This window comes from Hippopotamus amphibius, chromosome 4, assembly GCF_030028045.1.
Source record: "Hippopotamus amphibius kiboko isolate mHipAmp2 chromosome 4, mHipAmp2.hap2, whole genome shotgun sequence".
Taxonomy (NCBI): Eukaryota; Metazoa; Chordata; class Mammalia; order Artiodactyla; family Hippopotamidae; genus Hippopotamus; species Hippopotamus amphibius.
In genome coordinates, this window is record NC_080189.1 from 160,071,614 (window position 1) to 160,210,043 (window position 138,430).

Sequence of the window (138,430 nt, forward strand, 5' to 3'; positions counted from 1 at the left end):
ATTTTCAGCTCACTCTAAGTCCTTTCATCCTTCTTAAAAAGAGATTTTGTTATTTTAAGTGTTAAACCTCTTCCACGAACAATATTTTTGTGGGTTATTTATTGATATGGTGATCTTAGCACAAGCATAATAGCTTTAGTTGTTCAATAAACAATTAAATTTCAGTTGTCACGCAGGAAGAGGGTCTCTTTGATTGACTGTGTAAATACCTCCTATTAATGGAATAATTGGAATTTTGTGTTTAGAAAAGGTGGGTTTGGGAGGAATCACCTTACTTTATCACACTGGGAAAGCTTCATAGGGGAACCTGAGGTGGTGACAAGAGGTCTCCATTGGAGGAGGGTGATGTGGAAGTTTTAAGAACACAGGGCAGGGACTTCCCTGGTGGTGCAGTGGTTAAGAATCCACTTGCTATTGCAGGGGACATGGGTTCGATCCCTGGTCAGGGAAGATCCCACATGCCGCGGAGCAACTAAACCCATGCTCCACAACTACTGAGCCTGCATACCATGACTACTGAAGCCCGCACGCCTAGAGCCTGTGCTTTGCAAGGAGAAGCCACTGCAATGAGAAGGCTGCATACCGCAACGAAGCGTAGCCCCCGCTCACCGAAACTAGAGAAAGCCCACATGCAGCAATGAAGACCCAACGCAGCCAAAAATTAAAAAAAAAACAAACAAACACACAAGGCAGGGGGAGATGATAGCGTCAAGGGGACAGAGGGCAGTTGGCTTGGAATAACAGTAAATGGTGGTAAAATCGGTTTAGGATCTTCTGCAGGCCTTTCTGACCAGATGCCCTCTTCCTGGCAGGCTGTAAAATCCAGCAGAGGTTTTCACAGATTTTGCTTAGTGTGCAGTTCATTTAGAAAAACGTTACACTCTTCCAGTATCAATTGGAAGGTTTTTTTGCCTCTCGGTTACTTTGAGGAGAGGTTATGAAGACCTTATTTATTGCGGTATTGGTTTTATCTAACTTTATAAACTGCCTGGGGCAGCATGCCCCACCTTTGCTATAGCCAAACATAGTTGTGCAAGAGCTGAAGGCACAGGATCCCTCCCTCTGCTTTATGTTGTGAATCTTTGTTCGTGGCTCAAAAGAGGGGGCCTCTTGGTCAACATCCAGATCTTTCCTTGTTGTGGAATCATACTCTTCAGTTACATAATTGCTAGTGACCAGTGGTATATAAACTATAGGTGTCCCACCCATAGTGACCAGTGGTATATAAACTATAGGTGTCCCACTTAGTTTCTTTGTGTGGGAATGCCGATCAGTTACAAGGGATTCAGAAGTAAGAGATTAGGAATGACTATTAAAGTAGATGTCCAAGGAGATACTCGCCTTCCTCTAACTTTTCTTCTGAGAATTGAGCCCCATTCTTTTGGTCTTTTGTTGTAAAGCATGAGCATTTGGCAGGAGCATCCTATATGGAGAAGTGGGCAGCACTGATATGGGGTAGCCCTCCTGTGGACTCTGGCCCTGAACTGACACCCTGCAGTGGACAGGACCTAACACTATCCCCTGCACCATTATTCTGGCCTTGCATATTTGTCTCAAAAGCAGGAAACTCCTCTGCTTTTCTAGGCATCTAGCACTGATGTTTTATGATTGCTCTTTTAAAATCCTTGTTTGCCATTTCTCCACAGAAATGCAGCTGTTTAGAGGAAGTTTGCTTTAAGAAGTTTTGAAATAATTATCATCTGGCTTTAATTGGAAAATATAGTCAGATAAATATATAAAGAGAGGGAGCATTTAAGCAGTCTATATCCAGCAGGTGTATTTAAAAATATTTTATTTTTGAATAGGTAAGACATATGGTACAAAATTCAAAAAGACAAGAGGGAATACAGTAAAAGTCTCCCAATCCTGTGCCCATCCACCCTGTTGCCCTCCCCATCAACTACCATTGTTTCTAAGAATTTACCCCACAGGCATAATCCCATAGATTTGATGTGAAATAACATATGCACAACAGTTCATTACAGCATTATTTATAATAGCAAGAGATAGGAAACTGGAAATACCCATTAATAGGGGACTGATTAAATAAATTATGATTTATCCATTCAATGGAGAAGTATACAGTTATAAAATAGAATGAGACAGCCCTTTATGTGCAAATAATGTATTAAGTAAAAAAAAGCGAAGGGCAGAAGAGCATGCACAGTATGCTATTTGTGCTTCTAACAGGAGGAAGTATGCGTATATGCAGAAACATCTTGGGAAGGGCGAACAGGAAGGTGAGGGGTGGGAGGAGGAGCAGTGCCCGAAGGGTAAATTGAGTAATGGTGAGTTCTCTGAAATACGAGGTGTGAGGTTGAGTGGCAAGGATGGGGTTAGCAGATACCCAATTCTTTTCCCCCCTCTTTAGACAAATAGCAATAGCAGCATATGTTTCACTTTGTTGTACAACCTTCCTTTTTCCCTTAATCTATTTTGGAAATCTTATCCAGGCACTTAGAGCCACTTTTTTTTTTTTTTTTTTTAAATTAGGGCTCCATAGGAATTGATTGCTTCTAAACTTTTGCTATTACAAATAAAGCTATAATAAATAACTTTTATTTATGTCATTTTATATTTGATGAGAATGTATCTGAAGATTCAATTCCAAGAAGTGGAATTACTGATTTAAAGAGTGCTTTTATTTTTATAATTTTGAAAGACATTGCCATGTTATCCTCTTCAGTTGTGTCCGTATGTACTCCTGTCAGCTGTGTTCTGTGAGTACCTCTTTCCCCAGATGCTTGCCAACTAGGCGTTTTAATGAACTTTTACATCTTTGCCAATCTGACAGTTTAAAAAAGTGTCTTCATTGTAGTTTTAACTTGCATTTCTTTTTATTATGAATGAAGGTCAGAATATTTTCATATGTTTAAGAACTATATATTTTTGTCTGCTGAAAACATCTGAACTAGTGTAGTGACCTAGAGCAAATTACTTAAGCTTTGTAAGTCCAAGTTCCTCATTTGTAAATTAGGAATAAAAATAGTAAGTAGGATTGTGGATGAGTAAATGAAATGTGTGTACAGCATTCAGCACAGGCCTGGCACATAGCAAGCATTCAATAAGTTATTTTGTGATGGCTGACGGTCAGAGCAGCAGGTAGGACAGGGCGGATTAAATTAAGAAAAGAGCATTCATCTCCACGTCTTCAGGCACGTGCTGCCTTGTTCATTTACATTGCCGTTCATCAGAGAAATGCAGTCAGAGCTTTCCTTGTCTTAGAAGAGGAAAGAACCTTTTCCTGTTGGATACTGGCAGCCCATCATAGGCTATAGGCAGAGCTGGCGAGGGGGTAGCACAGCCTCATCTCTTTTAGACTCAGCCAATGTGGTAACGAAATTTGGTTTAATATGAAATAAAAACAAAAACAGAAGAGCCCAGATGTACATTTCTTTATTCCACCGTGGTTCTAAACTCCCAGCTAGCCAAGGTTGGAGTGAGTCTCTACTTGTAAACTCAGTGGGATGCCAGCCACCCATTTCATGAAGAGGAAGAGGGCAGAGGCCTCTGAGTAGAGAGAAGAAACAACATAGGAAATCTGGCTTCCCCAAACCAACATTACACATTTCACAAGCTAGAAAACAGACCTCTTTATTTTTAGCACATCAAACTGGTGTCCACAAAAGGAGAGCCCAGGAGAGATTTGTCTCCTGTAAGAAGCAGTATGTATTTACTAGAGGTCTTCGGACATGGGCACCGTGTCTGGTGGCAGCCCCTGCTGTGGTGCACAGGAGCTATCGCCGGGTAGATTTTGAGTGCTTATTTACCCGAAGCTACTGAATATGTTCTTTAGACTTGTATAAAGCCCTGGCTCCCCTTATCAACTCCCCGTATTTTTTTACATTGCCTTTTTGCTGCTTTTTCAGGCTCTTGCTCCCCTTCATGTCTCTTACTAGCAAGCTAGTATCAGTCTTGCTTCTCTGAGATGAGGGGATCTTCTGTCCCTCCCTGTGGCCACAGAACTGGCAACAGGGTGGAGATGTGGCCCAGACCAGATTGGCTGAGTGGCGGTGATGGTTCTTGGGAGGAGGCATAGGTCACTCCCCAAACTCCCCCAATCCTTTTTTGCTTGATAGATTTGAAGGTCCATCCCAGGGCAGATGTAGCCTCTGATCCAGGTGTGGAATTATCAGGGTGATATGTGGATCATGGCTGAAAAAGGGTGTGTGCAGTGTGAGGCCAAAGGACCTTGCATGTTTGCACGGCTTGAGGGGCTGGTTCAGGGCCATCCTTTGGTAAGCATCCCATAGCAAGGTCAGGACAGATGGCAGACTGGGCCTCATGGCCAGTGGTTGAAGCACTAAAGCATTTGGTGGTGTCTGAGCCAAGGAAGGGCATGGCGGTGTGGAGGTGGTGACAGAAGCTCACAGCCAGAGCCGAAGCTGGGGGAGATGAAAAGCAGGCGAGCCTGGCTGGGAGCTGGGCTGCAGGGCCTCCTGCCTGGTGTCTTCACGGCATCTCCCCAGCTAGGAAAGCTTCCTCAAGGCCCCGCTTGCGGCTGGGACCCATTTCCAGGTAACTGCCTGCACTGAGCCCTCACTGCTACTCCTTGGCAGTGCAGCGTGGCGGGCCTGCCTCGGCCACATAACCTGGGGAGCAGTGGCAGCGGTAGGAGCCCTCCGTGTTCTCGCAGTGACCGTGGACGCAGAGTGCTGCAGGCCCGTGCAAGTCATCACACTCGTTCACATCTAAGAGGGGGAGAGGGAGGAGAAAGCTGTAGGGAGCCTACATGCCTCTGGCATTCTGCCTCTGCCCCTCTGCTCACTGGCCCCGACCCCTGCCCTGCAATGGAATCCTAGATGTGGTGGCTAGAAGATAAAGTCACTGCCCCAAAGGAAGCAACTCACAGACACTGAGCAGGTGGTAGTGAGCCCATACTGTGACCATGCTGTCTTGTCCCTGCCTTTCTTCTATCTAGGAACCTCCACGGAAAGGGCTTTCTAAACAGCGTTAGACCTTTGGAACTCTCACCACTCGGCCTGGGGCCCAGCAGGCCCGCCAGGGGGCAGCAGCGGATCTTCCAGCTAGGCTAAGTCCTGTATTCCTCAGTGAGCAGTGGGCCAGCCGGACTCTTCCAGACGGAGCCAGCAGGGGCCATCCTGCTCCCTGGGCACTGCCACTCTGATTCCAAACCTACCCACACAGGCCATGTGGGCCGTGTCCAGCTGGAAGCCCTCGAAGCAGTCACAGGTGTAGCCCTCCCGCACGCGCACACAGCGGCCATTTTCACAGCCATTCAGGATGCCGCACTCCTCTGCCTGAAGCCCTTCGAAGCCGGCCTGGTGCTCTGCTAGGACGGGGTCAGAGAGAGAAGGGGGCTAAGGCATTGTCCCCCACCCTGGGGCCCTCACCCTTCGCTCAGAGGGTTTCCCCTAATGAACTCCTGGGGTTGGGGTGGGGAGGGCCATAACACTCTCACAGAAAGATGCTAAAACAAAAAGCAATACTCTTAAAAAATAAGTATGTGTCATTTTAGATGGGGAGACGTGCTTACTTTAAATGAGGGCTCTGGGGACGTTGGGACTCGCTGCTTTCACAGCACCAGGGCTCCTGAGCACTTGGGTGTCTCTCTACAGTTTTGATTTTGTTGTGCTTGGTGGCAGGGTATTTTGTTAAAATATTTACATAGTTTTTTGGGGGGCAGACAAGACTTGGGGGCAAAAGTGGATTACCCTCACTCACCACAAAACAAAACTCCTCCAAGATCTGCCTAACCCTTTTCTTTCTCTAAGGAACCCCTCTCCCCAGAAAAGACACTGCCGCTAATCTCAGTGCAGTTTTGATCCGTCTGATATGGTGGCTGTGCCCATGGCAGGTACCACGTCCACTGCACAGATGCCAGGCCCGACTTCCTCATTAGAATCCACATCCTGAGTGCTAGGGTCGTTGCCACTTACAAATCGGGTCACCACAGTGGACCTTTAAAGTGACTGGAAATCCTCAATTCCCATTTCAGGGCACAGGGGCATTCTGCACACTGTAAGTGGTGGGGGGGGAGTGTGCTGCTCTCTCCCTCCCTCAACTCCCACAGGCGGCTTTTGAGGTTGGGACGATGCCCTCCACCTCTTTGTGTCTCCTGTGCTAGTCCATCGGAGGGAATTGTTAGGGTCTAACCCGGGCATTTGGAGTGGTCCCTTGAGTGACCCGTGAGAGGGCTTGGTGGTCTTTCCCCTTCCCTGTCCTCACCCTGCTGACAGTGATGAGCAGGTGGAGGAGATGGAAGTGAGACAGCTTCAGAGCCCACCTGGTCCCCATTTTTGCAGCAACACAGACCTGGATGGCTGGCCACGTAGTGGGGCTGGAGTTCTGAGGGCTGCAGGGGAGGCTCAAGGACCGGTGTGCGGTCCCCTGGGCGGCTGGCCGTGTTGGGGAAGAGTGGCTCGGGGATGGTGTCCTCGGGGCCCAGGTAGTTGTAGAAGGGGACCCCATCTGGCCCATAGAGGCTGTAGTGCAGGTCCTCGGGCCCAGGGCCATACTCATAGCCAGGCCGGAAGTGGACCCCGGCCTCCCGCTCCGCTTCAATCCGGGCCACGTTGCACAGCTGAGCGTAGACCTCTGTCAGGGAGGAGGGCGAGAGGAAGCTGGGCTCCTGGCACCTGCAGCCTGCAGGGCCGTTTCCCTGGTTCAGGATCACCGCCCCAAGGAGAGAGGGAGCGTGCTGGGACTGCTGCCCTCTCCCCACCGCTCCCTGCCCCGCTACGTCCCCAGCAACAGGATGGAAGACAGGCCCTTCTCCTTTCTAAATCCCCCCAGCCCAGCTGTGCAGGTGTTCCCCCGTCCCTCCTGCAGGTACAGGCCGCCCTTCTCACCAGAGCTCCTAGGGGGGCACAGAGCACACTGCTGGCTCCAGGCCTCGCCGTCCTGGCAGCAGCACTCCGTGTAGGTGGTGCGGCGCCCGTGCAGGGGGTGGCTGCACACGTAATTGGTGACTTTTTTCCAGCAGATGTCCGTGTGGATGTCGTGGTCAGGCAGGTCCTCTGGTGGCACAGGGCACGGAGGCGTGTGAGCCCCCAGCCCAGGTCCGCTCCCCCTACTGCCCCCCCACCCATGCCCCCCCCCCCCCACGGACCCACGCCACTGGTGCTGTTCACGCAGCGCTGCTGGCTGAGGTCCAGGGTGAGCGGTGGGCTGCAGAAGCAGTGGAAAGAGCCCTCCGTGTTCACACACTCGCCATTCTCACAGGCCAGGTCCTGGCACTCGTCGTGATCTGGGAGGGCAAGAAGATGGGGGGAGCGTGGTGGGCAGGGCCAGCGCGGCGCGCCCGCAGACCACCTTCAGGGACGAGGGTTATCGTGTAACTGCTTCCCCCTCCTCACCCACCCCTGCCCCGTCTGGGAGGCCCCTCCCCAGGGATGCCTTTCCAGTAGGTTCCCTCACCTCAAACCTGCCTGCTGCAGTGGGCGTCTTCCCCACGAAGGGGAGCTCCCAGCAAGAACTGGGCTGCTGGCAGGGGTGGGTGAGCATGCAGCTGAGGGCCCCGGGGTGGGGAGGGGTGGCCGGTGTCCTCACCCTCACACTTCCTGCGGGCGGCGTCGTAGTGGTAGCCAGGATTGCACAGGCAGATGTAGCCAGGCACCGTGTTGAGGCACCGGCCGTTCCGGCAGAGACCAGGCCCAAACATCACACACTCGTCGGCATCTGTCGGGGGGCAGAGCGGAGGTGAGGGGGAGGTGAGAAGCAGGATGAGGCGGTTCTGAGGACCAGGGATTCCAAAGCCAGACTGGCTGGGGTCAAATCCCGGCCTTGCCACCTGCTGGGTGGGTGACTTCGGGCAAGTTGCTCAAGTTCTCCTTGCCTCCGTTTCCTACCTAGGAAATGTGGGTACCACTGCTTAGCCTCTTAGAGTTCTTATGAGGGTTAAAAGGTTAGTACAGGTAAGGTGCTTAAAAGTGGTGCTTGGCACATAGCAAGCGTCGGAGGGGAACTACTTCTGTTTCTGTTATTTCCTTTCCCAGTTTCAGGTATGAGCTCACACCTGAATCACGCTCTCTGAGTATGAGTTCCCCCACGTGTCTGGCTTTGTAAGTGGAGCCAGGGAGCTCAGCAGCCGCCTCTGGCCTCGGTCCCTGCGCCCTGTGGCTGGGTGAGTCGAGGCATCACAGTGTGTTCCTTGGAGGCTCAGCCTCGGGTGAGCAGAAAAACCGAAGCAGGTTGTAGGGACCCTCCGGGAGGAGCTCAGGGCAGAACTTGCAGCTAAAAATCGGCAGCCCTGGGACAGGAGCATTGGAAGCACCCTGGAGGGGGTGGGTGTGCACGCAGAGCTTCGCTGGGGGCCTCCTGGAGGACCAGGCTGGGCCCACTCAGGTGAGTGGCATCTGGGGAGGAGGGTCTGTAGGGAGGTTACCTGTGTATATGGTCTGTCCAAACATCCAGGCTCCTTCCACAGGGATGTAGCCTTTCCCACTAGGGCAGATCTCACTGAATTCGACTGTGGAGGGAGGCACCCAAGCTCAGAGAGAGAAGGGCTCTGCCACCCCCCTTTCCTCTGTCCCCTTCTTTCAGCATCACCCTGCAGGGCTGACCTGAGAGGATTTGGGACCCTTGGGGGCCTCACCTGAGTCCTCAGCTGGGCACAGGTCACAGGCATCTCCCCAGCCGGTGCCCTGGGTGCAGCAGCACTCGGCCTGCGTGGTGTTCCGGCCCAGAAGGCTGGAGCAGGGCAGCTGGTCCTTCTGCCCAGAGTAGCATTCCATGCGGATGGGGCCTGGGGGGTGTTCCCCTTGCGGGGCCTCAGGGATACTCTGACCTACGTGTGATAGAAGCCCCTTATTGTCTATTCATGGACCCCTAGCCTTTGAATTTATTTTAGAATTTAAACATTTATATAGCACTTTACAGGGAGCAAAATGCTTATATTATCTCACTTTGATGCTCTTCCCAGCCTTAAGAAGAGCTTATTATCATCAGTTGATATCTGTTGATATCTTCTATCTCTTTTATAGAAGAGGCAGTTGAGGCGTAGAGAAGCTAGTGACTTGCCACAGCCACCTAGTGGCATCACAGCCACCTAGTGGCATATCAGGGAGTTGACCCCAGTTCCTCTGGTGCCAAACCCCTGCTCTTCCCAGTGTACCATCCTGCCTTCCTCCACTGCAGTGGGGTGCCCCCCGTCCCTGACATACCATATGGGCAGCCCTCTCTGCCCATTTCTCTGCTTCACACTGTACCCCTGCCCCCCCCCCCCCCCCCCCCGCCCCTTGTTCTAAGTCCTGCTTGCTTTTCCCCAGGTCGGAGAAGGCCAGCTGAGGGCTCGTCCAGCCTGGGCTGAGAGGCTGAACCCAGCAGCAGCTCTGGGGTGGAGTGGGACGGGCAGAGCTGAGGTTAAGTCAGCTTCAGGGCCTCCCTCCCCTAAGAGCTCCCTGGGTTTGGATGGAGGGTCCCTCCAAGGCTCAATCTGAGATCCCTGGGCCTCCCCCTCCCAAGTTGGCATTAGAGCTTCTTGAGCCTCCCGTAGGGTCGTCACAGCCCTGCAGCCTCCGGGAAGTTCCCGGCCTGGAGCAGACTCCCCCCACACTCCCAGACCCCTCACCCCTCCGCACCGCATCCCTAAGCTGCGGCCCTGCCCACGCTGCTGCGTCCCGGCCCAGTCCCTCGCAAGAGCTGGAGCAGTGGGCGCGCTCCGCAAGCCACAGAGGGGTGGGGCGCAGTGACGGGGCGGGCACGGGGCTCACCTCCAGCCGCCCGCGGGCGGCAGCGCCCCTCCTGAGCATCGTACTCCTCCAGGTCGCTGGCGCAGAGGCACAGGAAGGAGCCCTCCACGTTCTCACAGAGCGCCGCCCCGCACACCGCCAGCATGAGCTCGCACTCATTCACGTCTGCCAGGCAGGAGGACAGGCTCGCGGGCGCAGGAGAGGCAGCCCAGGCCCCTGCCCCTGCCTCCAGTCCCTCGTCTCACCCCCCTCCGCCCCCCAAAGAAACAGGCTAGGCCTCGGGGGAAGAGCGGAGGGGGGGATGAGTTAGCAGGAAGCAGGAACAGGTGAACAGAGGGCATGGGAAGGGAGAAAAAGAGGGAGAAGGGTGCCAGAAAAGGGTCTGTAAACGGACAGCGAGGAAGGGTTCCTGCCTCTGCACGGTCCCCAAATGTGCCCCTTGAGACCCTGAGGTCTCTGGGGAAGGGTGATGCCTTCACTCGTGTGCCGGCTCCCCTGATGGGAGAAGGTGGCCTCGTGTCCCTGACCACCCTGGCCACGGTGCCCCTGGAGGGTGGAGCTGAAATCTCCCTTCCTTGCCGCTCCAGGAGGACCCGTTACGGAGCCGTGTGACCCTGAACGTTTCGGGAGGAGGGCCTCCTCTATCCAGGGCACCCTAGCTCTGTGGAGATGGGATGAAGGGCCCACAGGCCTTCCCTCCCCTGGCGCAGAGCCGGCTGGCCCACACGCTTCTCACCAACGCAGTCCCAGCCGGAGGCCGAGGCCTCGAAGCCCTGGTCACAGAGGCAGCGGAAGGAGCCGTCAGTGTTGTCGCAGAAGCCGTGGCTCCCACACGCGGTGTCGTTGGCACACTCGTCAATGTCTGTGGGACAGTGGGGGCCACAGTGGAGGGTGTGCTCTCTATCCGCTGGGAGTGCTTATTTATTTGGTCTATTAACACCAAGATCTCTGAAAACTCACTTCTAAACACAACACAAGGAAACTCTAACATTAATATTCCTCTTCAATTCTTGTGTCAGCACTGCCGTATGGAAAAATATTCAAACTTCAAGCAACTGCGAACAATAGTTTCTAGCCCGAGACATGAAAAATGGGTGTCCTCAGGCCTCTCACCCTGGACGTCCCCTTTCTACTCACCAATGCAGTCTCCAGTCGGGGCCATGTGGAAGCCAGGTTGGCAGCCCAGGACACAGCGGTAGGAGCCAGGGCTGTTCTCACACCTCTGGGCCCCACACACCGAGTCTCCGACGTCCTCACACTCATCGATGTCTGTCCCCAGAGCCATGAGAGGGGACAGAAGTGGCCAGGTCACTGCTCTGACCTCACCTTTCTGGCATTACAAGGTCACGCCCCACAACCTCTGGGGTCCTTGATCTGTTCCAAACGACTGTGTTCATTTCAACCCCAAAACATTACGTTCAGGATCATTTCCCCTGACCCGCAGGGCTGAGCGTCTAGGAGGTGAGCTCTCTGCTGTTTAGGAGAGCACTGAGCTCTCAGCCGCTGTGACACTCCTTTCCCCCACACCCTTCTCTCTACAGCAGAGCACTTTCTACTTCTCTTTATATAAACCCTTCCCCAAAGGGTATTATGGAGAGCTGTCTTCATATCTGTCTCCCTTGCTCAATTTCAAATTGTCCATAACTGTCTATTTGTTCCAGCAAAAGACATTGAACCTAGGTGGTGTTTAATAAATATCTATTGCATCAATTTGGCTTTAAAAACTAGATTGTGTGCCCTGCTAGCACAAGGACATCCTGAGACAGTCCCTGAATCAGCAGAGGCTCAGTAAATGTGTCATCCAGAGACCTATCCTGCGGAAAGTTCTCTGCTTCCTGGAATCTGGGGTTCCTGGTCCCAGGGAGCCGAGGAGCAGGCTGGATGGAGGTGACAGACGTGGGGCAGAGCCCTGTCTTCTCCCCTCCAGAGCCCTTACCTACACACTCCCCGCTCTCTGGGGAAGGCTGGAAGCCAGTCTCGCACAGACAGTTGAAGGAGCCCTCGGTGTTGACACATTTGCCCCCAAGACACCGGTCAGTGACTGCACACTCGTCCATATCTAGAATAGAGACATCTGTCAGCAGGACCAGCCGTGGGTCACCAGGGCCCTGTGCAGCTTCCTCTGGGCCCTGAGGAGCTCATAGGAGGGCCAGGGAGTGGCTCAAAGTAGGAAATGGCTGGAAGGTCCAGAGCTGGAGGCCAGAAGCCCAGCTTGGGGGCGGGGCCCTGGAACTGAGGCTGTGTCGAGGGGAGAAGGGTGAGGGCACCTCCATAGACATCATGGAGAGGAAGACTCTGAGTGCTTCCCTGACATCTGGTTCCCACCTCATCACTCAGCCTCCTGTCTTCCCATCCCTGGTGGGACCACGATTGGTTTATGTCACTTCTCTAGATGGCCTCTAGCACCCCCTGCTGCTGGCTTCTCACCCTGGCAGCTGGTGCCCCCCTCCGCACTGGCAAAGCCAGGGGCGCAGAGACAGAAAAAGGAGCCGTGGCTGTTGAGGCACTCGCCGCGTGGTGCACAGTACTCCTCTCCCACGCACTCGTCCACGTCTGCAGAGAGAGGACGGTCCTTGGTGTCTCCCGGGGATGCTCCGGCCTCCCCACGCACCCCGCTCCCCATTCCCCCCGGGGAGGCCTGAGCCACTCACCCTCACACACGGTGCCATTGGCCAGCTGGAAGCCCGGGGGACAGAGGCACTGGTAGGAGCCCGCGGTGTTCTTACACTCGCCTCCCAGGCAGCTGCTCTGGGGGTCTTCACACTCATCTACATCTGCAGGGTCACACAGGGAGGAGGGCAGCCGGTGGCAGCACCTCCCAAGGGCAGGGACCAACGGGGAGGTCTCCAGAGGGGCTGTCACCCACCTGAGGATCCTGGACCCACAGGGGCATCATCCCCTTGAAAAGCAGCACAGCTGGGAGAATCTGGCCAGGGAGCCTTTGGGGGGCAGGATGACTGCAGCTGCCTCCATCTTGCCCCCGCCCAGCAGGCCCCCCCCCCGGCCCCCCCACCCCCACCCCCCGCCTCTGGCTGCGCTTCTCCGTCTGCGCACACAGTGGCCACCTTGGGGACACTTGGTCTCCCCCAGCAACCCTGGCCTAGGGTGGCCAAACCCCGCTGCCCTCATCTTGGCCGAGATGGCTGAGATTTTACGGAGAAACAGTGGGAAGGCAAATGAGAAATAAGCCAAGGAAGCAGATACGGAGAACCTGAGAATGTAACGGAAACTAGATTGTTTAAATTGACCTAAGGATTGCCCGGTACAGGCTAAGCGTTTTCAGAATATGGTCCCAGCACCCACCCTTACAAAGAACCCTTGAGGAGCTGGTTAGACAACAGATCCCAAGGCCCCCCAGCAGAGGCAGATTCAGCAGGTCTGGGACAAGGCCCGGGAAGCTGCATGTCGAACAAACTCCCCCAGCAATTCTGCCACGCCGACAAGCCGAAGCTTGAGACCCAGGGGCTCATTGGTCCCCTAGACCCAGTCGCCTTTCCAACTCCTGCTGGGACAGAGCTGAGAACAGCTAGCCCACCGTGGAGGGGAACTCCCTCCTCTAAGGGTGATGGCTCAGCTCCCATTCCCCGTCTCTGCTCTCCTCCCCCGCGGGGGGCCTCTCACCTTCACAGGTGCGGCCCAGGGCGCTGGGCCGGTAGCCCTCCTCGCAGTCCCTGCAGGAGAAGGAGCCGGCAGTGTTGGTGCAGACTCCCGAGGGGCAGGCTCCCGGAAAGGCACACTCGTCTAGGTCTGGGGCAGACAGACAGCCGGTCACCCGGGGGCCGGGGAGGCCTCCCTGCCCCTGGTGAGGCAGGAGCCACCGCACGCCTCTGGCCTCCTCTCTGGGTTGTAGGACTCCCTGCGGGCCCCTGGGGAAGGGGAGGCCCCGGCTGTGGGCCTTCCGTAGTCAACCCCAGCACCCGCCGCACAGGATGCTCCCGGGGCAGCCCTGCCGTGAGCATCTCTCTTGTCTCTGTGACTTCCTTTTCCTCCTGTCCCCATGGGGGACACAGAAGCTTTCTTTGGGGTCAAGTCCACTCACAGGGTCCTCTAGCCTCGCCTGGAGACCCTCGGCATTAGCCCCAAGCTGGGGGACAAATGGAGTGTTCTTTGAGAGGGACGAGGGCCTGTATCCTCAGCCCCCCTCTGCCAACCCCCTCCCCAGGGGTACCTTCGCAGGCGGTGCCGTCCTCATTCACCCGGTACCCACTCTCGCAGGCCGAGCAGGTGAAGGAGCCCTCCGTGTTGAGGCAGAGGCCCATGGGGCACGAGGCCCGGCGGGCACACTCGTCAACATCTGAAACAGGCCATTGAGCTCTGTGTGGGGCTCTGCAGGACAGACATGCCAGGCTAGCCGGAGACTGTCGGGGGGCGGGGGCGGGGGCAGGGTGGGGGGAAGGACGGGTCTCGGGAGCGATGCGTTGGGTCAGCATGCTGAGGGATGCGGGGCCAGAGGGAAGGAGCTGCAGGCTGATTCGCTGTGGACAAAGGGTGCTTCAGATCTCGGTACCTTGACAGCCCTTCTCGTCTGAGGCGACCTCGTAGCCCTGCTCACAAGAGCATCTATAGGAGCCCTCCAGGTTGATGCACGTTCCATGGGTGCAGACCCCGGGGGTCAGACACTCATTCACATCTGTGGGAGAGAAGTCCAAGACGGCGGGCTGGCCTCCTCTCGCTCCCGCGGCCCCCATCATCAGGCTGACAGCATCTCAGTTACGAGGCCAGGGAATCAGCCTTCAGAGGCGCCACAGGCACCCTGGGGAGGACAGGCGGTCATTCCTGCTCCTCGACCCACCTACCTAGGCAGCGTGCTCTTCCCCCCTGAGCTCACTTCGGCTCTATCTAGCGACACAGAGCACCCTGCAAATTCCTAAGAAAGGGGGCCAGGTCCCCCAGCCTTGGGACTGGTTTGGCCCATCTGAGGACACCTAGAGTCAAGTGCTTAAGACCGCTGACTCACCTTATAGTGAGTCTAAAGCCCTCTGGTGTCCTACCTGACCACCAGACTGGTACGATCCCATGTTCTCAGCCTACCCACCAGCTTCAATAGGTGAGTAGGCAACGCAGACATAGGCCAGGTTATGCCTGGGCGGCTGAGTGGCAGTCTCAAGGGCCTGGGACATGTCTGCCCTCTCCAGAGCCTCAAAGCAACTATTCACAACTCAGTCCCTCCTGGCATTCTCAACCCTGAGCCCTTCCTCCTGCGGGGGCTGAGGGGAAAGAGCATTCCTCCTGCAGCTGACACGCAGCTCCCCCTTGGAGGAAGAAGAGCACCCACCGTTCCGTTAGACATCGCTCTTGAGATGCAGAAGAGCAGAAGACCCCTCCTCCCTGGGAACCACACCACCAGTGTCAGCCTCTTCCAAAGACACTTGCCACCTCGCTCTACCGAGCAGGATGGAGCTACAGAAGCCACTGGGACCCTGGGCTGTAGCTCCTGGATGGATGTGGCTGAGGAGCCGGAGGGGCCCCCATCCTGGCTGATTCAGAGGGCAGAGCACCGGTCACTGAAGCACACCCATCTCATCCCCAGCGTCTTCTGGGAACCCAGCCAGGTCACGAAGGACAATAGCCTCCAAGACATTTCCCTCTGCCCACCCCTTCCCCTCCCTGTGCGTGGGCTCAACCAGCGGTCCCAAGGCCAAACAGCCCCCTCAGTGCCTTGGCAAGCAGCCCTCACCTCCACAGCTCCCGTTCCGGCCCCTGTAGCCCTCCTCGCAGGGCAGGCAAGCGTAGGAGCCGGGGGAGTTGACGCATCTCCCATCAGGGCAGGTGCCAGGATGACGGCATTCATCGATATCTGCAAAATAACAGCCCCTCCCTTGGTCATCTCTGGGGACCACAGCACATGGATGGGCTGTGAAGAAGCAAATCCTCGACCCTACCCTTGGTCGGGGAGAAGGAGGGATGTCAGTTTCCATACAGGTGGAAACGAGGAAAAAGTGAATGCTGTCCAGTGTTCCCAACCCCACCTCCTACCCACTATCCTGGACAAAAGAGGAAAGAAAGGAAGACCTTTAGGAAGGGAGACTCCCTGGTGCAGGAGGCTGTGCTTACACTAGCTGGGGTGGGGGAGGTGGTGGGAGAGCGTGACGTCGTGGGCTGGACTCTTGGGAAGGGCCTTCGTATCTCCCTTGCTCCTTTACAAAGGGTGACAATGACGAGATGGGATGTGCTCGGCACAGCAGGTCCCAGAATAGATCCTAACTGAGCAATGAAGGCAAAACCGGCCTCCCTATAGCAGGAAACGAGGACTGAGGATGACAGCACCGCTGCCCCCAATCTTAGCTGTGACCCAGACCAGCCCTGAGGCTGATGCAGAGTGAACAGTGGAGGCTACAAAGCTTCTCTGCTGGAGAGGAGGCTTTTCCTCTAGCCAAGAACCACACAGGGCTCCAGTGCCCACTCTGGTGAGATCCAGGAAAGTCAGCCAGAAAGGAAGAGCCTGAGCACCAACCAGACAAGCAGGGCAGGGATGACCCATGGAGGGAGAGGTGCAGCCAGTTCCGGGGGAGTGAGAACAAGGAGGGGGGTGGTGAGCTTGCTCCCAGAAACTGCACGCAGGGCTCTTCCTGATGTGAAACTTGCGTATTGGGGAGTCCATCATCCAAGGCACCCAGGCGACCTGGGCTGAGATAGGGAGGTTGTAACACAGGGGCTGAACGCTGGGTCGGGACTGCAGGAGGATATTCTGCTCCTCTGGCCCTGTGTCGAGGCTCCCAGGCATTATTTAGGACAGACAGATTGACGGAGCTCCAGAGGAAACTGGAGGATCAACCCTCCCTACGTGGGTAATTGTCATTCTCCTGTAGGAAGTCCACCAGTTCATGTAGATTCAGAGGCCCTACTGCCCAGGAGGAAGACCTACTCAGCACCCATGGAGGAAAGAAAGGTGGAGGCAGGGCCAAGCATCAGAGCACACGCTTTCTGCAAAGGGACTCCAGCCAGCAGCTGTCATTAGAGAACAGGACACGGGCCGGGAAGTGGAGGGTGAAACTGAATCTCCTCTGAGGTTGTTTGGTTTGCAGAAGACCGGGTACCTCGCAAGGCCCTCTGTCCCAGGGAACCGGGTAACTCTCAAGGCCAAAACTTCACCCTGAGGGTCCACGTGAGGAAGACACACACAGGGCAGGTGGTTTTTCAGGTGGTGTGTGCAAGGAGATACCCAGAACTCCTGGACAATCTTGGAGACACTGAGATAAGGCTCATTTCTGGAAAGAGGGCAGGCCAGAGCCCCTAGCTGGGCTGAGGTGACATGAAGCTAAGCTATTCTAAGGGCTTCTGTAAAGACAGAAATGGAGAGAATGAGACAGAGGTGGAGGAAATGAAAGTTCTAGGGCCATCAACTTTGGCCAGCACCATGGCCCGCTGGCCTTGGCTGAGGTACCGGAAGGAAGATGGGCAAAGCCATTGGGAATGACCCACAATCCCTGCTTCAGGGATGCGAGACTCGGGGATGAAGAGAAAGCAAATGAGGCAAGGATCCTCCTCTAAGACCACACAGAGGAAAAATGGAGTCTTTGGACCTCTTCTGCAGGGATCAGGCAGTAAAGGAAGGAGATTAGGCTTACCAGGAGCATAAGGGCCCTGAGGTCTGCCCTGCCCCAAGTGTTCTGGGCACATCTGTGGAGACGGTGCCCAAAGTGTTTCACACTGGGCATTAGGATACTTGCAGGATGAACACTGTCCACTGAGAAATCCAGCTCTCCATTTCTGGGCCATGGTGGGCTTGTGCCTCCTAGTCCCTTGGGGTTGGGCGGGGCCAGGGGACTAGTGCTGGCCAGTAGCTATGAGTGGATATGACGCGTGTAATTTATGGGCCCAAACATTTATTTGTGTGCAACCCTGCAGAGTGCTCTTTCTTTCTTCCATGGACACTGGCCACACTCAAGATGCTGGCTATCCCTTTAGCCTGGTTCTAGGGTGAGGAAATGTGGGGCGGGTTTCCTCATGGTGGACATGTGGTCTGCGATGTTCTAAGTCACTAAGGTTGGGGTTGGTTGTTAATGCAGCATAACCTGGCCTATCCTGGCACACCTGGCACACCTTCCTCAGACCAGAGTCCCAGCAAGCGATGATCACGCGTGAGAGGTCTGTCAGCAGGTGAGAGAGGGAGTGAAGAGCGTCAAAGCAGCCCCCAGTCTCCACCTAAGCCAGGGCTGACATCTTCTAAATGGGGGTGGATATAACAGAGCCACTAGCCAAGCCAATTAAAGGGGCCGGATAAAAATTCTGGATGAAGTGGATTCCAGGTTAAAGGCATAAGCTCTGATGTCATCAGGTATCTTGAGGCTGTTCCGCCAACCTCTTAGTGCCTGGACTGCAGCCAGATCTTTCTGCCTAGTCTAGGGTTTGAATTTTTTTAAATTAATTAATTAATTAATTTATTTATTTTTGGCTGTGTTGGTTCTTTGTAGCTGCGTACGGACTTTTTCTAGTTGCTGCTAGTGGGGGATACTCTTCATTGCGGTGCAGGGGCTTCTCATTGCGGTGGCCTCTCTTGTTGTGGAGCACGGGCTCTAGGTGCGTGGGCTTCAGTAGTTGTGGCTCATGGGCTCTAGAGCGCAGGTTCAGTAGTTGTGGTGCATGGGCTTAGTTGCTCCTTGGCATGTGGGATCTCCCTGGACCAGGGATCGAACCCGTGTTCCCTGCACTGGCAGGTGGATTCTTAACCACTGCGCCATCAGGGAAGTCCCTAGGGCTTGAATTTTAATCTAAGATTATGGTATGTTTTGGTACGTTTTACCCTGGTCGTCGGGGGCAGGAGCTATCTCTCTTTTTTATTGCTCTATTCCTAGCCCATGGCTGGGACACAGCTGGCACTCAACAAATGTTTGCCGATCAAAGAATGAGACCATGTGACTAACTAAACCTTCACATCCTCTTGGTATGAGGCTGCTGAAGAGACCCTAGAAGACCCATGGAAAGAGTCACCGCAGGGACCAGCTTGCCAGCCTGCTGTCTGTACCCTGGGAGGATCCTGGAGCTGCTCTAATCCGCGCTGCAGCCTCTATGTGAGGGAATGTAAGGGCACTCTCTCTGTTCCTTGTGAGAGCGCAGGGTGGGGAGGGTGTGCACTCAGGGGCCAGGCGCTCAGGTGACCTTGGACGTGGGTGGGGGACAGCAGAGCCCTGGCAGTCTGCAGGGGAAGCTAACCCCTTTCCGTGGGAACCCAGAGTCCTGGTACGACGGAAATGCCATCGAGACTTTGGATGGGCTGCTGTCCAGACCGCTCGGGCCTTTCACCAGAGACATTGAGTTTAAGTGGAGAGAGTGGTTTCTTAGCTGGAGGAAGAAGAAAGAGGGAGAGGAAATTGACTGGGCTCCCAGGGTGATGGGCCGAGTCTGTGGTTACGGATGGAAACCTGGAGAAGTGTGCAGCCTACATCAGTCTTTCTTTCAACAGACTCAGAGTGTCTGCCCTGGGCCAGGAACTCAGCCTGACCTCCCCGCCGAGGTGTGTCAGGAACCCTTCCTCCGGGAGGGCAGGGCACAATCCAGGGGCCCAGACTTGGGCGCTGGGGGGAAAGTAGACGTGAGAGAGAATGGGCCCACAGATAGGAGTGCCACCCCCTTCTCGCTGAGGGGCTGCATATGCACTTTGCATGCAGCAGTTATTCGGTCTTCACAAGAAACCCTGAGATGGGCATTATGGTTTCCATCTTCAGACACTGAGACAAGAGCCAAACCCAGGCCTGACTCCATCCGAGCCTGTGCCCTTAATACGGACTGGTTAGTATAAATTTGATATTTTAAATGTCCTGGTATTTCTTAGTTCATTTCCTTTGGTTCTGCTTTGCTTTTTAGTAAAGTCTAATGCCAAATTAATAATGTTTGATGTCTAAACGAGGCATCTATCAAGCCCCTAGCACAGCACCTGGCACATAGCAGGCACCCAGCAAAACTAACTCCCTTCACTCTCCGTTCTCCAGGGAAATGCCAGGCTGTCTGTCTCCAGCACATTAATGAAGACAAGGGGAGTGGGTTCTGGCTTTGATCATAAGTGGGCCTGAGTTTAAAGGGGGAGGCATTGAGAGGGGAAGGTGACACGCCAGGGGTGCAGACAGAGAGGTGTCTGTCCTACGCCCCTAGCAGCCTCTCCCCTTTGCCAAGACCTGCCAGGGCTCTGGACTCTGCTTCCACGGTAGTGGCATTGGAAAGCTGGGGGCAATCTCCCTTCACCAGACACACAAGCTCATCTCTCACCTCTAGGACCATCTGAATCCAGGCAAGTCCTGGCCCAGGGAAACCTGGAGGCCGGGAAGTGTCTGGGCCTCACCTTGGATCCAGGGCAGGACTGCTTTCCAGAGGGAGCCTTGATTTACCCTCACCCAGTCCTGTCTCAGCCAGTCTTGGGAGCACATGACCCAGGCCTCTTGCAAGCATTTGACACCCTAGCCTGACAGGGAGGTGGAGGTGGCAGGCCTGCCAGGAGCTGGCATGATGGTGGCAGGTTCAAGCCAGTCCGTGAGGACATCCATTGGAAACGTCACAGCCAACGTGTGGCAGGGCCTGGCAAGGGGGGCCGGGATTAGGGCTCATTTGTTCATTTCTTTAACTAGCATCTGTTGGGGTGTCCAACACTTGGGCATTTGTCAGGTGTCCATTTGCATGTCATCTAAGGGTGTGGTCCAGCTCTGAGGAGCTCACAGCCTAAAATGCTTTAGCAAGTAGGTCAAGCCCAAGGCTCCAGGCACCTCCCAGATAGGTCAACCTTCCCTCTGTTGCATGACTCAAGGTGAGGGGCAGAGGTGCACGGAGGAGCGCTCCCAGGATCTCCTGTACATAAAGTTACTGTGCTCTTCTGCCGTGGGGGCAGATGGGATGCCAAAATCCCACTGAGGGGACAGAAGGGCTCCAGAATCCCCAGACAGGTCTCTCTGTGCACAGGAGTGGGCTCGAGGATAAGCTGGAAGGGGAGCTGGTGGTGGGCAGTGCATGGGGAGGGGCCAGGAGAGGGTGAAGGGCACCCCATTTCTTACCTTGGCAATGTCCCTTCCTGACCATGATGTAGCCCTGGTCACACTCGCAGTGGTAGGAACCCTCTGTGTTGGTGCACCGCCCCCCACTGCACACCGCTGGCTGCTCACACTCGTCTATGTCTGTGAACACACAGAAAAATCCTGAGTTGGGGCCAGCCCTACCGGGGGTCCTGGGACATCCCTTCAGAGGCCAAGGTCAAGGACACCCATGCTGAGGCCCAGGCAGGGAAGACGTCTTTGCTGCAGCCATGAACGGCAGGGGACTCCTCGGCCAGGTCTGAGACTGATCTAGCTCAGACTCTTGCAAACTCCTGAGTTCCTTTCTCCAAGGGGAGGCTACTTTGGGGGCCCATGGGGACCCTCGATGCTGTCACCTCACCCCGAGGTAAGGGCTGGTCAAGAGGTCAGGCGGCAATGCATATAGCACTATCTGAGGAGGCCAACAAAGTCCCCCTCCTGACCCCAGCACACCCCCAGAGCTCTGCTCCTAGAGTTCTTAGGGGCCTTCTTAAAGGTTAGGGGTTAAGCAGCCAGTGAGAGACAGCACCTTCAGCAGCTGGGGGTCTGTCCATGTGGTTTCTCCCATAGTCTCCCACCAAAGCATGATGGTGCCCTGTGATGGCACGAAAGCCCAAGCCTGGTCATGCCCCTCCCCTGCTTAAGGCCCTACCAGGGCTCCCCACTGCTCAGCCTGCCTCACAAGGCCTTACCCCAGCCTTGCTGTGTTTGCCGATCCCCACTGGTCCAACCTTCAAGCCTTCATTCACACAAATGCCTTTGCTTGGTTTGATGGCCAGCAGAGCCCTACTCCCATTTCAAGGATGGGTGCAACGTATCAACTCTAGGTCGCTCTGGGCACTCCCCATTCCCTGCCCCCCACCAGTCAAATTAATGGAGGACTCACCACTGCCCCCCCCGCCCCCCCCACCGCTGCACACACACCCAGCAACGGTTCAAACACTTCACAGAGGCTTTGTGCAGGTATAATGAGATAATCCAGGTGAAGGGCTTAGCACAATGGCTGTCTGGCACAAGGTAAGCACTGGAGAAACGTTAGTTATTATTATTTTTATTCTAGCATTAAACCTACTCCATAAAAATCCAAGCTCCTCAGCCTGGCATGTGAGATCTTTCATGATTTGGCCCCTGCCTGCTTCTCTCACCTTGGTTCCTGCCTCCCACATGCCTCCCTTTTCTTTTTTCTTAATGGTCAATATTTTAATGTCAAAAACTTACAAATATTTGGTATTAGTCCACATACAGTTCAGTTTTTTGTAAAGTTCTTTGGCTGCAAGAAAGAACATTTGGTTTACTTCACTAATAGGAATATCTCTTAATGCTGGGATGGCTTCTTCTTGGTATTTCTTCTGCTGTTGATGTTGGCATATTTATCTGTGATTGTATGAATGGAGCTGAGTGAAAAGGTACTATTTATGCTTATTCCAAATAAGAGTGCATAACCAATTACTACAATAATGAGGAAGTACACAGGCAATGCAACAGCCTGATATTTTTGAGGCCAATAGGGTAAGCTTAAGAAGTTTAGCCTAAGGAGCTTCTGCACGTGCTGTTCCTGTTGCCTGAAATGGCTTCACACCCACCAGCTTGGCTGTTTCTGTCTCATCTCTCAGTGAGAAGGCCCTTGCCCATATAACTGTATGGCCCTTCCAAGGGTCCCCTGAGGAATCAGCCCATAGGGTAACTGCTTTTTCTCCCTGACTGCTCAGAATGTGCTTTATTGTCCTAGTGCTCTTAGTGCCCAGCTCAGAACCCCTCAAAGTACTTATTACATAAACGGAATAACAAGCAATTGTTTATAGACAGGGTTATCACCTGAGCAATACTTCCTAACACTTTAGTGCACAGTGGAGTCACTGGCAGAAGGTATAAAATGTACACTCCCAGGCCTACGTCCAGAGATTCTGACCCAGCAGTGCTGGGTGGGCCCAGGAACCTACATTTTAATAACTCTCCAGGCAATTCTGAAATAACTGGTCCTCACTTTGGGAAGCTCTAATCCCAATGGAAGAGAAAAGGAGAACTTGATAAAGGACCCACAAACTGATTGGGCCAGGATGACTGCCTGATAAATAAGGCTGGGAAAACTGACTTGTTCTGTGCAGAAAAATGGAAATGGAGATGGAAAAGACCCGACCTTAACACCCATACAGGAATGGACTCCAGATGGATTAAAACATGTCGTGAAAGGCAAAACTGTAGCTTTAGGGAAAGAAGGTGTAGGAAAACACCGTTGTGACTTAAGAGTGGGGAAGGACTTGTTAAATAAAACCCTAAAAGCATAAAAAATAAGGTAAAAAGGTGAATTTCAATACATCAGAATTAAGGAATTCTGTGAAAAGAAGGACACGTGGATAAGCTCAATGGACAGAGGACAAGATGGAGGAGTTGCCGCATCTAAACCCAGGCAAGTATCTGGAATACATAAGGAACTCCTAAAGAGGCACAAAAAGAACCGGCAGTGACCACTGGAAAGGCGAGCGAAAGATAAGAAGAAGCAGCCTCTAGATAAGGAAACTCAAAGGCTAATATACGAAAAGATGCTCATACTTACTAGTAAAGTAAATGTTATTTTAAATATTAAATATTCAAAGAATGTATCTTAATCAATATTTATGTTAATTTCAATTCTAGAAATTATAATGCTTTCTATTAATTAATTATATAAGTCAATGAAATAATTTGTAAATAAAAATAAATACTTAAAATGAGATATTGTTTTATGAGAGCAGCACAATGTAGAAAGTGGATGTTATCCTGGATGAAGACTTATCATGCAGCAGCCAAGCCCCATTGGGAGAAGTTCTGACAGCTGACCTTCCTGCCTCCTGCCCCAGCTGTCGGGCTGGCAGAGACATCCGGATACCCAGGCTGGCATGCGGCAGGACCCCTCGTCTGGGACAGTCCTGGTGACACCCTTCCCTGCAGCAGCCACTGCTTGTCCCGGGCCAGCACCACGGGCTGGACCTGCAGGGAGCAGGGCCCCTGGCCCACCACACTTGCCAAGGCTGTGACGTCCAGAGAAGCCCCTTACCCCCAGCCTCTGCCCTCGATAATTCCAGACTGTTCTGAGCACCTCCTCGCAAGCTGGCTGACCCCATTGCCGCCCTCTGCTTACAAACCTCTACTGGCTGCCCCTGGCTGCGGGACAGCGACCAAGCACTTCAGCCTGGCACTCGAGACGCTTTGCAAACTGGTGTCGGCCCCTGTCACTTCCTCTGCCGGCCCCGCGCTCCCATCACGCTGGATTTATTCTTCTTCCCAGAGCAGGCCAGGCTTGTTCATCGCTCTGCCCTCTGCAGAAATGGTTTCCTTTCCCTGAAATGCCCTCTGCTCCCTCCTTTCCTTCACCGTGTGTGTAAGGGAGGGTGTTGGAAGCAAACCATGCTTTGGGGCCAGGATGACTGATCCTGTTTCCAGCTCTGCCACAGCTCTAGTTGTGAGGTCTCTGGGTGTTTCACTTCACCTCTCTGAGCCTCAGTTTGCTAAACTGTGAAACGGGGGTAAGGATTTCTACTGCATGGGGTTGGGATGACGAGCTTCATACAATAAGGGGCGGAGGACACTGCTGGCATGTGAGAAGTGCTCATTAAATGGGAACAGTTATCCTTGTAGCCCCACTCAAACGCCCCTTTGGGAAAACTTCCCACACTCTTCATGCAGAACCAGGGCTTCCTCGTCCCACAGTGCCACCATGCACTCCTTGCTCATTCCAGTATCCCTAGAGCTCACACAGCACCCAGGCCAGAACCAGCAATGTGAGCCCCAAGAACAGCAGTGCCAGTCTCTAGGTGAAGGATTCCAGCTGGGTCATGAATCTTACGGCACTGCTTGGAAAGCACTGCATCCTATTCTCTGTAAACGAGTTCATGAAAAAGTATGTGGGGTGTTTCATACGCAGTATAAATGCTGCATATTAAAGAGCCTTTGTTGGAAGCCTCTTTGTCCAGTGGCCCCATGCAGAGCTTCCCAGGGAAGCTTAAAGCCTTGCAGGCATTTCCCAACAAAGGCATACCTGCTCCCCAGGCTGCCCGGAGTCTCAGTTGGTGTCCTCAGGGGTCACCCGCTTTATCCAAGAGGAAAGAAGTTCCTTGTCACTCAGAATCTGGGGACCTGGCTCTTTGTCTTCATCTTCAGCTGTGTCCCCAGACCCCCTCACACTCTTGGCTCCAGTCACAGTTCCTTGGAGCATTGGTGAATGTTGCTGCCTTTCAGATTCGTACTCCTCCACCTGGTCTCAGCGACCTCAGCCTCAGTGTAGGGTCTGCTGCCTCCCAGGTCCAGGTTAGAGCCCTGGTCTTGGTTCCTGCGGCCTCCACCCTTCCCACACTCTGCAACTCTGTGATCAGGTACTGCAAATGCCTGAGTCCTCTTCCACCCCAACACTACCTGTGGGGCCCTGTTCCCCTCCCAGGGGCAAGGGTGGCTCAGCTTACCTTGGCACTCCTGTGTGGCCCCCGAGGTGGCCAGCGTGTAGCCAGGGTAGCAGAAGCAGGAGTAGGAGCCCACGCGGTTGACACAGCGCCCCCTTCCTTTGCAGGGGTCCCTCAGACATTCATTGTCATCTGAGCAGAGGGAGGTGAGGAGGGCAGTCAGGGAGGCCTTCCTTTGGGCACCTGCCAGCAACCTGCCATGCTAAGGGCTGGACCGGAAATGGTGCTGTGGGGCAAGGAGGGGATAAGGGAGCAGAGGAGCCTGAGGAGATGAAAAATCCCTAAGTCTGGGGGCCATGAAGTTGATTCATTGGACCCATTCAGCAACCAAGGGCCTGGGGCAGTGGTCCCGCACCTCCTGCCTGCCCCATGTCTCCCTCCCCCAGTGGCCTGGTGATAACGTCCTTTCTCCTTCAAGTCACAGTGGACATGTCTCCCTTGTATAAAAATATTGGGAGAGTGGATCAGGCCCACACTGGATGATCTATGTGTTGTGCCTCCAAACCTCTCCCCCAGGGATGGCTGTGGTGGAGACATTTACAACTAGGGCAGGCTTCAGTCTGCTATGCAGACAGCAAGATGGCCAGTTGGAGGGGTGGGCTGATCTCAGAGCTGAAGTCTCCAAGTACCAGTCAGGGGGCCCTGGGGTAGCTTCCCACTCTCCTAAAGTCCTGGGGACTCATCAGATGCTGCTCCCGGAGACCAGTCTCCCCAAGGTTAAGGTTAGCTTTGTCCACAGGGACTGCTCTCTTCAGCCCATCAACCACACAGCACTGATTGGACTTTTGGCTGCCTGGACTCTGGACTGTCCTCCAGACCTGCCGCCACCCACCCCTGCCACGGAGTGAAGCCAGGCCGCCCACGTGGGTACCTGTGCAGTAGGCCTGGCTGGGGTGCAGCCGGTAGCCAGGGCTGCAGATGCATCTGTATCCACCAGGGAGGTTCACGCAGGTTCCAGTGCCACAGATGTTGGTGGCTCCAGCAGCACACCTGTCAATGCCTGTGGGAGACGGAGCAAAGCAGAGGTGATGGTGGGGTGCAGATGCGCGAAGGCAGCGGAGTGGGGTGCGGGAGTGTGGGGGCGGGGCACACGGGCCTCTGAGGACCCACGGAAGCCTCACCCCAGCCTTAGCTGGGCCCTCCCACATCCATGTATAGTGTGGCCTTGTATAAGACCCCATGGCACCTCCTCCCAGGGCCCTGAGCCCTACCAGGATGGAGCTTGCAGTAGCGCATCCCTCTGGCCGAGACCCAGGGGGTTCCAGTAACCTGTGTCCCACGTCCCAGCAAAGGGCCTCCCCTGCTGAGGCCTCCAGCCTGACCGTACCCTGAACACAGGGACAGCTCTCACCCACAGCGAGTGCTTCCCTTCCCTGGCAACTCCTGCCCAGTCTTTCTTAGACAGACAGACAGATCTGGTGTGTAGGGTCTTGGGAGAACTGCCAAGGGAAGAGGGGAGAGGTGGGCTCAAGCTAGCTGAGCAGAGCCTTGAATGCCACGTAGAGATAGGCCTGTAAGCAAGGGGTCATGGGAGGTGGGGTGTGATCAGAGCTGTCTCAGAAAGACCAGGCATCTTGCACGCCACCTTGGTCAGAAAGGCGGCAAGATGGCAGATGGACGGGGGTGGGAGGGGAGGCACAGGGGGCCCCTAGAAACCTGTTGCAATGAATTAAACAGGGACTGCCTTGGGTGGTGGCAATGGGTAAAAAATGGGGGATGCATACTGAATTCAGAAACAGTTTGGGGACTCACCAGGACTCAGCACTGAGGCTGCACAGAGGGCAGAGATTATAGCTCTTTTGAACTGTGTCCTGAATAGTAGAAAAGTACCTGGCACTTAAAACATGCTGAATGAACAAATGACTGAATGCATGAGTGATGCCTTCCCTCTGGGTCTTAGCCGGGAGCCCACACACCCAGGCTCCCGGCCCTGCCCCACAGCACTGAGGAAACCCTGAAGACCCACGGGAATGGGTTGGGATGTGGCCTGCATTGGTGCAAAGTGGGGCTTCACAGCATTTGCTAAATTGCACTGAACTGAATGCACACACCAGCCTGTTTGTAAGGCTACCCTGCCCCTGGCCTGGCTCCAAGCTTGTGTCAGCCTGTGGGCTCAGGAGAACCTCCAGCCAGGTTCTAAATGTCCTCCCAGAGGGGTGAGGGTGGAGGATGGCGAGGGGGACGAGGGATCAGGTGAAAGGCTACAGATTGTGGGGGGATTCTGTCCCCACGTAGCTGAATCCCCAGCTGAGTCCCGTAACCCGGCTCATCTTGCCTGCCAAGTGGAGGGGGGCCTAGGACACTCCCTGGAGCACTGCACAAAGAAGAGGGGTCCTGGGAGAGGGCCGCAGGGATGCCCTGGTTCAGGTTGAGGAAGGCCAAACCCCTGGCCCCACCCACACTCTCGGCACTGTTCCACCAACCTGCAGGGTCTCTCCCTTTGCTGGAGGAAATCTGGAAATACCCCTCACCCCAAGGTGACCTCAGCCACAAGGTTAAGAGCAGCGAGGCCCTGATGAGGGCACTCGTGGGGGTACACACGTGAGCACACACACGTGAGCACACACGTGAGCAGGGAGCAGCTGCGGCACCACCGGCCCCACTTCTCTTGAACCAAGTGCCCAGACAACGAGCCTTTGAGGAGGGCGCATTCCAGAGCGAGGCGGATGTGCCAGGGATTTCCGCCCCCTCCCGCCCCCCCACTGCAGCGGCCAGAGCCCAGGGAACGCAGGCTCCCAGGCAGCTAAACAACCTTGAGAAACAGAACCACTTTCCTTCCCAAAAGTCGGCCCTCCCCGTGGGCAGGAGGCTGCCCACGGCCAGGGCACTCGGCTGACTCAGGGTCAACAGCCTGGAAGAGCCAGGCTCCCGAAGGCCCCACGTGCTCCCCTTCCTCGAGAGGGCCCCCTGGACTCTCCTGGAAGGCATCCCTTCTCTTTCTCCTGCCTGGCTTGACCGGTGCTCCAGTCAGGACGCGTCCAGTCACTAGGGGTACCCTGTGCTCTCTGTGGGAAGCAGCTGGGGGTGCGGATGCCGGCTGGAGTTCATTGGACACTGCGCATCTGGCCGGGGGGCCCTGGAGCCGGCTCTGGCTGCCCACACCTTGAGGGGCTGCTGCAGGTACCTGAGGGGGCGGGGGTCACCAGCACGTCCATAGGGGCAGTCACTTGCTCTTCTTCCCGGGTCTCTGGGACCCCCTGTCCCGGCAGTGGTGGCGTTGGTCTTCCTATGGCATCTCCTGCGGAAGGGAGAGGGGTGGCGAGAGCGAGTGGGCCTCAGCCCCTGGGCTGCCTGCTTCTGCACCCCCTGGACAGCATTCCCCCCAGAGGTGCACGCCCTTCCTTCCTCCCTGCCATCCGTCTGGCTCCAAGAACCAGAGGTGGCGCCTGGGGCAGGTCATCCCCTCTGCCCCCTCTGCCTCCTAGTCTCCTGAAACTTAACCTGGCCCCAAACAGAGTCAGAGGATCTGAGCCCTAACAGAGCTAGAGCATGTCATGTCTACTTCGCAGGGGAGGAAGTGGAGGCTTGTGGGAATGGCCACTTGTCCAAGGCCGCTAGCTTGTCGGAGATGGAGCCGAAACCCGGATCTCCTGATTCGTACTTCAGCATTCTTCTCCTGTTTGCAAAGTGCTTTGCAGTTTACAGAGCTCTGCCTCGAACACCAACATCTCATCTGCCTTAAGAGGCAGCAGGGCAGGCATTAGTGTCCACATCATAGGAGAGGAAACTGAAGCCAACTTCCGAACGGTGCCCTGTCCCAGCCCCAGGGACTGGCCAGCTGGGCTCTGCAGAGCTCTAACCATTTCCTGAGGGAACACAGGCCTGGGGCAGGGCTCTGGGGACCTGACCCACCCCTGCTTCAGCCAGCCCTTCCTCGTTGGTCTTATTTATTTGCTGAGTGGCACCATGAAGGGCAGAAAGAGTGCTGTGGCTGGGGAGATATTTGCAAGGCATCACAGTGTCCTTCACTGACCTTACAACACTTCAGGTATACAGAGCTCCCAGGAAGAGCATTCACATGTCACATCATCCACAACCTCATCTGATCTAAACCTCATGCATCAGCTCATGTGTGCTATCTCCTCTCCTAGATTAAGATCTCTCCTTCCCGGGGGGAGTCAAGGAAGGGAGGGAATACGGGGATATGTGTATAAAAACAGATGATTGAACCTGGTGTACCCCCAAAAAAATAAAAAATAAAAAAAAAAAGATCTCTCCTTCCCTCCCTTTGTTTCTTGGGCACCACCAGGAGGAGGCACTCACCTGGGACCCAGGTGGGTACCTGGGTAACACTGGTTGTAACCTGCACAGAAATAGGAGAAGGTCACTGTTGGCTTCTCTGTCACCCCTACGATGTGCTTCCCTCCTCCACACTCACCCCTGCCTCCAGGCTCCCCATCCAACTAACTCTCTCGTTCTCTCTTTCATTCATTCCAGATGTTGATGAGTCCTTACTACACCCTGAGCATTCTGCTGGGCATCTCATGTCCACTGTCAATGAATCTTCTCAACTATCCTCTGATAGTAGGCTGTGATGATCAAATGAGCCAATGTACGTAATGTGTGAGCTCAGTGTTACAGCAACAAATATTATATCAGTGCTATGATCTCCATGTCTCAGATAGAGCAACAGAAGCTCTAGAGGTTAACCAGTCTACCTAGGGTCACAGGGCCAGTGTGGTGAAGCTGTGGGGAACCGGGGGAGAATAGGCAGGGGAGGCAGAAGGCCAGGAGCATGGCTAGGGGCTGTGAGGACACAGAAGAACTTTGGTCTGGGAGGACAACATGCGCTTCTCCAGGAACAGAAGAAGCTCACCAGAGAAACAATATTTGGGGAGAGTCAGGGATGCAGGTTGAAGGGGCAGGGGACAGGGTAGGGACTGGCAGACTGACAAGGGGAGAAGCAGCTTCCCTCTTCTGGAATGTTTTTCTAGGAGGACACTCAGTTCTTTACAGGGAAATACTGGGCTCAGGAAAGGAGGTGGGATTCCCCTCTCTCAGTGAAGTGGTTTGAGGCTATTCACAGCTCTGTCTCTACTTCCCCACGAGCCACTCGCAGAGGAGACCTGAGACCTTAAGCAAGTCAGGCTCAGAACGTGCCAAATCCAGAATGAATCTGGAACCACTTCTAGACCTCATCTGCTGTGCTTAAAGCCTGAGTGAGAGCCAGGACTAACAGGACATATTCCTACTTCCTTTCTGAAGGGGGACCCAGACCTTCCCAAATGAGAGAACTTGCACAGTAGCTGCTGGAAAAACAGGAGCTGCTGTTATTACCTCCTTTAGGGTAAAACTGGGTCTTTGGATCCACTCTCCCACTTTGGCTTCTCTGCAAGTAAAATCCTACATACACTCTATCTTTCTCTCTTTCTTCCCTCACGGGATCCGGCCCTGTGGCCTCAGGGCTACCAGGTCCTGCTCTCTGCCACCCTTGCCCGACTCCCTGGTGGGAGGACTCGCTTACCTGGCCAGCCTGAGCGCCACCTGGGAAGGAAAGGTGAGAGTGTGAGCTCAGGCAGGAGGGTCTGGCCGCCTTCTCTCTCCCACCCACGGCCAGGGCTGGTTCAGTCTGTGACCTCCTGACCTTGTCCCCAGCAGGCTCAGCGGCAGAGAGAGCTCAGACTCTTCTTGTCTGCCTCTGCGCCTGCCACCCTTCTGGCACTGGCCAGCCCAGATTCCGGAATCCCAGGTCTGGAAGGCCTACAAGGTGGTCAGTTGGTGAGAGGAAACCTCCGGCTCTCCTTTGATGCCTCCGGTGACAGGAGTCCCACCCACTCCAGGCCAGTCCACTCCCTTGGTCCTCGCTGTAGCCCTCCTTGCACTGCCACCTCCTCCCTCCCAAGCCTCCCAGGAACACGGGGTCACTCCGCCCCCACCCCCAGGGTACAGGCCAGTTCTAGGAAGGGGAGGAGTTGCTCCTGGCCAGGCCAGTGTCCAGTTACTATGATGACTGGGGCTCTGCCTGACGTTCCTGTCTGTTCCCAATTCCTGGAGCACTTTTGACCATCACATAGTTCTCCTGGTCCTAACATGTCTTTGGCCTCCTGCACTCCATGCTACCAGTAACCCAGGTGTGCCTTCCGTGTGGTTTCCCAGGGCACCTGCCGGGGGTGCCTCAAGCCCAGTCTTTTTCCAGCACCATGCCTCCTGGGCCCAAGGCAGTTGACCTAGAGCCAGGGCTCTGACTCTAAGGCCAAGGGAGGGCATCTGAAGCCCCCAGATTCCCCAGGATCCACCTGCCGGCTCTTCAGGCTTTGCAACAGCACCAGCCCCAGGAGCTGCATGGCTGGCAGCAGGGGAAGGAAAGGCCTGATCAGCTGGCGTGGGGGATGCTGTGGACCTCTCCCACTCCCACCAGCAACTCCCTGGGACACGGGCACCTCTTGACCCCGAAGGAGGTGAGGCCATTCCATGCGGCCAGGCCTTGAGAGCAGGTTCCCAGGGCGGTGCTGCTTCTCCAAACTCCCTTTCCTAATGCCCCAGAGACTGGAGGCCATGGGTCCAGGGTCAACACCCAGTGGCTCTTTGAGGCGCTGTAGCCTGACAGGGCAGCGGAGGAATCTCTCAGGCATCTTCCCCAGCCCAGGTACCCTTGTCAGGGATGGTCTCAGCCTCCATCCAGGTGCCGGTGGCCGCCCGGAGTGGCTGCCTCTCTGCTGGCCCAGGCAGGGTCTCATTGCTCTTCCGCCCGTGCTCCCTCGAGGGTCTGGCCAGCTCCTCCTCCTCGGCTTTCCTCATGGACAGGCGGATGTCTGAGCTCGAGTAGGTGTAGCCGTGGCCGGCTGGGCAGATCTCCCGGAAGGCCTCTGCAAGTTCGATGGTCAGAGGACAAGCTGAGGGATGCTGTTCCTGCAAGAACCCAGGGCCCTCCTTTCCCTCCCTTTCGGGGGACAAGACAATTGTGGCAGGAATGAGGAAGGGGCCCCAGGTTGGATTAAGGAGTTGAACAGGAAGGAAGACTGAGGGTCTTCTGGCCTGAGGTTAGGTTCAGGCGGGGGAAAATGGCCACTGGTTTGCAGGAAGCCCCTCGGTGGCCGGTGCTGAGATGGGGACAGAGGGTTACCTGTGCCAGGCACGGGGCATTTCTCACACTTGCTGCCCCAGGCTTTGCCCACTCGGCTGCAGCAACATATCTGCTTGGTGATCCGCTGGGCCAAAGGCAGAGCGCAGGTGCCGGGCCCCAGCAGCCGGTAGCACAGCCCCTGCTGCATGGAGACGGCCTTGTCCGCTGCAACAGACACGGCAGGTGGGGATGGGCAGGTGGCCAGCAGGAGGGGAGAGGCAGTGGACGGAGGAGTGGCTGGCCACGTGTGTTCAGATTGGCCTGGCCTGCGTCTCAGTGTAGAAGTTGGGGCCCTGAAAATGCTCACGGAACATTCAGAAGAGTAGCTGCGGGAATGCTTTTAGCACCTCCTCATGTTCCCTGTTTGAGGGGACTCTTGACTCTCACCCTCACGTGGGGAAGCAGAGAGCAGGAAATAGGGATGGCTCTGCTGGTCTCCAGATTCTGAGTCTACAAGTGTTTACAGAAGCCCATCCTGGGGAGCGCAAGGGGGGAGCAGTGTGCTCTGAGGGCCACAGTCTCCCTGGGAGACAAGGTGAGAACCACAGGCCTGATGGGGAGCTTTGAGGACAGGGGCCCTGTCTCGGTCATCTTGCAGCCCAGGCACCCTGGGCAGCGTCTGGTGCATGTAGATACTCAGTAAATGCTCGTTGGATTGATGGCTGGCTGGCTCGAGCCATGAATCAAAATCCCGTGGTCTGCAGTGAGGGTGAGCCACGCTGGGTTTAGAGAATAACACCACCAAAGGCCATCTCTCACTTCCTGCACGAGGGGTCTCTTCCCAACACTAATAAATAAGTCACCACGAGCTCTTCCTGACAGTGGCCCCACGTGTTCTCCCCACTCTGGGCCCCCTCATTCTCTGCTGTCTCCTCTTAAGGCTCTTACTATCTCCATGCCCTGGGGACACTGGGTCCAGCCTCTTCCGCACATGGGTGTCCCCTCCGGGTGGTGCTGGAGTCTGTCCATCTCGTGGCCTCCCCAGACCCAGTACCTGGTGGTTTATAGAGCAAGGACTTGGCTGTCCACAGGGAGCTCTGCGGAGCCTTGGGCGGCCCACCTGACCTCGGTTGCTACTTTGCAGAGTCCAGTCAGGACTGGTTTTATTCAGTACTGGCCAGGCCTCCCTGGTCTGGGCTGCGGCATCAGCTCCGCCATGGGGTGTGGCGGGAGGCGAGGGGCACTGCCAGCCTGGGCCTCTCCCAGCTGGAAACCACAGAGGTCACTGGAAACAGCTGCCTGGGTGTACACGCATGTGCACACACACAGACACAGTACAGATACGACTCGTGACAGGTACGTGTTCGTGGACACAGAGCACATCCAGAGGGACCACAGGATTATGGGAAGGCCCTGGGGCTGGCAGCAGTGCCATTCCTGCTGTGGGCAGGCTCTTTAAGAAAGGTCTGCAGCAAAGGGGCCAGGCTGCTAAGCTCAGGCGCTAGAAGAGGCAGCCACAGCTCAGCCAGACATCACAGCAGAGGCAACACACATCCCCCCAGAGCAGATGAGATAACAGATGGGACAGCAATGATTAGACAAAAAAACAGAGGAGGTGGAAAGTCCCAAACTGAAAAGCCCTCAAAGAAACGCCTGAACATAAAAGAGAAACAGTGATTGTCTCCATCCCAGCAGGATGGGGTAGATCAGATTTGGTACTTGGGGTCCAATTCCAAGTGGAGTAGCAGCCCCTGGGCCCCGCAGTGGGGTCTGGGGGCATTTCTGCTCTCGTTCTGGCCCGTGGACCCTGAGGGTCCCATCTCGCCTCCCAGCATCCGCACCCTGGTCCCGCCTGCACTCACACACACAGCGGCTCCTGGACGGATCCAGCAGGAGGCCGGGTCTGCAGGTGCACAGGTAGCTGCCCCTGGTGTTCACGCACTCTGAGTCCTGGCACAGGCCCAGCGTCAAGCACTCGTTGACATCTGCAGGATTGGAGGAGATGACCAAGCGCCTACCCTTCCCAGGCCTGGGGGAGGGGAGGGGCTGGGGCAGAGCTCTCCTATGATTCTCCAAATAGATGGACAGCAGTAAGAGAGCTGCTGTTTACTAAATGCGATCCCTCTCTCTGGGCCTCAGTTTCTCACTTGTAATGTGGGGATCAGGATAGCAATGACCATGTCGTCCTATTAGGGGGATAAAATGAGATGAAAATTGCAAATCACTGGGTCCAGGGACTTATAATAAAGGTCATAATATTAAGAGCTAATGTTTGCTGAGTGCCTCGTATGTGCCAGGTAGCACGCCAGGTGGTCTGCATATGATACCTGTTTCATTCTCACAGTTTTATCAAGTAGGTCCACAGGGCCTCATTTTATAAGTGAGGAAACTGGGGCTTCAGGAGTAACTTGCCCAAAGTCCCTCAGCTAGTGAGCGGTGTCCTGGGAAGTAACAGGGGGAGCAGACGAGGGGAGAGTTACAGTTGGAGGGTGGAGAATGGGCTGCCCAGTCCCTCCTGTTCAGTCTTCCTTGAGAGACTGCACAGCATCTCTGCCGGACCCAAGATCCAGGGACCACGTCCACAGTGAGAGGCTGTAGGATGGAGGCCCCCCTCCGGGAAGGAAGGAGAGGCAAGAGGTTGGAGGCAGGTGCTGGGAGTGGGGCAGAGGGTTAAGAGGGCAGGGGAAACCCCAGTCCTCACACTCTGAGCTCCAAGAAGTCAGGGGCGCTTTTGGTGATGGCACCTTTGTAGATGACAGTGAGCACGGAAGATGTGTGATGGTCACCCACCTCCAGTGCCAGGAGGTAACACACGGCATCCCAGTGTCATCAGAGCCGCCTGCTCACTCACAGGCTTTGGGGAAATTGGCACTGAGCACAGGAATAAAGGGGCTGAAAGATGACCCAGCTTGGGCACCAATGGGAACTGCTGCTTGGCAGGAGGTTCTGTAGGGAGGGAGAGCTGGGAAGGGGAACCGGTCCATTTGCCTCCAGTCTATGGCCAGAGTGATGTCTAAACACAAATCTGACTTGCCTCTTGTCTGCTGAGAAGCTTGTGGGCTCCCCATCACCTCCAAGAGGGAACCTCTACACCCTCACCTGGTATCCAATGCCCTCCACCATTTTCCAAAAGCCTGTGGCTGAGTCGGTGGCTCTGATGAGACCCTAGGATGACTGTGTTATCTCCTGTGGGTGCACTGGCTGTACTCCAGTCAGCCCAAACTGTTCCTTTGTTCAGGCTGGTCCCTCAGCCTGGAAACCCTGCATCCCTTTTAGCTGGCCAACTCTACTCATTTTTAAAGCCTAGGTCAGGTATCACCTGAAGACTTCCTTGATCCTCCAGTCTGGGAAGGGGCCCCACCATAGGATTCCATAGCACCCAATGTCTCTTTCTCTCGAGAGCATTTCTCTCATTGTGTGTAACTGTTAAGGCATCTGTCTTCACCTGGGGCAGCGGCTGTGTCTTATCCATCACTATGAACTAACACCTAGCACAATGGATGCAGCTCATAGCAATATCCCAAAATTGGCCTGTGGAAGTAGGAGAGAAGGATGGAGAGAGGAGGGATGGTACCTGCCAGTGCAAAGATGAGCAGGTCCCATCCCAGACAGGGAGAACACAGCCACAGATATGGAAAGGGGGAGGTTTCAGGGGGCAAGGCCTACTGGGGAGGGTCCCTTGTCATCCTGTATTCTGGGGGCTTGGTGGAGGGAGGGCAGAGAGCACATTTGAGATCCTGGCAATAACTTTAGCACTGCAGACTGGGAAACCTGCCAGGCGGAGAGGCCACCGAGGAGAGTTTAGATATGAGCAGCTCCATTGTGCTAAAGGCAAAAATACTGACTTCTCTCCATACCCAGTTACGAGGTACTTGCTTCATTGACCAGGAGGGAGGCTGAGTCTGGGCTGGGCTGGGTCAGAGGCATGCCCTTTTGCCTGGTCCAACTATCTGTTCTCATCTACGGGCCAGAAATCCCCACAGGCAGATAGCCAGCCACTCCAGACTCCTCTCTCCTGAAGCCTCCAGGGAGGGGGACCTAGGAGGCCGAGTCAATCCCCTGTCTCTAAACTAGCTTCACCCAAAGCAAACTGTACAGACAGCAATTTGTCCAGTTCTTAAAGCTCTCCAAAGGGGCAGCTCAACCCCAGGAGCCTGCCACTGGCTGGAAGGCCCAACTCATATCACACCTATCTCCAGGTGCACAGCCAGCAAGGGCTCCCTGCTCAGAGGCATGGCTGAGCCCCCCTTCCAGCTCTTCAATCCCGAGGTGCCCCTGGGCCTTGCCTCTCTGGGGGTCTCTAATGCAGAGCACCTATTCCTCAGCTGGCCTTATAGAGCCTACTAGCCAGGCCAGCAAGGCGGAGCACTGTGCTTTATGGTGCCCCTCCCCCTGCGCCCCCAGCCCCTCCACCTGTGCCCTCTCCCCTCCAGGCTGTGGGAAGGACACCTGAGCAGCTAAAGGTGCTTTGCTGGGAAAAGTCCAGAGGTCCCCACCAACTCAGGCTGACTTGATCTCCCACCCTGGAGTCAAAAGTCCTCCCATTCCAAGGAGAGCAGCCAGGAGGTGAGTGGATGTGCGAGGACTGGGGCGGCACCTTGAGGTACAGCACAACGCAGCCCTAGAGAGGCACCTGCTCAGATCTGAGTGGGGGTGGGTGGAGATGAGGAGGAGGGGACGGCTTGGCGCCCAGGCCCTTTCTCAGCTTGCACTATCACTATCTTCTGGCTTCCTTAGGCCCCTGGAAGCAGCAGCCCCCACAGATCCCTCAAGCGGGGGCTTAGAGGTGCCCAGTGGAGACCACTCAGACAGTGGCAGCCACTCCTTCTATCTGGGGGTGGGGTGTCTCCCTGTATCATCAAGCCTCTGTCATTTCCACTCCCCAAGCCCAGCCCTGGCCCTGGTCATCCTTACCTTGGCAGTGAGTCAGGTTCAGTCTCTTGTACCCCTGCGGACACTCCAGCTGGCCATTTTCAATCACTGGGGAAGCTAAGGAGTGAAGATACGGACAGTTTCACTGGGGCACCCTCGGCGTCCTCTGGTACCCATGCTGGGAAGCGGGGTGCAGTCTGGATATCCAGCACACTTTGCAGCGGCGAGGCCCCATCCCCCCAGGCCGTCGCGCTGGGTAGCTGCGCCTACTTGGACGAAATCTCTTCCCTGGCTCTCACCAGGCTACTCTCAGCCCACCTTGCTATTACTAAAAATGATACTAAGTGACTCTATGTCTTGTATACACAGTCATAATAATATAGTCATATAGTTCTTACATGCAGTATGTTATCTATGTTATACAATATAACATGTGATTGAACAAGTTTTATGTTTATTTTTTTACCTTTTGTTTTTGAAGTAATTATGGATTTGCAGAAAGTTGCAAAAAAAATAGTACAGTGAGGTCCTATGTATTCATCACCCACTTTCTCCCAATGGCTGCGTCTTACACAACTCTAGTAGTTTTGTTAGTTTTTAAACATCTGAATATGACAATTCACAGTCTGGTTCAAAGTTCAGTTTATTCTGATACTTGGTTTCAATGCCAACTTAGCTAACAAAGAATCCCACCAATCCCGGAAGAGTCTCACCATTGAGGGCACTTATAAAACCATGAGATTCATTCACTCACATTCACCTACCATGAGATGCTGTTGTTGAAATTTGGTGAGTAGATTTTCACATTCCCTGAGGTCAGTTAGTTGTTTTTACAAATTCAAAAAAAGTTAGAAAATTCCAGTTTTCGAGTTTTTCAAGTATGCAAGTGGAGAGGATTTACAGCAACAAATCACAGGATGATGAAATTATTTCCAAACATTCATCTTCAAAAGGTTCTCTCCCACCACAACTTCTTTGAAAAGCAGTCTTGCTTGACATTTATAACAAAATGGGAGAGGTCTGAGTCCAGATGGACCAACAAGGCAATAACTCTCAGTATTTTGGTACTGATACATATCTATCTCGATTTCACAACATTCCTCCTTACTTTAAAGATAGAGAGAAAAAAGTGTGGAAAACACACACACACACACACAGACCCCAACTGACATTCAATAAAAACAGGGAAAAGATCTCCACCACCTTGGAGGGGCAGATTTATATGTCAACCTCCAAAGACGTGCTTTAAAGATTTTTTTAAATTAATTAATTTATTTTATTTTTTATTTATTGCCTGCATTGGGTCTTTGTTGCTGCGCACAAGCTTTCTCTAGTTGTGGTGAGCGGGGTCTATTCTTCATTGCAGTGCGCAGGCTTCTTATTGCGGTGGCTTCTCTTGTTGTGGAGCATGGGCTCTAGGCACACTAGCTTCAGTAGTTGCAGCACGTGAGCTCAATAGTTGTGGCTCTTGGGCTCTAGAGCACAGGTTCACGGGTCTAGTTGTGGCACACAGGCTTAGCTGCTCCGCGGCATGTGGGATTTTCCCAGACGAGGGCTCAAACCCGTGTCCCCTGCATTGGCAGGAGGATTCTTAACCACTGTGCCACTAGGGAAGCCCAAGATTTTTTTTTTTTTTTTGAAGATTTTTTTTCTTGAAAAGCACTAGCAGATAGTATACTATAGCTGTCATCACAGAAAAATGCAGCAAATGTGGACCACCCATCCTTTTGTTTAAAAAAAATAAAGAACTCAAAATAAAGAACTCATCTTTCAGTTTGATGATTCCTTTGCTGAGACATAGCCAGTAATTCTCAAGGGGTACAGAGATTTCCACAGACACTATTCCAATACGAAGTTTGGTAAAGATACTATTATAATTTAAAGGTCTTTTTTTTTTTTAATAAAGTTAACCGCCTAATGACTTCCTATGGTAGCCTGTCTTCTCCTGGCTTTGACTTCTTTGTGGCAATAGCTTGCCTATGAAGGCTGTGGTGAGGTGACTTTACATACAGCATTCCCCAGCTGCATTACCTTGCTGGTCCTAGCATCAGCCACTGCACTTGTAGAGTTATTGGATAAACCTTATTTTTATTCAAGAAGTCATTTACTGTTGAGAATATAGGTATTCTATCTTCTGTATAGGTTTCGCCTTTAGTGGCTTAACAATAGATAGTTCTTCATATATATATTGTTGAAATAGATTCTTGCAAATACCAAGAAACATGTTAGGAGTACCTATACCTTCATCCAATTATACAGCAAAATGGGGGTGTCTCAGTGTTTTAAATTGTTTTTCTTTTTCTTTTTTTAATTAAATTTATTTATTTATTTATTTATTTATGTATTTATTTATTTAAGGCTGCCTTGTTGTCTTCGCTGCTGCCAGCGCGCTTTCCCTAGTTGCAGTGAGCAGGGCTACTCTTCGTTGTGGCACTCAGGCTTCTCATTGTGGTGACTTCTTGTTGCAGAGCATGGGCTCTAGGCGCGAGGGCTTCAGTAGTTGCAGTGCATGGGCTCAGTAGTTGTGGCTCGTGGGCTCTAGAGCGCAGGTTCAGTAGTTGTAGTGCACCGGCTAAGTTGCTCCACGGCATGTGGGATCTTCCCGGACCAGGGATCAAACCTGTGTCCCCTGCGTTGGCAGGCAGATTCTTAACCACTGCGCCACCAGGGAAGTCCGTAAAACATTTTTCTAATCAAGATAGCTTTTACTCTAGCATTAGCCGTTATCTCTGTGCACATTATACTCTGAAGGCAAGACTTGCTATTAATGACACTAGATATGAGCTGTATTTCATATTGCCTTCTTGATCATTTGGCTCCTGGGGTCCACGTTGGGTCCCATCTGAGAAGCGAACATTATTTTTACCTTGGAATTTGACTGATTACCTATCAGAGAAGTGTCAGCATTGCATTTTTAAATGATCACTTATGGTTATTCATATTATTTTAAATCCTGTTTCTTTGAAAGAATGTTTTAGAGTCATTTCTCCAGTTGGTGAGGGTTGCTTGAGTTAAAATTAGACAAACTAACCGAGAAACCCACAAGCGGGGCATTTGTCACGCATTACGTGTTGTGATACCAAAGACAAACATGAGCAGGCGCCGTATTTCCCTGGAAGCCCCACTCTTCCCTGAGGAAGCTTGCGACAGTCTGACGTAGGGACCAAGTAAGGACATAAATTAGTAAACCTTAATTTTTTTTTCCTTCAGATTAAAGAATTGTAGGACTTCCTAGGTGGCGCAGTGGTTAAGAATCCGCCTGCCAATGCAGGGGACACGGGTTCGAGCCCTGCTCTGGGAAGATTCCACGTGCCACGGAGCAACTAAGCCCGTGTGCCACAACTATTGAGCCTGTGCTCTAGAGCCCGTGAGCCACAACTATTGAGCCCAGGTGCCACAACTATTAAAGCCCATGCGTCTAGGGCCCTTGCTCCACAACAAGAGAAGCCACTACCATGAGGAGCCCGCGCACTACCATGAAGAATAGCCCCGCTGGCAACGACTAGAGAAAGCCCATGTGCAGCAACAAAGACCCAACGCAGCCAATAAATAAATTAAAAAAAAAGAATTGTACATTGAAGTTGTAGTTTGTTGGTTTTTGCCATGGATGGTCTTCCCCAGGGTTTGTGTGTTCTTCCACACGGGGACTAGGCTTCAGCCTAAAAGGCTGCAATGTGGAGATAAGTGAGGATTCTGAAAACGCTGACACTGAGAAGAAGGATAGGCGTGAGGCCGGAAAATGTGAGCGCCTGGCCTGGGGCCTGGTGGCATGAACTGAGGACAGGGAGGAGGAAAGAAAGAGGGGAAGTTGTTTGGAGAAACTCAGAAAGCAAGCTGATTAGTTGCAGCCTGAGAACATTATGAGGAGCAGAAGGTGGGAAGGAAGAATGTGAGGCTGACGCCCGGGGGCCGGAGAACCGAGACAAGGCGACATCCGGACAGCGCTTTGGAGGCGGGAGGCCTTTGGTGCATGTTGTCCTCTTTGTTTCTCACAATAACCCGACAAGGCAGGGCTCGTTACCCTCATTTAACAGATTAGGAAGGTAGGTGAAGCTCAGAGGGGGCTGAGTCGGGGCTGCAGCCAAGCTTCTGGCTGGGAAGTGCACATCCCGTCCCACACCCAGAGAGGAAGGGAGTGGGGAGCCAGAAGGCCAGGGCAGCAAGGCGGTGTCGGGAGGGAGAAGTCAGGCAGAAGGACCTCGCTTCTTTAGTGAGCAGGAAAGGGGTGGCAGAGAGCTGGGATCAGAGTAAGGGCGGGAACCAGCTGTGGCACCTGCAGGAAACCCCCGAGAAGCTGAGCAATGTGTGAACTGAGAGGAGCTGCGCTTATGCTTTCCTCTGCAAACATGTGCTTTTTCTGTAAAGTGATTTCCTCCTGAGAGGACACTGCCCTCTCACTGGCCTGAAGAGAAACTGTTGACTGGACAACTCTTGGTGAGGTCAGGCTTCTGGAGAGAAAGATGTGTCAAAGCCAGCATTCCTGGTGAAATGCCCATTTTTGCCAGCAAACCCCACCCCACCCACCTAGAACCAGGGCCCTCAGTGCCCTTCCTCACACCTCACAGAGGCCATCTATAAGGGGCTGGTTCCTCGTTTCTGTGAGACCAAGAGCAAGCAGTCAGTCCAGAAGACTCTGCTTATATCTCTTTGGGGGAAAGAAAGCTGAAGTGCAGGTGACCACGTGGAAGGGAGAAACCTTGGCTTGGGGTGAGAACTCAGCACCCACCCCCAGCTCTGGGTGAGATTTCGGCAGTGATGGAGGAGGATGGGTACCACCAGGGGTACCTCGCAAGTGCTCCCAACACACGCAGGCCTTCCCTTGTCACAGCGCTTAATGGGCTGTGCCATGGCTGCCTGTGTACTTGTCCATCTCTCCTGCTAAAGCGTAAGCTCTGCGAGGACAGGGACCTTGCCTTCTTTGTCGTTGCTATGTCTCTGGCGTCAAGCACAGCATGTGGAATAGTATAGGCACTCAGTCAAAAGGGAATGAATAATGGTAGCAAACACTAAAATAGCTCGTACTAGGGGTTAGGCCCTATTATAAAGGCTTTACAGGTAATAACTTATTTAATCCTCATAACAGGCCTTGGAGATACTTACTAATATTATCTCCAATTTACAGATGAGCAAACTGAGGCACAGAGAGGTTAGGAAATATGTTCAATGTCACCCAGCTGGTGGATGGAGCTGGGATTATGGGTCTGCCCCCAGAGGATAAATTCTGACCCCTTCCTCTCTACTGCCTGCAAGTGAATGAATCAATGAACTCGTGACAAGTCTTAGGAGTTGTCTGGGCCAAGAATCTTAGGATCCAGAGGCCACAGGGCAATGTCTGCCCAGCAGGAAGCATATCACCCTTCCTGGGAACTCCTCCTCTCCCTTTATAAAACAAGGGATCAGGAAGTGAATGGGGAAAAAAAAAGGCAGGGACATCCAGAAGGAGGTCAGAGGAACTAATCAGATGCTGGGCAAGTGCTCCACAATGTGTACAGCCAACGCAGCACGTAGGATCAGCAAGGGAAATAGTGAAGCACCTGTACTCCTCCCATGGCCCCTCAGCCAGATCAGGGATAAATCAAGGGTCAGAGAGCAGAGGACTTGTGGATCTGGAAGGAGAGACTGGCTGAGCTGGGATTCCCATGGGTGCTTCAAAGAGGCTCTTGGGGAGTGGCCTTGCACTTGACCTGAGAGGCCAAAGCAGTTGCTGAGGGGTCACCTGGACTCAACCTGAACTCCAAGGAGTCTGAACATCACCAAATGCCCGTGAAGCATGTACATCAGACACGCATAACTTTCCTGGTCAGGAAGCCTGGGCCCCGCAGGCCTGGAATTCAGGTCTTCTGGCCCGAACCCCGGCCCTGTCCACTCACCGCTGCACCGTGGCTGCTCACAGACGCGGAAGGAAGCAGAGGGGCACCCTGGCTGCAGCTGCCCCTGCCCTGCTGATTCTCACCCTTGGCTGCAGGAGTTCTCAAGGAGGCCTCAATAAGGGCAAACTAATTGCTGGAGATGGTTTTGGCCCTGACTGTGACAGCGCTCGGGGAGGAGATGGTGGAGACATATGTCTGGCCACAGGGCTGTTTACAAGCCACGCCAATCTCAGTCTGCAATGACAGTTGGCTGCAGCAGGGAGATGTGGAGGGTGCCCCGCCACACCTCCTTCTGCCCAGAGGACACACACACACACACACACACACACACACACACCACAAGGCTAAGCTTGACGCACAGCGGCATGGAGCTGAACCCCTCAGGCGGGTAAGCTGGAGAGAAACTTTGACTCCCCTGGAGCAGTGGAAAGAGTGTGAGTGCTGGGACAGCCAGACTCGCATCTAATTCCAGGCTCCACTCTGACCAGCTGTGTGACCTGGGGCACATTTCTTAACCTCCTTCAGTTTTAATTTTTTCATCTGTAGAAGTGGGGACAGAAACTTGGTTCATCGGTTGTAGTGAGGATTAACTTTACTGAAACAACCAATGTCAGACCGAAACTAGCACAATGCCTGGCACAGTCTCTGTAGGTGTTCTTCAAGGCTTCCTCACTCCCTCCCTGCCTCCATCCCTTCTTTCTTCCTTCCTTCCAGGAACACAGTTTCAAGGAAAGCAAGCTGGCCTGCTGCCCTCTCACTGGTTGGAGAGACTTGGGCAAGTTACTCTCTGAGCCTTGGTTTTCTTATCAGTTAAGTATAAGAAATTGTCTTATCAGACAATTCCTTTCTCAGGGGGTTTATTGTGAACATTAAACAGGCATGCAAAACTCTGAGCACGATACTTGCCACGTATTGGTCATTATAACAATGTCTGTTACTTCAGATATTCCTTCTTGGTGAAGTCTTAATGGATCCCTCCAAGGACTGTGGAAATTCCACCCAAAGATGGGCTCTGACTGCTTCCTCAGGGCAGCTCCAGAGCCCACGTGGGTGTCTTGGTCACCATGAACAGTGAGGAGGAGAGGGGTCTGGTCAGAACCCTGGCCCAGACAGGTGCCACTCCAGCCACCCCAACTCCATCCCTCCCTAGGGCTCTCTGAGCCAGGGATATCACATGTCAGTGACACCCCTGCTGCGGTAGGAAGGGCGCTAACTGGAGCTGAGGCACATTTTGCAGGAGGCTTCGAGTCCCCTGGAAGATCTCAAAACAACCCTGAGCCAAAGAGTCAACGCTTTTTTCAGTCCAACAACTGGAATTCTGAAAGTCTCATTTCTTCAGGGCAGGAGACTGGGCGTCCGACCCAGAGTCACAGGGAACAGGAGCCCCACCCAAGCACAGCTCTTCCCCCAGCCGGGGTCCTCTAGTTCGGCGAACGCCCAAGCCAAGAAGCAGAGAAAGCAGATCACAGAGTGATTAGAAGCAGGGGTCTGGGGTCACATAGACCTGGAGTTTCAGGCCCAATTTCCTCATGTGTAAAATGAAGATAGTAGCACCCACCTAGAGATGTTGTTAGGATGCAAAGAAACGAAAACGAACTCAGCGTGGTGCCTGGTGCATATGACATCCTCTGAATAAAGGGCTGCTAATGAGGGCGTGATGAGAGTGATGAGTGGTGCTGCTGTGTGTGCCCTAGGACTCTCTGCCCCAGCCTCAGACATCACCTTCACATGCCCCCTCTCCCCAGGGGCTGGCATCACAGACCCACACCTGGAATACCCCTTGCGGGCAAGGACCATGGCGAAACCCAGCCAAACCAAGGCTTTCCGTCTACGGAGAGTTTCAAATACATTTTCAGACGTATGTGTAAACCTCCATTCCCTCAAAAGTCAATTTGCTTCCCCCACTCCTTCCAAACACATGCTCTTGGTAGGCACGTTCCTCATGGTGGGGAGCTCAGTACTTTTGGAAACATCCCATCACATCGCTGGGCAGCGGCCGTTTTTAATAAGTTGTCCCTACTGCTCAGTTTCCAGTTGAGCTCTGCCTCCTAAAAACATCCACACATAAGCTTTTGCCCACCCCCCACCCCCAAACCACAGGGAACAAGCCTACCCAATCCCCCCCACTCCCCCGGGTATTTCTTTCAACACATCTCTGTTAACTCAGGCCTGCGTTGCCGGTTGCTGCCCTGCCTGTCTGTTCAATCCAGTCCTCTGGCGGGATGCTGTCCTTTACATACACACAGAATAAAATCCTGGGATGCACCCTCTTGACCGTGAAATCCTGGTCTAGCATCCTGATCTGTGTTGCCTTCAGGCAGCGCCCCCGCCACACACACACACCCCCCGCCCCTGCCCCCGCTGAATGATTAGGGAGGTCCTGTTCAGCTAAGAATCAGACGCAGTTGATTTGAATCCTAGCTCTCCTGTCCTAGCTGGGCGACCTTGAACAAGTTCCTCAGCCCTCTTGGAGCTACAGTTTTCTCCTCTGTCAAATGGGGATAGTTTCTCAGCTTGCAGGTGGCTGCGATGATGAAATGAGATAACGGAGGTGAAAAGCACAGCACAGTGTAAAAATTCAGTAACTGGCGGCTGTTGTTGTTTTCACGAGGGAAAGATACAGAATTCCTTGAAGGGGCAGAGCAGGAGAATCAGCTCTCCCCGGAGATACAGGGAGGGGCCTGGCTTCTGAGGCGAACTCGTCCCACGCCAGGCGGACGGGCAGATGGTCTTGCGGCAAAGAGCAGGGCCCCGTGCGCACTCTGTGTGCCGGCCCCGCCTGCCCCAGCAAAGGGGCCTTGGGGCTGACGCAGCCAGTGCCAAGCCAGATGGGGCAGCGGCCAACTTTCCAGTCAACCCAGATGTCTGTCTTTCTCGGATGAAAACTCAAAAATGTGGCCTCAATCAAAGTGGCTTCTGAGAGCTGTGTTCCCTCCAGACCCTGGCTGGGGGACTGCAGAAGCTCTGAGCCAGGGCCTTTGATAACTCCCCAGAGGTCAGGAAGATGTGGCTCAGGCCAGGTCCTGACAGGTCCGCTGCATCTGTCACTCAGAGTGAAGGGAGAGGAGGTGGGGGACCAGAGGCTGGCCGAGATCCACTCCCTCAGCCATTTCCCCGAGAAAGAAGGCACTGAGGAATTTTTCTGGAAGAAGAGGGATTTGTCTGTGCTATGTAACTGAGACTTCAGGGCAGTCCTTTTCCACGTTAGAAATAGCAGCATTCTGTAGGGACCGTCTTCCACAGTCCTGCACAGCCTCAGAAGCCAAAGATGACTGCGGGGAACTCCCCCTCCCACGGCCGCTGCTGGCTTTACTACGTCTCTCACTCCCTGATTCTACTAGACCACCTTCAAGGGATGACAGGGCCCTTCCGCGAGGGGCACAGCCTGACTTTATCAGACTAGAAATAGAGATTCAGAGACAGGGGCAAAGCCACCAGGGCTGAGAATGTTCTAGAACTCAGGAGTATGACCGTCTTGCCAACCATTCCCAACCCACGCCAGCAGCCCGCCTTTTTTTTTTCCTGAGTCTTGCACAGTAGCTTGCCTGTCTTGCCTACTTAAAGAAACATTCCCCACCCCGGCCCCAGGCTCGGGCGTGGAGCTAAGTGTCTGGCACCCTGTCAACACAAACAAGGTTCCCTAGCATCTTGCCCCTTCTCTCTACAATGCCCAGCTGCACTTTAATGCATTTCAAATGTTTACATTGTCCTGTCTTTGTAATTTCTTGCTTGGTGCGGGGGAATGCTTAACATCTCAGGGTCTACCCCCTGGTGCCCAGCTTGCTGAGATGTGCTGAACACAGTGAGGGAGCAGTGCTAGGAGGCACTGCCTCGGACAGGGAGGGGGTGAGGGCTCAGCCTTGGACATGTTCTCCAGGAAATGTTCTCACTCTCTTGATATCACCCGCTTGTGCAATTTCCTTGAGTTGTGAAGCCCTTTCCCACCTCTTTGGCCTACTCTAATAATTCTTCAGATCTCATCCTGGATGTCTCCTCCTATAAGAAGCTTTCCCTGATCCACCAGTTTGAGGAAGGGTCTCCTACCCCACAGTGTACAGACGGGCCGATTGCGCACTGCACCAAAGCACCACATCTAACAGGATCATTGGCATCCTGGATTCGTCTAATTATAAAGACTATTTTGAACACATGGAGGGGGCCCCCTTCTCTGATTTGCACAAAGGTGCTACAGGAGCTATCAGTGGCCCCAGTTCTGCTGTCTGCACCTCCCTCCCCAACCAGATTGTAAGCTTGGAGAGGCAAGGCACTGTTTCTATCTGTTAAGGGCTGCACACTGTTCTCCACTGTTAAGGGCTGCACACTATGGGTACTTCAAGTGGGTACTTCATCAGTGTAAATATTTGTTGGCTGAATGGAGTGTGGGATACAGAAGTCTCAAGGGTGGGTCTGACCAGGAGGAAGAAAAGTGATGAAAACATCTTTGACCTGCAGGGGGAGATGCTGAGCAGTTCCACACACTCCTCCCTGTGGGGCAATGAGTCCAATCCCTTTTCCCTTCTTGGAGGGATACTTTCTAACAGTAACTATAACAGCTACCACTTACTGACTTAATGCTAAGTACAGGCACCATCTCATTTACCCTCCACAGCAACCCTACGAGGATGGCACTATTACTGTCTCCATTTCACAGATGGGAGATGGAGCAGTGAGAGGCCAGCAGGCAGAGCAGGGACTGGTACCTGCCAGGTATTGGATGCTCAAGCCTGGAAACTTAATACTACCCTTGTTGCGTCACCAAAAATTCTATCACACCATGAAACTGTCCACATTTATTTTTAGTTTGGAAAATATGGTCACAGCTTCACAGCTGAGCCTGAAGTTAGGAACAGCCCTGCCACTCCCACCTTTGGGCTCTGGGCCAGGCCCCCCACAAAGCTGACTCACCAAGTCAACTGCTGACAGGCAGAAGAAATACATGCCAGGCCCGGGTCCAGGCCCAGGAGTGAGGCCTGTGGGGAGGAAGCCAGGCCGAGCGGGCAGGAGCCACACTCAGGCACAGGCACCTTGTCAGCCGCCTCCCAGCTTTAGGTTCAATGCCTATGAGAGCGGCATCTACTCACTCCTGAATTCTCAGTGCTCAGTATACACAAGGCACCTGGTGAGTACTTGCTGAATGAACGAGTGAGTGAAAGAGTTAGGTTTTCCCACCATCCAGAAGAGGGCTGGGTGCTGAGCGTCCCACACCCCAAGGCCGAAGACATTCTGGGATGGATGCCCAACCCTGATTCAAAGATTGGGAGGCAGGAAACAGGAGGTGAGGAGCGGGCCTAGGGGCGCCTCCAGGGAGAGAATGAGGGAAACACTGCGTCACTAAATCAGGATCTCTGGGCCCCTGGTACCTGGGCAGGGGGTATGTGGAAGGGGGTTGAGAGGTAGCAGAGGGCTCAGCATGGGATGGGATTCCTAAAATCTGAGCAAGAACAACTGGCCAAAGGGAGTAACCCATTCCAGGCCATCAGATGGAGCCGACAGGCTACGATGCCCTTGGCGGAGGGTCTGAGCCGTTGGGAGCCTCCGCCACCAGCCAAAGGCACACTCTAGGCAGATTTGGAAAGCTGCCTAGTTTACCAGCCTTATCTACCTGCCTGGCCTCTGAGACCCTGTTGGGAGATGCGGGTGGGAGGGTGCCTGCAGCAGAGGCTGGGCCCTGGGAGAGCTTTGCTCACAACCCTGGACCCTGGCACCCAGCACTCACCTGGTCTGGGTGGACACGGGGCACAGGAGGTCACCCCCCAGAATGCTCCCACACTGCCACAGCAGTCATCTTGGGCAGTCAGCTCCAGCAGGGGGTTGGCACACTGGAAAAAAAGCCATGGACACTCGTCACCTGCTTCCCTTCCCTGCTGTGCACAGAGATGTCCCAGGAAAGCCTGAGACATGAGCTCACCCCTCACATCCTGCCAGAGAATGCCCCCACCCAAGGGAGGGGAGGAGAAGGGAGGAGTTGTCCCGGGAGGAAGCAGAGAAACCCAAGGTTCACTCTGCCAGACCCTAAACTTGGGGGGGGGGGGTGACAGGGACACATCCAGACAAGATCTTCTCTGTGAAGTCTGCAAACTGCCCCCATCCATGTTTCCAGCACACAAACAGAAGGGTCCCAAAGGATGGGCTTTCCTCCCTCAAACTGCAGGGAATGCCAGGGCCACCTCCCAAGAGCAGCGTCCATGCTCAGCGACACCACAGCTGAGAGGTGAGGAGGATCTGGGGTCCCTGTCCCTTGGCTACTCCCCACCTCCTCCAGCTCCCTAACCTCAGGAGGGGTTTCTGGAAATGCCAAACTGCAACCCTAGGAAAAACCATCCTAAGTCTCGCTGCCCGGTCTCAGAAAGATCCTTAGCTGCCTGGACTCAGAAAAGCTCGCTTGATTTCCCATCACTGACTGAGGATGTCACCAGGGGTAGGGGGGATGGAGTGTCTTTTATTTTTGCACCCCCAAGGCTTTGGGATTTAACCTACATTTGCAAATTTCACATCTCTGTGACTCCACTCTTAACGGAAGACCAAACTCCTCATCAGATCTAATAGACCCACTGTCCGCGCAGCGGGGGTCCTACACTCAGCTCCAGGAGAGCCCAAAATTTGCTGGGACATGAGGACATTGGTTCCCCTCCAAAGGGGACCTCTCTTGGGACCTCTTTTGTATGCCTGGCACTGATAGGAACCCAGTGGAGCCCAGGTAGGAGGTCCAACCTCTCTATACTCAGGCAATTTTAATGCCCTGAGTTTTCCCATTTGGGGAAGGGGTGACCCTGTAGACTCACATTCCCTAAGAGCAAGGAGGAGAGAGAGAAGGGGAGGGGCCCTGCAGGGAGCAGTTGCTGTCTCAGAAGCCCCCGGGGCTGAGGCAGAAGCTACATTCTCACCTGTCCATTCACAGTGCTCAGGTAGCACCGGCCCAGCAGTGCTGGAGGCCTGGGCACCACTAGGGGTGGTGGCCGAGGAGCCTCTCTGGACCGAGCGGGGATGCTGTTGCTGTCCCAGTGGCTGTGGCCAGGCCTGGCCGGGAGCCGGAGAGAGGGTCTGGTCTCCACGCTGTTCTCCTCCGGGGCCTCCTCGGCCTCGCCCCGCACCCGAGCCACCTGGTGGACCTGCACAGAGGCCTCGGGCGGGTGGCGGATGTGCACCTTCACCAAGGAGGGGTTCACGGAGGCTGGGCACAGGGGCTGGGGTCAGAGGTGGGGAAACAGGGCCCCACCCTCCGAGGAGTGCCAGCAGCCCTGGGCCAGGCGGGCCACCGGCTGTGTGTCTCCCCCAAACTCTCCTCCATTTCTTTACTCTCTACTCAAAACCCAGAACGATTCCCCACGGAGGACAGAACAGAGCACAAACTCCTTCACTCCACACCTTCCCATGAAGAACCTTCATTACTAACTTCCAAACCACCTTCCTGATTCTACCTCCCGCCACGATCCTATACAGCACTCGAACTCCAGCCCAACCAACCCTGCTTGGCCCCCACTCCATGCCTTTGTTCACACCAGTCCCTCTGCCCAGGAAGCCCTCGCACTCCCCTCTGCTTAACCAAAGCCTACCCATTATTTAAGGCCTAACCAAAGTCTACCTCCTCCAGGCAGCCTTCCCTGAACACCCCAGGCTTGGGGCTCTCTATCCCCTGATCTCCTACAAAATTCTGTATTTGTCGTGTCCTTTATTTGGCACCTAATAACGGAAGGCAGAGGAAAGGAAATGTTTTATGATGCTATTCTTTCTCATCCCTCTCTTGTCCAGGACCATGGGTTCCTTGAAGGGAGGACCCTATGTTTATACCCTTTTGTCTCCCCCATAGCACCCAGTAGGGGGTAAGAGCAAAACAAAAATTGATAAACTCAGATGGAAGGGCAGAGGAAAACTTAGGGACTGAAACTGAGCCCTGAGGGTGGAGGAGAAGGGAGGGCTGGAGACAGCTTCCCATCCCCTCCATCAAGATGCCAGTACGCACCCTACGTGGTTACCTAGCATGCCTCTCAGCCCCATACTCACCCAGCTGGTTGGAGAGAGGCAGTGTGAAGGTGGACTGCTTCAAGGGGCTCTCCAGGGGGGCCCTGTGGCGGGGGCCCCTCTCTGGAGGCTCCCTGTCCAGCTTGGGGATGGGCAAGTGGCAGAACTTGCCGGTGGAGTTGGTGGGGCACCAGCATTCGTCCCTGCCGATGCAGCGGCCTCCGTTCAGGCAGGGGATCTGGCAGAAATCTACAACATCGACCTTAAGGTGACTGGCGGTGGAAGAACACAGCAGCACCTACTATGTGGCCAGTGGGTGACAACAGGGAATCAGGGGGAACAGGACCCACAAATCTGGATGGCTTTGGGAACCGGGCACCCCCTGAAATGCAGGGACTTTCCAGGAGGCCTGGGAGTGAAGGAGGATGGATAATAACCAGGCCTTCCCTTTCCTCGACCCCACAATAACTTGGGGGACAGGACGCGGTTGGGGGAGTGGCGCTGTTAACTCCTTCCCTTTTCTGTGGAGGAAACTTGGCTTCGGAGAGGTTACATGACTTGCTCAGAGTCACATGTGACAGAGCTGGGTGAGGACTCGGCACTGTGTGATTGGAGACAACTCACAGGAGCCACAGTAGGAGATCACTGGGCTTCCTTCCTGCAGAAGAGCTGGGCTCCAGCCCAAGGCAGGCCTGTCCCTCCGGCCACCCCCGCACCCACCCCCAGGGCCAGGTGGGAAGTGTCTGAGTGGGGAATGGACTCACAGATGCGGAAGCCAGACTTGGGGTCGTGCCCTTGGCCGCTCTGGCTATACAGGGTGGTGGTGTCACCACGCTCACAGCTGTTGGCACAGCGCCCTTGGGCACAGGTCTGCTTGCAGATGGTGGGAGTGAAGATGATCTTGATCTTCTTGATTTTCTCTGTGAGATTCACCCCTGCAGAGAGAGGGCTTGGGTCCAGGGGGCAGGGCTGAGAGGCACAGCTGTGACCTCCAGGGGCTGGTTAGAAAGGCCCACGGGACTGGGTTGAGTCCATCCCAAGGGCATTTGCTAAGTACCTCCTGGATGCGGGTCCCACAGTGGGGGCAGAGTAACAGCTCACAGAGTAATAGCTCACAGTCCAACACCTACCGAGGGATGCGACAGGCCAGCAAATGAGTTCATGCTTTGTGCACAGTAACTCTCAAACTTCTTGAGTATTATTTTAGGTGGAACCATTAGAAATTGCCATCTTTGTAGGTTAAAATGCTTGAATATTGGCAATGTTCCTCTATCCAAGCTAACATTCCCATTTGACAGTTAAGGAAACTGAGGCTCGGAGAAGGCCGGGTTGCATCCCAAGTCACACAGCTAGTGAGGGCTGCAGCTGGGCTTTGAACCAAAGGGCAGAGAACAGAATGTAGCTCAGACTTGCCAGAATAAAGAGTTTTCCAAGAGAATGCCTGAAAGAATGATTAGAGTCAGGTTTTGGAGGCCCTAATGGCCAGAACAAGGATAGGGCACTTTATTTGGTTGATGGTAGGAAATCGTTGACAATTTTCAGTGAGAGATCAAAGAGGAAATGGGGGCCAGGTAATGCCCTCCCAGCTGGGGTGGGCAGATGGATGGGGAGGCAGGGTGACCGGTTGGGAGGTCATCGCAGCAGTATGAACTGAGGTCACTTCATTTAACACGAGTGGTGGCAGTAGAAATACAAAGGAGGGGTATTCATTCGTACAGGGGGCCCAGGGAGGGAAGCCAGGAGGCGGAGGGGTTGAGAAGGGAAGTATAAAAGGTCCACGTAGACTTGACTGTGAAGGGAGTAGAGATAGAAAGGAAGGCAGTGGGAAGTGGAGAAATGGCTGTGTGTGTGTGTGTGTGTGTGTGTGCATGTGTGTGTGAATGGGAGAGCTGTAAGCAACTGTATACGCTGTAGGAAAAGGGCTGAGGGGGGACAAATTGAAGGGGGAGGAGAGCCAGGGTGGGGGCGGGCAAATGACAGCCTAGGGTCCCAGAGGAGTCAAGAAACAGTGGGATGTGCCTTAGATAAGAAGAGGGGCACTTCCTTTCCAAGATGCCAAGAAAGGTCATCAGCTATAAAAAGGACACTGATGCATGTTGTTTACAACATGGATAAACCTTGAAAACGTTATACTAAGTGAAAGGGCCAGACACAAAGGCCACATGTTGTATGATTCCATTTATATGAAATGTCCAGGATATGCAAATCTGTAAGGACAGGAAGTAGATTGGTGGGACCAAGGGCCAAGGTGAGAGCGGGGGTGGGGAAGGGAGTGACTGCTTAATGGGCATGGGGCTTCTTTTTGGAGTGACGGCAATGTTCTGTAATTAGATAGTGGTGGTGGTTGCATAAAATTGTGGATATACTGAACACCACTGATGTGTACACTTTTAAAAATAATTAATTTTTGGCTGCCATGGGTCTTAGTTGCGGCATGCAGACTCTTAGCTGTAGCATGTGGACTCTTAGCTGCGGCATGCAGACTGAGTTGTGGCATGCACGCAGGATCTAGTTCCCCAACCAGAGATCGAACCCGGGCCCTCTGAATTGGGAGCACAGAGTCTTACTGACTGGTCCACCAGGGAAGTCCCTGGTGTGTACACTTTAAAATGGTTAACTTTATATTATGTGAATTTCACCTCAATTTTAAAAATGGGAAACAAAAAAAGGCAGTCAGCTCAGGCACAGGTTTAGGTAAGGGAGTGACTGATGTGTGTGTGTGTCGGGGGCAGATGGGCAGGAAGTTGAGGACTCTGGGGACCCGAAATCATGGCCCTGGAATGGGGCTGGGGAAGGTGGGGGCAGCTTGGAGTAGCTGCTCTGAGGAATGAGAGAGAGAAAGTGTCCAGGCACACCGGGAAGGATTGCTGGGCAACGACCAAGAACGTGCGGAGGCGTGAATCTTCAGGGATGCTCAGCTCTCCCCTCTGGGAAGCAGAGGCCCTGCTGTAGGTGCTAAGGAAGCAACTGGTTGGGTTGGTGCAGGAGGGTTGGGGTTTGCAGGAAGGATGAGGTGGAAGGACCAGGGCCAGGGAGGTGATATGAAAGAAGCAAAGGCAGGACAGGTGACAGACAGGGCAGAAATGGAGAAATCAATGTCTAGGTTGTCTCAAAGAGGCAAAGTCTCCAACAGCTGGTTTGGGACCCCTGGAGCCTGACACAAAGCAGGTGCTGGACAACTGTTTGTTCATTGGCTGAAAAGGTGAGGGACAGGGTGACAACTCAGCCCTTCTGAGAGGGTGAAGGGGGAAGCCAATTTGGGGAGAAGAAGGTCCAAGATTTAGATGCCCTGCTCTTTGAGGACCCAGAGAGAGGGCGTCCTTACCCCAGGAGGGTGACGAGTGGTCCAGATATGCTGCCTGCTGGGCCCCATCCCTCCGCTCAGGGCCTGGTCCCATGGGCAGGGCATTGGAAGTCAGCTGGCCGCTGGCCGCCGTAGCCGGATAAAGTCGGACGGTCTGGGACAGCCCCACCTGCTGCTGGGAGGGCTGGGTCTGGCTGAGCCCACTCAGGGTCCTGTGGAGACAACCGGGACACAGGGTTCGCATCCAGGAGCAGCGTCTCGGTGCCCTTCCTGTTCAGGGCACCCCCCCTCCCGCCTCTGCACTAGAAGAGCGTTCTCTGTTTGGCTGCCTTCTTGCCAACTCCAGGAAAATGGAGGTGCCCTGAGACAGGGAGCCTGGGCTAAGCCCAGCCAGCTAGTTCGGCGGGAATGCCTACCGCTGTGCGGAATTGCCAGGCTTTGGCTGGGTATTCTGGGCAAGTCACTTAGCTTCCCTGGGCCTCGGGGCCCTTGACTGCAGAAGGAAGGTGTTAGACGGGTCCCATGTAGCTCCGACATTTGAAGAGTGTGAGACTGTTACAGACCAGCACTTGCCCGAAAACCAAGTCCTGTGCCTGTCACTGGCCACTTAATACAACCTTTCATACAAATTGCCTGTGGAATAGGGGCCCAGCAAATACACGTTCACAGACTGATTCAGGAGCAGAGCCCCGAATTTCCCTCTGGTTAATTTTATCGTAAAAATAATATAACAACAATATTCAAGGAGAAAAAGATGAAAGCATCCTCTCCCACCCCAATACAGCAAATACTTTGGCATATTTCCTTTCAGCCTTTGCTCAAGTATATGTTCTCACACTATTGTCATCGCCTGCAGATACCACCTAAATTCTGATGTTTCACTTAATATTAGATCTTACCTTATGCAGTTCCTCAGTTTTCATATTTATTATCTTAATTGCTACACGATCGTCTATCTGAAGATGAATCACAATTTATTGACATTCTCCTGTTACATATTTAGATTATTTTTAATTTTTAATTGTGGACATCCTGACTCATGTGGCTTTTTTTCTTCTGTTAAAATATTCCTGTAGTATAGGGGGATTCACTCAACTACTTTTTATTCTGTATATTTAAAAAATGCTTATAAGAAATATTTTGAAAAAGATTATTTTAGGATTAATTCTGTGGACTAGAATGACAGTATCAAAGGTTACAAACATTTATGGCTCTAGGTATACCCTGGAGGATTGCTCTCTGAATAGGCTGCATCGAAATGGATAAATGTACCACTCAGAGTGCGGGCTCATAAGCATAGCGATTATTAATTTTGTGTAAATCAATAATAATCATAAATGATACTGCAATGTTGCTTTATCTCCCTTTTCTATTATTTCTGAGGTTGAATTTTTTTCATACATCTATTTACCACTTGAGAAACTTTTCTGCTCGTGTCCTTTGATATCTTAGCTATTTGAGTTTTTGTCTCATAAATTTGAACATGTTTTTATGTATGTCATTAGGCAGGCCATTCCACAAAGCAGTCTTGTAAATACTCTGTCACTGTCACAATGTATCAATATGTGAACTATGGTATACATGACTGTCTGGACTGTGGTGGGTGGGAGCACACTGTAGACATTGAAGCTGAGAGAGTAATTACTTGTCCAGGGTTATACAACAGGTAAATCAGGGCCCCAGGATTCCAGCCCAGGGAAGTGTGACTCCTGTGCCACCCAACAAAGCAGTCCAGACTATGACAGAAGCTCAGTCTAGAAGCCTCTGCTCAGGCCTGTGGTGGTGCTCTTTCCTCCAGTAGGTACCCCTGTAGCCGCTCCACTGGATTCTTTGCCCAAGATAATCTCCTGGGACCCCCTGCCTCCATCATCCCTGCTCCAGTGCTGTTGGCCCCAGGTGTCCGGGCCATGAGCAATCTCCCGCTCATCCTTTCCTGGCAGAAGCCAGACCAGGAAAGGTGTTAGAATCCAGCACCTTCCAGCCCTTCCTTGTTGGCCTGAGACTTGGCTCCTGTGAGTTTCAACACTGCCCTCCTTCCAGTGCAACCGGTCACAAATCCTCACCCCGACAGCCCCAACCATGCCTCAGCCTGCTTCCCAAGTTTGAGGGCTGGAGTGAAGAGGCCCCATTAGACACCCCAGAAGATCTGGGAGTTGTGATGGACCAGAATTGGGAGCCCCGTCCTCAGGCCCCTGCTCCTCACTCCCAGAAGGTCAGCACAACCAGCTGCAGCAGAAAACACAATGCTTCCAATGGCTTCCGAGAGTTCACCGAGGAGCGAGAGGTAAGTGAGCTGGTGGGCCTGTGGGAGTCTCCTCCTGGTGGCACCAGGCTGGTGCCAAGGCTCAGCTTGGTGTCAGCATCACAGAGCACCACGGGAGGTGAAGGGAGTAGTTCAGGTTCTACCCAGAGCACCTGGGACATTTCTGAACTTGACACTGACAAAGAGCTCTCCAATCCGGTCGAGGTGGAAACTCAAAGGCTTCTTTCTCCGCAGTTTGCTGTCACCGTTGTTATCGTTGCCGTCACTTGTTTCTTGCACTGGAACTCCATGCTAATGGCCCCAAGATTCCTGAGTTCAAATCCCTTGAGGGCCAATGGTTTAACTTTGCAGAGAAGAAAAAAAATGTATTCCCTAGTTGTAGAAAGGACCTGTCTGTACAAAAAAGAGAGGACAGGACGTGGGCCAGGCAGGTGTCAGTTCTGCCTCCTACTTGAGCAGTCACTGAGCGCCCCTGAACCTCAGATTCCTAATCAGTAGGATGGGGATAGGGACCCCCACCTCACTGGGTTGTGGTGAGGACCAAGAGGAACAGTGAGACCATGTGCTCATTTTGCAAATATAAATAAGTGGCCACAAGTTGAAAACTATGTCAGAATTTTAAAATCACATGAACAAAGAAAAAAAAGCTCAAGTTACAGTTTAGATCTCTCCCTGAACCACTAAAAATTCTTCTTCATCAAAGGGGAATAAAAGACACTCCAAATATCTTGTTATACTGTCCAAGCAGCCTTACGTATAAAGGGCCAAATGACTAATCTGGTGTCAACACATTTTTAATGACCACAGCCTTCTGAGCTCAATCCATTGTCATATACTGCTGTGATGGGGACTTCAGTTTAAATGACAGAAATCAAAAAGTCCTGCCTTTTAAGAGGCTCACAGCCAAGAAAAAAGGTAGCCTTGGTTCTTTGATAGGTCTTATGCTGAAACCACCCCTTTAAAGAGACAGCTATCTCCCTTCATACACCCCAGCCCAGTCCTTGAAGGTGGGCAGGGAGCGAGGAGGCCCTGCCACGTGTGGAGGGTTGTGGGCTCTCAGCTCAACTCTGGCTACCAGAGAGTGGTGACAACAGAGGCAAGTGAGGGCTTCACTGGGAAGGAGACTTTCTTTTACTACAGAAGTACAAGAGGACTTGTACTTGGGGGCTTAGAAGAGGGCTCTGTCCCCTCTCAGTCTTGGAAGAGCTGCTGCGATTTCGTCAAAGGATAGTGGTTCTCAGACTCGCCTGGCACAAGTTTATCTCTCAGGATTGCTCCAGGGAGGACCTGGCAGAGATGCCATGGTGGACAGGAACAGCTCTCTCTAGACTTCAGGATTTCATGGCTCAGTAAAGTTTTGAAACAAATTTAGGGGACCAACATAAAGTTGCCAAGTTTTTATCTAGGTAACACATTGAAACACACACACACACCCTTACCAATTATTACCACCATAATTTCATGAAAGTAAAGATACTTCAGTGCCAGTAAAAAATATTTGAATAAGCTTCACTTCATGGAAATCTCACCTCATTGACTTTACTTTTTTATTTCTTCAGGGACTGATGAAAACTCCATCACAGACCAGCATGGAGCCGGGGGGGAGCCACTAGGCTATGTGATCCACCAAGATTTGCTCCGGCCCGAGGACTCTCGGGCTCTTTCAACCAATTTGGGAAGAAAACCTTCCCATCCCAGCTGGTGGGATCTTCAGACCTGAGGCAAAACTCCCAGGACAGTGCGTGCCCATAATAATGCCACTCAGTTAAACATGGTGCGCCCACATCCTGCCCGACACACTAAGGTTTTCAAACAGTGATGGGGAGACCAGTGGGTGAGCGGCTCCGTGCCCTCCACCCCACCCACTTTCACCCTAGTCTGATGGCTCCGCTCTATCTAGTTTACAAATGGGCTTCCACATACTATTTTGTCTGCTAAGTGTTCTGCTGACAAAAAAAAGTTTAAAAACATCACTACAAGGTGCACAGAATAGTTATAGCTCTCATGGATAGAGCACTGAAACAGGTGCTTTAAATGCATCATCTTATTCATGATACTTTATTGAATGAAAAAAGTAAGTTGCAGAATAATAGGGACAGTAACACTTCCAGGTTTTCGTTTGAATAAAAACTCTCTCCCCTATAGATATTTACATAGACATGGGAAAGGTCTGAAAGGATCTGTAAACAGTGGCTGCCCCTTGGGGATGAGAGTGACTGTGTATGTGTAACTACTGTTTTACAATTTATGTTTCTATATTTTTAGATTTTTTTCAGTAAAAAAAAAACTTTTAGTTTTACAGTAAACGTGTTATTTTGTAATAAAAATAAATCTCTATTTTTCCCAGCAACTCCGATTTATAGGTAAGGAAACTGAGGGTCAGGAAAAGCATGATAAGTGTGGGCATATTACTAGGATCCAAGGTGGGCTCTGATGGCTAACAGAGGTACAAGAGTTCAGCTGTAAGAAAGACCATGACATTTGAGCTGGGGCTTAAGAGGTGGGTAGAATTTTCACAGTTCAAAGTGAGGAGGAAGACATTCCAGATAAGAAAAGTAACATAAGAAAATGCGTAAAGGTGTGAAACATGGACCATATCTGAGGAAGGATAATGAGTACAGTTGGATAAAGCACAGAATGGAAGGCGGGGGGCCGGAAAATAACATCCACTCAGTGCCTACCAGGTAACAGACATCATTCTAGGTGCATTACATATCATTCACTTGTCCAAACAACTCTCTGACCAAAAACCTCTGCTTAGCCAAAAGCACTTTTAAATAAAGTAAAAAGACAAATGACAAAATGGGGAAAACGTGCAATTCATATCACAAAGAACCAATCTCCATAACATTCAAAGAACTCCTAGAAAAAGAAAAGACAAATAGCCCTAGAAGAAAAGTCAGCAAAGGAATCTAAACAGTTCACAGAAAAAGAAAAAAACCCAAATGTTTCTTAAACACATGAAAATAGGCTCAACTTTTCTCACTCTAGGAGATGCGCAAATGAAAACTACTTTGAGATAGCATTTTTCAATCTATCAGATTAGCAAAAAATGCAAAAATTTAATAACAGACTAATTTGGTGAGATTGTGCAGAACGTCACTCTCAGATGTTGCTGGTAGGCATGTAAGTCGACACAGCCTACATGGAGAACAATTTAGCAATGTCCATCCTCGCCGCAGTGCATCGATGCTTTGCCCCTGCAGGCCCACCTCCGAGGCTGTGCTGCAGATACACCTGCTGTGGCAGGCGCTGCTGCCGCCCTGGCCAGTCCCCTTTGTGGCTGGTGCACCCTACAGAGGTTTCTGCGGAGTTGTGCTCCGGGCAGAAGGCAACCACCTGACAAGCTCCTCCCACCAACGTGACGACGAAGCCAATGACTGCCTGAACCGGAAGTTTAAAAGGCCCGCCCCCTTGCCTTAAGGCGGGACGACTCTCCAAGCTCCACCCTCAGTTAGGCCTTGGCTTGATTTCCCCGCGACCAATCCTTGCTTGGCTCTTTGCACCTTTCCGTTCGGCTTCCGTCCCGCCCTTAGCCCGCCCCCAATAAATCGCACACACCTGAGTTCACATCCCAGCTCCATCTCTAGGGGAATCTGACCTAAGACACTTGTCAACGTCCACCGTGATGGAGGAACAAGATTATCCATGGTAGCACTGCTCTGTAATAGCAAAATACTTTGTAAAGAATAGAAACAATTTAAGTGTCCCTTAGTAGGGGATTGGTTAAACAAACGAAGACACATCCAAAGGATGGAGTCTTACGTCCTCAAAACAGAAAGACGCTGCTCTTTTACATCCACAGGAAAAGCTCTCCAAGATATATAGAAAAGTGAAAAAACAGTCCAAATCTGGCCCACCGACTGTTTTTGTACAGACCGTGACCTAACAATGGTTTTTTTTAATATTTTTTAACGGTTGGAAAAAATCAAAAGAAGAATAATATATCATCGACATGAGAAAGCCATATGAAATTCAAATTCGTTTCCATAAATACAGTTTAGTTGGAACACGGCCACACTTGTCTACAACTGCTTTTGCTCTACAATGGCAGAGCTGAGTAGTTGCAGACATCATAGGTTGTACAAAGCCTAAAATATTTATTCTCTGGCTTTTTATGGAAGACATTTACTGACTCCAGGTGTGGAGCATGTAAACTTTTGTGTAAAAATAGAGAAAATTAAGGATACATGTTGAATTTATGTGCATATTCATAAAGCAATCTTGGAAGGGTACTCTGGGAATTAATAAGTGGTTTCCCGTGTGTGTGTGTGTGTGTGTGTGTGTGTGTGTGTGTGTGTGTGTGTTGTGGGGGGGGGGTAGTGGGAAGTGGGTAGATGGGGAATAAACTGGTGCTACAATTTAATGAATACTTGCTCCGCGCCAGGCTGTGTGCCAACAATACACGTCACACGCATTATCTCATGAAAGCCTCTTCATAAGCCTAAGAGTTAGATACTCACTATCCCCTATTTTACAGTCAAGAAAACAGAGGGAAGGGAGGTTCTATGCCTTGCTGAAGGTCGCAGAACTCCTACACGCACAAGCCAGGTTACCAACCCAGGTAAGTTCATCCTCAAGCCACCCCACCATTTGTCACTTCCCTATCACCATTTCACTTAGGCTGTGAGGGATTAAAGAAGAATGCGTTTGGGTCCATACAGTGGAGGACTTGAAACATCAGGGAGGTGTCTGGGCTGTACTGAATGGGTAAGGGGGAGTCCCTAGAGATTTTGGAGCAGCCCACCCTCTTTCACTCATTTAAGAAGCACTTACTGAATGCCTGCCACGTGCCAGGCATCCAGGTCCAAGGGTGGCAAAGACTCTCTTACCCTCTCTGCTCCAATGGAAACTGAGCAAAGGAACCAGCATGCACCCAGCACAGGTGTGGGGGCACAGGGGAGCCATATATTAGTCTTGAGATGCTAGTGGTCTTCAGGCAGTCTAAAATATGATGGGATGGGGCTTTTCAAATGCTTATTACTCTAATGAAAGATTACCTGGTGGTGGATAGACCAGAGAGGGGAGGGCTGGAGGCCCGCTGGAAGGCTTTGGCTGTGGTCTAGGCTAGCAGGGACCAAGGATGGGAGCAAGAAGAGGGCATGGATTCAATGATTCAATGGATATTTAATACATAGAGAGCTCCCAGATGTGCTTAGACAAGTGGGTGAAGGGGGTTCCAAGAGCCAAGATCTCAAGGAGAGATCCAAGAAGTGGCTCAGTTTGGGACATGGTGAGTGCTGGTGCCTCAGGGTGGATCTCCAGATGGAAACACCCAGGAGGCAGCACTCAGGAGAGAGGCTGGGGCTGCAGACACAGTCAAGGGAGTCCTGATGGAGAGGTGGGGCTGCAGGGACGCTATCACTCGGAGGGAGTATGCATAACAAACTGCCACTCCGAGTCCCGTTGCTGGACTGAGACATTGACTCTGCTTACACGTCCCGGTTTCAAAGAAGGAAATGTGATAAGGAACAGACCGGTCTTAGTGTTAGGCTTTCCTCCCATAAATTTGTCTCTAACCTTTGGCGCCTGCTACCGCTTGCCTGCTAGCACATGATAAAGCAAATGAACAAGCCGTGAAGAAATACTGTTGGAAAAATGTGGCAACGGCCCATCATACTTCACTTGACAGCTTGCTCTTTACCTGGCTACGTGCATGTGCCTATAGTGAGTTCTTATTTTGTACACACATGCGATCATCTTAGTTTCTGCTAATAAAACTGTTCCCGGCTCTAATGATGGAATTAGTTACATTGATAGTTCACGGTATTCCTCATGACTGCCAGGTGCTCTGACACCGAAGCACTTTGAGAAATACAGGAGTAAAGAGAGAATAAATGGGGCAGAGGACGGGGCCTGGGGAGTAACAACGCTCGAGGGGCAGACTGAGGAAGAGGCAGTGGAGGGGACAGAGAGGTAGGAGGGGACAGAGAGAGAGCACCAAGACAGGAGGGCGTTCCTTGGACCCCATCCCTGCTCCTGGCCTTCCCGTGACTGTCGGCCCACCTCCTTAGAGGTGGACATGCTTTGGTGCCTCCCAAGTGGCTCAGTCTCCCCTGAGAATCTGGGTTCTTGCGAGGCAGGGCGAAGCCCTTGCAGAGCTCTGCTCCCTCTCTCCTCCTTGCTGGCCAGGCAGGCCTCACGCCCAGGCCACCGTCAGATAGCCCTTGTGCCGAACGCCCAAGGACCCAAGGTAGTGTTTCCAGACATTACGCTCCAGCCACTGCCGCAAACCTGCCCTGGCCCAGCAGCGAACAAGGGGGCACCCAGCTCTGGTGGGCAAAGTGGAGGGAACACTGCGGCCTCGGCCAGAGCCAGCAGCCTGCTGATTCTAGGTGATGCGTAGTTTGGGGGCTGCGCAGGTGTGGCCCAGGCTGGGCTAAGACAGCAGACATCACTCCTCAGCCTCTGGGTGTCAGAGGTGTCACCATATGGCGGGGAGGACTTGAACTCTACCCTACTTGTCCTAGACATTAATAATCAACATTCATCAAGCACTAACTCTGTGCTGTGTATTAATTGTTCTATAGGCATAATGTTATCTAATCTTCACAGCCACCTTAGGGGCTAGGTACTGTTATTAACCCCATTTTCTCAGCAAATGAAACTGAGGCACAGAGAGGTTAAGGACTTGTCCAAGGTCATTCATCTAGAATCACACTGTCCAACAGAACTTGCTGTGATGATGGGAATGCTCTATAGTCTGTGCCATCCAAGATGCTAGCTACCAGCCGCTTGTGGCTTTGAAGCACCTGGAAATGCAGCTGGTGTGACTGAGTAACTGAGTTTTACATTAAATTAAATTTAAATAGTCCCTCTGTGGCTGATGGCTACCGCTTTGGACAGCAGAGCATAGTAAATGGAGGAATCGGGATCTGAACCCAGAAAGTCTATCTTGGCTATGTGGTTAATAGTTTCTCTTGGCTACCCTCACTGCACTCTTCGTGCCCAGGCACTTGGGTTCCCTGACTGTCCTGGCCTGGGGGAATCAGCACCCTCTTCAACCTTGCTGTCCTGCCTCCACGCTGTGTCATCTGTCATCCGATGTCAGGATGTGGCAGGAAAGAGGCTGGGTTTCCAGAAGACGTGGACCTAGGACCATGTCCCAGGAGACCAGATTTCAGCATGGCATGAGGAAGGATGTCTGAAAAGCAAAGGTTGCCCAGCGACATGGTGGTCCCTGGAGAGGCAGGAGCACCTTGTCCCAATCGAGGATCTGGGTCCCTGCCCCCACCCCTATGCCAGAAAGGAAGCAGCAGTCATTCCTGCTCAGGGCGGGGCTCCAGGCCCATGACATATGAGAGACAAGGGAGGTGGCATGCTCCGTGGGGTGGTCCCAGGGGACCGAGCCCCACCTGCTGCCTAGCACGCAGATGCAGCATCGCCAAGACTGGGACCCTCACACGCTTCTGCCCCCCAGGGGGGCTGAGATCTGGCCTCCCCCACAAGCCTCAAGACCTCTCCCGCTGCCGGTCCTGCTGTGCCCACTCACCCGACCCCTTTGGCCTCACTGGTCAGCCCGAGGCCCCCACCCAGCCCCACCCAGCTGCCTGTGAGTCACATCCCCCTGCTCTGAGGTCTGCGCCTTTAGCTTTTTTCTGTGGCCACACCCAGGTTTGAGAGGTCTGGAGCTCGGGCTCACAGACCCCAGGCGATGCCCCTGCCAGGCAGAAGGGTGGAGAAGGGGCAAAACCCAGGGGAGCCTCCCCTGCCCAGAACCGCACCCTACTCTGCTCGCCCGGCAGCTGGGGAGAGAACACAGCACCCTGCTTCCCTGCAGGCAGAGAAGAGGTGGAGGCTGGTGGAGCTGCGCACATCCGGGGGATTGTCTGTGGGCCACCGAGCCCAGGCCCGAGGCCTGGCCCCTGCTGCTGGAGCAGCATTACAGAGGTGCTGCCTCAGTCCCCCAGGGGTCCAGAGACCCCTCGGAGCCTCATCACACCCTCCACCCTCCAGACCCCTCATGCCTTGGTCAACTGTGAACACTGTTCCAGAGGGGCCTGCCTCACAGGTTTGCCAAGCCCTTGCTCCTGGAGGCTCTGCATTGCCTTTTTTCTCTCCTGGATGGACCAGGAAGCTGGGCAGGAAGCCGGAGTGCACTGCCCAGGCCCTGGAATCACACCTAGGGCACTTCAGGGGGCAGAGCAGGGAAGAGAAAGTGCCCCAAGGGGCTGCCCAGGGCGCCAGGAAATGCCCCTCATTTTCTACACAAGTGTCATTTTGCCCAAGTGTCAAACTGCCTGGCAATCACCCTTTCCCTGCAGCCAGGAAGAGGAAAAAGAAAGGGGCCCTCCAAGAGCTCCTCCGCCTCCTTCTGGGCCCAGTAGGACCACCCAAAGGGCTGCAGCATGGCCAGGGACACAGACCCCCCAGAGGGGAAAAGAGGGTACTGGATCTTACCCTCTTTGTATCCTTCACAGAGTCATCACAGCGCTGGGCACACAGCCACCCCCCCCCCACCCCCGACAAATAGTCATCACATTGAACTCTGAACTTCTCTGTGGCTCGCAGCTCTCTGGAGCATCTCCCCAGGCCAGGCTGGGTCCCATCCAAGGCCAGTGAGCAGTCCGAGGGCTTTGGCTCCAGGGTCCCCCAGGAAGACTTGTCAGCTCATGGGGGACCTGGATGTCATGAACTCATCATCCAACCACTTCCAAGGTCCACTTGTGAGCCCCTCAGAAGGTGCCTGGTCCCATGTGGGCATGAGAGAAAAGCATCTTGCCCACGGAGGGTTTACACTCCAGGCAGGGAGGCAGGAGGCAGGGGAGGGCTAGCTCACCTGGTGCCTTTGTGTGGATTAGAAAAGGGACCCCTGGGCAGCCAGTTTACAGAGGCTGCCCTGCTTCCTTCAGGATGATGTGGCATGGTGCCACGGCTGGGTGAGCAGAATGCAGGCTAGATTTTAGCCCCATTCATCCCCTGACCTTTGTATAGGTGCAACACACACACCCAGGCACAGTGGTCCTGGGAGAAGACCCTGCACATGAATGTTTCATGCAACCCACGAATGGAAAAAGCAGCAGGTGGCCAGGTGAACTGGGCAGGTGTAGCTCTGGGTCTGGAGGCCTGGGGAAGACTTTCTAGAAGTTGTGTGATGTGAGCTGGAGGAAGGTGTGGGAGGGTAAATTCCACCCAAGGCAAAGAGGACCATGAGCAGAGAGGGACATGTCCAGGTGTTCTAGGGGTAAGGAGGCCTGTCTGGCTAAAGGGAAAGTGGGAGGGGCCAAGGGTGACAATAAATAACAGCAAATAGCTACATAGTGCTTCTATTTGCCAGGAACTATTCTAAACACTTTATGTATACAAGTGAATTTAATCATCATTATATGAAGAAGTAGGTGTTATTATCCCCATCTTACAGGTGAGGCACAGAGTTGCTGGGTAACTTGCGTCAGGTCACACAGCCAATGACTAATAGAGCTGGGAATCAGACACAGATGGCCTGCAGCTACATCTGGTTTCTGAACCTTTACTCTAAACCTCTACACCAGGGGTCCCCAACCCCCCCGGGCTGCAGGAGGTGACTGGAGGGTTAGTGAAGCTTCGAAGCTTCGTCTGCAGCTCCCCATCACTCCCCATCGCTCGCGTTACTGCCTGAACCGTATCTGCTCCACTCCCCCAGCCCCACCCCACCCAGTCCATGGAAAAACTGTCTTCCACGAAACTGGTGCCTGGTGCCAAAAAGATTGGGGGCCACTGCTTTACACTTTATCGTGGCTCGAGAGCTATGCTTTGGGACTGAGCTGTAGAGCCAAGAATCCGGGCCTTATCCTTCAGATCTCATGTACAAAAGGGAAGCCTTGAAGGAAGGTGTTTTTACCAGGAAGGAACAAGATTAAAAATGGTCTCTTAGGAAAGTGATCACGGACAACTCCTCCCTGGATCCCCCGTCCGCCCCTGCTGCCCACACCACCTGGCCAAGAGTGCTCTCCTCCTCAACACCCAACTCCCAGACGTTTTTCTCAGGGGCGGTTGTGGTCCCCAGGGGGTGGCAGGGGGGACGTGGGGACGTCTCTGGAGCCACAGTACTCCACACAGACCTACTGGATCAAGTAACTGCTCTGCTTGTGGAGCTCCAGGCACGAAACAAACATCACCTTAGAAAGGCCCCCAGCGCCCTGCGAGGCAGCTCTCACTATCCCCACCGCACCTGTGAGACACCTGCGGTGCGGAGACGGTAAATCTCTGGCCCTAGCTCACATGTCTCACGAAGGGCAAAACCCAGGATTCGAACCAGGCCTGTCACACTTCTCTCAGCACTGCGTCCCCACTCTCGCCACAAGCTGGAGCTGTATGAGTTTACAAAGAAGCGCATGAAAAAAGGAAGTGGTTGGAGAGGTAAAGAGGTGAAGGGAAAGAAAACACGTTTCAGGGCCTCCGGGCACCTGGCAAGTGCTACAGATCAGAGGAGGAGGAGGAGTGGGAAGAGAGAGAGGAGAGACCTTTAGGCTGAGGGGACTGAGACTGGATCACTTCCCAAAGCCATGAAGAACTCGGTCTATGGACCTCTCACCATCACCAGATTGGCCATGAGAAACCCACCTCCTGAACCCCAAGTTCCCAGACCGTGGTCTTTGGGACCCATCTACCTTCCATGTATACCCCCTCCTCAGATGTGCGTGCACACACACACACACTCACACACCCACACACCCCTTAGCCGGCCTGCCTTATCGGACGGCAAACACAGGCCTGTGACTTCAGATGAGTTTGCCCCACTCTGGACCTGCCCGGACAGGCCCATTGTAGACAAAGGCAGCTGGTGCCTGGGTCTAGGTTATACTTCTCACGGGCTTGTCAAAGTCTTGGCAGCTTTCAGCCAGCCTGTTCTTTATGATCCCCAGGATCATAAACAAAAGGAGATTTCTAAAAGACCTGGGGGCCCAACCTGAGAAGGCTTTGCTCTTCCCAAACCTACCAACCGATTGTACGCCAGACATCTGCTACAGGCACTTCATCTCAAAATTTCTACTATGCTCTTTAGGCTTGAGAGATACTTGGTTAGTGCAATCCTATGCTATAAAAACTATCATCCCCCATTTTACAGAAGAGAAAACTGAGGCACAGAGAGGCTGTTTACTTGCCCACTATCACCGCCAGCAGGGAGGTGCATGGGGTGGGGTCTCAAGGCCTGAGCTCTGTACCTTTGGTGGAATGACTTTGACCAACCTGCTGCTCACCCTTGACTATACAGGAAACATCACCAGGACTGGAAAAAGCTTCAGGTAGTCTGAGCAAGCTCTCAAAGTGTCCAGTTACTGCTGTTGCTGTAAACAAAAGGCTTAGTAACCCCAAAGTCTAGGGACAAATAAGATGAATGCCATTCACAGAACACCTAAAAGTTGCCTGAAGCATTTACACATAGTAGTAAATCCTCCTGACAATTCTGTTAGCGGCGGGCATCCCCATCTGACAGATGAGAAAACTGAGGCCCGTGAGGTTAAATCACTTGCTCTGGGCAGCATAACTGTCAAGTGGCAGAGCTGAGATTCACACCCAGACTTATATAACTGTAAGACATAAATTATGTCACAATTCTTCTCTCACACACTGTTGCCTGCTGTAGGAGCTCTGACCTTGACCCAAGAACCTCGAAAGAAAGAAAGAAGAAAGAAAGAAAGAAAGAAAGAAAGAAAGAAAGAAAGAAAGAAAGAAAGAAAGGAAGAAAGAGAGAGAGAAAGAGAGAGAGAGAGAAAGAGAGAGAGAAAGAGAGAAAGAGAAAAAGAAAGAGAGAAAGAAAGAAAGAAAGAAAGAAAGAAAGAAAGGGAAAGAAAGGGAAAGAAAGAAAGAAGAGAAAGAAAGAAAGAAAGAAAGAAAGAAAGAAAGAAAGAAAGAAAGAAAGAAAGGGAAAGAAAGGGAAAGAAAGGGAAAGAAAGAAAGAAAGAAGAGAAAGAAAGAAAGAAAGAAAGAAAGAAAAGAAAGAAAGAAAGAAAGAAAGAAAGAAAGAAAGAAAGAAAGAAAGAAAGAAAGAAAAAGAAAAAGAAAGGAGAGAAAGAAAGAAAAGAGAAAGAAAAATGTGGAATCAGTTTGTTCTCTGAGGGTGTGGCTTGGCTGGGGTCTCAAAAGGATGCCCCTGCCCCTTGGAGTACCAGATTTCCTTCCCAGAGGCCTCAGATTCAACCCCTCCTCCGCTGGCTGGGTGCACCCTTGGGTGGACATGTTAGGTGGCACTGAGCAGACAAGGCTCGGGAAGGAAACCGCGGTGTGGGCAACTGGCTGGAGGCAGGAATATGGTAGCTCCAGAGGTTTTGATTTGTGATCTTCATTTTGCAAGGAATGGAGATTTTTTTTTCTTTTCAAAAGGCACTGGACTTCCTTGAATTTTAGACTTTTCACAAATATTTTTTTAGGAGAAAAAAGAAGAAAAAAAACCCCCACAAAATGCCTGTCGCAACTACTCACTTCCACAGTGAATCACGGACACAAAACCACAGCTATGTGGCTAACAAAGGGACTATGTGTTTTCACTTCTCGTTATTGGAAGTCATTTAGCAATCTTCACTATGTCATCTGCAGACAGACAAGACAGACGCACAGGCACACCCCTCTGGGTCCTAAGCTGCCAATCTTACAACTGCGGTCATCCGATGACTTTGCATTTTACCCATTTTCCCTTTCTAATTCTTTTCTGGGAAATCAGAAAATTCAAGCCCTTGTAAGGCTTAAATCTTCCTCCTTAGTCCCTCTCCAGAGGTGGGGTGTGTGTGTGCACGTGTGTGCATGCAAGTGATTGGAGGAGGAATGCTGAGACACTGATTCAGTTAATTCCACAAGTGGAAACAAGTATACATTTCAGAGTCCATTTTTTATTACTGTTATCATAATAGCACTTTACTTTGGTAAAGTGATTTTCACCTGGGAAGCTGGAAAAACTACTGGACCCATAAATCAGAAACTTCCTCTGCGTCCTGGACAAGGGGTGAAATCTGATATATATTTGAAAACCTTGAGCTCTAAAGGAGAAATCACAGGGCCTGAAAAATCTCCGTTATGATTTCTGAGGTTTGTTCTCTCTGCACAGCTTTCCACCCACTCTCTCTCTCTCTCTCTCTCTCTCTCTCACACACACACACACACACACACACACACACACACACACACACACACACCCCCCACCCTAGAGGGCTACATTCACTGAGCAGCCACAGTTCCGTACAAAGCAACCAGATGGGATAGACATTCCCCTGGGGCATCTGAAAAAGAGAATTGACTGTCTTTCTGTTCCCTCTGGCTTCATCTCTCCCTAACCTTTCCTTTCAAACAAAAATCTTAGAGGATTTAGGTCAGCTAAATGCTATGAATATAGCCACAAGCTCAAAATGTTTGCTGTTACTACTTTTTTTAAGTCAGATGCTGGAAACTGTATACATTAACATTTTGATGCCCCAACAAGCTCCTCCAGGCTCTCGCCAGCTTTCTGGAGCTTTCTGAAAAGACACAAGATGCCTCGCCTGACCCAGTCCTCGGCAGCTCCCACACCACGCTTGCTGCTCTGCACTGGCCTGAGCTCACCTGCTCTCCGGGCTATTTAGCAAAATGGCTATGAGGACGGGTTCCGGAGTCTTGAGTGGAGCTGGGCTGGAATGGCGCCTCCTGTCAGTTTCCTCCTGGAGGAGTATGCTCCTCATAGGGTCATTGTGAGGATGGGTTAAGGTGCTGGAGATCTTCCACTTGGCCCTGTGGACCTTTCTCTACCCCACTCTGGGCCCTAGAAGGCTCCTTCACCCTCTGTCTTCCAGTCCCGTTCAGCCCACAAGGGACCCCAGCAAGAGGGCAGAGGGCAGCAGAGGGAGTGGAGGTATTGATCCTCCAGTTCCCTCCTGATGGGCCACTGTGCATGGTGATGGCTCTATTCCGCTACTGGAGGCCACAGCCCTGTTGTGGTCCTCTCCTGTGGCTGGAGCTACTCTGGGTTCCAGTAACCACTTGACCCGTGGTTCTGCAGGGTTAAGGGCTTCCCTATACTCTGCTGCCCTTGTGGTTTCCTCTGACTTTGTCCACGCCTTTGCAAATAGACCCTTTCTCAAACTGTCTTCACTGAATGTGCCATCTGTTTCCTGCTGGAACTCTGATTGATGCAGAAAAGAAAGTCTCAGCTATCAAGTATTGAGCCCTTACTGTGTGACTCAGCACTTTTTCCACTTTGACTCAGGAGGTGAAGAGATTCACACAACATCAAATGGCTGGTGAGCAACAAAATCAGATGAAGCTAGGGGCTTCCTGGTGGTGCACTGGTTAAGAATCCGCCTGCCAATGCAGGGGACATGGGTTTGAGCCCTGGTCCGGGAAGATCCCACAGGCCGCGAAGCGTCTAAGCCTGTACGCCACAACTACTGAGCCTGCACTCTAGAGCCCTTGAGCCACAACTATGGAGCTCATGTGCCACAACTACTGAAGCCTGCAGGCCTAGAGCCCGTGCACCACAACAAAAGAAGCCACTGCAATGAGAAGCCTGTGCAGCGCAACGAAGAGTAGCCCCTGCTCATAGCAACTAGAGAAAGCCCGTGGGCAGCAACGAAGACCCAACACAGCCAATAAATAAATAAATAAATAAATTTATTAAAAAAAAATCAGATAAAACGGAGGTCTGACTCATGATCCGTGTTCTTAACCACCATGCCATACGGTCCCCAGTATTAAGTGAGGTGGTGCCTACAAAGTGCTTTGCACAGGAGGGCCAGCTGACTCAAGGCTCCATCAATGATAGGTTAAAATAGCAATCGTACCACACTCAGAAAACCCACAGTCCTAAATTCTACTCCAGCGTAACACGAGCCCCACCCTAACCACAACCCTAAAGTTGAAACCTCATTCTAATACCACACTAAAGTTACAGGCTAATCGAACCTAACCACCACCCTGTTGTGAACTAGAACATCACCTCAACCACAGCCTTTGTCCCACCAATCCTAACCCAAACATTCCTCCCTGTAACCGCAGGGTGAGGCTAGGATCAGGGCTGTGAGGAGCACTGGGGAGTCTCCCTGCCCCTCTGCACCTGGGTGCTTGCCCACATCCCAGCGGCAGGTGCACCCTGCAGCCCACTCCATCCGTACTCCCCCCCGTTGGACTCAGTACAGTTGGCCAAAAGACACCTGTGCAACATCCACTTCCCTCGTGTCACTGAGCTGGTGACTTTGGTGTGGGGAGAACCGGGAGAGGAGGGTAGACTGCCTACACAATGCCTGGAACAGAGCAGAGGCCAATAAATCTTGGTGGCGGTGATGAAGATGAAGGAGAATTAGAAAAGGAAGATGCTCCTGGCTTTCTCCATCACGTAGCTGCAGGCTCTGGGCAAATAGGAGGTGAACAGCTCCTATCTCAGAGCTCTGTAGAGGGCGGGAGCCACGGCTGGGCTGGGAGGAAGTCCCCCTCTGGAACCCAAGCTAGGGAGGGTCCTGCTAATCCTCAACTCTGGGAAAATCCTAGAAAAGGGAGTCATGCAGTCTTCACCAGAGATTTTAGGGCCACTTAGGCCAAATGTCTGCCTTCGAGCTTCAATACAAGAGGGAGGAAGATAAGAGAAGTGTGTAGAAAGCAGACACCATTTCCCCTGAATCTGCCCACTTGCCCTGGATGGAGAGCGGGAGCTGTTAAAAGGCCCCGGGCCCCCTTCTCCCTGGAGCATGAAGAGGCCAGAACTTGGCCTCTTCATCAACCCAGAAGTGTCTGCCCTGGGCCAAGCATGGCAGAAAGAGGAAGCTTGCAGGCTCTGCTGCCTGGAGAGAAGGCACACGGGCCCCACCCTCCTCATGACCTCTGTCAGGCTCCCTCGGCCTAGAGCGAAAGCATTGCAAGACCGCGTCCACCCGGAGCCTGTGTCTTTTTGTTTTCACACACGGGTACCCTAAGGCCAGCCGAAGACCTGAGCTCCGTGGGCCTCTGGTATTTGTGTGGGTTGGAGCAGTATATGTTAACATCCTACAAAGCCCAGAGGTCTACCTCCCTTTCAGAGAAACCTAGGAGGGGCCTCAGGGGTCAAACCCAGCTGGAGAGGACTGCCTTGATGCAACATGCTTTATGGGGGAAATGGGAGACACTTGCCTCTTGGGAATAAGCCAGATCCAGGTCACCACATACAGCTGCACAGGCTGTGCACTGCACAATTCTCGGAGTACCTGTCATAGAGACTATGATGTAACAGACATCTGGTGTGTGTCCAGGGACTGGAAAGTCCAGCACATGCAGCCTGCCTCCCTCCCCTCCTCAGTGGGAATGGAGTGCTTCAGACCCACCCTGTTACTCCAGGCAGTCTCTGCTGGGCAGGGATGGGTGCAGCTGGCAGAGGTTGAGTGCGAAGGGACCCTGCACAAACCTTTAAGGGGCCTATGTTTCCAGAACCCTCTGCAAACAGCAGGGAGGGGGACAGGGTGGTGAAGGAAGCTCTCAGCTGAGGCACAGTTCTCTTCTACTCTCTTCAAAAAGCAGCAGCAGGGCTTCTGTGACTTCAGACTTGGGAAAATAAAACCCTTTCCATTTGTTCTGGCTGGAGGCCCATGAGTGAGCATCTCCCTCTGACTACTCTCCTCTGAGCACTCCCTCTTCCAAACCCACAGCCCCAGGGAAGAGTATTCATGGGACTCTTCTAAAGCCTAAGAGATAGAAGAAACTGGGAGAAGACCCCTTTATAGCTACTGCAGCCCCTACCAGACTCCTGGCACTCTAAGGGTCTGCTAAGCCCTGCTCTGGCTATGCTCCCGTCACGCTTAGGAGAGAAGCATTGCCCTCCGCCTCCCTGGCTCCAGACACCCGAGGCCAAGGGGCACAGGGTAAGCAGGTACCCACCTGTCAGGGGGATTGGGAGAGCCCCTTCCTGATCAACAATGTGCCAGGGGATGGGCTGAGTGTCAGCTCAGAAGGGAAGGGACCTGAGACCAACTTTCTTTGCTCCAGGCAGCAACAGAGGTTACATGGTGACAGGGATGTTCATTCAGCAGACATTTATTTATTTATTTAGTGCTCACTAATATGCCAGGTACTGTTCTAGGAGCTGGGGGTATATCAGTGAACAAAACAGTCCACAGTGTACTTGGGGGAAAAAAGAGACAATACGCAATAAACATAGTAAGTAAATTATATGTTATGTTAGAAAGTGGAAAATAAAAAGTACTGTGGAAATTAAAAAGTGAACCAGATGAGGGGGCCCTCAAGTTGGGGGTTTACAATATTAAATAATAGGAAAATAGGAGACATCTCCCTCCTGGGAAAGAGCAAGGTTCAGGGTCACCACATACAGTGGCACGGGTTGTGCACTGCACAACTCTGGGGTAGCTGGCACAGAGACTATGATGTGAAGCACATTTCCTACTGTTGTGTCCAGTGGCTTGGGCTAATTCTAAGGTTAAAACCTTAAAAAGGTGGCCAGGGAGGGCCTCAATGAGGACCTGCTCCTGAAAGTGACCCAAGCAGGTACAGGAAGCATAAGCAAGTACCCCAGCCCACTGTCAAGACTGCTAAATAACAGCAATAACCAGCATTTACAAGGCACAGTACATTTCACAAAGCGATCTTTCACTCACATTGTTTTAGCCAATCCTCATAACCTCCCAGGGAGGAAAGAATGATCCTTCCCTTTTAACAAATAGAGACATAAAGGCTTAGTGAAGTTAAGTGGTTTGCCCAAGGTCACGAGGCTAGTTAGTGGTCTAGCTTGGAAGCAAAAGTTGGGTATCCTGATTGTAAATCTTTCCAAAATAATATAGTCAAGATCCTGAGGGTTGGGGACTTCCAGAAAAACCCCAGGGGGTAAGCCTGGGGCTCAGAGTTATAAAAACAAATCAGAAAAAAAAAATAAGATTAAAAAAAGAAAGAAAAGAAAAGGAAGGAAGGCATTCAATCTCCGGAGATTCTGAAAGCTTGACTCAGTCAGGACTGTAGGGCTGAATCAACCCAGCAGAGATGCACCACTTGGTGGCCCTGAGGAAGGGGGTGATGCAGCAAGAGAGATGCAGGCTGATTAACCCCACTGCAGACTTAATGTCAGGGAGAGCTAAGGTCTGCCCTCATGAAAGGCATCGCATGTCCTTGTCATGACCTTGGAAGTGAGTAAAGGGGGAGTAAACACATTTCACCATCGGGGATGGAAAACAGCCAAGCTGGAGGCCAGAGCCTGAGACCATTAACTTTTGACCTCAAAGAAGATCCACTTGATGCTTCTGATGTACAAATACGGAAACTGAGGCCCAGGGAGGACGAGGCAATTTTCCGAGCTATCCAATCATGAGTTGGTCTCTCATCAGGTCCCAGGTGTATCAGAGATTAGTCTTGGGTCTGAGGGGCTGAAAGGAGGAGGAGGGAGGACCAGAGGGAGTCACATTGCCGAGAGGAGCGAGCACAGGCACGTGGCAGCATCCTGGAGCCCAGAGCAGAGGAGGGGAGTGGGAGGGAGGTGGCTGCAGCCGGAGCCAGGCTCGGAGGACCCTGGCAAGCCTTCAGACTGGCCCAGAGTCAGGATCTCCCGAGTTCCCAGGACAGGCACACCACCTAGCTGCCAACCTGCCTCAGTTTTCCCATCTATAAGCCCAGACTGTAGGTTGGAGAAAAACCCCTGCTGGCAAACGGCATGTCTCACTGATTTGTCACAGGCATGGGGGAGCAGGCAGGTACTGTAAGAGATTTCGCATTTTTTGGACACCGACTAATCATTCTATGTGCATCATTGCAAGGAATTCTCACAGCCACCCTCTGAGATGGGCACCAGTGTTCCCACTTCAAAGAACCTGAGTTTCAGTGAGGTGAAACGACTAATTTGTGAGGACACTAGGGTTTAAATGCTGCCTGACTGCAAAGCCCAGTGCTTCCTCGGCCCACACACCAGGGTTGCCTCCTTGCACTTGCTGCCGTCTCCCCAGGCACCTTGTTTGATTCTAGGTCATCGATCTCCTGGGCAAATGCCTTGCCATTCTGTCAGGAAGGATACCTAGGTCCCCTCTGCAGCAGCTCCGGGTTCAGACTGGCAGAGACCAGCCCTTGGGGCCGAATCCCTGCACCCCCTGCAGGAGGCTAGGCAAGGCCTGGGGGTGAGGGGAGGCCGCGCTCCCTCGGGAAACCTGCTCACTCTCAGCCACAGTAGGTTAAAGGTCACCTGTCAAGAAGCCCACAAAAGGGGCGCAGAGGCTGAACGAGGTTGGCAAGTCGGAGCCTTGTCAGCAGAACGGGGACACTGGGAACCTGCTGCAGGTGTTGCAAGAAGGAAAGGAGAGACTGCCGGGAGAGGGCAGAGTGGCCCTCAGCCAGGTTCCCTCAGCCAGGTTGACTCCACTCTACTCTGGGCCAGTCGTGTTCGAGGTGCTGGAGATACGTTGGCAAAGAAAACAGATAAAACCCCTGTCCTCCTGGGCCTGACATTTTGCTGAGGTAAGAAAAAGAGTAAGTCAAATAAATAAGTAAAATACATAAGATGTTAGTGCGACCGAGGAAAATAGTTGGGTAGGGGGTAGGGAGTGTTTGGGGGAATGCGGTTTAAAATCAGGTTCCACTGCAAAGGCAGGACCCGGAGGGGGAAGCAAGCAAGCAGTGTGTGTCTGGGAAGAAGGTGCGATGGAGGCTGAATTGGGTTCCCCGCCCCCGAAGAGACGTTGCAGTCCTAGCCTCCAACCTATGAATATGACCTTATTCGGGTATAGGGTCTTTGCAGGTGTAATTAGTTAGGGTTAGATGACATCATACCGGATTAGACCCTAAATCCAATGATTTATAAGAAGAATACCCCCTGGGGGGTTGGGGTGGGATGAATTGGGAGATTGGGATTGCCATATATACATTACTAATAATAAGAAAAAAAAATCAAATTGTACACTTTAAATATATGTAGTTTATTGTATGCCAATTATATCTCAATAAAAGTTCTTAAAAAAAACAAAAAAAGAATACCCTCCAACACACACACACACACACACACACACACGCACGCACGCACATGCACACACACAAAATACAGCCACGTGACGACAGAGGCAGAGATTAGGGTCATGCAGCTACGAGCCAGGGGGCACCAAGGGTTGCTGGGAGCCATGAGATGCTGGCGGGGAGGCATGGGACAGATCCTCCCTCAGAGTTTCCAGAAGGAACAACCCTACCAACACTTTAATTTTGGGCTCTGCCTCTATGAACTGTGAGAGAATACATTTCTGTTGTTTTATGCCATTCTGCTTGTGGTCATTCGTTATGGCAGCCCTAGGAAAGGCACACAGTGCTCCAGGGAGGGGGGGCCAGCAAGTACAAAGGCCCTGAGGTACCTCTGATGCCTGAGCATCTCTGGCATATCTGAGGAAAAACCAGTTGGCCCGTGTGGCCAAAGCAGAGTGAATGAGGGGAGTGAGTAGTGAGAGCTGGTGTTGGAGATGCCAGAAAGGTCTGGGGGGCCAGGTCATTCATGTAGGGCTGCCCTGCGGCAAGCCCTTGATAAGAGGAGCTGTTACACGGCAGACGGAGGGTCCCAGCCGGAAGGGGCTGCTGTGCGGGGGTGTGGCCGGCCCCCACGATCTTTGTCCCCTGGTGTCATGCCTTTGAATATGTTACATTAAATGGCAAAAGGAAATTAAGGTTGCAGGTGGAATCACGGTTGCTAATTAGCTGACCTTACAGTAGGGAGAGTGTCCTGGGTTACCCAGGGGGGGCCCATGTAATCACATAGGCCCTTGAAAGTGAAAGAAGAAGGCAGAAGAGCCAGTGAGAGATTCAGCTGAAGAGGCGGGCAGAGGGGAGAGCTGAAACATGAAGAGTTCACCCGCTGCTGCTGGCTTCCAAGATAGGAAGGTGGCCACGAGCCAAGGAATGCGGGCGGCTTCTAGATGTGATGGCCCGCAAGTGACAGCCAGCAAGGAAGCAAGGACCTCAGTCCTGCCACTGCAAGGAAATGAATTCTGCCAACAAATAACCTGAGTGAGCAAGAAAACAGATTCTCCCTAGAGCCTTTGGAAACAGCCCTGCCAACACCCTGACTTTAGCCTGGTGAGCACCGTGTCAGACGTTTGACTTACAGAACTGTGGGATAATACATGTGCATTGTTTTCAGCAGCTAAATTTGTGGGATGTGCAGAGAGGAGGAGATCAAGAAGGAGAGGGAGAGACTGACAGGGACAGTGAAAAGGCTGACCCCAGCTGCCTTCTCAGGGCACAGCCTGCTACGATCCACCACCATGGGGCCCACAGCTTCCCAGACAGCAGGCCCTGCCTGTCCTTCTCAACACTGCCTTCCAGGCCCCTTGTTGCCCACGTGCTGACCAAGCCCTCTGAGGATGGCCCCAGGGCCCTGCCTCTAGGTCCTCGGGCCAGACTAAGGAGTAAACCCAGCGGAGGTCCCTCCCACTCTGAGAATGTTCTGATACCTCTCCTCCCTCCCTCCCTCCCCCGTAGGGCTGGCGAGAACGGTCTTGGTGGAAGAGCCAAGCCAGCCAGTACTGGTTCTACTGCTGGATCACACCAGCCCTGAGGCTGGGGCTGGGCTCTGACTTCTCCGCAGAGCAGGTCTGTACACATACACACACACATATGTACACACCCACAGGCACCCCAGTTTTTTGTCTGCTTTTTGCCATCCGAGTCCCCATGGCAAAGAGAACCAGCCTGCTGATGGCTAACATGTATTGAGCACTAACCCTTATCAGGCATCAGATTAGGTGTTCTGCTCACATGGTCTCATTTCATCCTCTCTGCAGTCCTATCAGGTGGAGACTATTGACTCAGAGAGGTTGGGATATTGGCCTGATGTCACACAGCTGGTAAATCCAGAATTGGACTCCAGGATTCTCTGAATCCAAAGCCCAGGCTCAGACCCTCGCTCCTCCAGGGGTGGTCCACGGACCAGCAGCAACAGCACCACCTGAGACCATGTTAGAGATGCTCACCCCGGACCTCCCAAGTCAGAAGCTGTACATTAACACGTTCCCAGGTGATTCACACGCCCGTTGCAGTCTGAGAAGCACGGGTGTAAAGCACTGTTTTCCAAGGCCCGCTGGTCCGAGATTGTTGTAACCACCTCTCCCCCCAATCTCTCAAGGCCCTTCCCCAGCTGCCTGGCTCTTGCTCCGCAGGTGGGGTAGGCTCTCTGCCCAGCTTGGGGAAGAAGCCTGAACCTGGAACTTGGAGGGAGGCTGCAGGCCCCCGCAGCCAGCCCAGGCCACAGCTGGACAACATCAGCCCACGTCTGGCTCTCTGTTGTGCATGCTGCCTGCTGCCTGAGACCCTCCTGGCCCCTCCCTCTCATCTTCCTTCTGAGACACAAGTCTCTTGGCCTCTGTCTAGTGCTCTCCTGAAGGTGGCCTCCGGCCATCACCGGTCCCTGCAGCGTCTCCCCTCCCTGGCCATTTTGCACACACTTCCGCCCGCAAGAATGCCCTCTGCATTCATGTCACTCCCCTCATCTGGACACCAAGGGCCTGTCCAAGTTGCCATCAGGAGAGAGGCCAGCGGCTGCTTGGGAAAGCTGGCCAAGCTCACAGGAAATATCTGACAGCACCAGGCAAGTGGGACTTGGCCTCCTAAAGCAAAACACAGCTGGGCCGACAGCGGGCCGCTCGGACTTTCCCAGATTTCATGGCATTGAGGCGCCAGGGCAGAAAGAGAGAGAGAGAGAGACTGGGCTGGCCTGGAGGCTGTAGCTCATTAAAAACATCACAGTAGCCCCTGGCCAGGGAGCCTGTGAAGCTCAAAAAGGACAGCCCTGCTGTGGGCCGGAGACCTCACCCTGGGCCTTTGTCCTCCACTGCCTCTCGCACATGGGGGACATTCACCGGGGGGCCGAAGCTTCACAGAGCTTGTCCTCCTTCCCTCCCAGCCTCCTCCTCTCCCCGGCATCGAGCCTCATCCATTTCTTCATTCAACTTGTGTTGACTGAGCACCTACAGGGTGCCAGGCGTGGTGTTAGGCACCAGGGACACGTTCACGAAAAAGGACACAGTAGTCCCTGCTCTCAGGGAGCTCCTGGTCCAGTGAGCAAGTGTACAGACTCTCAAGGCTGAGTGAAAAGTGTGGCACTGGGGATGCGTGGAGCCTCCTCTCCTCCCGCGCTCTGAGCAGCACCGGATGTGGTGCCCTTGGTTGCAGGGCAGGGTGAGGGTTCAGGGCCAAGTGGGCCCTTTGTTAGGAAACTCTTCAATTGGGACCGAGCGACAGAAAGCGATGCAGATTGAGCACTTCCTGCAAGGTGGGGCTGCAGGAGGCGCTATGGGGAAACCCAGTGTGAGGTGGAGGCGCTGCCTTCAAGGGCACAGGCCACGCAGTCTGATTGCAAACACAGGGCACAGACTCACAGGGATGTGTGCCAAGTGTGAGCTGCAGGGGGTCCGAGCTTGATGGATATGATGGAGGCGGTACTTTTTGGAGGAAGCTGGACTGGGCCTTGAAAAATAGGAGGAGCGGGATAGGCTGGGACGCTGGGGCAGGGGATGTCCAACAGTTCTGGCTCAAGGGTACAAGGGACACAATGACCTGCCAAGCAACCACCCCCAACACTCACTTGGGCTCGCACACAGGGGATAAATGCACTATAAAATGAATGTATCCCACAAGCCAAAAAAGAGTTTGCAGGGGGAAAGCCAGGCTGGAAGGACTCTGCTCCTACCCTGCCCCAGGGCTGGCCCTGGAGCGGCCACCTCTGGGGCTCCTCCACGTGCCGTCACACCAGGCCCACCCACCTTGGACCCAGAGCCAGGACCAATTAGAACAAGACTCAGGCCCTGCCCAACTGGTCACAGCCAATCCCAGGCGGTTCGCCCTGCCCCCTGCATTGTCCACCTGGCCCTTAGCTCTGCCCCCCTCTCTGCCCCAGCATCCTAAGGCCTTAGCCAAAGAGTTTGGCTCTTCTGGTTTTGACTTTGGGGCTCCCTAGGTCTTGGCCCAAGTTCATCCTTCTGCTCTTTCTGCTCCTGGCTGCTCTCAGAAACCACCTGCTTGCTTGGGTGGCCAGGGCCCTGAAAACCCCCTTACCAAAACCCTAGTCTGCCCCCGCCCCCATCGCCCCTCCGCTTTCAGAGTTGCTAGACAACCTCAATCTCCTTTCCTTTCTCTCCTGAGATTTCCCCACTAGAGACCTGGCCTCGAGGTCAGCCTCTTCTCCCTGGTTCTCCCGGACTCCTCTGGGAGGGCAAATCCTTTTTTTTCCTGAGTTCAGCAAGACAAGGTTCAAACATTTTCAGAAAGAACTTTCTAAGTAGAAAGCGAATGGAAAAACTAACCTGAAAAACCAAAAGGAAAACACAGCCCCCAGAACTGGACCAGTTTACAAAGTTCAGATTTCCTGTCCTGAGCTAGGAAATGTCTAGCCAGGCTGGCTGGCAAGCAGGCCAGGGAAACCTGCCTGTGAACATGCCCCTCCCCACTTTCTATTCTTCTCCCTTCCCCTGCGTGCTCCTGCTGGCCCCTCCAGGGAGACCGGTTAGCGCTGGAGGTGAGTGAACTGAGGGGGCTTTTTCTGGCAGAGGAGTCCTTCCTGCATCACAGGGACCACAGGCAGAGAAGGAGGAGGTGGGGGAGAAACATTCATAGAGTTTACTGTGTGCCGGGCACTGTTCTAAGCATTTTTCTCCCATTAACTAACTTAATCCTTACCATACATGCTAGTCACTGTCACCACCGTCGTCCGCACCTTACTGATGAGGAATCAGAAGGATAAGTCACTTGCCCAGGGTCAACTGACAATCAAAACGAGAGAGCCTGGTCCTGGGGATGTGCCCTGCTCGGCTTCCTCCCAGGACCTGGAGGGTAACGATTTCCCCGCCCACCTCGCGGTGCGCCCCAGCCTGCGGCAGCCACCCCCAACACCTGCTCCCCTGCTCACCACCCCTCTGGCGGGGCCAGGGGAAGGGGAGGAGAGTAGGAGGAGGGAAGGAAGGACTCTCTGGCCTTCTCCACCAAGGTCTTCACCAAACGGGCCGAAGGAAGGAGCTCCTCCGGAGAGGCTGTGCGCCCAGGACGGAGGTCCCACGGAGAAGGGGACTTACCTGGCCAGTGACAGCTGTGGTGCTGGTGGCCGCGCTCTGGCCGTGGTGCTTTCTCTGGCCGCACTGCTCCTGCGAAGGTTGGGGGACCCCTCGGCTGAGCGTCGGGGTGCCGGCCTGGAGTTCCGGGGGTCGAATTCCTCCTCGGGAATGACCTCTTCGCAGCGGGCTCCGCGGAAGCCGGAGCGGCACACGCAGAGCTGGGGCCGGCTGCAGGAGCCCCTGTTCTGGCAGGGCGGCTGGCACACGGCTGGGGAGACAGGGAGAGGGTGCGGGTCGCCCGTCAGCGTTGGACAACCTGTCCAAGGCTGAGTGACCAGTCACACCAGCACCCCCAGCAGAACATCCGACGTCGTGCTGTGCACTTAAGCGCTCCCATTTCATTGTCTGTCCAGCGAAGGGGGACGTGACCTGCCGGTGTGGCTTCCTCTTCTCTCCACCTTTGTGTGTGCTGCGTCCCCTCGCTGGAGCTCTTTCCTCTCCTCTCCACTTACCTAAGTCCTACTGTTCCCTCAAGACCCCCTCCTCATCCCAGACGACCTGCCTCTAGCACCTGCTCCCCGCTCTGAACAACCGCTCAGAGGACAAGCGCTCCCCCTGCACAGCTCTCATGCCCCACAGGCCCCCATCAGTGTGATGGCTTTTTTGTGTATGTATCTCAACTCCCTAATGAGTATGGTCAGCACCTCCAAGTGCAGCGACTGTCCCTTACACCTCGTTGCCTCCTTAGCTCCTAGCATATGCCTAACAACGACACGATCAATATTAGTTTTATCACGGCAGCTACGGTCTATGCAGTGCTTACGACATGCGGGAACTGTGCTTTGCATACACTGTCTCATTTAAGCCTAACACAATCCTGTACAGGAAGTGTGACTATGAGTCTCGTTTTATAAATAATACCTCTGAAGCTCAGAGAGGTAAAAAGATGTGCCTGAGGTCACCCAGCTAGTCCTCAAGGTGGGATCAAGGATCCAATCCAGGTCTGTTTGACTGAAAAGCCCAGGTTCTTTCCACCCCACCACCTCCCAGCAGGGCTGAACCCTCTCTAAACCTTGGCCTGGAGCTGATGATGAAACAAAAGGGATCTACTGGCTTCAAGTCAGCCACCGAAAGTATACTCGGGAGCCCTGCCTTGGGAAGCTGCATGTTCCAGGTTGACCTCAGACCCTCAGACCCATCCCTCTCCAAAGCCCACACAGTCCATCTGAGATTGAGGGAGGATGTTTACCAGCTCCTGCATTCATTCAGTGAACGTTCACCGAGCACACACTAGGTGTGAGGCTTGTGGTAAAGAGGATCGCTCTCTCAAGGAATGTCCTGTCTTACATGGAAGCCAGGACATAGGTCATGTGGTAAGTGTCGGCCAGAGCCTTTATCCCAGGCTGAGGCAAGAAGGGAAAGTCAGGGAAGGCTTCCTGGAGGTGGTGATGCTGACCAGAGACAGAAAGGGTGAGTAGATTGGGCATCGTGTCAACCAAGGGCATCCTGTCTACTCATGGGACAGTGGAGAAATATTAGGTCTTACTGCAGGATTCCAACCATGAGCTACATCCTGAGGCGAAAGCATTTTCCACAATGCTTAGGCATGCCTTCCTGGCAGCCCCAGGCCTCCAGGTAGGCAGACTGCGTGAGAGCATTGTAACCCTGAGCACCTCCCCAAACACAAACTGCCACCTCAGCAGGATTTTGGCCTATCACCTGGCTGTCCCTCTACCTGCTCAAGCAGAGTGAGCCCTCACCTGACCATTCTCCAGGTCCTTGTCACCACCACCATCAGAGACACAGTCTTCTGGGGCTAGCCCTATAGCCAAACCAGGGCCAGTGAACACTGAGGAAGCAGGTTTACCCAAGGCAGGTGTCAACCTTGGTTTATTTCGAGAGGGAGTAGATAGAGAGGGCCTGAGTGGTTTCCCATGTGGACCATGGATGCTACATCACTCCTAGCCCCTCAGATCCACATCTCAATGCCGGCAGAATCTGGCATGGGTGAGGGGAAGGTCACACAGCCCCTCCCAGTCTCCGTTTCTCTTCCACCTCTGTGTGGGTGGTCCTTGCCCTTAAGAGAGCCTTTGAAACCAGTCTAGCTTCTGTCCTTCCCTGCCTGGGTCCCAAGGACGGCACATCCTTGACTTTAACAGTAAGATCTTTCACTCTTTAGAAACCCAAGACCCCAAATCCTGCAGGCTGAGCCTATGTCTCCCTGTGACTCGCTTACTTCTGGTTGTACCTTATTTGCCAATACATCTGCAAATACATCATTTGGTGAGCACACTCTCTCTTGGTCAGACTGGGTGCCGGGGGTACAAAGACAACAAGACAGGTCCCTGTGTGGAGGTAGCTCTGCCTGGTCGGGGGTTCTCAAAATCATGGAAGCCCCTTGCCACCAGGCACTTAGGTCCTCAGTGAGGACCAGGGTTGGCAAACTTTGATTGGGATGATAAATAGCTCATGGAAAATGGGTGGTTGGGGGGAAACTATAAAACTGGCCTTTATATATGCATGTAATATCTTGATCGATAAAAGTTCTAAAATGCTTCCAAAGCAGCCCGACTTGTTGGCAGAAAAAAACTGTTGGGAAGATAACCTTTCTGAACCAATCGTTTATGAAACTGCACAGAGGCCAAATCTGCTAAGAAAGGTCCTCCAACAAGTGCTGCATTTTCAGTTTCAAAGCCAGCTTTCACCGACTTCATTCACATCATCCTCTGTGTTGTCTTCGTAAGTCTCAGCAGGAAGTGATTTCCTCACTACAGTCTTCAAGCATTTTGTTCTGAGCTGAGCATCTGCATTAAAGGATTGGAGCATAAACTCCTCTCCTCTCTCTCCACTCCCCCAAAAGCCACCCCCACCCCCACAAATGGCCCCAAGTAGTGGCTCCAAGTGCCTTTCTGTGAAAAGGGCCATTCTTAGGACAGTTTTTACTGGTCTGCCATAAAACAAGAAAAATAAAAACAGTTTCCTGTGTTTCTTGTAATGCTATCTTTTCCCGCTTGAAAAGTGTCTTTTATTTTCAGATTACGTCTTGCCTACTTTTTTGGTGTTAAAATGTTCTTTTTAAATTAAAGGTGATGGTAAATTGTAGTTTGTGTTTCTAATATCCTCACTCAGCAAAATGAAAAGCTGGCTACTGTACTTTAGTACCTAAGATGTTTTTGGATATTTACTGGTGTGTGAAATCCAAAAGTTTGGAACCTTTGGGAAGGAGGGGGTGATAGTGGTCACGTGCCTTTTGTTTAAAGGAAACTGAAGCAAAACATTCCTAAGTCAAACGAGCACAGATTTCAAGACTGAGTATCAGAGAGGAGATTAGCCATGGCAGAATCACAGAATCGCCTGTGGCAGGGGCTATTGCATAAAGCAAGGAAGGAAATGCCAACACACCCCGGAGAGGCAATTTCATGCAGCGCTGTGGGAATTTTAAGAGAGAAAATTCCCAACCATGGCAGGCTGGGCCGTCTTCATGTTTTGCTCTTGGAGCCTCTTTCCTCTCATTTTCCCACAAGAGCAGAGGGCATGCCTTATGCTTGAGAAATCAACCCAGGATGGGGATACATGGCTTTAATGAGTCTTCACTGATTGATTATTGGTGACAGGTTATCAAGCATGTTGCCCCAAGCTCCATGTTTAGCCATCAAGGACACACGCAGTCCCTCCCTGGCAGGGGCCAGCATCCTCAGAGCCTGGAGGTGGTGCTGCTTCCCGCATCCCTGGGCCCACTCATGAATGCCAGCCTTTAGCCATTCATAATTTGGGCTCCTCCTGAACCCTGGCTTCTCCACACTCCCCTGGCATTCTCTTTCTCACTGATGATTGGACATGTGGAAAGTTTCAGCTTTGGGAGTTCAGCTCTGTGGAGTTAGCAGGATGCCAAGAGAGAGGGGAATAAAAAGAAAACTCCTAAAATTGCTTTGAGAGTAAGACATAGAAGGCATCATTCTCCCCAGCCCCTCATTCCTGGCTGTGCCCCTTCTCCCTTCACTCTGCTCCAGAATGGTCAAGCAGAGGTTTGCTCAGATTTTCCACACAAAACCCCCACCTTTGGGAGGAGACCAAATTCAGAATGGGTAGGCCTGGGGCGGGCGGTGTCTGGAAACAGCTCCCACCGTGCAGGCTGCTCCTACCATCCACTCGGAGCCTCTGTGACCAGTGACTTGGTAGCAAAAAGAACACGCAGTTGGGAATCAGAAAGCTTTGGTTTGACCCCCGCTCAGCCATGCCCCAGTTGCGTGATCTTGGGCTCATCTCATCTCACTGAGATGCCTCAATCAGTGCCTCAGCTGTCTCATCCATAAAATGGGTCCAACAATTCCTGCCTCAGTGTTGTATAAGTCTCAATAGAGACCTTGGATGTGGAAGTACTTTGTATTCTCTAAAACTGCGCTGCCCAAGGTTGTCTAATACTGTAGCCATGAGCTATATATGGCTATTGAAATAGAAATTGATTAAATAAAATTTAAACTTCAGTTCCTCAGTTGCACTGGCCACATTTCAAGTGCTCAATAGCCACATGTGGGCTCATGGCTACCATGTTGGATGGCAAGATATAGAGCATTCCCACAGAAAGTTTCCACAGAAAGTTCTGTTGGACAGTATTGTTAAGTTTAAAAACAGACAAACAAAAGACAAAACACACACCCCTAGTGGCAGAAGCAAGAGGGCTTCTGGAATTCTCTGCCAGGAACTTTTTTTCCCAGGAAAAGGCAATGACCACGTGGGCCCTGGTTAGAGAGGTGCGCCAAGCACGGGGGCGGGCAGAGGCAGGGCTGCTCCTCGGGTGTTAAACACAGTCCGCTCCACCTCCTCCCATCCCAGCCAGGTAGGGCTTTTGTCATCCGCTCTCTCTCCCGGAACCTAGAGATGACGTCTCCCTCCGTCAATTATCCATCAGGTGAGGCACTGACTTCAGGGTGGGCCCCTTAAGCCTGTGCCCTCCTCCAAGGCCTCTAGAACCACACCCTCTTGTCTGGGAGATGAGCCTCGCTTCAGATTGGATGCTGGGCCAGCACCCCCACACCTGAGGCTCAGCTGCTCCCCAGATTAAACCTCCATCTTTCCCAACTCTGTGCCAGGGGGACACTAAGCCCTCCCCACTGAGTACCTGATCCTTCCCTCAGGATGAGGCCCTGTCACTTCTACACCCAGAGGCCTTTGCAGGCAGGACAGTCTCCTACCACCCTCAATACTGCCCTTCCCTTGGCACCGCACCTTAGACCCTTACCTGGAGGCCTCCGTTTGCCCTTGGAATTCACTTAACTGGGGGTCTACCTGTGACCCTGAGCTGTTTCTCCACAGCCTGACCTTTGGTTTCCACAGAAAGGGGACCCTGATGTCAGAGCCCCCCGAGGCCAGGAAATCCCTCACGGGCCTTCACACACCCTCAGAATCCACCAGGGACTTGTCCTCCCACAGCCAAGCTCTGCTCAGGGGCTGTGTCCCCCAAGCTCCGACCTCAGCCCCGAGCCCGCAGGCTGCGGGCGACGTCAAGTCCTCAAGGACTCGGCTGGTTCCCACCGCAGCTGTGCCGGGGCCGCAGCTCAGGATGGCTGGAAAGAGCACTGGGGCTCAGGGGCCAGCCAAGCGCCCGGCTCCAGAATAGCAGTTGTGTTCACATAAAAGCCTCTAATGAGAGAAAGATGCCGTGCTTGGCCCCTTGCGCGCGCTATGCAGACACCGTCTGGCAGTCCAAGCGGGCCTCTACCGTTTGGCGGCAGGAGGGGAGGAAGGGGAGGTGTGAGTCAGACCTTGGCCCCCGTCCCCTCAGCATGGACCGCCCTGCTAATAACATTAACAAACGCCGAGGTTCTGGGCCAGTTGGGGGCCAGGGGCTGCGGCAGAGAGCAGCCCCGATTCCCACCGGCTCCAGCAGGCATGAGGAGGGGACCGCTGGGCAGGGCTCGTGGCCCAGGGCAGAGGCCTGGGTTTGCCTCTAGCTCCTGCCCCAGAGCAGAAGAGTTACCTGTCCACCATCACAGCCCCGAGGGCTTTGTCTGGGAGAAGGCAGGGATTTAAAGGCCTCAAGTGCCAGAGAGGCCCCTGGAGATGAAAGAAGATGGGGTCCCAGAGCAGCCCCCATCAGGGATAAGCCCGGGGACCCAGTCTTTTCCAGGGGAGCAGCTGCAAGGTCTGGAAGACAGTTCTGTGGCTGACATAGAGCCATCCAAGCCCTTCTGCAGCTGCACCAGCTCCGTGCCCAGGACCTGTGAAGGTTGAGAGGGAAGGAGTACAGCATTCCCATTCACAACTCAGCCAAGGCCAGGGCAGAAGCGGGGAGGAGAGACCAGCCTCAGTCAGAGACCTGCACTTGAATTCCAACCCCACAACTTCAGGCAAGTTTCTTCCCCTCTGTGAGTCCCACTAGAAAATGGTCATGTGTGCAACATTTACGGTTTGCCTAGGATGGTAAGAGAGACACTGTCTCTTTCTTCATGGAGCCTCCAACTTAGAGACTCATAAAACAAGTAAACAAACAAGAGAAACTGGATATGAATGATGGCGGAAACAATCAAGGGGCTGGGATCTAGCACAACAAGGCTGCTGGGGGCAGCTCTAGACAGAGGGTTAGCAGGAGCTGGAAAGGAGCACAAGGAGCTCATAAAGAGACATGGAAAAGCAAACAGAGCACAGCATGTGCAACAGCCCGGAGGCGGCACATTCCAGGAACCCAGGCTGGATTCGGTGAGAGAGGGGCTGACAGATGAGGCTGGACACACAGCCGCAGGATGGTTTCTGTAGGCATGTGCTATAATCTAATTTATGGAGAAAGAACTGGAGAGTAAGGGGGGCAGTGGGAGCAGCCAGCCAGCTGCAGCAGTCACCCAGAAGAGAGTAGAGAAGCAGCCGGGGTGGGTGGGGGGGGGCGCCGGGAGCAGGCCGCAGGGGGCGGGGGTGGAGCAGACAGACTCCCAAGAGATTTAGGAAGGAAGCAAAGCAAATAGGCCTTGACGATGGATTGGATAAAAGCCTGAGCAAGAGGAAGGTGTCCTGCATGGTCTGGCTGGAGCACTCAGATAGATGGAAATGCCTTTTAACAGCATGGGTAACACCTGGGCAGGGATACTGGCTCAGCGGGAGGGAGACCGTGAGCGAACTTGGGACAAGCTGGGGTGGGGGCATCTGGGAGGCATCAAGAGCAGAGGTCGAGGAGGCGGCCGGACGAGAGGAGCCTGGAGGCTGGAGGAGAGGTCTGGCTGAAGGTGTATATGAATCTGGGCGTCATCTGCCCAGAGACGATGTTTACATCCACGGGAGTGCATTAGATCATTGCAGGAGCAGTACAGTGAGGGAGAAAAGAAGAGGACCCAGAACTCAGTCCTGGGAAACCCCGTGTTTAGTGGCTGGGTAGAGCAGAAGCAGCAGCCAGGGACGCAGGAAGGGACCGGGACAGAGAGTGACGTAACGGCCGCTCACAGGGTGAAGGGAGTTGAAGGGTTCAGCGTGGTCCCTGGCACAGAGTGAGCATTGCCACTCATTATTGTTGCGCATTAACTGTCTGGCACAGTCCACTGGTACTCAATAAGGGGGGCAATTAATGCTGGACTTGCTTCACATGGACTCTGCTCTTTGAGTGGCGGATTTGGAAGATCTGGGGAAAGTCCTGAGACAGCCCAACATTAAGATGTAGAAAAGCAGAAGCCAGCCAAGGAGGTGAGAAGAGGCAGCTGGGGATGGCAAAAGAACACCTCCAGGTCACCTGTGTAATCATTCACCCACTCAGTCCTTTAACAAACATGCACCAAATAGGCACTCCACTGGTATCAAGGACATAGCCCCCGGCTTCAGGACCCCCTGGATAAAAGCATCCCCTAAATACTCCTTCAAGCAAAAAGCCTTGGGGGCATACACCTGCTCACCAGCAAGATGTAAGTGACCCTTACGTGGTCGGCGGAGAGATGGGCAGCGTCTCTTGCTAGGACTGTACCCTTCATGTTAGCTGGGTCTCCGCTGAGGTCACGGGATTATTCCTCTTAACGCCTTCCACTCTCCTCTCCACCACTCCCTCCAACTACTGAGTTTCATCGGATGGTTCATCCAGAGATGAGCCACATGCAGACTCAAGCCTCTGGCTCTGGCAGTTCCTAACCAGTCAGTAAAGAACCTGCAAATCTCGCCCCTGCCCTGACCCTTTTCCCTCACATTTGTTGAGCACTTACCATTATGAGGCCCTAGGATCGATTTCTTTGCATATAACCCTCTGAAGATTCTTATAACTACTACAGGTACTATTCTGATCCTCGTTTGACATATGGAGAAACTGAGGCCTAGAGCAGTCCAGCAACATGCCTGAGATCACCATGCCAGTAAGTGATGGAGCAAGGGTTTGAACTCAGGGAGTCTGGCTCCAAAGTTGGGGCTCTTCCCCACCTGGCTATAGTCTTGCCTTTAGGGATGGGGTCATTTACAGGGCTGGGATGGGTGGGCTGGAGAGCTCCCTCAGGGAAGCCCAGGAGAAGCCCAGATCAGGAGGCATGAGGGTCTTCACAGCACTGAGATGCAGCCCAGAGGGCATGTGGTTCTAATGGCCCCACGCACACACAGGCTTGGGACTAAAAGGAAAGAGCAAACGCCTAGGTCATTCCAGGGTCTCCTGAGCACCGTGGGGAATTCTCCGAAATGGCTGATGAACCCGGGGCAGCAGGAGGGGACCTCTCTGCACAGGCCTGGGAAAGGCCCCGTGTTATTCAGTACATTCTTGTTGAGCCTTTACCTTGTATCCAATGAACACTTGCCATTGTGCTGCACGTCGGGGGTTGTTAGGCACAGTCCCTCCTCTCAACATCAAGGCCAGACATGTATAAAAGACACAGAACATGCCAGGCCTTGAACTAAACACTTGCCCTAAGTTATCTTATTTGTTTCTTAGAATTCTGTGAGGCAGGGACTAATATTAGTCATATTTTACAGAAAAAGAAACTGAGGCACAGAAAGCTTAAGCATCTAGCCCAGGGTCCTGTAACTAAGTGATGGAGTTGGCATTTAAACCCAGGCAGGCAGCACAGCCTCCTGGATCTAAATTAAAATAACAGCTAGACTTACGACGTGCCAGGCTCTCTACACACACTTGCTCGTTTCCCAGGCGCGTGGTGTTAAGCCCTGTCCTCTGGAGCAGGCTACCTGGATTCACACCCAGGCTCTACTGAGTCCCAGCTGCATGACTTGGACAAACAGTTAACCTCACCCGTAAATGGGGATAAAGATCGAATCTAGTTTATAGGGTTGTTGTGAGAATAAAAAATTAATAATAAAGTTCTGACCCACAGTAAGAGCTACGGTGTGTTATTATTATTAGTCCTCAAAAACAGCTCTGTAGAGATTGTTATACTCAATGGGTGAGGCTCTACGGCTGGAAGAGGGCCAGGCACTTGCCGGGGGACACAGAGCTGGGATTCAAACCCATGACTCCTTGAATATGGCACCAGAATCTAAAGCACACACTCTTAACTTTGGGCCTTACTGCTGGGATTGGGGGGTCGGGGGCAGAGATGGTAATCCACGCAGCCCCCTCCTCGACAGCCTTCTCCCCACAACAGCCCGAGCCCCTGCGCATCTAGCTTGAGATAAAATGAGAAGCCAAAGAATTCTTCAAATCCTCTTCCCCAGTGTAAGCCTTCAGAAGCCCCCCTAAGGCTGTGGGTGTGTTGGGGGGAGCCAGTCTGGGAAGACTGGACAGGCTTCCAAAAGCCCTAACTATAAACAGGATCCAGCCACCCCACACCCTGCAGTCCTTCTCTTCAGCTGAGCCGGCCGCCAGGCCCCAGTCAGCTGCCTGCACAAATACATAAACACGTAAACTGTGCGGCAGAGCTGGCAAAGCCGCAGAAGGAAAGGCAGATACCGAGACCAGAGGAGGAGATGACGGCCCAGCTCCAGACTCTGCCAGGGTACAGAGAGCACCTGGCCTTCCAGTAATGGACACCTGCAGACCCAGTGGCTCCCTGAGGTCCAGTGACTGGACGGGGATGAAGAAAGGGGCCTGCCAGGGAGATGGCCAGTATGCTATGCAACCTGGGAGTCTGTGAGAGGAGGCAAGTGGGGGTTGGGTGTGGCCCAGGAGACAAAGGCTGTCACTCCCTATGCGTGGGCAATGGGTTGGACCTACAGATATCTGGTGGAAACCAGGGGACAGGTTGAGTCCCCACACTGTTCTGGGACTAAACTTCATCCTTGGCAGTTGGGGGGATGTCACACACCCCTTCCTGTTATATTTCCCTAGTGCCGCTGTCGCCAGGCCAGGAGACGCACCCCACACGTGTGCAACCTCTAGGCCAGAGTCATGGGCATTCCCTGGCGTCGGCAGCCTCTGCTCCAGCCGGGAGGGCGGCTGTGGGGAGGGCGCTGGGAGACGCAAACCTTGGGAGAAGCAGGAGAGCCAGCTGACAGGGCACGGAACCAAGAGCCCCGTACTCGACAGAGCTCCAGACCCAGCCGTCGGGGCCCACGCCCCGCCGCCCACGTGGCTCTTGTCAGGCTCATTGGCAGCAAAATAGCAATGAACAAACAGTGCCGGGCCCAGCTCATCAGCACACAGCCCTTCAGTGGGCGAGTAGACTTGGACCTCGAGTGGGAGAGGCTAACGCCTGCTGGCAGTTCCTGCAGAAGCGCCGCCAGCTCTGTGGTGGGGTCACAGGGACGGCCGGGGGAGCCACGGGGGGCCGGGGAGGGAAACGATGGGGCTGAGCAACCCCGGGGTGGAGTGGATGCTGACTGCACGCTGGAGCAGCCCCCCTGCCCGGGGCACGGGGGCGCCCACCCACGTAGATTCTGACAATCCGCAGACTCACCCACCCTCGAGCGTCCAGTGTGGAAAGTCCAGATGGGCAGAGAATGATGCTGGAAAGTCATGAGCAAGCCGGGCGACTGAGACCCTTCAGGGCTGAAGGGCCGGAGCGAGGCCCATATCCAGACCCCTGGGGCAGCTGGGGAGAAGCCCACCAGCTCTGAAGCCACCCTCCCCAACTTCAGCTCAAACCTCAGCAACACGCTCTGCTAAGCCCACTAGAACTTACGAGCCCTCCTCATCGCTAGCCCCAAATCCCTCCCCTCCGCCTCCAGAGGCCCCCACCCCCACCCAGGGCCCTGCTACTCAAAGTGTGGTTCGAGGACCATGGGCATCAGCACCCGCTGGGAGCTCGTTAGAAACACAGACTCTGCAGCCCCACCCCAGACCTGCGGAATCACAATCTGCACTTTAATAAGATCCCAGAGGATGCTCAGGACCATCTGAATTTGAGTAGGGCCCCCCAAGGCCGATCTTCCTGTGATTGACCCCAAACTCTGCTCAGCGGTCTTCAGCCCTGGCAAGAATCACCTACGGAACTTTAAAAACATAGCAGTGCCCAGCTCCCAGCCCCAGAGCTTCTCCTGACCACAAACTTCCTGGGCTACCCACATCTTTGGCTTCTCTGCCTGGGGAGTCACTGATTTTGAGTCCCAGATCCTCCTCTAATGAGCTGTGTGGCCTTGAGCAAGTCATCTGAGGCTCACTGTCCTCATCTTTAAAATTATGAAGAGGGGTCCCTCCCCCAACTTTGCCCCTGGCTGCAGAGTGCCTGTCCTCTGAGAACCCCAATAATCCAGGTTCCCTGAAAAGGAAAGAGTTTTCAGGCAGAGATCTGCTTTGCTGTCTGTTCATGAGTTTGGGTTTTGCCTTCTTGATCTGGAGATCCTCAGAGAGATCTACGATTCTGCCCAGGCTTCATCACCGGACTGGGAGAGGGTCAGGGCCATGAGGTCTGAGGCAGGACTGCAAGCTTGGGGAGCCAGCGTGCCCAGCCCCACAGGAATGGACGCATCCCCATCGCGTCCCTGTCTTACCCCCACCTCAGGAGGCATCAGGAGAACTAGAAATGAAGGCATCCATCAGGGATGGGAACACCATAGGTTTTGTCAGGCGCTTGGACCATTAGCTGTGAAACCCTCACACCAAAAAAGGATCCGGGGCTTGTCCTCGGGCGGGAAGGGGTGCTGGTGAGACTGAGACTTTGCAGCCAGGCTTGGGGCAGAGGGTAGAGGCAGCTCCAGGAGGAACAGCTGGGCAGAGCCCCTGGCACTGCCACAAAGAACTGGGAGGCTGATGAGGGCTCAAGAGGGGCTCTGGGGTGTGAGGGAGGAAAATCCAAGGGGCTCCCTGAAACCGCCCTATTTGTCATCACCTGTAGGGGTCCCAGACTCCAGAAGCCCCCAGCCTCAGTTGGTGTTGTGTGGGAACAAAGTCCCATAGATAAGAGTATGGGGTTCTGGGTCAGACTGCTCAGAGCCAGCCCCAGCCCCAGGACTCGGAGCACGGTCTCCTCGGGCATGTTCCCTAGCCAATCAGTTTCCTCCACTGGAAGTAGGATGATCAGTAAATACTCACACCATAGAATGGAGAGACCTAACTAAGGTGATGTATTTGAAGAGCTTCGCAGTGTTGGGCATATAGGAAATCCTCGGCTGTTAGCTAGTAGTAACCGTCATTGTTGTAGTCGTAAGGGTGGTGGCGGCGGTGGTCGTAGAAATGGTAATAGCAGTAGTGGTAGTAGTCGCAGTGATGGTGGTAGTGGAGGTGGTATCAGTAGGGTAGAAATGGTAGTAGTGATGGCGGTGGCAGTAATGGGAGGTAGCAGAGGAGTCAGGATGGTGAGAGTAGTACAGTGCCATCCCCAGTTCACAGATGCAGAACGTGGGACCCAGAAAGATGAGGTAAGATGTCTGGCAGCAGGGTGTAGAGATAAAAAGAAGAGGGATCTTGAAGTCAGGTTACCTGAGTTCGAATCCTGCCATTTTCAGGCCATGTGATCTTGAGCAAGGACCTGCCTGTGCCTCAGTTTCCTCACCTGCCAAATGGTGAGTGGCCCTTCCCACCCCACAGGACATGTGACGTGCGTCTCACAGAGTGAGTGCTGCATAGCTATTGGCTCTCGTGTTGCTGTTACCGCCTCCGAGGACGCCATCCGTGGAGGCGTGGGCACAGAGCCAGGCTCTTCCGGCCTCCCTCCTTGGTCTCCGCATAATTAAGAGGACTTCTCTCTTTTCTCTCATCTGGGCCAGCCATCCAGGCTTCGGAGCAAAGGAAGACCAAAGGAAGATGGCCCCAGACGTGGGATCAGACCTCATCTGACCGTCCTAGAAGGATGCCTGCCAAGGGCCAGGGGCCAGAGCAGAGGTGGATTTGCACAGCGCGTGCTGTGAGTGGCCCCCCCAGGAACGTGCGATGCAGAAGCTCGGGGGCCAGGTGCCTTCCGCAGACCACAGGGATGTGTGGGCACCACAGGGCAAGCTGAGGGTGAGCCCCAACACCGCGGGGCAGCAGGAGGGGAACACTGGAAGTTTTACAAACACAAGCAGGGATTTTATTTGAGAAGCTGTTCTCAGTTGGAGGCTTTTCTTCCCCCCGGCTGCATCACGTCACTCGTGGGATCTTAGTTCTCCAACCAGGGATTGAACCTGGGCCCCTGGCAGTGAAAGCGGGAGTCCTAACCACCGGACGGCCAGGGAGTTCTCCGGAGGCCTTTTTTAACCTCTTCCTTTCCACTGCCTCTGCCCCCGGAGAGGGGCTGCCTGCTCCGGAGGCAGACTGGGGAAGACACTTGTGCTCCAGGTTCTGGAGTCCCCACGCGCTGCCCAGCTCAAGGGCGAGAGAGGGCGGGGGTGTCTGGGGTGGGGGCACTCACGTTTGATACAGTGCTTGGTGCTGTTTGCCGTTGTCCATCCTGGGCAGCACTGTCCCCCGCAGACATTCCTCCTGTGGGGCCACCAACACGGGGTCAGCATAGGGCGCTCAGAGCGGGATGATTCCCAGAGCCCCTCGGACGGTCCCGCCCTCTACAGGCACTGCCCCCCTTCTCTAGGGAGGCCCCACGGCCCAGGGGCGGGCCCTTTGGGATCCTTCACATCGAAGATTGAATCCTGACTCTGCCATTCTCTGCGTGACCTTGGGAAGCCTCACGCTTTCCATCTGTACGATGGACATAACAATACCTGCCTCATGGGGTCGTTGTTGAGGATTAAATGAGATAGGATAGACAGCCCCTGACATGAAGAAGGCACTCCACTGGCACAGGGATCACGAAGATGATCAAAAAGTAAGTTCAGAGTGGCTCAGTCGTCACTTGCCAAGGCTAAACAATAAGTAAATGCCAGAGCCCAATTCAAACCTGAGTTGGCCCAACTCTAAGTCATGCTCCAACTCCACATGGCCTCACATCAAAAAATAATCACCATGGCCCTTGCCAACAAATGCTGATAATCCAAGGGAAACTGGAAAATACACACAAAACAGCCTGAAGGACATACATATGCATCACCTGCCAACAAATGCACACTGGGAGGGGCCTTAGCCCTCAGGCAGACCGGTGCTCGGGTGAGACGACGGAGCACTGGGCGGGAGATGGAAGGAGCGGGGCTCCAGAATTTCTCAAGAGGAGCTAAGGAGGTGGCAAGCTGGTAGGGAGATGGGGCTGGGGACTCAGAGTAAGCTGCTCTGCTCTGCATAGCGAGCACACTTTTTATTTGGGCAGGCGGATGGAACTTACTAGATGGGGGACAGTCCTTCCCCCAGCTACTCCTTGATGCTGGTACCGAGACACCCACAGGAGACAGTGACCAGCAGTTGCCACCGGGGCCGCTCCCAGCTCACCCAAACTCTGCCCTCAGGTGTCGAGTGAGGCCCCTGCAGCACCAGTAGCTTTCACCCACCTTGACTGTCCATCTAAAGACCCACATACCCGGACCCAGGTGACTTTCCAAGAAGGGCTCTTCTTGGAGAAGACCTCTGGGGCCCTGACTCCTCGGCCCAGGCTGGGCCTGGCTTTGGCTTCACAGACCCTATCATCACCATCAGAAATTATCTACTGAGCACTCACTGAAACTCAGGGTGAGTGGGGCCACAGAGGTACGGAGCCCAAGAGTCAGGGTGAAGGACAGACCAGGGGGCCGTTCCTGTGACCTCTGTGGCCAGCATGGCAGGCATCTGGTCCCACTTAGGAGTTTGTTTGACATTTGTGTGGACCCCAAAGCTTGTGTGGTTTTTGAAACCTCATGAAACATTCAAAATAAATTCCTGCAGCTTGAAAAAGCAGAGGCCCATTCCTGGCCCTTTGGTCCAAAGCTGAGGGGAGCTGCCTCCCGGGGGCTCCCAGAATGTCCTCCCGGTCAAGGGCTGTGCCATTCTGGCTACCTCAAAGCCTCTTTGGACCGCTGCCTTCAGCAGCTTCCTGCTTCCCTGAAGGCCTCCTCCCCATCAGGGCCCAAGTCACTGGGTTCTGGGGAGGGGGCTGGTCCTCATACCCAGGGCTTCTGAGTGTGCGCCCTGGCGGGAGGGGGCAATTACCCACCCCCATTTGTAAGTCATTACCCCTTGTGGTGGTGACAAGGCCTCTTTGAGGCCTGGGAGGTCTTTGAGAGGAAACAGCATGCCCCGGGAGTTTTCTAAAAATTAGTGTTTGTGGGAGCCCAGAGAGCACAGGCTGAGAGGTCATGGTGTGGATCCCAGCTCAAGGAGGCCCCCTGAGCCTGCTGTCACCCTAGATGCCCTCAGGATGGCTACAGAGCTGACTGTAGGAGGGCAGCAGCTTGGCCTGCCCTGCGTGACCACGGTAGAGCCCTCAAGGCCATCAGGGCCACAGTGAGAACGGGTCAGAATCAAAGCTGCCAAGCAGGGGGGCTGGGCTTGGCTGAGAGGGCACTCAAGAGGGATACAGGAGCCCAGCCAGAGTCTTAGGCACAGGCTCAGGGAGGTGCCTGATGGGAGATGACCCTCTGTGGGCTCTGGCTAGCTGGAGGGAACAAATGCGCCTGACTAGTTGGGGCAAATGACTCAGTGGTTCTGAGTCTCTGGAAGATACCACTCAGAGATTATATAAGCCCAGCCTTCCAGTCAACACCACTCAGCAAACAGCCCAATATCCAGCAACATTTCCGAACCCCTGGGGACACATCTGGCTAACAGCCTAGGACAGCGGCTGTTCCACCTGGAACAAATCTGGTCATACTGGTCCTTTGTTAAAGACGCCTCGAGGCTCTCCACTGGCCTCCACAAAGCCAACCAGACCCCACCACCCCTCCCTTATCTCCCTGGCCACCCACAACCAAAGCTATGACCCTCCAAGGATACGAAGTTTGTTGTCCCCCAGCTGTATTATACGCGGGCACATTTTGATGTTTTGGCTAGACTGCCTAGACTGCCTTCCTTCTCTTCTTTGCCGACTGAAGTCCTCGGCCTACTCCAAGACTTCCAGATCAAACGTCATCTCCTCCGTGTAAAGCCTCCCCTGACATTTACCCAGCCCTCCCCATTCTCCAGCCACCATACGATTTAGCACTGATTGTCTCAGGTTGTGAGTGTTTGCGTCTCCATCTTGAGTAACTTCAGAGTTCTTTCTTATTCCTCTTTGTGCCCCTAGAGTCTAACATAGTGCCTGACATGCGGTGTACTTTTAATACCTCTTTATTTCACTTAATCCAGTGTTTCCCAACACACCTCAGGTGGGAAAGGGGGTTTGAAATGTCCATAATCACAACATGCAACAATACGGAATCACACAGTGAGAAAGTGATTCCCTTTTAAGAGATCTTTAGAGTCTGATTAGATCAGTGGGAAAAAATCTCTGTCCGAGGGGCTGGGTCTTCATGCCAGGTCCTCTCCCCAGTATTTGCCAATCACCCTTTCCAGCAGGGAGAACATACCACAGGGCTGAACTGCCTATAATAATGGTATCTGACTAGACACTTTGAGAACGTTTTGTTTTCATTTCAGTTTTCCTACAGTTACCTTCTCTTTTATAAGTGGTACTATTTTCACTGATAGTGATACAAAGTGTCCTTGGAAACTGATTTATTTACATAGAAAAATGAGTCAAGCACTGTTTGTAATACCAAAATGTAACTCATCTAAATGTCCAAAAACAGAAGGATGGATAAATAAACTGTGGTATATTCAGACAATGGCATAATATCCACCACTTAAAATGAATAAATTTGGGCTGATTATATTAATGTAGTTAAATCTCAAAAATATAATGAGGATAGGAGAAAGCAAATTGTAGAAGGACAATGCAGCATGGTATCACTTAGCTACGTTTAAAATATGCAAAACAATATTGTGTATGTTACGGTTGCGTGCAGTAATAGTGTAAAAACATAGACTGAAATTGTGGGTAAATTCAAGGTAGTGGTTAAGTCTGGGGAGAGAGGGAAACAAATTTATAGAAGATATTTCAACTAAAAAATCAGAAGTATGGGGCTTCCTAGGTGGCGCAGTGGTTAGGAGTCCACCTGCCAATGCAAGGGTCATGGGTTCAATCCCAGCTCCAGGAAGATCCCACATGCCGTGGAGCAACTAAGCCCATGTGCCACAAAAAAAAAAAAAAAAAAAAAATCAGAAGTAAAATATGCCAAAATATTAAGGTTTGGAAAAGTTGGATTGTTAGTTGTATTATTTCCAATACCTTTTGTAGTTTTCTATAAAACTTCATAATGTAAAATACTTGAAAATAAATAAAATACAAAATCCTGTTATTTTAACAATTTATAAAGTTAAAGAAAATAATAGAACAAGAAGGAAAAGACCGAGGAAAATATTATGAAGGTGGTATGCTGTGAGGCTAAGTTTAAGAAACACTGTATATTGAGAAACAATGGCTTAAAAAGTTCCCTGTGGACTGTAAATTTCAATAGTGCAGGAACTGTTTCTGCTCTGGTTACACTGTGTCCCAGACATCTAGCTCTGTGCCTGGCACATACTTAAAATCTTCATTGTGTGCAATAAACCCCCACTACATTGCAAGTTCCACGAAGACAGAGGCTGTCTTGACCACTGCTGTATCCCCATGGTCCAGCAGAGTGTCTGGCATATAGGAGAACTTCCAAAGATTTGTCGAATGAATGAAGAATCCCCAGTACTAGTGATGCAATTCCAGGCTTTACCAGCAGGTGGCATTTAGTCCTTGGCCCTGAGCAATTCACAAGGCAATTGTCAGAGAGGCCAGCCTGGCCAGAAGCCATTAGCCAGAATGGACTTGGGGAGGGGAAGCTGATGGACAAGACTGCCACTCAGCCCCTCCCCAGCTGTCTTGGAGTGGCTAGCTGGAGTGCCAGAGGAACCCACCCTTTATCAAAGCTGCAGAGAATAATCTGGGGGAGGAGCCAAACCCAGCATGTTGATAGGATGTGTGCACCTGTGTATAGCAGGTGCTTGTGGGTGGCACTTAGCCCAGGTCCCTACATTCCTGTGCACATCTACCAACCTTATCGTTTATCATGGTGACAATCTGCTTTGCTTATCACCCCCTCATTTCACAGCTGCTAAGAGTGCACCCTCTCACCCCTACTCCACTGTCCCACCTCCCCCGGCTCCCACCCGAATGTTGACAGCATAATCTCCTCCATGATCCGGCCCAACCTATGCCTCCAGCCTCGGCCCTGTGGCTCCCCTATACCAGGGTGCAGTGCCGCCCCTAGGCCAGTGCCGACAGTGAAAAACCCTTGTCCTGGGGCAGTGCTACACCTCAGGGCCCCACTCCTGCCACCTCCCCTCTGCTTCCCCACATGGATACCCATTGAACCCCAGGGGCTCCAGCTCGCAGGGCCTCCTTCTCCTCTGGGCTCCTCGGCCACAACCGTCCGTTCCTTTATGCTTAACGTGAAGCTTGTGGTACGAGAAAGCATGTTCTCCAGTGCATATCTGTTCATTTCTCCAATTTGATTTGAAGTAATTGAGTTGCTCTCTTGGCAGGAACAATGCCCGTGTCTCAGGGCTCCAGCCCCTATCCTATGCCCCGCACTCTTGCTCTTAGGAAGCATGTATTCACTTGCACAGGCCATTACCACTCGCTGACTGATCCTCTGTGGAAGTGACTTGGCAGTGTGCGGATCTACTCTCTGCCTTAAGCTGGGCCTTCCACAGGCAGTGGGGAATTCATTCACTCACTCAGTAGATACCTACCAAACATCAACTATACACCAGCACTGTTCTAGGCACTGGTGACACAGCAGTGCACAAAACAAAGCCTCTCTTTTCATAGAGCTTACATTAGTGTGGGCTGGGAGACCAGCCCCTAAAGCAGAAACAGAAACATAATATGTCAGATGGGAATAAGTGCTACAAAGAAACATAGAGCAGGTTGACGGGAGAGAGAGGGTGGGGCAGCAGTCAAGGAAGGCCTCTCTAGGCAGAGATTTGAACGAAGGGAGGGAATCCTGCTGAAATATAGAAGAGCGAGGAAGCCAAGGAAAACAGGGAGTGGAGAGGCAGTAAGAACATCCTCGGGAGTAGGACTGGGGGTGCAGTGTCCTCCATGCTGTGCACAGAGCGACTGAACGCAACTGGCAAATCGGGCCCAGGCCAAGAAGGGCTGCCAGGTTCCTTCCCAGCCTCCCCGATGGTGCCCCCACGCAGCCTCGCACTGCACGGGGCTCCCGTGCCCTCCATTCTAGAGACACCTGTCACCCAGGCAAGGCGGAGCGCCTCGCAGCCGCAGCCGCAAGGATCTCCAACCGGGGTGGGGACTGCTGCGAGGGAGCCCCCCGGCAGGCAGCGGGTGGTGCAGCCGGAGAGAGTGGGAAAAAGTAAATCGCAGGGTTAAGGGGAGACTTAGCCCGCAAAATGCGCTGACACCTAGCTGCACAGGCGCAGACCCACTCCTCCACGGAGCCACAGTGCAGCAGCCACGTCGCGGGCAGGCTTCCAGCCCAAAGTGCCCCGAGCCTACGCCCACTTCCACGTCCAGCCATCGCGGGCCCAGGCCGAGCTGTGCCCCAACCCACAGACTTGTCCCCACGCGCAGGCTTCGCTGCCAGCTTCCTTCCTGGAGATGCATCTGCCCTCGCACTCTGGAGCCCCCGACATCCTCCACCTACCCGCGCTCTAAGCCCGCTCAACTTCCCCTGGGCCTCAATCTCTGGAACGCCCACCCCGCCGCCCCCTCCCGGATCCCTTTCGGATCCACGCACCGCTGCGGGAGTCAGCAGGCACCGGTGAGAGGCGGGAGGGAAGAGGGCGGGCGAATTGCAAGGGCGCCTTGGGAGAGGATTAACGTCGGGCCTGGGCGAGCTGGTACGAAAGGTGTTTCTCTTCCCTCTCAACTTTGAAAGCGGGTCAGATTGAGCTCCAGCTTTGGGACCTCGGTCTGTTTCCCCGCAGTACTGAGGACACAGGGACGAAAGGCAGAGCCCGGCGCCCTCTCTTCTCGCCTGCACATCCCTCCACGAACGAGCGTACAGGAGACCGGCCCTCGCTCCCCCAGCCCCCATACTTCCCTTGCCAATGCTCACCCTGTAAGCCGCCCTCGCACAGCCTGCGGCCGCTGCACAGTCCCGAGGCGCGGGAGAGCCGGGGCGGCCCGGGCCCGGGGTGCGGGCTGCTGCTGGCCCAAGGGCCGGCTGCTCCAGGTCTGCACAGGTGGCTGGACTCTCCGCGGCTGCTGCGCGCGAGGCGGCCTCCTGGCCTCCGCCTCGGCGGGCCTCCTGGGGCTTCCCCAGCCAGGTTGGGGCCGCTCCGCTGCCAGCAAACCCGGGACGGGCGCGTCCTGCTCCCGGAACAGACTATACACATTGGCTGTAGCCGCTACGGGGTGGCTGCCCCCGGGGCGCCGCAGCCGACTCGCGTCCCTTCCAGCCGGCTCGTATCTTCCCACCGGGTCCCTCTGAGCATGACCCAAGCCCACAAAGAGAGCCAGGGCGAGCGGCAAGAAGCTCCTCCAGGGGTTCCGCAGGGCGCGCCCGGGGCCGCGGGCGATGGCGGGGGGCCTCATGGCGCCGGACCGCCTGGAAAGCGGCGCGCGCGGGGAACTGCCCCGGGGCTCGCAGTCGGTGCGCCCGGCCGCCCGCTGGCTGCGCTCCGGTCCCCTCCCGGTGGCCCGCCTCTCCCCGTCTAGGGGGGCCCGAGTCAGACTGCGGGCCAGGCTCTCCCTGGAGCGAGGGCCAGACGGCGGGAGCGGCCCGGGGCTGCGCGCACGGAGCCCGGCGGCCGCGCTGCTTCTCCAACTGGGCGCGCACCGCTGTTGCACCTTCGCGCCTTCTCCTCGTCACCGCAGACTTCTGAAGGGGAACCGGAGGGTTTTATTTTTGGAAACCTCCCCCTGATTTTTCGTCTCTTTTATCCGCACCATGCCCCCTCCTCGGAGGGACAGCTCAGCCCCCTCATTACGGGAGAGGGAGAGAGGAATTCCAGCAACACCCACTTTGGCACCGGGAAGCGAGCGGGCGGCGAGGGGGGTTAACCCGTGAGGAGCTGGGGGCGGCTCAGGGCCGACCCGAGGGCTGGTGGGCGAGCTGACGCCTGCCGGGACAGGGACGCCCGAGCCACCCTTCTCCTGCCTTGGGAAAGCTGAACAGCTGACCTGTCCAGAACTTATCTCCCGCCCCTGACCTCAGGGAGAAGCTCCCGGTTGGATGACCAAGGCTGCAGCCTCGAAGGTCCGAAGGTGGTCAGGAGAGGTACCAAGAACGGCGTGACAGAGACAGGACCCGAAGGACGGGCCGCGGACCCTTCGCTTCCCGCCCGAGCCACTGGGGGCGTCGGCCGGGGGTGCGCCTGGATCTGGGGCAGCGCAGGGCGGCTCGCCTCCCTCCGCCGCTGTGGGATGCGGGAGCGCTGGAAGGTCGCCTGGGGGCGCGCGCCCTCTAGTGGACTTGGCCGCGTCCTCGGCTATCCTGCGGCTTGTAGAGACCTGCTCGCCGCCAGCCGCCTTCGCTCCTTGATCTTAATCCCTTCCTGTTGTGCCAGGGTCGAGCCTAGGCCTGAGGCCGGGATGGCGGCGGATCCTGCAAGAGGTGTCCTCTTTTCCACGGGGGAATACACATGGAGGGATCTGGAATAAGGTCACTCAAGGAGAAGCGTGTGTCCAAGAGGTGAATGAAATCCAGTCCTCCAACCTGGGTCTCAGATCCATTCCCTAGACTCGCATCCAGCCCCTCACTCCCTCGGGATTCCATTGGCTTCTGATTGAGGCACTGTGTGCTCACATCTTCTTGTGTGGGCAGGGAGAGGGCAGGGGTGCTAGAATACCAACCCACCACCCAGCTTAGTACCCCCAACAATCGGCTCATCACTCACACCCATGGTCCCCTGCCCTAAAGTCCAAGGGCCTGGCAGCCATGGCTGCCCCTGTCCCCCTGCATTCTGCAGCCTACTGCTTCCTAGAGAGGTAGAGGGACCCAGCAGGCAGGAAGCTACCAGTTTATAACGTCCCACACCATGCAATAGACAGACCCAGTCAATACCTAATGTTGAAATACTGCTTCAAATCCTAACCTGGGCCTCCAAAGTCCTGCAGGACTTGACCCCTCCCTGCTCTATCTCACTTCTTGCTGGGGCACTCACCACACTGCAGCTGCATTGGCCTCCTCCCTGCTCCTTGAACAAGCTAAGTTAATGCCCACTTCCCTCTCCCTGAAACACTCATCTCCAGATGTGGTATAGGACAAGATCCTCATCATTTCACCTCTCAGCTCAAACATCACCTCCTGGAGTGGCCATCTCTGACCCTCTAACCTAGAGCAGTCTTCCCACTCCCAAGTCGTCACTTTCTAATACATCACCCTGGTTCACCTTCATTGCTCTAGACTAGTTGAAATTACTTATTTGTTTACCTGTATAACTGATTTGTTGAATGGGCTGAACCTGAAGAGGGACAATCAGGAAACAGCTCTGTTTTTCTTCCCTCACTGCCTTCAACCATATTATGGTGAATTTCTTTTCTCCACCCTAATGACATCTCAAGCAGAGTCCTTGGCTTGCCCATCCCCATCGGTCACAAGAACAGTTTCATTTCTATAATTAAGACCAATTTCCAGGCACTAAAAAGTCTGGTCCTGTCCAAATCAAAACCTCATCCAATTTAATCAATCTTGTATCCAATTTAATACCCCTCCTCTCCCGCCATGGGCCTCTCCCCTGGCTCAAGATCCTGTAGTGGGGAGAGTGGGGTGTGGTCTGATTTTCTGACCTCCCTTTTCTGCAGTGGCTCCTCCATGTCAGGGTTGGGGGAGAGGTGTTAGGGGAAAAGTGGTTAAGTCCTGTAACAGGTGCCCTTGGCTGGCAGGTGCCAAGTTCTTGCTTTTTCATGGGCACATTTATGGGTTCTTGGGAAGTTCTCTTCAGGATCTCCACCCTGCACTACCACAGAAAAGCACTCTCTGGACAACTTCCCTGTGTCCCCTACCCACCATGGGACTTTCCTCTCCATGCCAACAAACCAGTGGTGAGTTGGCTGCATCTCATTCTGCTATAAAGGCCTCTCCAGCGAGGCTCCACAGTCAGAATACCCCAGAAAGAAAATGCACACAAGTCTCTTCATTTATGTACATCCACAATTCCTAAAGACATGGGTTGGGTTCTCCCAAGAACATCTTTGGGGTGCTTGCAGCTTCTAGCATCTCAGCTAGCATCAGTGGAGGCAGAGTTATGGGGACTCATGCTAGTTTCCTCTTCTTTGGAGGCCCCCCAATCTCTGCGACTGGTTTTCTTAGGGCCCTGTTCACTTGGTTTGTCTGGGGAGTACCCTCAGGGGAAATCTCAGCCCTGCTTACTAATGCAACTGTTCTCTAACTCAATGACTTTCTTCATTCCCTTTTTATTTGTAGATTGGAATCCAGGGATGTGTCTTGATCGTTGCTGAACTGGTTCTGTCTTTAGTAAGATGTCTAGTATATACTTCTCTTTGGCATGTGAGAATATTTAGTCCTTATTGTTCTAGCCTTTCCAGCTTCAGTAGAAATTCAAAGACCACAGGAAAAATCCTGTTCAACAATCTATAAAATTATTGTCTGGCTACCCAAGCCACAATGATAGCTCTAAAGGAATAGATCTCTTGCCTGCCTGGCTCACCACTGTTTCCCCAGAACCGAGAACAGCGCTTGCCTCCAATAGACAGCCAAGAAATACGTGTTTAATGGATGGCTAACTGAAGGAACGACAGGATAATCCCATCAGGTAGGGAGTGCTGGTATCATTAGACCCATTTTCAGAGAGAAAAACTGAGTTCCTGCTGGGAGTTACTGGTCCAAGTTCAAGGATCTCCTTGAATTCTGCACCTTGCGTTTTGGGATGGATGCCATCTCAATTCCCAGAATGCACAGCTGTCTCTTGGAGACACTGCTCCTTTGCAGCTATGGCAACGCCTCAACGCCACACTTCCCCCTCCTCACCCTGGTATCCACCCAACTCTTTAGTTCCGGGCTCCCTTCCTTACCCCACTACCTGCCCAGTTCCTTTAAGATCTCCCCACTCCTCATCCTTCAACGCTCACCTCAGATCCACATGAGCCTCCCAAGACCAGAAACCTTGGCATCATCTTCGTCCCTGAGCTGTTTTTTCCTCCCATGTGTCCAAGTCATTATTACTGCTCCGTCTCCTCCGTCTGCACTTCTGGAAGTCTGCCGCCCATTCAGCCTCTCACTGCTCCACCTCAGCCAAAACCCTGGCACAGACACAATTCCCTCACCACTAGGCACCCCTCCCACTCTTTGGTGAGTACAAGTGGTCCTTGGAAATTCCCATCCTGTTCTCCTGCGTGCCCACAGCCAGGCTAATCTACTATAAAGACTGGCATCTCCTACTCCCCCATCCCAGGACCCTTCTCCTGTCCTGCATCCCACTTACTGCCCATCACTTCCTTTCCCTGTAATTGTTGGGATCCATGGATGCAGCTCTTCAGAATCTCCAGCCCCATAAACAGTTGGGTTTTTTGTTTGTTTTTCCTCTTTGAAGCTGCCAACATTTATGGAGTCTACTATGATCCAAGCAGTGTGCTAAGCACGCTACATAAATGGGCTCATTTAACCAAAGAAAAAGAGGTGATCTCCACTTACACAGAGGAGGAAACTGAGGCTGGGAAGAGCTACTGGCTTGCCCACGATCACACAGCTAATACGCACGAGCAGAGGAAGGTTTCCAGCCTTGGTCATCTGTCACCTGAGCCCAAGCTTTTAAGACTGCACCATCATGCCTTCACCCTGGGCTTGAGCCTCGCAAGCCCTCTTGACAATTGAAATGGTACCTTTCCCAGCCATCTCCGCAGCTGTCACCACCTAAGATCCTCCACTGCACACTCCCCAGCCTCTTCCCTGGCAGCTAGCCCACCAGTCCATTCCCAGGGGATGTGGAGGTAGCAGAACTTTCTGTCCTCTGTACCCTCCCTGCTCGGTGAAAGAAGGGGAGCTAACTGTTTCCAGCATGGCCCTGACTCACCATGTGTCACTTCCTTACCACTAATTCCCGCTTCCTCCCTGAAGAGGCACAAAATGTTGCTAAGCCTACTAAGCCATCTCTTGGGTCTGGGGAGGGAAATCACCTCTGGAAAGCCCTGCAAAGAGAGTCCCAAGGGGCTGATAAAAAAGATTCCAGTGGGGAAAGGTTTGCTGGGACACGTGCACCACGAGAGGAGATGGCAGTCTGCTAAGACACCCGGGGCAACCTAATTGCTTTCCCATGTCTTGGAATAATGCTGGCGGCCAGAGAGCTACCAGAACCTGAACTAATTTGGTAAATAAGGACCAAAAACAAGGACCACATTTCTGCTCCCTTTGCTGAGACCCAGACTCCCAACAGAATTCCAGGGATTTTTCTTCCTTGGAAGTGACTGGACCTCCAGTCCTGAATTCCTCTCCCCAGGAGAGCTTGTTCCCCTGCTCAGAACAAATAACACATTTCCTGGTTAATCAGTGGGCGGAACAGCTGAGGGAAGGTTGATTGGGCCCCCAGCCTTCCAGATGGGAGCAACGCAAGGGCTCAGATGTCCTTGTCCAGGGACTGGGCAGCTGGGACCTTGCCCTGTAGCCTCAGCCTCCAGTCTGGAAGGTGGAGGCGGTATGAAAAGGGCCCAGCTCCCTCCTGCGAGAGGCCTCCAAGGCCCGCAGGGGCTGCCAAGACCACGCCACCTCAGACGCCGTGGCCTGGCAACCCCCCAGGACTCACAACTGCCCTGCTCTGGTCTGCCAATGCTGTCCCCTCCGGGTGCACGTGAATGTTTCCGTCTTCAGTGAGCTCAGTTCTCAGCTATGCTTGGCTTCTATTTTCCCATCTAAAAGTAGAGATGATGATGCTTTTCTTGCCACCCCCACCTTCAGGGCAAATAAGATAACCAGGCCTATCTACCCTGTGATGGGAGTGGATCAATTACTGCTATTTCATTTGCCAACTGATATTTCTGGAGCTTTTAAAAGGTACACTGTGCTAAGTGTTTGACAGCCATTCTCCTTTAATCCTTGTAGTAACCTCTGAAGGAAGTACTATTATTTCATTATGCAGCAGATGAGGAAATAAAGGCTCAGAGAGGTAAAGTGACTTACCCACAATCACAAAGCTAGTACTTGGCTACACTAGGATTCTCTCCTGGTTCTTCTGGTTCCAGACACTACGCACACACCAGCTTCCAGGGGAGCACTTCTCTGGAATCGCACCTCCGGCTGCAGTTCTCTGGGAACCGGAAGCATTCACAGCTGTTTGTGGGGAGGGGTGGGTGGGTGGTGGCGCTTCTCAGGCCTGTTTACAGCTAGGGGTCTATTTTAGGTCAAGGGCAGACCAAAGTTATCATGGTGAGTTTCAGTGAATCTGATTCCCGCTCTCCAAGGAGAAGGAAGAAAATAAGCTTACCCTACATCAAGCTGTTTTCCATTGCTGAGTAAAGCTTATCTCAACCCTCAGCTTTTCTCTTTAGCAAAGAGAAGTGACATAGATAGAGCGTCTACGTGGCCCTACATGCCCTGTGAGGTAGGCATTGTAATTCTCATTTCACAAAGCCAGAGGGGTGAAGTCTCTTGCTCAAGGTCATACAGCCAGGAGTTGAGCCAGAATTCAACTAAAAAGTCTGACTGGCTCCAAAGTCCATGCTGTTTCCACTACAACGCACTGCACTCACTCCAGGGTGTCCTGCAATCTCTTCAAAATAACTGATTTCACTCCGTTTCCCTTCATTTCCAATCCCTGATACAAGGGTAGGCTGATCTGAACGCTCTGTGCATTTAGCTAAAGTTCAGACCACACTTTCTATTTACCTGCATAAATCCCTTCAGACGCTGGCTGGGGTAGAATCTTCTAGAACTCCTGGGGGCTGAAGCATAACTTCTCCCCAAGTATAGTCTCTGAAGACCTGAGCAAGAAAACGATGTGAGCCACCTGGAAGACCTCCTTCTTTTAATTCTCCCCAGTAAGACCACAGGGGCTTCAGGTGCTCTCCTGGGGGTGAGGGGGTTCTTCAGGTGGAGACAGATCACACACTGTATTAGCCTTTCCAAATCCCCAGGGAGAAAGCCCTCTGGGCTGAAGGACGATGCCGCCCTATCCTGGATTTGGGAAGAACTGGCCAGGAATTCGAGGACAGGTTGAGCAGGAAGCATTTTCCTTGGCTGTTGTTGGGGTCTCCCAGCCTGTCCCCATCTTGGCTTTCTGCTTGGACACAGTGGCATCCCTCACACCCCAAGGGATAGGGATTTGGGGGGACAGAGAACAGGGGCTGCTGTAGGGTCTTTCCCAGAATAAACTCATAAGCAGCTCACTCTTCATGATCAAGATAAAGAAGGAGGGATGACACCTTATGCCACCGTCGTGTGATGTCCATTTCCCCCCGGATTGTATGTTGAGAATGGAGACACGCAGTGAGGTCTTCCCGGGGCCCTCGATCCTCTCTCTAGGACCCCAAGCCCTTAGGGACAGGCCCAAATCCCCAAACTCCTCAGGACAGGGTACAGACACCAGGCTGGGGGGTGCAAGAGGAGACACAGCCAGATCCCAGTGGGCCCCAGCCGGTCTGCATGACTCATTCCTTGTTTCCGTCCACTCTGGTCTGAGTGCCTTGGCCCAGGGGCCTCCGGGAGGTTGTAACACAGGCTGGCCCCTTGCCCATCAGGACTCAGCAGACAAAAATTAAAGATCTCACTCCTCAGGAACTCACACAGACAGCAGAGGCATGCTCTGTGCTCTGCCTCACCAGACCAGACCTCAGGCCAGAGGAGGCTGATGGCCAACGGAGGAAGAAAAGGCGTCTCCAGCTCCTCCCTGTCCTCTTCACCCTCCACCTCCAGCCATGGAGCCCCAGCCGCTACCCACTCTCTTCTCACTGCTCCTCAGGTCCTGGTCTGAAGATGCTGGTGCCACCAGCACCTCCTCAGCTCCACTCCACTCCTCCCCACATCTGCCCGAAGACGGCAGTGAGGGAGAAACAGACTTGTAAACAACTAATCATACATTTTCTGGTCACACAGTTCTGATGAGGCCAAAACCTGCTCAGCAATCTTCAATGGCTCCCCACTACCTCACAAATCAAGCCCAAACTTCTCACTGGGCACCGCACACAAACTGGTTTCATACCCCGCCCCTCCTGTCTGCCAATACTCAACACAGTCCCACTCCCCCAGAATTCCCCCCAGTTTCCCAAATTCCTCAGCTCACACCATTTTCTTCTCCTGGAATGTTCTTCCCACCCCTGCCTTCCTGTCCTTTAACTCCCATCTCAAAACTCCCACTTCTTCCAAGAAGACTTCCCAGAACCCCACCGCCAAGTCCGGAAAGCTGGCTCCCTCTACTCAACTCCTGGGCCTCACTCTGCCCTGCGTGGCTAGTCCACCGCTGTCAGTCCCAGAGTAATGGGAAACACACAGGGCTTGAGTGCCACTCAGCACGATCGTTCACTAGCTGTGTGTCCTTGGCTAGAGTGCTTTACCCTCTTTGAGCCCGTTTCCTCACCAACAAGAGATTGGAATAGAAGTCCTTTAGGGGCTTCCCTGGTGGCACAGAGGTTAAGAATCCGCCTGCCAATACAATGGACACAGGTTCGATCCCTGGTCCAGGAAGATCCCACATGCCACAGAGCAACTAAGCCCGTGAGCCACAACTACTGAGCCTGCGTGCCACAGCTACTGAAGCCCGTGTGCCTATAGCCTGTTCTCTGCAGCAAGAGAAGCCACTGCAGTGAGAAGCCCGTGCAACACAATGAAAAGTAGACTCCACTCGCCACAACTAGAGAAAGCCTGCATGCAGCAATGAAGACCCAATGCAGCCAAAAATAAATATATTAATCAATTAATTAAAAAAAAAAAGAAGTCCTTTAAAGCACAGTGCCTAGATAGAGCAACTGTATTTACCAACACAACACTCCAGGCCACAGCCAGTTTGGCTAGGGATGAACACATGACCCAAGGGCAGCCTTTTCATTGGTTGGTCAGTGACCTAAGACTTCTGTGGTCTGATTTGAAGGCATAGGTCATTGGTTACTGGACAAATAAGGTTGTCTCTTGAAAATTTGAACTAAGTGACTTGACTTTGAAAGCCAAGTCCTGGGATTAAAACAATAGATAAGTCCTCATTCTTGAGAGCTCACAGTCCAAGGGGTCCCTATAACCATAAAACAATAAAGCTAAAGAGGTGTAGTGACTTGCCTGAGGTCACGCAGCCGGTCATAACACAGAGAGGGCTGGAGCTCAGGTCTCTGGACCTCTCTTTGGTCCAGGGTTGTGGGCCTCTGCGACAGGCTCAAAAGGCAGTGGATCTAAGCTGATTGCCTGAAAAAGACCAAGGCCCCACCGTGCCCTACATCAAACTGTTCTGGGCAGCTTGGAAACAAGGCAGCCTTAAAGGACAAGGTTGGGTCACAGCAGGGAGCACAGACCCTGGTTCTGGTCCTGTATATGCCCCCAGTGTCTCCCTGTCACGCCCCTAGCTCTCCCCAGACTTCAGTTTCTTCATGTATAAAAGAAAGGGTTTTACTGGATGAACTCAAATTCCTTGTCAACACTGAGCTTTGATTTGAGGAGCAGACAGACGAGGGGTGGGCGTGGATCCAAGAACTGCAAGAGCCAACAGAATGTGAGCTCTGGAGGGGACCTCCCTAGGAGATCAGCCAGCCCATTCCTTCAATCTACGGTTGAGGAAACTGAGGCCCAAAGCGGGAGAGATGATGCTTGTTCAGGGTCACATCACTGGCTACTGGCACCATCAGCACTTGAACCAGGGTCTCCTGACTCCCAGGCCTCTCAACTCTCTTTCAACTCCCGCAAGAAGCTGGGAGCTATTTGGCCGTCTGGGCCAGGGAAGCCAAGAGTGGCTATGCATGTCAGCAGCGGGGCCTCAGAGCCTGGGAACATCTGTGACAGGGTAGGTGCAAGTGCCAAAGCTGCTGGTAGGGAGGAATGGGGCTAGGGGCCAGGGAGGATGTATTGGAGATAAACTGTCAGCATCGTCCTTCTTCCAGATGGCAAGAAGAAACATAGAAGGTCCATGATGATTGAGGGGAAACAGTCCCCATCGCTGATTGAGCCATTGCTCCACAGAGGACTGCCCTCCCTCTCTGGCCCCTCTTCTCTCTCTCTCTCTCTCTCTCTCACACACACACACACACACACACACTCACACTCACACACATATATACCCTATTTAGCTGCTGCATTCTGCCATCTGCAGCTTCCGTCTCAAGATGTGTACTAATGTTCTCAGACGCACTGTTTGGTGGGGCCTGGAATTCCTTTTGCTGCCTGAGCTGCTTCTAAGCTCCTGCCTACCTTCTAATACTTAGTCTGTTTGGCTGGGATCATGAGGCCCTCCCTTTCCACAACCGTTTTTTGAGCACCTAGTATGTGCCAGGCATTGTTTTAGGCACTGGGGTGGGTTGTACATCCTCACTGCCTGTGGGATGGGAATGAGTCTGGAGGGCTCACTGAAGAAAAACCACTAACCATGCAGGTGAGGGTTGGCTAGGGAGCATTTCTCAGAGAGCCCTGACTTGGACTTGAATCTTGAAGGCTAAGGGAGAATTTACCATATTGGAGGAGGGACATGCAAGAAGAAGCACGGCTTAGGGAAAGGCATGGATGTAAGACAAAGCCTGGGTTATTGGGGGGCGTTACAAGTAACTTATGTGGCTAGAGTTTGGTTAGGAATGGGGTTATGGAAGGAGATGAGGCTGGAGGGGTAGGCTGAGGTCAATTAATGGCGCACTTAGCTCTAGTCAGCTCCTTTTCCCAGAAACATGGACCCATTCCCCACATCTAAACCACTAGCTGGCCTTGGAGGAGACAGACTACTTATCTTGAATTTCTGAAACTGATGCCCCTGGTGAATTGCAAGGAGTCATTTCTGTGAGGAGGAAGTGGCATGGTCTTAATCTCCATCAACCCACGCAAAGTCATCCCAAATAAACACCCATCGACATGACGCCAGCGAATGCTTTGCTATGCTTAAGGACCATCCCCAGCCTGCTTCCAACCAGTCTGTCCCCCCACAGGGCTCCTCTTTTACAGAAATTGTGGAACTACCAATACAGCAAATCTGGCCTGGTCGCCAGCCTCCTGATGCCATGACCCACCAACCTGACTGTGTGCCTTCTTTGCCAACTCTTTCCCCAGGTACCTCTCCTGTCTGAGATTCCCCACTCTCTCCAGACCCCTGGAGACTCAGCCCTCCAGTCCAGCTCCTGTTCCCCAGTCTCGCTCTTCCTTGGCCTCGGATCCCTCTGTGATCCCACAAGCTCGTGTTGCTGAAGCTGTGTCATGCCTAAGGGTCATAATATACATAGCCAAGCCCATCCACTCTGCAGCCTCCTGTATAGCTTTGCCACATAGAGAGGTAAGCCATGTGGGCTTGACGTCAGGCAGGTAGCCCCATGCAATTCAGCCACCATTTATTGAGCACCTTTTTGTCAGGTATCAGCATTGCCAAGAAGAATAAAGCTTAGTCCCTATCCTCAAGGAGCTTCCAGTGTAGTAGGAAAGGCAGCAACCCCTGTCGTGGTAAGTGCTGTGATTGAGATGATCTCAGGGGGCAATGTGAACACAAGGACAGAGCACTCCAGGCTGGGAATATGGGACAATTGGTCAGGGAAGTTCCCAGAAAGGATTCTCTCAGAGCAGGGTCTATAAGGCAGGACAGTAGGCCAGAGAAGGTGGAAAGGATGGTGAGGAAGAGGCATAGTGATGATTACCAGAGCCAAGTTTGCAAAAATCAAACCACACTGGAGTCTACTGCATTTCCTTTTTCAATGGGGTTCCTGATCAGAGAAATTTTACCAGATTTTTGAATGATAGTCACATGAAATGCAAGTGATATTCAATGTGGATAGGCTGGGAAAAATATGGACCCTACAGTAAGGCATTTATGTGGGGAAAAAATTATTCCCCACATTGAAGAACGGGTGGAGGTCATTGAGATCTGCAGCAGCACATGAGACATAGCTGGGACCTGTACAAGACTTCTCACAATTTGGATGAAGTAAAAAAAAAAAAAAAAAAAAGGATTTTTATCAAATTATCAATTTATGACGTAAAACTGGAGGAATAAATGATAAAACTGGAGATTAGAAGCAAGATTTATACTGATACAGATAAGTTGAGATTTAATAGAGATAAGTGAAAAAGTCTTGTATCTTAGTCCAAAAAAGGCAATAATTAAGGAATGAGAGATACTTGCTTTGAAAACAATTCATGTGAAATGACCTTATTATGGGGGTGGCAGCGGGCAGAGACTGTTGAAAAGGAAGGTCTTAGTTAACCATTGCTTTGAAATAAACCAACAATGTAAACTTCTTAAAAGCCTAGTGCCATCTCGGGTAGAATCCAGGGCTCAGTGCAGGGAGAGTAACAGTGTACTCCAAGCTGTTATAACACAATGGCAGTTTTGTGCTTAATTCTGCTGCCATGCCTTAAATGGCTTATTACAACCCGGAAGTATGTCTAGGAGAAGGTGACCTGAATGAAGATAAAAATAACCCAGGAGGAATAGTTGAGATACAGCAGAAGAGAAATCCTGTTGGAGGAGAGTCTGGCAGTCTTCAACTGTTGCAGGATTATCAGGTAAGAGAGGGATTCAGTTGTTCTATGTTTGCATTAGTCATAACAGGTTGACTGCAGTAACAAACAATCCTGAAAGAGCAAGTTTATTTTTGTTCACAGCAAGTGGGGCTCTGATCCACACAGTCATACAGGGCCCTAGGATCCTTCCATCATGGAGTGCCAATACAGAGATTCTTCCTTTTTGTCATGCAGCCAATAAATGAAGGGAGAGAAGAAAATGCGGAGGACAGCACAGGTTTTCTAAGGGCAGTGTCTGGAAGAGGCAAACATCTGCCAACATTTCATTGACTAGAACTCAGTCACATGGCCGTACCTTACAACAAGGATGGCTGGAATGTGCCCAAGAGGAAAAGGCTGTGGCTGTGGGCTTTAGAACTCTGGATTTGGAAGAGACTGCCTTAGGAATAAGGAGTTAAGAGTTATAATATATCTACACAAAGACTTACACACGAATAGTACAGACCTAACAGCATTATTCATAAAAACCAAAGGTTAGCTGTTGTCTAAATGCCCATAGACTGGTGAGTGGACAGATAAAATCTGGCATATCTGTACAAAGAAATACTATTCAGCAATAGAAAGGAGAGATACGTGGATGAACTTCAACCACATTATGCTCAGTGAAAGAAGCCAGTCACAACACTATATATTGTATCATTGCATTTACATGAAATATCCAAAAAAGGCAAGGCTAGAGAGACAGAAAATAGATTCAAGGGACAGGGGTGGGAGTGGGGGGAGGGGTATCAACAGTAAATGAGCACAGGAGGTCTCATGGGGTGATAAAAATGTTCTAAACCTGATTTATGGTAACGGTTGCACAACTTGGTAAATTTACTAAAAAAAAAAAACTGAATTGTAAACTTGAACATGGTGAATTACATGATTCCAAAATATACCTCAATAACGTTACTTTTTTTAAGAGTTAAGGGCTTAGTATTTTGAGGTTGGGGGAAAAGAATAATCCTGCAAGGGAACTCATAAAGGATTATACAAAGTGGAAGGAGGAAGTGGCACAGAACCCAAGGAAAGAGAAGATTTAAAGAAGGAAAGCATGGTCAGCTCTAGTCAAAGCTACTGAGATGTCACATAAAACGGAAGGTTGATAGTCTTATCTCTGTCACAGCAGGGCTCACAGTGTTGTTCCAGATCCAGAGGCAGGAACAAGAGAAGACACAGGAACACAGATTCCCACTTACAGCAGGTGCAACTTTTAGAGTTAGAGTTGTCTAACAACAGGACAGATCCGCTTGCTGAGTGAGTGAAGAGCCCTCTGACAGTGGAAGTGTTCAGAGAGAGGCTAGATGGATTTAGAAAGGATTTCTACATGGGAGGAAGACCTCTAAACAGCATTTCAGTCTAGGAAAAGCCCAGGGTTTTCCTAAGATTTCATTACCTCTCTTTGCCCAAGGCCTCCTCTCCACTCATGGCCTTGGGCTCCTTATCTCAGACTTTGGGAAGGCAGAGTGGCTCTGACTCTTGAAACCTCAGGAACCCCACTACTGTTGTCTGGGAGTCCTTCAGCCACTGAGTTTCCTTGAGCCATGGAGTCAGTTGTCACACAACAGCAGGTTTCACCAATGTCAGTGCAAAGAACTGAGTAATCCTGGCAGACCAGGGGAAGTCGGCTGAACTGCCAGAGAAATGGCATGAGAGGACCAGTGCTCATTTTAAAATATGGGCCAAAAGGCCAATCCCACATCTGCCTTTGTGTCTCTGCCTCACACTCATCCAACGACCCCCAGAGGTAAGATATGGGAAGGAGAGGATGCAAGGTGAAGTTCATAGTAAACATGTGGAGGGTTCCTGAGGGAGGAAGAAGAGGAGGAGATGAAACACAGATATATCTGCACATCTCCTGAGGGGCAAAAGGGAGCCAGGGGCTCATCGTGTGAGTGACTTCAAGAAGAATTGAATGCAACTTTCTTTCCGGGCTTTGTTTATTTGATGCCCTGTCTTAGTCACCCACCAGGAATGGCCACCATGATGTAGAAATAAAAACCAGCATCTAGAAGTTGGAAGTGTCTTATTTTCAAGGACTCGGAAGCCGTGAGGAGCTTCTGCACAACCCCAGTTTCCAATGGTTATGACTGTACTGCTGGCATTGCTCCAGCATGAACTCTGATTCCATTGCAAAGGGGAAGGAATCCTTCTTAACAGCCTCTAGAATGGATGTGACAAGCTATGATGCAGCTTGCTCACCAAAACAGACACTCAAGAAGTGATTCATTCATCCAGAAGATATTCGTGGGGCATCTTCTACAGCCAGGTCCCCTCACAGAGTCTGCAGTCTGTCCATTCTAAGGTACAAGGAGAACTGCCCCAAAGTGCCAAGGAATCAGGAGGGTTTTAATGTTTTTTTCCAGAAGGCAGGGGAAGGGCCCCATGGCTTGAGGTGGTCTCATCCAGCCCTGAGAGTCATGACATCTTAAGTTTACCCCAACAACTGGTGGACTTTCAGACTGGTTCCGTGTTGGCTAAAGAAGTTTGGGCTAGATCTGTAGGATCCCCAAGCAGAAAGGCTTCCCCATTTCCAGACCCTGGAAAGAGCCGGGCCAAGGAAAACCAGAGATAGAGAGAGAGAGAGGACCTGCAGGGGTAGCGGAAGGGAGGAGGGACACCATGTGCCAAGTGCTCCAGACTAGGTGGGAAACCCAGGGCTCAGGGTCAGGGAAGGAGGAAAGGGCAGCCCAGGCAGGAGCAGAGCCGTGAGCTCAAGGGTGAGCAGGAGACAGGTCTGGCTCCCGGTGTACCTGCGCTAATGAGCTGGAAGCAGGCGGAAACGGCCCAGCATGTGAAGGCCAGCAAAGGGAAGGGCCTCCCCATGCCAGCTGGACAGGAGAGGACCAAACGGGGTGGGAACAGGGCCTGTCCCCTCCCCACACCCTGAATTCTCAAGCTGGAGGCTGGAACTTCCAGGGGAAGGGACTTGGGAGGTGAGGGCAGATCGGCTGAGGCTGAAATGAGACCTCCTGGGGAAAAGGGGATTAGAAAGATGCCAAGCGTTGTGGCATCAGGGGAGAGAGAGCCAAGGGGCTGCGGAGGCACCCTGCCAACCTGGGGAGGGAAAAGGCCCCGGGGCGGTCAACAGCTGTAGCCGAACAGAGGCAAATCTGGACGGCCGACTGACTTAATAAGGGCAGGCAGGATGGATGAGCCCTTCCAGCCCCGCCGGGGCGGCAAAAATGGCCACAAGTATTCGCAGACTGTAAACACCAAGAGGGACAGGCCTCGTCTGAGTCTGCAGGGACCTGGCAAGGCTGAGCTGGGACGGGCAGGGCCAAGATCGCGGCCTGGCATTCTCTGCAGCGGTCCGCCCCGAGACCCTGGACGAAGGGTCACTTGGGAGCCCCAGCACCAGCTCGGAAAGCCCCACCAGAGCCAGGAGCTGGGCACAGCCCCAGACAGGTCCCTTTGGCAGGGGTCCAGGATCCGGAGACTCGATGCTGGCATGTCTCTTTGGAGCCTGGGCGTGGCACTAGAAGTGTAGGCCAGCCCACTTTGCCTCCCAGCACCAGGGCGGGGCCCGGGCAGTCGGACAATTATTTATGGAGCATCACATTAACCCTTCCCGTGCAGGGTGCTAGGACCCCTCCCAATGGCGTCTAGAGGGCCCCTCACCCCTACCACATTGCTGGTGTCGAAAATCTCTACCAGAGGCAGAAGCCTGTGAGTCTAGTCTAACTTTCGATGTGCTCCTCATTCAGCACTAGCTGCAGGTTAGAACCGAAGCTATGACCAGGGACAAGTCACCTCCTGTCTCGGACCTTGGTTTATCCACCTGCAACATGAAGAGACTGAGTCTGCTCTATACAACGTGATTTTCATTGGTTATAGCCTTTTGCTTGGCGTGTGGTTGCCATGGGTACATTCCACGTCAAAGGTGGATCCAGTAGACTGGGTATCACCCTCTAGCCTGTGACTAAGGAGAGCTTTCTCATTTTGTCTGCCCAGCATCCCTCCTCTCTCTTATTCTGATATCAGCATTCCTTTTCCTTTAGGTAACTGTCCTTCCATTTTCTAGATCATTGGGATGGGACAGCCAATTACAATACCTGCCACGGAGCACGTGACCCAAACTGGCCAATCAGATTCTCTCAGATGATTTGACCCAGAGACACACAATTATAACTGGAATACCTAATTAATGGCAACTCCCAAAACAGACATACTCCAAGGAGTTTCTGGCCTGAGAGCTGCGTTGCTGCCTAGATTCCTGAACTTCTTGATACTTAACCTGTTCAATTCTTATTTCTGTTCTGTATGCTCCTAAAATCTTTCTGGTAACCCCATTCTTCTTCTCCTTCTCCTTCTCCTTCTTCTTCCTCTTCTTTTTCTTCTTCCTTCTTCTTTCTTCTTCTTTCTCTACTTCTCCTTCTCCTCCTCCTCCTGCTCCTCTTCCTCTTCTTCTTTTTTAAATGTACAAATTAGTCACAGTCCTTGTTGTTGCTTGCAACCAAAGAATCCTAATTTATACACAAGCCAAAAGAGAGAAGCCAGGTGGATTAGATGATGGGCCCCTCCTCTCTGCAATCCTCCCCTCTTTGCAGTCCAAGGGCAATTGGCTCAGCTCTCCAGTAGCACTCATGTAGGAGACATGGTGGGGTAGAGTCTGTTTATTCAACAAGACTGCCAACATCATCAACTAAGTACATTTGTACACTGTAGGTGCTCAATTGCATTGAATCAAGATCTTACAGCTTAAAGCAGGTAACTCCAGTGGGAACAAAACTTAACAAGTATCAGGGGACAATATGTGGAGAGCAGATAAAAGCAGCTACTAGAGAAGGCAGTACCCACTTCATGCAAGTGATGAATGCCAGGGAGAAGTAGTCAGGACCCATTTCAGGGTGTTTGGGGGAAGGCCCACTCTGTCCCCCAAATATCTCTTCCACCCCTTCACAAATACCTCTCATTCCTGAAACAAGAGACAAAGGCACTCAGTGAACAATTTGATACAGGTCTGGAAACCCATCTGCCCCCTAGAAGAGTAAGACAACATTTTCATTCACTCTGAAGTGTAATGATGGGTGTAGAGCCTTTCCTGAGAGCAGACCTGGACAAGAGAAGGGTTAGGAGCATAACGGTGTTCAGGGTGTGGAAAGTGAAAACAGGTCTTGCAGGTGGGTCAAGAGGAAGAGGAGGGGCTAGAAAAGCAGGGGGTACAGGCATATGGGCTACACATCAGCTTTGACTGCAAGTTCTAGAAGCTGACTCTAGTAAACTTAAGTGGGGAAGAAGAATTTATTGCAAAGATACAGGGTTCTGAAGGAGATGTTCAACGGCCAAGCCTGGGAAGCCAGGGACCATGGCGGCTGTGGGAGCCTGAGGGTAGGAACCCATGGGTTGGCTGCCTTTGGATGATTCTAAGCCAACTGCCTTCTGTGGTCAGGAGCAACTCCATCCCAGATTCAGATTCCCTAGGAGAGTCTGATGGATGCTCCTGGGGTCCTGTGTCCACCCTTTGGGGTAGATGGGTGGGAGGATCCCCATGGTTGACAGCCTCACCAGCAATGCCTAGAATTGGGGAGGCAGAGTTCCCCAAAGGAAAATTGAGCTTCCGTTATCCAAGGAAGGAGAAGGAGCACTGGGCATATGCATACAACAGATGTTCACTACACATGGCATGTCGATTTACAGAGGAGGGAGATGTGTGGGGTGGGGTATGGGAAATTGCAGGACACTCCAGAATCTGCCATGCGGGCCAAGGCTCTTGCTCCAGCCCTGGATTCCATCTCCCTCTCCCCATATAAAAAGCAAGCTCAGAGAAAGAACGCTGTTTTTCTGTTCTTTACAGCTCGATAGAATTGTCTCCTTAGCTTCCAGTCACGCTTGGCTCCTGCTAGAGTAATTACCACCCACCTGTTCTCCATGCAAGAATTCACAGCCAGTGGACACACATCTGGCCTGCAAAAGACTTGCTTGGAAGTCTCCCCAGCTACTTGGAACAGGCTGGGGACAGCATGGGGTCAGCCACTGATTCAAAGGCAAGCAAACAGCTGGCCTGAGAGCCGTGGTCATTGTGGCCTGAGGGGCTGCCCACCCGTCTTCCACCAGGTAGCTTGATGGACATGGGACAGGTGTGCCCTGGGACAAGCAAAACCCCCGGGACTCAATAGTGGGTCCTGCACATGGCTGTCCTCCCCACCCCTACCTGCTTCTCCAATGTTGGGGGAGAGGGGCTCTTGCCCTGCCTTTCTTGGGACTCCATTCTTTTTTTTCCCCATTACTGTCCACATCACTCCCTTCTGAGCACCCTGGAAGTTAAGAAGAGGCCAGGTAAGGGCTTCCCTGGTGGTACAGTGGTTAAGAACCCACCTGCCAATGCGGGGGACACAGGGTTGAGCCTGGGCAGGGAAGATCCCATATGCTGCAGAGCAACTAAGCCCATGAGCCACAACTACTGAGCCTGCACTCTAGAGCCTGCGAGCCACAACTGTTGAGCCCACGTGCCACAACTATTGAAGCCCGCACACCTAGAGCCCGTGCTCTGCAGCAAGAGAAGCCACCGCAGTGAGAAGCCTGCTCAGCACAATGAAGAGTAGCTCCCACTCACTGCAACTAGAGAAAGCCTGTGTGCAGCAAAGAAGACCCAATGCAACCAATTAATTAATTAATTAATTTAAAAAAATGAAAAGGCCAGGTAAGGTTTTAATGGGGAGGGCCCATTAAATATTTTGGTAGTAAAAGTAACTGCATCCAAGTTTTAAAGATATAAATACAAAACTGGACAGGGTCTAACAAGCCTGTAGGTCAGTGCTTCTCAAACTTTTTCAAAAACTAGCAAGAACGTTTGTGTAGTATTTCAGCATTCAACACATATTTACTGAGTGGCTACTATGTGCCAGGTGCTGTGCTAGGGGACACAGCAGCAGCAACATAGACCTGATTCCTGCCCTTGTGCATTTACAGTCTAGTGGGGGAGGCAGACACTGAACAAATAACTGTAACTCAATAATGAGCTACAATTGGAGAAGAGGTCTGAAAAAGATGTATGCAGCTAGGTGGCCTAACATAGACTTGAGAGACTTTGGAGAAGGCAACCCCAAAGAAGTGACATTTGAGCTGCGATCCGAAGGGTGCATATGAAACAAGCAAAGAGATAAAGAGAAGAGGGTCCGGACAAGACATATAAGAAAAATCCCAGAGGCAAGAAAGCACTTGTGTTGGAGGAAACTGCAGATCGCTGTGGTGAAGCCAAGCAAGCAGGGTAGCTCAGATGAAGATGAAGGATGCAGGGCCTCATGGGACAGCTCAGGGATGAAAATGAAACTGGGGAGCTGCACCTCTGACTTCTCACCCCCAACACACACTCATCCCCTTGAATTGTGGCCTCTGAGGCATCTCAGAGGAACCACACAGCTTATCAGAACACAGCTTGGAAACCACTAACTCAGCCCTACTTGCCATTTTCAGGTGAGAAGAGGGAGACTTGACAGACATCCATCCCCTGTGTCCTCTCTGTTAACTCTGGACAACTATCCCAGCCTCCCTGGAGAGAAGGCTGGCCGGGTGTGATCTAGGGACAGACTCTGAGAACACTGAACATCTTAATGTTTCAAGAAGGAGCCTCAAGAGCCAGTCCAGCATCTGGCATGGGGGATGGGCCCCAAGGATGGGATTTTGTCCCTTGTCTGCTTGGGGCTCTCAGACTATCCCCGGTGCTGCCAGAGTCCCTGACCCCCTGGGCCCCCTCCATCACTCATCCCCAAGCAGGGGAAGGCTGCCTGCCAGGACAGTAGATCCCACTCAAGCTCCGGCTTCAACATTCCTCTCCACCCGGGGGTCAGGGTCAGATGTGGGGTATTTTCCCAAGCCCTGGGGAACAGAGGCGCCTCCTGACATGTACAGCTACTGCCCTGGCCTAGAAGGGCAGCAACCAGGCTGGAGAGGAAAGCGGTCAGCTGGCTCTTGGGGCAGAGCTGCAAAGGGGAAGGGGTTTGGGGAGGAGGGGCCTGAAAGGAAGCAGAAGTAGAAGCTGGTGGTAGGAAAGGGGGTGCATGGCAGGGATCTGAGCTGAGGTGGGGATTTTCCTGCCCTCAGCCAGCCGGTCCTCATCTCATTAACCCTGGAGTCTGGCCTCTCTGGAGATCCTTGCTGGCCTCCACAGTTCTGGGGACAGAATCCAAAGGCCGCCACCAGTCTGGAGACAGCAGCTGGACCAGGAACCCCCCAGCAGGGCCCTGGCAGCACAGGCATTGCCGAGCCCACTGCAGCCCTACAAGGGGCCAAAGGCCAAACAGGTCAGGCCGGTGAGAAGGGTCTGAAGATGAAGGAGGAGCCACAGGCAGTGGCACCCAGGCCAGATCAGGAGGAGCCATGGAGTGAGAAGTCCCTTGGGACCTGGAAGGTGGTTTTATCAGCCAAGGCTGGCCCGAGGCAGAACTGCGCCACATCCGCCTCCTTCCTTCCCACTTCTCCCTCCTGCTCTGTGAGCATCGGGCACCTTCCACGCTGCCGTTGTCCTCCAGAGGGGGGCAGGCATAGGGGAACGAGGGAGCAGGTGTCAGAGGCCTGACTTCAAGTCCTAGCTGCTCCCCCTTCCTGCTGGGTGATCTTTAGGAAAGATCACAACCTCTCTGAGGCTTCACTTCCCGTTTTGTAAAGATGGGATGAATGTTTCTAGACTATTACATGCTAGTGTGACATCCAAGGGGTGGTGTCCAGGAGGCAGAATAAGAAGAATAAATAAATAAATAAGAACTACGTCGTAAAACTGTAGAGATGACTGAATGAGAAAACAAAGGGAAAGATCTTCGTTAGCTATCATTTAGTTAGTCGTGGTTTTAAACCCCATTTCCAAGCTAGAGTCTTGGCTGGATAGTGGGTGATGAGGGCCTAAGGTAGGGAAAGTTATTCTCTATTAAAAAGAAAACGGAAAAGAGGGAAGTCAGATCTCACAACACACCTCAGCCAAAACCCCGGGCAGACAGCGTCTCCCCCGGAGGAAGGGCTGGTGTTCTCCACTCCTTTGCCCTCTGGCAGGCACTTAGCTCCTGTTTTCCTCGTTAAGTGTGGCTGTAACCTGGCTCCCTTAATACTGCCGACTCAAGGTCCAGAAACAATTCAGAGTCCTCAAACAGACAGCATCACCTGCTTTCAACATCACTTCCCAGTTGGATCAACAAGGTGGGGCTGAACTTAGGGCAGACTGCAGGGAGTCAGGGCAGACAACACCGATTCCTGGGAGTGGAAGCCAGGACTCAGGGACCTCACTGTATACCCAGCAATGCTCAGCACCACCACGCCATAAAAGAAGAAAACAATATTTTTGAGCACACACAATTTGCCAGGCTCTAAGCACTTGTGTGTGTTGTCTCATTTAATCCCCATAACAAGCCTATGTAGTTGATGTCATTATTGTTCCTATTTTACAGATGGAGAAACCAAGGTAATTAAGAATTTTAACCGGGTCTTCCCTGGTGGTCCAGTGGTTAAGACTTCACCTTCCAATGCACGGGGTGCAGGTTCGATCCCTGGTCAGGGAGCTAAGATCCCACATGCCTCGCAGCCAAAGAAAAAACAAAACATAAAACAGAAGCAAATTTGTAACAAATTCAATAAAGACTTAAAAAAATGGTCCACATCAAAAAAATAAAACAAAATCTTAAAAAAACCCACGAATTTTAACCAAGGAGCTTATCATTTGTTGGGGAGGCAAGACTATAGGTTCATATCTCCATAAGAGAAGAGAACAGAATCTGAAATGTTTTCACCATCCCAAGTTGCCCACTTCTCAGTTTCCCATCACCACCTGCCTCAGTTTCCACAAGTTTCCAGCTGCCACCATGGTGCCTGGGCTCAAAGAGCAACCCTCACACACTGTTCCAGGGGGAGACGTGTTCATTTTCCCAAAGTTCAGCCAAGGCAGAGTCAGAATTTTTCAAGAGGAGCTTATCTAGAAAACTCAGAAGAAAACAGAAAGAAATTAAAATATAAAAAGCCAAGAATCTGGGAAGAGAGGCGTTTATAAAGCAGTTTTCATGTTCAGAGATAAAGAAAGTGAGGATAGCTACTGGTTGTGCCAAGTATCAGACACGATGCTCTTGATATATGTTATTTTGTTTTATCTTCAAGGGTTCCCAAGAGATGAGTATTATTATCCTCATTTCACAAATAAGGAAACAGATGGTCAGAAAGGTTAAGCAGCTTGTCCATGTCACACAGCTTATAAGCAGTGGAGCCAGGAGCCAAACTAGCCTTTGCTTTTTTTTTTCTTTTAATTTATTTAATTTTATTTATTTATTAGCTGCATTGGGTCTGTGTGGCTGCACGTGGGCTTTCTCTAGTTGCAGTGAGCGGGGGCTACTCTTCATGGCGGTGGGCTGGCTTCTCAGTGTGGTGGCTTCTCTTGTTGAGGAGCATGGGCTCTAGGAGCATGGGCTTCAGTAGTTGTGGCACACTGGCTCAGTAGTTGTGGCTCTCGGGCTCTAGAATGCAGGCTCAGTAGGCTTAGTTGCTCTGTGGCACGTGGGATCTTCCCCGCCCAGGGATCAAACCTGTGTTCCCTGCATTGGCAGGTGGATTCTCATCCACTGTGCCACCAGGGAAGTCTCTAGCCTTTGCTTTTAACCACCTAAATGTAGAGAATGCGCCTGGTGGGCATGAGTCCCTAGCTGACGGGCCTCTAGCTTCCGAACCTCATTTAGGTGTGATGCAGGGATTTGATGAAGCTACCCAGATTCTACACCAGAGGATTTCAGGTTGGCCCTGATAGATTTGCAGCTCTTGCTCAGGAGAGAATCATAACACTTTTCCTCCTGGACAAGGATGGAAAAACTTTGGCAAACCTGTACCTTTTAGTTCTCTGTTTTCTAGTTCCAACTTATGTCGACCAAAACAAGACAAAGCAGAACAAAAAGCAAGCCAATACATGAAAACCTTTGTATCTGCACCTGTCCTTCATTTCAAATTACTCTCATGATACATTATGGTTTCCACAGTATTTCATTGGTTAATCGTTGGACTGATGGTTCCTGAAGCCCAGAGATAATGTGAGTGAAGCTCTTAACCCAGTGCCAGGCACAGAATCAGCATTAGACATGCGGTTGTTGTGATTATTATTATTGAAAGACCTCTTCCTGTGATCATATCAGGAGGTTACCCCTGACTCCCTTGATAGAAAACAGTATAAAATTGGATACTGATTGAATAGTTGATACCAATAGCTATTAGTGAGTAATATTTACTGAGCAGTTACTGCATGCCAGGTTTTAGTCTGGGTAGCTTATCTCTTTTAATCTTCTTGACATAATAATGAGATAACATAATGAGATAGGAATAATTTTATTATTTTTATCTGTTTTGTATTTATTTTATTTTTATATATATTTTTATTTCCCTTTTACAGATGATAAAACCAAGGCCTGGAATATTTAAGCAACTTGCCCAAGGTCACACAACTCCCAAATGGCAGGACTGAGATCTGAACCCAGACAGCTAAGTCCAGAACCTGCCCTGGAAACCTCTACACTCTATATCTCTGATGATGCGTCTGACAATAAGATGACATTCCAGGGGGGTAGAAAGAAGATGTTGTGTGCTGGGGTAGTCAGGGAAAGCTTCCTCGAGGCCGTGGGTCCTACTGGACCGCAAAGGAAGGACAAGATGGGTAAAGGAAAAACAAGACATATTTTAGAAAACAAACTTACAGTTACCGAAAGGGAAAGGGGTGGGGGGATAAATTAGAAGTTTGGGATTAGCAGATACACACTCCCATATATAAAATAGATAAACAACAAGGTCCTGCTGTATAGCATAGGGAACTGTACTGAATATATTGTAATAAGCTATAATGGAAAAGAATATGAAAAAGAATAGATATATATACACACAGACATATGTATAACTGAATCACTTTGCTGTACACCAGAAACGAACACAACATTGTTAATTAACCATATTTCCTTAAAAAAAAAGAGAGAGAGAGATGTTTTAGGTTGTAAGATGATCCCTGAAGTCTCATGGGACTCAAAAATGGGACATCAGGAGGTTCCCCCATCCTTAGAACACAGGGGGTTGCTTCCCCTCTGAAGTAGCGTCATTTGGCCAACTTGGCTGTCCAAGAAAGGACTCAGCGTATGAACAGGAAGCTGTGAGGTCTGCCTGGAGAGTCCAGCATCAGAATGGAGAGAAAGGATGGCAACAGATCCCTGGGGGGCCCTGGCAGAGGCCTGGCCAGAGTCAGATTGACCACCCCTCCCCCGCCCCCGCCATCTCCACTCTGACCACCGGTTTGCTTTGAGGAAGTCGTTTTGTTTTGCTAAGACTGTGGTAGGGTTGCCCCAGCAGGTATGAACACAGAAGGGCCTGTGGGTCACGAGTCTGTAGGAGTTCACAGAAATTTTAGGGAGAAGCTCGAACTTCACTTAAGCCATAAAAATGGTGGGGCTGGGGTGGGGGTGGGGTGGTATTTAATCCAGTGTGTCACACAGCACTTCCTCGCCTAGGGGCTGGTCGGAGGGATGGCTCCAGGGAAAGCAAGGTGGGTGCTGGCCAGCAGACCCGCAGAGGTCTAGACGGGGACATGTGTGTAGCCCCAGGCCCAGGCCTGGCTCTCACGGCACTGATGGAACTTCCGAGTGCGTCAGTAACTCTGCACCTGTCCCTTCTCACCGAGCTCCAGCCTGGCCCGGCCCAGAAAGGCTGCAGCCAGAGGCAGCCTTGGAAAGAAGTGGCCAACACGTCTGAGAAGCAGGCTAAGGCCAGAAGGAGCGAATAGCCTGGAGGATACTTCTCCGCACAGGCACCCACGTGAGAAGCACGTCCTCCTGTCCCGTGTGCCCTGCAGCTCTCACCACACAGGGCACTCTCCGGCTCTCATTGTGGCCACGTGTGTGCGTGCTTTGCCTCCTATTATACTTCAAGTTGTTGTCACTCAAAGTGTGGTCCATGGACCAGCAGCAACAGCATCACCTGGGAGCTCATTAGAAATGTAGACTCTCATCACAGACACAGTGGATCAGAATATGTTTATTAAAAAATTCCTCAGGGATTTGAATGCACATTGAAGTTTGAGAAACTGCTATTTGGAAGCAGGAGTTATCCCTGGCAGAGTTATCTTTGTGCAAGTTAGCTTTTCTGTCCCTGGTGCTTGGCAGTAAGTAGGTGCTCAACAAATATATGTTTTAACTTTTTATTTTGAAACTATTTTAGACAGAGAAAAGTTGCAAAAATAGTGCAGTGTTCACACAACCTACGCCAGCTTCCCCTAATGGTCACAGTTCATGTAGCCATAGCACAATGACCAAATTAACACGGGCAAACTAACAGAGTTATAAGACTATTAACAGAACCACAGAGCCTTTTCAAATTCATCAGTTTGTCCCCTAATGTCCTTCTTCTGTTCCTGAATCCTTCGTGGCATTTCGTTGTTGAGTGTCTTTCATCTCCTCCAATCTGCAATAGTTCTTTAGTCTTGTTTTTCATGACCTTGACTCTTTTAATGAGCACTCCTCAGTTATTTTTTTAGTCTGTCTCTCATTTTGGTTATGTCTGATGTTTTCTTGTGACTATATTGAGGTTATGCACTTTGGGTAAGAAAACCACAGAAGTGATGCTGGGCGTTCCTCATCAGAAAGACATGTCTATTTCTGATGATGTTAAACTTGATCACTTGGTGAAGCTTGTGTCTTCTAGGTTTCTCCACTGTTTCTCTACTGTAAAATTACTATTCTCCTTCCCTTTGTAATTAATAAGTATCTCAATGGGAGGAGATTTCTGGAAACGATGCAAATATCCTGATTCTCCGCAAGCTTTTCCCCACTGATGTTAGCATCCATCGCTGGTGGATCTTGCCCACAGTTGTTACTAGTGTGTTTACCTGATGGTGACTTTGTATTTCCTTCATTACTTCTATATTTATTAATTGGAATTCTTCTATAAAGAAGAGCTGTTCTTTCTTCCTCATTTTTTTTCAATATTTTTTTTAACTTCAGTAGGGACTCATGGCTATTTATTTTATTCTATGGGTTATAATCCAGTGCTATGTTTATTTTAATTTGTTGTTCAAATTGCTCCACCCAATGGAAGCCCCCACAAGTTGGCTTCTTGTCTTTCTGCCATGCCCTATCCTGTTCCAAACACTTCCTTATTTTCTAGCACCACAAGATGTTCCAGTCTCATTTGATTCAGTAAATACTTTTGAATGACTGAATGACAGACTGAAAAGGAAGGTGCATGTATAGAAACTCAGCCCCTCTGTGATTCTCCAACTAGGAAGCTATATCCAATTCAATTTTCAGCTGGGAGGAGGAACAGGAGCTCTTCCCAGGTCCCACAGAATCACTCACTTCTACTGCCCTATGAGGGTCAAGGAAAGCTGGAGGAACTTTTAACCTGAGGACAAAAGAAATCATATCTGTAGAAATTACGGTCTGGGAAATTTGTCTGCCCCGAAAATGCAAGTCGCGGACTTTCCACGTCTCCCAAGCAGATGAGGCAGTGCTTACAAACACATGTGCTGGAGCCAGATGGCTGGGTCCGAACCCCTAGGTCTGCTACTTGCTGTATAACTTCGCTGTGCCTCTATTTACCCACGTAAAAGGCAGGTGGTGATAACAGTACTTGCCATGGAATTGTGTAATGGCTAAATGAGTTTAAATGTTTAAACTGCTTAGAACAGTCGATGGTACATTAAACATTAAATAATCATTAGCCAGGAGTCTGGTGTTTCCAGCAATTAACTCAGCCTGCTGAATTCATTCAGCAATTATTTAGTGAGCATTGCAGCATGCACTATTGTGCTGGGTTTCCATCACTGAACAAAAGTGACAAAGTCTCTGTTCTCATGAAGCTTACATTCTCCTGGAATAAAAATAGTCCCACCCTACAAGAGACTGCAGTACCTTTTAAAGACAGTAGTGGGCGGACGGGAATAACTGTGTTTCAAAACCATTCACACTTTTCTGGTGAAAGTAATTTTCCCCTGGGAATGGGGAAATGGGAGGGAGGTCTTAGCCAATCAAAGCATTGTATTGTCTTAGCCACAGGGATGGGTTGAGGCAAGGACACATCCAATCAGCACCAGAGAGACATCTGCACTGGGGCTCCTAATGGTCAGAACCCATGCGTAAAGAGCCGTGGGGCAGGGCACTTGGCCTGAGAATAAGCCACTGCCATTGAGGGCGGAGCCAAGAGTGGAGGGAAACCAAGTCCTGATGATGGGCCTGAAGTCTGTCCCATTCTGCATGTTCCAGGTACACAGCCAACACATTCTCTTTTACTACTCATTGCTGAGGACGTCCTGAACTTGCTTCAATCTCCGAGAAAGCCGACACCTAAGCAGGAAGTTGGCCGCTGTTCTGAACCCCAGCTCTTACTCTGAGCACTTCTTCATTTCCTGCCTTGCCCCCAAGTGTAAACCACCCCCACCCACCCCCACCCCTCCCACACACATCTGCACTCCATCCCAGTTCCCACCTCTGGACCACGCCTGCTTCCTCCCCAGGGAGCCCTCCCCCAGGACAGTAATCCGCCTCCCCTCCCCCATCCTCCAGAGCTGGGGCCTCTCCCCCTTGCTCACCTAGACCCTCCCACCCCCAAACCCTTCTGCCCAAGCCTCTCCTTGGGGGCAAGTCTGGCTGAATTCCCAGCCTTCAGTCTTACCTTTTGTGGCCCTGCCTCCTCCTCTCCGGCATGACGGAGGGAGCCCTGCGCAGTCCCCAATGGTCCGTGGGAGAGAGCCACAGGTGACTTCAGGAGTCACACTGAGGCTCACACCCTAGAAGGCCCCCCTTTCATTCCCTAATCTGTCCCTGGGGTCTTCCTGTAACTCTAGGCTTGGGCAGCTTCAGGGCTGCCTCAAGGATGTTGGAGCTCCCCCGCCTCCATGCGCTGGTAGAAGCCATAACTTGAGGGCAGACCAGGGGAACCCAAACTTCCCCTTCCTTTGAGAAACTTTCCCTCTCCCTTCTCCAAAATTCTAGGGAACTTGCTGTCTAAACTACTTCATCATCATATCTTAACGTATGACATTTCTTGTGCTGTCCTAACCCCTCTCAGTATATGATTTGCCTCTCTGATTGACCGGTGTCTTGGTCAGCTCAGGCTGCCATAACAAAATACCACAGTCTGGGTGGCTCAAACAATGGAAATTTATTTCTCACAGTCTGGAGGCTGGGAAGTCCGAGATCAAGGGACCAGCAGATTCAACGTCTGGTGAGAGCCCTCTCCCCGGTTTGCAGATGGCCATCTTCTTGCTGTGTCCTCACATGGCAGAGATAGACAATGAGCGACCTCTGGTCTCTTCTTCTTATAAGGACACTAATTCCATCATAGGACCTCCACTTTCGTGACCTTATCTAAACCTAACTACCTCTCAAACCCACCTCCAAGTACCATCGCGCTGGGGATTAGGGTTCCAACATAGGAATTCTGGGGGGACATAAACATTCAGTCCACAGCAACTAGGGACTAGTTGCCTAGGGCACTAAAACCTAGGGCAGTGCTCAGGGGACACTGAATGAAGAAATCAGTGGTCGAATATGTGAATTATTGAATGCATGGTGAAATAAGTGGGTGAATGACAAAATGAGTGGGCTAATGAGGAGGGGCAGTGGTAGGACTGGGCTGCTGTGATAGAAGAATCGGAAAGCCCTAGAAGGGGTGGGGCTTGGGCCAGGAAAGAGAGGAGCAGAAAAAGGAGACAGGAGAGGATGGGTAGCTACCATGGCAGAATGGCAGGAGGGAGACAGACACTGGGATTTGGGCCTGGACTTTTTTACAGAGCCCTTTCGTTAGCTTAAAAAAAATTTTTTTTTGTTTAAATATGTGTCATTTGTCAAAAACATTGTGCATCTTGCTTTGACAAAGCCAGTCTTGACAGCTGAGGGCTCTGCTCTGGCGTACCTCTCCCCTAGATGCAGGAAGGACAGCTGGCCAAGTTACCAGCACAGCAGGTACAGCCTCTGGGGAGGGGCCTGGGAGGTCTGGTGGTCTTGCGATGCCTCCCAAAAGCCTTTCAGCGCTGACGCCAAGTCCTCTCCGGGTCAGAGCCAGGGGGCCATTCTCTCTCCTCGCCTTCTCCACCCTCTCCTCCCCTTCCCTGGTTCTGCACTGGCACTGCCAGAACCTGCTGGGGGCCCCCCACAACTCAAGAGAGCCACAGACGTCTGCATGGATTTGCAGCTACAAATGAAAAGCCGAGGTTTGTTTTGAATGGATTGTGGCTCTGGAGAAAAAGCCTGGGGATGCAAATCCACCATGAGTGGGATGCAGATGGGAAGCAGATGTGGGGATGTGGGAAGTCCCTGCCCCACCCCGTAAGGCCCACCTTAGAGAACTCGTTCCTGTCCCTGCTGATGGACAAGGCTGCGCTCGGATGTGCGAGCCCCAGCTCAGGGCCCAGTTCGTCTACTCAGCCTTTGTCCCATCTTCTCTCCTGTATTTGCATTTCTCTTTCTCTGGCATTCCTATGTGATATGTCTATTTCCCCACCTCTCCTCTGCCTCTCTCTGCTTCTGTCTCTCTCTCTCTCTTTCAGTCTCTCTCCGTTTCTCTCACTCCATCTCTTTGTCTTCATGTCACTGCCTGTCTTACCCTGTGTCTTACTCTCAGACAGTCTCTGACTCCATGTCTGTCCTCTGTCTCTGGCTCTCACCCCCTCCCTCTTCCTGGCTGCTTCCCAAGGCCAGTGCCCCTACCCTCCATGCTTGGATAAGTCTGCCAATCAGCTTGAGCCCCTGGAGTGAGGAACAGGAAGAACAGGCCAAGGGCAGACGGCAGCCCCTGTTCCATGAAGGAAAGCGATTTTAAGCCAGGGAGGCCTGGGCAGTCTGAGGCCAAGAATGTCTCACTTACCCGCAGGGCTGGATATTTAGTCTGAGTTGGGGAGGGCAGGTGGCAACCAGCCTGGAGCTTCCGAGCCTGCAAGAGCAGCTTGGCTGCAGCCCCTCCCCAGCTTGAGGTCCCCTTCAGTGTAACATCTCTCTCCCTCCTGGCCCAGACTCTGCCCACTCCAGCAGCGAGGAGAGGCCACACAGCTGGGCACCACGGTCACTGTCTCCCCCAGGGACACAGGCCCAGGTGAAGGGCAGGCAGGACGTGATGGGGTGTGTTTCGTATCCCTCATTGCTCTCCCAAGAGCTGGGAGCAGCCCTTCTCTTTCAACCCCTGCATGGCCTCAGACAGTCTCCAAAGGCAAATGTGATTTTTCATTGGCTTGTGTACAGTCTAAATACTTTATCCAATTGATATGGGCTCCACCTCCAGTTGCCTTATTTTCCTTTATTAGGCTGTCCACAGCCCTCTAAGCTCTCAGGGACCACTTTTTGGCACGTTCCAGAGACCACTAGTGATCTCACGTACCAACATTAAACTCATGTACAGGCTGAGAATGCTACACAACTTCTGGGGGGAGCTCGAGGGCCACACTGAAAACCATCCCCAAATACGCTGCTGTGGTTCCCAGGAGAGTGGCCTCTTTTAGAGGGCAAGTCCACAAACACTGCTGCAGGTGCGAGTGAGGGTGCTGTCAGAATACAGCTGGCGCCCGGCAGCCTGGCACGCTCCCCGCCTCTGCTCAGGGCTGTCTTCGCCCAGCAGGCATTTGCTCCAGGCCCCGGGGCACCCTGTAGTCCCTGGCACCGGGCCGGCACCAAGGGGGCATCACCACAGTGCCGTGTCATGAGGCATGGTCCCCAGAGGTGTGGCACTTAGTGTGATGGCTGAGCCCTTGGTTCCGTAACCCTTTATGCACTGAGCACCCATTTCACGCCGACGCCGCGCTAGGCAGCGTGTAGGAGTGGTGGGCAAAGCAGACCGGGTGCCTCGGCTCCTGAGGGGTGGTGAGACCCGGGGTGATGGTCAGGAAGGGCCTGGGTCAGGTCACAGCAGCTGTCTCTGACCTCAGTTGCTTCAACCGTGAAGTGGGGGTGATGATGGGGCTGTTTCGAGGAGTCACCGAGATCCTCTGTACATGGTAACTAGTAGTGATACCAGACCACGAGTAAGGACCAGGCAGCTAAAGCCGTGGGCAGTGGCAGACGGGGCACGGGCTTAACATATGCTGTCGGTTCTCTGTCCACGTGTCCCGTGTCATTTCAGGACCACCCCCACCCCCCACCAGCACCTGTCCCCGGCTGCTGGAACCTGCTTCGGCTGCCTGCATGGAGGTCAGGGAAGTGCCTGGGAAGTTGCTTCCCTCAGCCCCCACCGGCAGCCCCTAACCTACAGATCTGGGTGAGGGGTATAAACACCTCCAGCTCCGAAGCTCCTAGCACACTGAGCCACTCCCCTCCCCTACCCCGGCCCGACCTCTTGCTTGACATGGCATCCTCACTTGGCCTCTCTCCCTTCTCACTCTCCCTCCCCTACTCCTGGGAAGATTCCTAAGAATTTCTCTTTCACACAAGTCCTTGCTGCAGGGTCTGCGTCTGGGGAACACAATGTAAGACACAGGGAAGCGTCAAGTAAACATTAGGAGGTGTCCCCTAAGCTGTGTGACCGCAGAGCCACCCTCTGGCCAAGGCGGGTCCTCCCGATTTCCTAAGGAATCCGTCGCAGTAGCCTGCTAACTCTCAGGAAGTCTCTGCTCCCTGTATTTGAACATGGCAAAGGCCAGTACCGTGGGAAGCTGGCGTGCAGCTCTCGGCTCTCAATTCAGGAAACCGTCGGGGCCGCTGGCTTTGGGAGTATCTGTCCTCCCTGCAGGGGCCTGCACAGAGTGCCAAAAGATGGTGTAAAATTCATATTTAATTTTCACCACCTTTCTCTATTCCCGGGAACCCCAAATGGCTAAGCTGAAGTTAAATCTTTATGGTCCCTCTGCCCACATCCCATCAGAGGAGAAACGGCAGATCTACACACGGTGCTGGCAGGGGCAGACAAGACGCCGGTCTGCATTATTTTCTGGACTTTGTTTTGTTTGTGGTATTTGCTAGCTTTTTAAAATTTTGTAACTTGTGATTTTTTAATTCTAAATAAATATTCTCCTTCATACCTAATTTTGTACTTTTTCTTAAAGTGTGCTCCCCAAATTTTATAAGCTGCAGACAACAGAAAACCTCAAGATGCTTTGACCATCTGGGTGGAAAAATTTCTCACAGAATGGCTTCTGGCTCCATCCATCTCAACGTGTGTTTCTCTTCTCCCACCTGCAGACTTCTGGTGCCAGATGTGATAAGGCTCTGGTCCTGCACCTGTCACTGCATCAGGTGAGTCCCCAGAGTGTGCGGTGGAAACATTCCAGAATGCCATTTCTAACCAGATTTGCTAGCAATAAATATATTACACGACATAGATGTATCACACACGACCCAAATGGATGTTTTCCCAACAAAACCAATGACTCTATGGCAGTAAACCCAACTGAATACATTCCCAACTCAAATTCCCTTTGTCACACTTCCAAATGCCACAGCCACCTCCCCCTAGCTGACACGAAGGGAGCTGTGACAGAGGAGAAACTGGGGTGGAGACAGTGGTCTAAGTCTACTACAGTTTAAAAATCTTACAAGTATTATAAAATCTACGACCTTGAAAAAAATACATAACTTTGGAAGGGACTTGTGTGAGTGTGGGGCCCTAAGTGTCAGCCTTGTTAGTGTCTCAGGGTATCAGCGTTTGGTGGCCAGACTCACTTGCGGCTCAGACACATAACATTGTAAGTTCTGTGGGTTTCAGCCCCCTCCCGTGTGTGTGTGAGGGAGGGAGGGAGAGAGGAGCGTGGCTCGCTGTCGTTCTGGGCTCTCGTTTTCTTTGGTGCTTCTCAACCCCAAATCCACCAGGCAAGGCTGAGGCCCGTGGTCAGGGCTCACAATGAATTTGGCCCCCGAGGTTGAACTTCATAGCAGAAGACATCCGTGTTCATGAGTCCACTTGCTCCTCTTCTTTTGCATTTTCTTGGTTTCATTTATCTCCTGAATTTTTAAATCAAAGTTTCTTCTGAAATAATTCCACGCTTGTTTTTGTTGACGAGAAGGACAAAGGGATTTAGCCACCCCCAGGCTAGGCCAGTGGCAGGGATGAGATCATCCCAAGGGGCAGGCGTGGCTGCGGGCAAGAGGTTCACCAGCGCCAGAGCCCCCATGACCCAGTGGAGGTAGAAAAGGCCATGCCAGCACTTGTAGCGGGTTCTGTGACTTACAAACTATTGTTCACATCCTTTATCTCGTTTGAGCTTCACACTGCCTCTGTGGGGGTACACTGTGTGGGTGTTAGAATCCATCTTTTCTAGTTGGGAGAGATGGCGCAAGTTATCCAAAGAGTATTCAACCAGGAATGGCAAGGTCAGGATTTGAACCCAGATCTTCCCAATTCAAGTCTACAACAAAGCCTAAGACAGCTGTGGGTGTGGGTTGACCATGGTTGATAGTGATGATGACACCCCAGTTTTCAAGGCCTCATGTGTCAGACTGTGCGAGCACGTTTCAGAAATTTGCACGAACCTTCACGTTCTCTGACATGAGCTGGGTTTGAAGGGTGGGGATGGGATGAGAAGGGAAGCCGCCCTCGTGGAGACACAATAGAAGCGAAGGCTGGAAGGCAGGAGGACTGAGCCCGGTCAGACCCCCCTCACCACGGCTGCAGAGCGGAGGTGCTCAGGCCTCCGGCCCCGTCAGGCGGACCTCCTGGGACCTCTCAGCCGTGCACTGCTCTCCTGGTGGAGAGGGGCTGCTCCCACCTGAAGTGGAAAGTGGGCTCTGGCATCGCCCTGGCTGAGGCAGCTAGAAGAGGCCTGCAGCCTGCCACTGCACAGACAGAGGCCTACCAGGGCGAGCTGGATGTCAGTGAGGCCTCGGACTCGGCAGCCAAGGGGTGGGCTTGGCTCCCACCGCAGCTTTGAAGTTGGATGGGACTCCTGGTCTGCGGGCCTTGGCCAGCTCCTGCCCTTTAGCTCCTCTTCCACTCCCCACTAGGGACCGGGAGCCCAGGCAACTCCCTGAGGAACCTCCTCCAGCTGATTTGGGTCTGGAGATGGAGGGGTACCGCCTGCCCTGCAGGCGGAGGCGGAAAGCGAAGGCTCAAAGGGGAGCAGAAGCCTGAGGAGGCACCGGACGGTGGGAATGCATGAAGAAGTGCCTGCCAGACAGGCCCCACGTGGTGCCAGAAGTCAGAGGCTCGCACAATCTGTTTCTCGTGTGGAGGATGAACAGAACACTCCGGAGTTAACTGTCCTGGCCCCAAACTCCACTTGCTTTGACCTTGTGTGATATGAGGTGTCAGGGCCTGCTCGACATCTAGACGTCACTGGACGTGTAACCGTGGTGAGCTGCTTCTCTGTGCCTCAGTTTCCTCAACGTTAAAGTGGGGATAGTAATTGTCTTTACCTGGTAGACCAGTGCGAAGATTAAATGTTAATCCAGGCAGTGCTTCGAACAGGGCCAGGCACAGTGTTAGGTGCTGGCTATTGTTATTTTTACAAGAGTTTTGAGGTTATTCCCTTAGATGCCCCAGCGTTTTCTCTTGGGGTGTTTCAGGCACTTAAAATGGATTGGGATTTCAGGGCAAATGCTTGAGAAACTTAAATTCCTTCGAGCGAGACTTTTGAGGCTGCTGTGACTGACTGCTAGCACTGGCTTCCTTCTCCTTTCCTGCCACCTCCAGTCCTAGGCTCGTTCCACTGCGCTGGCTCACGGGGTGTCATCCGCAGCCGCTAGCCCTGCTAGCTGGAGGAGGGCTTAATACCTCATCGGCACCTTTCCACGGCTCCTCGTGGGGCACGAATCACTTGCTCCCTCTGGAGTGACTCTGAGCTGCCTTTGAAAAGCAGGCCATGGGATGCCCCGGAGCCCTGCCCAGCTGGTCCCAATTCCCTCCCTTGGTTGCTCCATCTACCCTGAGAGGGAAACAACCTACTGGTTAGATCTTGGTGATACATAAGCACATAAAAAAAAAAAAAGGCAGACCCCGCTGCCGCACCTGAAACAAACCCTTTCAGCAGCTTCTCCCAGAGTCTTCCTCCTCTTCTTTTCCATCCCACACCTGCAGACCTGCCCCCTCACCCTTGCCACCCGCAGTTTGGTACAGGAATCAGGGAGAAGTCAAGGGCCCAAATCTGAAGCAGATGTTTGGGACGAGGAGCGAGGCTGGGGTGGAGACAATAGGAAGGATGTGGACCCTGCTAGAACTGCTTGTTGCCCTGACCTACTGCCAAGGCTGAGAAAAATAGAGCGACTGTTCCTGGTTACATACCCAACGTTTACTCGTGCCAGACTTTCCTGGGCCTCAATCCTCAGAGTCTCTGGCTCTGCTTCCAAAGTTCTCCATATCCTTGTGCCAACCACCATCTTGGCCCCCTTTTCCCACCACACCGAGCCCCTAAGCCCAGCCTGACCCCCCAAAAGTCAGGACTGGAGTTTTGCTTTTTTTTTTTCATCCTCCCGTAGTGAATCCCCAGTGATATTTTTGGAGCCAAAAATCAAGATATGATCTGACACAAGAGGTTTGCGCTGCTTCCGGGTGTGAGAGGCTGTCTGGAAGACGCAGCTTGGATGCCAAAACAATAGAACTTTCAAGGTGTAGCGGGATCTCAGTCAGAACTGTTGAAACCAGACCTTTATGGGGCAGACTGATGCATGGCTGTGGTATCCACACCCACCTCCAGACAACTCCAAGAGCAGCACGTGGGAGCCTGCCAGGATCCGACATGTTTGTCTACCCTGACTGGGAGAGCGAGTGTCAGATCTGTAGGAGAACACCCAAGTGTAATTCTGTTGCTTTGACTTGTTGAGGAGACACAGGCTGGCATTATCATGACAAGGAATCAGAGAACTCCCTCTGGGAAAAGAAGCCTGAACGTTATCCTCGAGGCAATGGCCCATCCAGCTGCGATCCAACCCAGACGCTTGGGGCATCAACTTTAAGATCTGCCCGAACCCCAGAGAGGGCTAAGCATCAGGCTGCAGCACACTACAGAGATGACCAAGGACTCCAGTTTTTGTGGGTTGGATAAACGTCAGGGGAAACTGGAGTGAGGCTGTGTTTTCCCCCTATCGTGGCCACAACCAACGTCATGGCTACTCATGAAATTGATTTGCCTCTTCACGCCTCTGGGTTCCTGGAAATAACATTACTTTGTCTTTCCTCTGCCACCCCCTAGTTTTTCTGACCATAGTAGGAACCCTCTGATTGCTGTTCGTGTTGGAGATACATCCCTCTCCACATTCACTCAAGATTTTAATTTCCTTCATTGATCTGCACGGTACGAGCCAGTCCCCGGCTGCCAAAGTCAACACCTCAGGTCTGCTTTGTTTGGGAGGGTAGGTTAAAGGGGGAGTGGGTCCTAAGAGGACGGACGTCCCCTTCCCAGCCTTTCCCAGGAACTGCTCAGGTGTGGTGGCCTATCTATGGCACAACGAGGGGTTTGCTCCTTGGGTCTCGGTTTGGAATCCATCTTTGCAAGGGTTCTTGCTTCTCTGAAAATCAACAGGGAGACGCACT

General features: G+C 52.4%; 1 protein-coding gene and 1 long non-coding RNA gene across 5 annotated transcripts; one reads left to right on the forward strand and one right to left on the reverse strand.

The window, feature by feature from the left end:
- Positions 1-1,775: 1,775 nt before the first annotated feature.
- LTBP2 (latent transforming growth factor beta binding protein 2) lies at positions 1,776-102,756 on the reverse strand. 4 transcript variants are annotated; one of them, XM_057733154.1, is made up of 37 exons: positions 102,639-102,756; positions 101,543-102,307; positions 94,945-95,015; positions 81,296-81,542; positions 54,113-54,303; positions 51,552-51,722; positions 50,830-51,036; positions 49,713-49,999; positions 48,545-48,647; positions 37,001-37,075; positions 33,949-34,071; positions 32,147-32,311; positions 31,674-31,889; positions 30,548-30,567; positions 29,347-29,386; positions 28,208-28,321; positions 25,955-26,083; positions 25,087-25,215; positions 20,633-20,752; positions 15,331-15,450; positions 14,161-14,283; positions 13,822-13,947; positions 13,275-13,400; positions 12,305-12,427; positions 12,081-12,206; positions 11,590-11,712; positions 10,791-10,922; positions 10,390-10,515; positions 9,675-9,818; positions 8,558-8,749; positions 8,348-8,431; positions 7,513-7,641; positions 7,073-7,210; positions 6,813-6,980; positions 6,190-6,558; positions 5,141-5,293; positions 1,776-4,691 (listed from the first exon to the last, which is right to left on the reverse strand). In XM_057733154.1, exons 2-37 carry the CDS (start codon positions 102,019-102,021, stop codon positions 4,546-4,548), a joined length of 5,535 nt encoding a protein of 1,844 aa, XP_057589137.1. In that variant the 5' UTR covers positions 102,022-102,307; positions 102,639-102,756; the 3' UTR covers positions 1,776-4,545. The 4 variants fall into 4 exon arrangements, with proteins under 4 accessions (XP_057589137.1, XP_057589138.1, XP_057589139.1 ...); XM_057733155.1 differs by lacking the exon at positions 102,639-102,756 and having other exon boundaries at positions 6,277-6,558; positions 101,543-102,509; XM_057733156.1 differs by lacking the exon at positions 102,639-102,756 and having other exon boundaries at positions 5,141-5,290; positions 6,277-6,558; positions 101,543-102,508.
- On the forward strand, positions 101,048-103,108 carry LOC130852269 (uncharacterized). Its single transcript, XR_009053321.1, has 3 exons — positions 101,048-101,245; positions 102,644-102,797; positions 102,996-103,108. It is a non-coding gene; the product is annotated as an uncharacterized LOC130852269 (long non-coding RNA).
- The last annotated feature ends 35,322 nt before the right edge of the window (positions 103,109-138,430 follow it).

What these genes read in the sequence shown, in the direction of transcription:
- LTBP2 (XM_057733154.1), bottom strand. Translation starts at nt 102,021, where the DNA reads ATGAGGCCCCCCGCCATCGCCCGCGGCCCCGGGCGCGCCCTGCGGAAC. An exon ending in GGCCACACAGGAGTGCCAAG is followed by an intron (nt 20,753 to 25,086) that starts GTAAGCTGAGCC and finishes GTGTGTTCACAG; the next exon opens with ACATAGACGAGTGTGAGCAG. An exon ending in CTCCGGCTGGGACTGCGTTG is followed by an intron (nt 9,819 to 10,389) that starts GTGAGAAGCGTG and finishes CCTGCCTGGCAG; the next exon opens with ACGTGAATGAGTGCGAGCTC.